This window comes from Hyperolius riggenbachi, chromosome 2, assembly GCF_040937935.1.
Source record: "Hyperolius riggenbachi isolate aHypRig1 chromosome 2, aHypRig1.pri, whole genome shotgun sequence".
In the NCBI taxonomy this organism is placed as follows: Eukaryota; Metazoa; Chordata; class Amphibia; order Anura; family Hyperoliidae; genus Hyperolius; species Hyperolius riggenbachi.
Window position 1 is genome coordinate 331,044,316 of NC_090647.1, and position 130,186 is coordinate 331,174,501.

At 42.6% G+C, this 130,186-nt stretch overlaps 2 protein-coding genes across 7 annotated transcripts in view; one reads left to right on the forward strand and one right to left on the reverse strand.

Annotated features, from left to right (window-relative positions):
- Positions 1–28,104: 28,104 nt before the first annotated feature.
- IPO9 (importin 9) lies at positions 28,105–91,015 on the reverse strand. Its single transcript, XM_068269355.1, has 24 exons — positions 90,777–91,015; positions 79,247–79,308; positions 74,425–74,511; positions 69,588–69,789; positions 68,070–68,158; positions 65,720–65,806; positions 64,865–64,984; positions 59,563–59,663; positions 59,385–59,443; positions 56,214–56,362; positions 55,966–56,064; positions 55,711–55,817; positions 52,558–52,697; positions 51,159–51,318; positions 50,843–51,069; positions 50,583–50,731; positions 47,944–48,072; positions 47,557–47,832; positions 47,288–47,454; positions 39,973–40,106; positions 36,178–36,306; positions 33,079–33,168; positions 30,701–30,777; positions 28,105–29,239 (listed from the first exon to the last, which is right to left on the reverse strand). The coding sequence occupies exons 1-24, from the start codon at positions 90,925–90,927 to the stop codon at positions 29,129–29,131; spliced, it is 3,102 nt and encodes a 1,033-aa protein (XP_068125456.1). The 5' UTR covers positions 90,928–91,015; the 3' UTR covers positions 28,105–29,128.
- A 4,576-nt stretch (positions 91,016–95,591) lies between these two features.
- KLHL12 (kelch like family member 12) overlaps positions 95,592–130,186 on the forward strand; it is a 43,903-nt gene continuing 9,308 nt past the window's right edge. Inside the window, exons 1-8 of one of the 6 annotated variants that reach the window (XM_068265497.1) lie at positions 103,543–103,631; positions 107,930–108,146; positions 111,875–112,028; positions 114,181–114,398; positions 114,503–114,652; positions 114,747–114,861; positions 116,593–116,699; positions 121,326–121,521. In XM_068265497.1, coding sequence (XP_068121598.1) covers positions 107,949–108,146; positions 111,875–112,028; positions 114,181–114,398; positions 114,503–114,652; positions 114,747–114,861; positions 116,593–116,699; positions 121,326–121,521 — 1,138 coding nt within the window. In that variant the 5' untranslated portion in view covers positions 103,543–103,631; positions 107,930–107,948. Of the gene's footprint in view, positions 95,695–95,738; positions 95,836–95,952; positions 95,973–103,511; positions 103,632–107,929; positions 108,147–111,874; positions 112,029–114,180; positions 114,399–114,502; positions 114,653–114,746; positions 114,862–116,592; positions 116,700–121,325; positions 121,522–130,186 lie in introns of those variants that run through there. The other 5 variants (XM_068265499.1, XM_068265500.1, XM_068265501.1 and 2 more) reach the window with 5 other exon arrangements.

The following is a 130,186-nucleotide window of genomic DNA, read 5'->3' on the forward strand; positions in this document are numbered from 1 at the left end:
TAGCTAGGCTATATTGCTTTTTTTCTTTCTCTGCCTGAAAGAGTTAAACATCAGGTGTGTAAGTGACAGTTGTTATCTGGGTCAGGACCGGGTCGGACTAGGTCAGACTATAACATAACCCTCACTGATAAGTAATTACAGCCATAACATACTTTCCTGTCAGTAAATTGCTTCCTGGAGCAGGAAAGAGATAAAAAGGGTCAATATTCATAGATTTTTAGCTCTGGCATACTTCAATGAAAGTGTCATTGAGCAGAGACAATGGCCTGAATTCAGCAGAGAAGAGTTAGTAAGTGATAAAAGGTCGGTATTTTAACTCGTGCTGTATTTTAGCAGCACCACTGTGCGAGGATAGTTAGAGGAGTGTTCGGTAGCAGGCGATAATGGAGCGACATGGATGTGAAAAACGGTAGTTATGCAGTGTTAATGATTTGCATGCAATACTTTGCCGCTCTGGATGCTGGAAGTAAAGGATTGTGGGTAGGAGGAGGAGGTGATTACCAGCACGTGACCGCAGAGGGTTTCCCTACCTGTTTTTTGGCCCTCTCCTTCCATTACAAATCCCTCCCTCCATTCTGCATTGTAAGCAATATTAAGCATTTACAATATTAAGTGGATGGGTGAAACGGAGGAGGTATTTGGATACATTCTCGCACTCCCTCCCGATGAAAAATGTATCCAAATTCCTCCTCCGTTTCACCCATCCACTTAATGTTGTTAATGCTGAATATTGCTTAATATTGTAAATGGGCTGCTCTCTGGTGCCTGAAATACGTACAGTATAAACTGTTACTGTGTGCTGCTAGTAAACTAGCTGAGAGTGAGCTGCAGCAGCTGTGCGAAAAACCACAAATCGCCAGGTACATTTAGGTGATAAATAGATCTAAAATAACGAATGGTCACACACCCTTTTTTACCTGGCGAATTGTGATTTTGAGAAAAAATAATAACTACCGACTATCGCACAAATTTCGACCTGTCGGTATTTCAGCCTATATTTCTGGAGAATTGCTATTTAGAGTTATCACATGAGGTAAATTACCGACCATGTGATAAATAGTTCGGTAACCTCCGGTGAATTGATGCCACTGAAACTGTAAAAACTTAAAAGCTCAATTTAAATATAAAATAAAACAGTGGGATATCTAAAAAAAAGTCATTTTTAGATGAAGGATAGATACAATTGTTTTTCTCATCAGTTTATTGTCACCTAGGATGTCCTATAAGCAATCCCTGACATTCAAGTACCGCCCAATGGCATTGTTCTCTCCCCAGCCTGCGGGAATCTGCTTCCCTGTTTGCGCGTTGCTAGCCAGGAGGCTGATAAACCGCATAAAGCTTCGGCAGGGATCCCTGCCGGACGACAGAAATTCCCTGGTGTGTACGGGGCTTTAAACTGTTTAGGCCCCCCATGTGCTACCAAAATAGCTCTAATATTATCAGCTGTAGGCAAAGTTTTGAGGTTCTCAGTGGCCATTAATGGTACAATCCTGCGATCGAACGTTTCCATGGATAATCAATTGGAAATGAGTCCTACCCATTAACAGCCACATTTTTGCTACCCAATTAGATCAAATTAATGGAATCGATTTTCTTTTTCTTTTTGACCGATCCCATCGATCTGATCAGATTGGTGGAAATTCAGCTATTAATGGGTACGACCAATTGTTTCCAAACACTTGTACCGTTAATGGCCATCTCACGGGTCCTTTCACACTAAGTTCGTTGCATTTCCTTAAACAGCTAATTGCAACAAGCTGTAGTTATATTCTATGGTATGTTTACTTCAGCAATGCGGTGTGGTGGATTCCATCGCACAGCATGCTGTGTGTTTAGTGAACGTGCGCGTTTACAGTGCCAGTGAAACATACTATACTTTCTGTATGTGTCGCATCATATTCCAACCACTATGGGCTCTATTCACAAAACTTCTCATAAATGACTTATCACCTAATTGATAAAAATAACCTTTCAGCACATTTACAAGCAAAATAATCACTCAAAGTAAGTTGTTCCTGATTAACTTAATTTCAATATTACTTTTCTTACAGTAATTACCGTATATGCCGGCGTATAAGACGACTGGGCATATAAGGCGACCATCAACTTTTACAGTTAAAATATACATTTTGAGATATACTCGCCCTATAAGACTACCCCTCTTGACTCTTGGACTTTTGAATACTGTACTGTATGTACTGGTGCTATACTGTACAAACAGGTACGGATACTGGTGCTGTACTGTATGTGGTACTCAGTATACAACAACCAACCAATCACGGCAAGTGATGTACCTCACCGGCGATCGGCTGGTTGTTGTATACAAAGTCTTCTCAGTGAGGTGCCCCCTTACCTCATCATCAGGACCGCGTTAAGTCACTTCTTTCCAGGAATCCTGGTGAGTGGATTTTCTTCTACCATACTTATACAGCACTGCCCTTGCTGCTTTCATACAGTCACCACATACAATATACAATAACATTTCTATAGCGCTTTTCTCCCATAGGACTCAAAGCGCTTAGGCTCTCTCAGATTCAGTAATTAGTAGGATGAAGTATTCACACAACAAAAGTTATATTTCTGCAAATGCCAGACTGAACAGGTGGGTTTTCAGTCTGGATTTAAACACGTCCAGGGATGGGGGTGTCCTGATCTGTTGAGGTAAGGAGTTCCAAAACGTAGGGGCAGCATGACAGAAGGCTCTGGGACCAAAAGTTTCCAAGTGGACTCTGGGTATGACTAGATTATTCGAACCTGTGGATCTGAGAATGCGGGGATTGCTACGCAGCTGCAACATATCTTTCATGTATCCAGGGCCCAGATTATTCAGGGATTTAAATGTCAGTAGGCCGATCTTGAATAGGACCCTCCATTCTATAGGTAGCCAGTGAAGGGAGTGCAGGACTGGCGTTATGTGGCAGTGATGGGGTTGGTAGGTTAGCAGTCTGGCAGCAGTATTCTGCATCAGCTGTAGGCGGTACAAGACCTTTTTTGGAAGGCCAGTGTAGAGAGCATTGCAGTAGTCCAGTCGGGATGTGATGAAGGCGTGGACTAAGGTTGGCAGATCTTCTGGGGGTATGAGGTGCTTGATTTTTGCAATGTTCTTCAGGTGAAAATAGGATAATTTCACCACAGCAGAGATTTGAGTTCTGAAGTTTAAATCCCCATCAATTAGAACTCCCAGGCTACGCACATGATCAGAGCTGCGTAGATCCGTGCCTCCTATTCCCAGTGGTGAAGACTGCAAGTTAAGTTGTTTTGTTATCATGCTCTGCCCTCCAATCAGAAGGACTTCAGTTTTGTCTGCATTTAGTTTCAGCCAGTTGTCATTCATCCATTGCTGTAGTTCACGTAAGCAGGCGTTTATAGTTAGAGTTGGGTCTGTCACACCAGGCTTGAAGGAAAGATATAGTTGGGTGTCGTCTGCATAGCAGTGGTATGTCAGGCCATGTTTTTGGATTAGTTTTCCCAACGGTAGCATGTAAATCGTGAAAAGCAGGGGAGAGAGGATTGAGCCCTGGGGCACCCCATACTTAAGTGTTACAGGGGTGGACAGGAAGGGCCCCATAGACACTTTGTGGGTTCTGCCACTCAAGAAGGATTGGAACCACTGAAGTACTATGCCATCAATGCCGCAGTATTCCTGTAGCCTGTTTATCAAGATGTCATGGTCAACTGTGTCAAAGGCTGCAGAAAGGTCTAGCAGTATGAGGAACGAGCACTCTCCTCTGTCTCTTGCCATGAGCAGGTGGTTGCATATTTGGATGAGGGCAGTTTCAGTGCTGTGGTGTTTCCTGAAGCCAGACTGGAATGGGTCATAACTGTTATTTTGTAGGATTCTGGCTTCTAGCTGGAGGTATACACCTTTTTTAATTAGCTTGCCCAGAAAGGGGAGGTTAGAGACAGGTCTGTAGCTGGTCATTGCATCTGGGTCCAGGGAGGGTTTTTTGAGGAGAGGCCTGATGATTGCTTCCTTCAGTAAAGCAGGAAATATCCCTGATTGTAAGGAACAGTTAACAATTTTGAGGAATACCGGTACGAACAGGTCGGGGCAGTTCAACATGAACTGTGTTGGGCCAGGATCCAGGTAGTTAGGCGGACGTGAAGGAGAATGCTTGATGTGACTTCTTCATCAATTTCTTTGAAGTTTGACCAAGGTGTTACGTTGTCTCTGCGAATGGTCTTCGGCGCTATATTAGGCTCAGATGCTGTAAGTTGGATGGCGGACCTTATAGCGGAGACTTTGTCTGTGAAGAAATGGGCAAATTGGTCACAGAGGTCCTTTGAAGACTCGATATTAAGTTTTTGACATGCTGGATTGCAGAGTTTTTCCACTGTGCGGAACAGTTGGGCTGGTTTATTAACTGCATTTGCAATCTCTTGTGATAGAAAGGATGATTTTTTTCCCGTGATTACCTTTTGGTAGCTCTTCAAGTGGAAGATTAAGGCATGTTTGTCTTCTGGGGACTGAGATTTGCGCCACAGCCTCTCAAGCCCACATACGGTGGGGTGATGCAGCCGCATCTGGCTCAGAAGTTTCAGCATCCACCCTATAAGACGACGCCTGGCGTATAAGATGACCCCAGCCTTTTGAGAAGATTTTCCTGGGTTAAAAAGTAGTCTTATACGTCAGAATATACAGTATATTATATTTTTGCTCTTTGGTAGCTTTAAAATGTAACAGATAATGTGAAAACAGAGGAAAACAGAGGAAAACAGGTGAAAAAGCTTTGTGAATCATGCCCAACGTAACTTGTCGCTACCTTTGATTTGTGATACTATTGCAAAGCAGCGTGCATAGTATGAAAGGACCCTAACCCATTGAGCCATGAATTTTGCAAGATAGTTCAAGGTCTCCTGCCTGCAATCCACTTCATCTAAAAAGCAAACCGTAATTATTGATACATACGTATGATTCCGTCAACCCACTGTAACTGCTTTTATCCCCACAGAAAACAATAAGGGCCCTTCACCACTTGTATTGCTGCTGATTGCTGTGTTTTCAGGAACATAGTTATGCGGTGTTCAGGGGCATCAGACATGACATTTTTGGGAACCTGGGGCCATATGCAATTAACTTTTTCTCACCCATGCCACAAAAATGTTTTTTTAAACCACCAGCAAGCAAGAAAATACTCTAAATAATGTTAATAGTACTTTTTCACCATCTTTGTGGTACTTTTTCGATTGTAAAATGCTACAAAGTTATTTTAAATAAAAGATGAAAATTATCTCACAGGATAAAAAGTGAATTGCATATAGGCCCTAGAGTTGAAGTCCTTAAAAAATACACTGTCTCTGACTCCTAATACATTTAAAGAGGAACACTATTACAATGGTTTGCATTTAGAAGTTTGCACAGACTGTATTAATCTAGAAAATATTCAGTAGTATTTTTTTGTATTTAGTCACTGTTGCCATGCTGTATTTTTTCAGTATCTGGTAGATGTACTACTTCAGACACTCGTTAACATTTTTGTCTGGTAGTCTGACTTTCTTCTGTACGTTCATACATACGTCAGCACTATTTAATAACAGTCTGTTTCATCTCCAGGTTTACGTAGATGGTTCAGTCTCTTATTTTATTGTGATTATACAGTATATTCACCAATCTGTGCATCACCCTCAAGGTGCTACTGGTTGTTTGTCCAGACATGTTATGTGTATGCTTAATGTAAGCAGCTACTGTTTTTAATTGTATTATTTTTCTAATTTTTTTTTCCACTAAGGGTTCATTGTGGACTGCGTGCCTTCTTGTTTGATGGCCACTATAATGCAGGACCTAAACACAGATTCAACAGTTACAACACTAGCTTTATAGTACAAATCAGCACAGATCTTCAAATACAGTGTAATAAAATAAACAGTCTGTAAGACTTCACCACGGTGGTATACAGGCCTCCTATATTCTTGTAGTCACCATCACCCAAAGGAATAAAAGGGGCTTACCAGCTCCAAACAACCCACATTATAAGGTTGTATATATCGCTTGCAATGGTAGAACGCACGGGCCACAGTCCAGTGTGGATCCACACGACCTCCAGTCCCTCAATCCAAGCGGGTATAGTATCCAGAAGGTTAACGTGAAAAACAAATGGCAACTCTTTAAGTGTAAACCGTTTATTTAAAACCCATAAAAAGATAAAAGAATAAGAACTTACGTACGGGGCCTAAGGCTTTGGGAATCCCCAAAATGAATTTGCGCATATTTGCTGGTCAACAGCTAAAAAGACAATAAAAGGTCCCGCCTGTCTCCTTCACAACACTAGCTTTAGCTATAAGCCACAAAATGTCCATTGGTCCCTATCATATACATTATCAAACCCGATATAAAACAACAGGTTATCATATTATACACATAAAACAAATCTGAGCATTGCGCAATCACACAAGTGCATCCATGATTCTTCCCTGCACAAACTAGCACTGTGTGCTCTCTTTGGACATTCATATACAGTACATCATGTTACAGGTGAGTGCAATATACCCCTAAGTTATCGGTTTGCTAATTTTACATAACTTATTTTTTGCAGTGTCATAAAGCAAATGTGCTGGCTAATGACATCGGCATTTGGAGAACACAGTGGCCAACAAGGCTGAGGAAGAGCAAACAGTTGTGATAATAAATTTGGATCACATGTTCCCTCTGCAAGCTGGCTTTACAACATTGGTTTGTATGCTGGGCAGTGTAAGACATAAATGGGCTCAATTCTGGTAGCTATGTGAGGTAAATATTTTTTTTGTAGGTAAAATACCTCATGAGGTATTTTCCTCTTCTTTTATCAATTCTGAAAGATTTTTCTCCATTTCCAAACATGAGGTAAAACATGAGGTAAATGCATAGAGTGAGGTAAAACATGAGGTAAATGCATAGAGTGAGGTAAAACATGAGACATTTCAGTGGTAAGCCTGCAGCAAATAAGTAAGGGCTCGTTTCCACTATTGCGGTGCGAAATCTCCACATATCACCGCTAACGAAATCGCATGCAGATGCTAATCCGCATGTGGTTTTTGCCGCGATTTCGCATGCGATTTTGCATAGGCAGGGTATATGCAATTTTAACTATGTCACTGCCTGTGTCAATTTACATTACTTTCACTGCGAAATCGCGGGAAAAAAAACGCATGCCATTTCCCTATTAAATACATTGCCTGCGATTCGCCTGCATTCCACACACAGGCGAATTCTGTGGGTTCTGCCGTGCGGAAAAATCCTGCACAGAAAAACACTGAAGAAAACTGACAAGTGGAAACAGGGCCATCCACTTGTATTGGTTATGCGAATACGCATGCGGACAACGCATGCTGATTCGCCCTAGTGGAAACGGCCCTAATAGTCTTTAACCTCTTGACGACCAGCTAACGCCGATTGGCGTAAACTGGTCGTCTGCGGGTTACCATGGAAACGGCCGCTCGATCAAGCGGCCTTTCCATGTCAGTTCACGGAGGGTGTCTCCGTGAACAGCCGGAGAGCCGCCGATCGCAGCTCTCCGGCAAAATGTAAACAGGCGGGGAAGAAATCCCCGCTGTTTACATCATACGGCGCTGCTACGCAGCAGCGCCGTAAGGCAGATCGGCGATCCCCGGCCTCTGATTGGCCGGGGATCGCCGGCATATGATAGGCTGAAGCCTATCCTTCAATGCGCAGGACGGAACTCCGTCCTGCGCATTACGGAGAGAGGGAGGGAGGGAGGTAAGGAGGAAGAGGGCGGAAATGGCTGCGGAGGGGGGCTTTGAGGAGCCCCCCCCGCAAAACGCAGATGGCCGGCGGCGATCAGACCCCCCCGGCAGGACATCCCCCTAGTGGGGAAAAAAGGGGGGTAGTCTGATCGCCCTGCTGCACTCCTGATCGGTGCTGCGGGCTGTAGAGCCCCTGCAGCACCGATCAGTGAAAAATCCATTGGTCGGCAAGTGGTTAATTGTCCTCCATAAGTTAAGATAGTCTTTGGAAGATGTTTTTTTTTTTTTTTTTGAGGAGGGAAGGTGTGTTTGATTATGTAGCAACCTATGAAAAGTAAATTTATAGGCATCCATTATAAAAAATAAAAAAAAAATCCAGCTCATTTACCTTTGGGGGGGGGGAGGGGTAGGAGCACTTTTAGAGGCTGAGGTTGGGGAATGGCAATGTTGAGGGAGGGTGCGGCAGATGAAGGATTGTACAGGGTTTGGAGCACTTTTTCTTTTTTAAAATAAAATGGGGGCAAATTCGTTGGTCAGATCACTTTTACTTATTTCAGCAAAATATGGGGGGCCTGAACACAGAACAAGCTGAAAAGGCTCCATGTTATGTGACAGATATCACAATTCTATCACAACACTGCATTTATCATGTGGTAGAGGTAGGTCTAATTATCCGAGGTAAAAGACATGCAAACACTTATTTCACTTCAGAATTCAAGTGTGAGGTATTTCACTACTAAATACCAAACATTTTTAGTAGTAAATTACCACATGAATTACCTCATGAAATTACATGAGGTAAAACTTTACTTAAACTACCAGAATTCAAAAGTTGATTTCCCTCATGAGGTAAACCCAATTCCATGAGGTAATTATTTACTAAACGCTACCAGAATTGAGCCCAAGGTGAGGATTAGCCTCATATTTTCCAATTTGCCCTAACTTGTAACATTATGGTCATAGATCTAATAACATTAGCATTGTTTACTTTTCTAAACGTTTTTGCTAGAAGTGTGGCGTATGCATTGTTCAGTTAACCATCACCTATTCAGTAGGAGACCTTGGGCAAGTCTCCCTAACACTGCTACTGCCCACTGAGCACGCCCTAGTGGCGGCAGCTTTGGAACTTTAAATCCGCCAGGCAAAAAGTACAATATAAATGTTATTTGTCTCGTCTACTATTTTTCACCACAGCGTGTTTATAACAATCAACATTATCTGTCTTCCTTTTTATGTAAGTGAATGGAGGAGTTGTGGCAGATTTATTTTTTTATAAAATATCTGTAGCTTGGGCAATACAATGAATTTTACAAGAACTGACTCTAAGAAGATTCTGAAAACAGGATGGTGTTGCTCAATTTCCTCATATCACAATACAGCGTCTTTGAGGTGTGATACACAAACTGTCAACAGATAATTCCAGACAATCTGTTCTTGCTTTTGGATTTCTGAGGGAAATTTCTGTGCTACATGGGCCCATATGCAAGTAACTTTTTTCCTAGGTGTTATTTTCACAATTTGTTAATAAAATGCCTTTTAAAGCGGAACTGTAAATTCGTTTAAACCAAACAGTTTCACTTACCTGGGGCTTCCCCAAGCCCCCAGCAGTCGTCCTGTGCCCTCGCCGGTCCTGCCCAAGCCTCCGTTCCCCCGCGCGAGCTACTTTCATTACCGCCAACTTGCAACTGCGCCTGCGCACCCGGGCGATGCTTTCTTCGCGTTCCCGCCCGCTATAGCTGCTCTAGCGGGTGGGAACGCGAAGAAAGCGTTGCATTGCCTGGGGCGCGCAGGCGCAGTTGCAGTCGACTTGTAAGTCGGCAGTAATGAAAGTAGTTCGCGCGAGAGAACGGATGCTTGGGCAGGACCAGCGAGGACACAGGACGGCTGCTGGGGGGCTTGGGGAAGCCCCAGGTAAGTGAAACTGTTTGGTTTAAACTAATTTACAGTTCTGCTTTAAGCCACCAGCAAGCAAGACATTTTTGATATATTTTCAGTTGCAAAGTGCTGAAAGTACTGTATTTTAAAGGTAGCTGAAACATCATCTCCTAGGAAAAAACTCGATTAACGTTTTCTCCTAAGTTTTTTAGTAGGCGACAAAAGCCCATATTTATTAACTTTTTCTCCTGAGTTTTCTCCTTGGCGATATTTTCAAACCTGACAATAAAATGACCTTAACACCACCAGCAAGCAAAAAAAATATTTTAAATAATTTTGATAGTACTTTATAACCAACATTTTGGTACTTTTTCAATTGCAAAGTGCTGAAAAGTTATTCTAAATCTAAGATGAAATATTATCACCAGAAAACTCTGGAGAAAAAGTGAATTGCATATGGCCCCTTGGCCCTTATACAATTCACTTTATCTCCTACGTTTCCTCCTAGTAAATCATTTTTCATCCGTTTTTCATCTTTTTAGTTTCAAAATTACTTTATTCATCCTCAAAAAGAACATACAAGACCGTCTCAATTGGCATACAGTACGGAATACATACATCACAGTTGTTATAAAGACATACCGTAGTACATTGAAAGATAACCACAATTCTACAAATATAAGAGAGTACAAAAAGGGGGTACTTTAAGGCCACTTTCACACCAAGACGTTGCGTTTTAGGGGACGTTAAGGTCGCATAACGTGCCCCTAACGCAACGTGTGGTGGTGTTGAAGTTGGACGTCAGATTGAGCCGCGTTATGCGGCTCTCAAAGCAGCCGCTCCAGGATAGTGATGGGAAGTCCGGATCTTTTTAAGGATTCGGATCATTCGAATTGGATCATTGAAAATATTCGGATCTTTGATCCGAATCATTTTACTAGGGAAGCAGACTGGGGGTGAAATGACTAGCAGGACAGGACTTTCCCTGCACTGTACATTCTGTATGTTCCTGTTTCTTTTAGACAGACATCCACTGTGAACCCGAATCTTTTATTCTGAGGATCCGGATGATTCGACTCACAAAAAAAGATCCGGATCAAATGAACGAGTCGTTCATGATCCGGACAACACTACGAGTCACCACAGTGCAGTGAATATTAATTAGCCATGTGGCTAGTCACTGAGCATGTGCAAGCAGTCTATCGCAGCTAAAGCCCAGTATAACGCACAGCATGCTGCACTTTCCCAGAACGTGCAGCGTTACATTGTAACGCAACGTGGGCACTGTGAACAGTCCATTGATTTAACAGTGCTGTGAGTTAGGCTGCGTTACTGGCTGCTGTAACGTGGGACTTTAACGTCCCACTGTGAAACCAGCCTAAATTAACATAGTGTACCAACAAAAGCAGATAGTTCACAAAGTGTTGAAGATTGCTTAGGGTATAGTGGGACAAGATGGGTAACATGTAAAATTTTGCATTGGATTGGTACACTGAAAAGGTAGTAAGGTAGAGTCATTGGGTTGGTCTTAAAATTGAGCAAGAGTTCGTCTGATATCTGGTGCTGTAATGTTTTGGAACCACAGTTGCCAAATCTTATCAAAATGGTGGACTCTGTCTGCAAGGTTTGTTTTTATTTTTTCGTTAAGCATAGTTTCATGCATTTTTTCTAGGACACATCTATAGATGAGAGATTGTTGATGCCACTGGGATGCTATGTAAGTTTTTGTAGCGTTGGCTGCAAATTGTATTAGTTTGTGCAAGGCATGGGGAATATCTTCCGGCATATATCATAGGAGGAAAATTAGAGGGTCAAGTTGTAGCTGGATCGAGAGAGTTTTATTTACAGTAACTATTACTTTGGACCATAGTCGCGTTATCTTGGGACAGGTCCACCATATGTGGTACATTGTGCCTGGGGCTTGGCAACCTCTGAAGCAGGTAGAAGGATTTTTGCGGGACATTAAGTGGAGTTTAGTTGGCACTAAGTAGCTACGATGCAGGACTCTAAGTGAAACTTCCATGTTGTGACCTGAAGACTGCCTTTAGATAGAGTATCTATACATTGTAGCCAATCCTTATCCATTACTTTACCACAATCCTGTTCCCAGGCTAGTTGGAATGGAAGCTTATTTTGGGACTGACTACAGTTGAGGGAGGAGTATTGAGTAGATAGCATACCCCGGCAGAGAGGATCTGACATACATGTGAGCTTTAAGAGGGTGGTTCTAGCTGATTGGTTAGTGCTGCAAAGAGAGTGGGCAAAGTGCATGATTTGGAGGGCTCTAAACAGTTCAGTTGAAGGGATAGAGTGCTGTTCTTGGATGGTTGGATGCAACCCCACTGCATTAAGTTACCTATAGTTTTGTTGTTGTTGTCGGCCCACCATCTGAAGGAGGAAATGTCATGCCCCCCAGGAAAGTCTGGTTGTTAAATAATTCTACCATTTGGGACACTTGAGATTGTAAATTAAATTTGTAACGGACTCTCTTCCATAGCGATAAGGTGAGGTAAGTGTATGGAGAGGATGTTTTAAGGGATTTTATATTGCTTAGGGATGACCATAGCAAACCTTTCCAGTTCAGAGGGTGGACCAGAGCATCTTCTAGGTGGATCCACTTAGGCGTGTGGTCATCAGCGTAAATCATGGGCAGGAAGGACAGCTGCAATGCCAGATAGTACTTGTGGAGACAGGGGACAGACATTCAACCATCTTTCTTGTGCATCATCGTCATTTTACGATGTATACGTAGAAGTTTACAGTTCCAAATGAACTGAAAAATGCAGTTTTGCAGTCTTTCCAACATCACCGTTGTCAAGAAAACCGGGAGTGTTCGAAAAAGGTACATAAGTTTTGGGAGCAGCATCATTTTTACGGCTGTTACCCTACCTGCCCATGAAATTTTGTGATTCATCCACTGCCACAAGAGTTCCTCCAGATGCCTTAACATCGGTACATAGTTCCAATAATATAATGTGTCTGGGTCAGAGGAGATTTTCACCCCTAGATATTTCAGATAGTGGGGTTGATAACAAAATTTAAAGAAGTTAGAAATTAATTCCCCCATTCCCTTGGGAAAGTTACTGAATAGAGTTTCAGACTTTTCAGGGTTCAGTTTCAAACCTGAAAGCGTTTTAAAACATTTAAGTTCTTTGAGGAGGTTTGGTAGATATATAGTGGGATTTGTAAGAGTCAAAAGGACGTCGTCCGCAAATAGGGAAAGTTTGAACCCATGGGAGCATATCTTGTAGCCTTGTATGTTCACGTTAGCTCTGATGGTGCAGGCTAAGTTATCCATCATGATGGCGAATATGGCCGGTGAAAGGGGACATCCTTGACGGGTTCCCCTTTCTAATTGATATAGGCTGGACTGAGGGGGCTGGGAGTTTTAAGCAGGCTGAGGGGGTGGAGTATAGTTGTCAGATAATGTGAAGAAATTCACCCGAGATACCTATATGGCTAAGCACCTGTGTCATGAAGTCCCATGAGATGATGTCGAATGCCTTTTCAATGTGTAAGGCTAACGACACCACCTGGGTTTTAGACGTTTTGGCATGCTGAAGAATGTTAGTAATTCTTCTAATATTGTCAGCAGCATGGTAAGGGACGAACCCAACCTGGTCAGGGTCTATGAGGTCTTGGAGGACTGAGTTAAGTCTAGAGGCCATAAACCCTGTGAGGACTTTGTAGTCTATATTCAGTAGTGCTATTGGGCGGTGGTTCTTAGGGAGTAGCAAGTCCCTCTCAGGTTTGGGGCAGATTGTAATGTGGGCTTCTAGAAATTCTTGGTGCTTTAGGGTATGTTTTCGCAAATGGTTATAGCAGTTGGTGAAGGTTTGTTCATGAGGTTTGTATAGTAATGGGCCTTGGTCATTCTCAAAGCACCCTCAGTGGATTGAGCCAGTAGGATATCTAATTGTGGTTTTCAGGGCCGGATTTGGACTTTCAAGTGCCCTAGGCCTGGTACCATCAACCGCTCCCCCCCCCCCCACACACACACACACACACACTCACTCACTCACTCACTCACTCAATATCATTCTGTCCAACACCCTAAGGATCACTTGTTTGCAGGAGGAAATGCCTGTTTTACTGTCTCATGTATATGTATGCATGTTTTCTATCTGAAAAATGATGAATGATTGTTTTACCTGTCAGAGCAGTGAGTCCCCAATGCCTAGTATGCACCAGATAGATGGGTTGGATAGATTTTCCGATCACTTATACAAAGTCGATCAGAAAAATGATCAGAAATCAGATTGGACCTGTCAGTAATAATCGACTTGACCGGTCTATCTCATGGGAAATTGCATGGTGTGTACCAGGCATGAAGTAGCAGAGCAGTTCTTTCCCCTCACTGCACTTCTGTAATCACAGATCTGTTGCATTTATTTTATATTATGTATTGTACTGATTCTTTAACAGAAAATTGTTTTCTACTGTTTGCCAACACGGTACAAATATATATATTTTTAATTTTCAGTATATGTTATTACTTTTGGTATACAAAACAGAAAGTAACAATACAAAAGTGTACAACAGTACATTTGCAATTATAATTATAGAGAAGTTGTCTGTCTCATATATCTGCAGTACTGCTGCCTTTAAAATGAGCCAGCAAGGGATTAAGATTTAGCTTGGAAGGGGCTGCCATAAATCTCTCTAGGGAGAAAAAAAACCTTATCTTTCTGTTTAAGATTTACAATCCAGGGGGAGAGAGAAGGAATGGCTCAAGTCATTACCAGAGTCTGACTAGCAATACACTGTTTATCCCAGCTTGAGTTGTAAAATGGAAATAATTCTGTTAAAATGTTTACCTTACTGGATCAGAAATTCTGTCTACAACCAAAGTCACAGACTGTGTAGCAAGCACATGGAGATCCAGGTTTCCCTACACCCCTGGCATTAAACTGAAGCTTGTATGTTCAGGAGATAGCACTGTCTCATCGCACACCAAGAAGTAAGGAAAATATGCAGAGCTCTGGAATTCTGACAGTGGCCTCAATTCACGGAGCATTATCAAACGTTTATCAAACACTTTATCAAACGTTTGATAATTTACCTCATGGGTAAAATCTCATTTTAAATTCACTCTAGTGTTATATATTTATCGAATGTTTTACCGATAAAACGTTCAACAAATATATAACACCTTAGTGAGATTTTACCCATGAGGTAAATTATCAAACGTTTGATAAAATGTTTGATAAACGTTTGATAATGCTCCGTGAATTGAGGCCTGTGTGTGCAGCAAAGCAGGGCAGCTTCGGAGCAGGAGAAATGATTTATTTTGACATGCAGCCTCTTATCTCTCTCAGGTTCTGCCGCCCTTTTATCCTTCTGATTTTTTACCGCCCTAGGCCATGGCCTTTGCGGCCTTTCCAGAAATCCGGCCCTGGTGGTTTTGACTTTTATCTGTTTGAGTAAGAAAAGGGACGGGTCATCTGCGTGTAGATTTTGCAGGCGGTTAAGCCGATATTGTAAGTTAGTTAGATCAGATTGACATTTTTTATTTCTCTGAGAAGCTAACTTTATCAGGTTCCCTCTTATGACAGCCTTATGGGCCAGCCATAGGGTGGTTGGGGTGAGCTCCTCCGACTCATTTTCTTGAAAAAATAGAGCTAAAGTTTCAGCAATTTGGGATCTCGATTTTTCATCTTTTTAAAATATTGTTTCAGTACTCTGCAAATTAAAAGGAACTAAAAGGAAGGCCAAAAAGTACTTTTTAAAATTATTCTGAGTATTTTCTTGCTTCCTGAAGGTGTGAAAATATCACCTAGGAGAAAAAGTGGCCCCTTGTCACTTTGGGCTTGATTCACAAATAGCATGCCTTATCAAAGTCAACGAGCCTTATCAGAGTAGCATAGCGAGCGCTACAAACCCACAGGGGCTCAGAGCAGGACGAGTGGAGCTCTCGTCATTGCCAATTAGCAGGCATAGGTTTGCTATGCTACTCTGATAAGGCATGTTAACTTTGATAAGGAGTGCTATTTGTCTTAGTGAATCAAGCCCATTGTATTTAAAACAGGTGCAAACTATGCTCTAAACCCTAAACTCAGGTTAATATGGAATACAAACTAAGATAGCACATGTATGCAGCTAGCAATATGTAATCTTATATATCTATACATGTATGTAGTTGGTCATTCAGATGCAGATTTCCTTGTGAAGCACTGGCACCTCCTCCTGCTGTATAGATATGTAAGTTTACATATGGCTAGCTGTATCCATGAGCTATTTCAGTTTGCATTCCGTTTTTTAATCTGAGTTTAGTGCATAGTTTACATCTGTTTTGAATACAAGGTGTGTATTCAGCCTCTAGGGAGCTCTGCACACCTCTGTTGGTACTCATTCCATAGTTTCTCATCACATGTGTGCATCTTGAAGCAGATCAGATCCGGTTTCAGCAACAATGTTAGAAATTGTCTTGTTCTCACAGCTGTTAGCAGAGACACAGACCTTCAGATGCTCAGAGCATATAGGAATTTTATTGGTATCAGCAATACAAGGATTCAATGTTCATCTTTGTTGCATAGTAATTTTGAGTGTGGAGTCGCACTTGCTTGGCTTCCATCAATTTCAGATGGTCAGGTGTGCAGATCTAATAGTCCCGGACACCATGGGACTCAAACTGTGGCAAATGAAGAGAAAGATCCGCACCACCTTCAGAAAAGCTTAGTCTGTTTTATTGGAAAAAAACATACAAATTTAAAAAGAACTTTAAGGCAGGACAGTCCACTGTTTCGAACTAGGCAGCATGAAGATGGGCAGGAGCCCGAAACAGTGGACTGTCCTGCCTTAAAGTTCTTTTTAAATTTGTATGTTTTTTTCCAATAAAACAGACTAAGCTTTTCTGAAGGTGGTGCGGATCTTTCTCTTCATTTGCCACATCTTTGTTGCATAATCATAATGAATCAGAAAACAGCAGCAAAAAGCAATACGATATAACATTACAGATACATCATATATACAGTAAATTTTGTTGGCTAAGCGTGCATCAGTCACCTCCCATTGTAGATGGGCTGTGGGTGGATTAGGTGTTACTACAGTGATCATTGGATCGTACGATTGAGGCAAGACCCTCAAGTCATCCCAGACATGTCCCAACCTCCAGTTACCTATCTTTTGGTCACTCTAACATGAACTACTGTGGCATCAGATTAATTGTACTCATTTGATTCTAATCTAACTGGAAAGCTCCAATATCCAGGCTGGATGGAGTCAGACTGGAATTAGTTGCAGTCAGATAACCTTGAGTGAGAGCTCAACTCACCTCTCAAAACACTAATTTATTAGACTGAATATCTCTGAAGGAGAACTCTGCTCTGTATATAGGCATTCTTACTGAAATATTGGTTCTAATGAATGAGGATTTTACATTGCAAGATCCTCACGGATTCATACACTAGGATCAAGTCCCAATCGCAAACCTTTCCTCTTAGTACATTAACATGGGTTTAAGATAAGAATCTAGCAAGCAAGCAAAGTCCTTGCTATCCATGAAATAAAGCAGAATTCTAGTAAGTGGCAGGATAACGTCCCAATCGCAGACTTTTCCTTTAAGCAGCTTGCATAAATTGTGAATGGGAATCAAGCAAGCGTCCATGCAGCAGCATAGATGCAGAACAGGATGATAGCCACTTACCCAGTATAAACAAGACCTGTATGCAAACAAGCAGGATACACTTGCAACGTGGTGGACAAAGTTACTTGCTTGCTCAAGCAGAGTTGATTGCGCTTAGATCAGCTCAGAGTTCAGCTCAGCTGGTCATGGTATGCAAGTCCCACTATACATGCTCCGATATGCACTGTGCTGGAGTACTGGTGTCCTGAACAGCACAAACTCTTTTTCTCAATTTACTCTTGTACTTTTTTTGCCCTCCTGTACATTACATTTAGAGTGTTTAGATAAGTAAAACTAAATATCTTGACAACTTGTTATTTATTTCCTACAATGTGAAACAGAAGAAATTAAATCACATACCAATGAAAACCAATTGCTTTCCAGTTGTATGAATTGACTTGATAAGTACAAACGCTAAAGTTGCGTAAGCACACAGGATCTTTACACGGTGCCAGGGGCATCATTTACCTTGCTAGATTCTAAGTCCTGAATCAGTTGGGTGTCATCTAGGGTGAGTACCTAGCTTAAGCTGTTGGCCAGACAGAACAGATTACGAGCGCCTTGTGCTAAAAATGTGGCTTATTATGGCCAGCCCCACTTCCCTTCCACAGCCAGCTAAACACTGCTGCTCTCTCACCTCCCAATTCAAAGATTTTTACAAACAAGTTCACTGAATTGGACATAGTTATTTGCTCATGAGGTTGCATGTAAAATGGGACACATTTAATGACGTTTGAATGGCACTGATTCCTCTTCTTTTTCAATGTTTATTTCAAAACACTTTAATATTGTAAGTTAGTCTAGGCGCCTTATAGTGCCAAACAAATGTGATGAATGGTTTTTAATGATTTGGAAAAGCCGTATCGGTAACATGGCCACAGTAAACGCAATCTGGGGAGCACATTTATTTTAAGCAATTGCATACAAAGAGAAAAATAGAATGCCAGCACTCTTAAACCACTTTGACTGTTAAGCCTCTTCAAGGACAACTTTAGTGAGAAGAATATTGAGGCTGGCTGATTTCCTTGTAAATGATACCAGTTGCCTGGCAGCCCTGCTGGTCTATCTGGCTGCAGTAGTGTCTGAATCACACCAGAAACAAGCATGCAGCTAATGTCAGATTTGACAATAATGTCAGAAACACCTGATCTGCTACATGCTTGTTCAAGGTCTATTGCCAAAAGTATTAAAGGCAGATGATCAGCATGATAGCCAGGCAACTGGTGTTGCTTAAAAGGAAATAAATATGGCAGCTTCCATATCCCTATCATTACAGTTGTCCTTTAAAGGAACACACTGTGCTCACTACAGCTACAACAGGTGCTGAAATGTAATTAGACTCTCACTGCTACAACTTTAAAGAGGGCATCACCTTTCACTGTTGAAGAGACATCCTTCCCCATATTGCACCACGTTAGCAGGGACGCCACATGCAGGCTGTCTCATGTCCCCACCCTAGACACAAAACAACCTTCACACCGCGCAGCGTCCCTGCTAGACACTATTGCCAATCACGCTTGTTACAATTACAGAAGGTAAAGTCAAACCAGACGGAGGTGTCATCAGTCATATTTTCAATATTTGATATCTTTCACCTATAATTATTGGTAACAAAATAGCATATCTATTCTAGAGTACTCATTATGAATGTGTAAATAATATATATTATTGAGGCTCTCTCAACCAGGGTTCCTTTAGGACAGTGATGGCTAACCTTGGCACTCCAGCTGTGACAAAACTACAAATCCCATCATGCCTCTGCCTCCCCGAGTTATGCTTAGAGCTGTCAGAGTATTGCAATGCCTTATGGGACTTGTAGTTCCACCACAGCTAGAGTGCCATGTTAGCCATTACTGCTTTAGGACATTGCAGTGGTTACCTGTAATTTCTCCCCCCATTGAGATTGGCCTCAGTTGGCAGAGTGAAAAAGTACCGCCTTGGCTCCTCTACAAAAAAAAAAAAAAAAGGATAAATTAGGGATCAGTGTAATAAGGAGCACAGTATTTTAAAAAAGCAAAACAAAAACAATATGATAGCGAGGCAGTATAATAAAGAACCCTCTTATAAGAGCACACTATGATTGTGGGAACTATAACAAAAACACAGGTTACTGAAATAGGGAGCACTAAAGAGGACTAACACGGGGGCTAAACAAGGAGGAGGTTACATTTAATAGTTTTTAGCCTTTTCTTATTTTAACCACTTGAGGACCGCAGTGTTAAACCCCCCTAAAGACCAGGCCATTTTTTTCTAAATTGGCCACTGCAGCTTTAAGGCCTCGCTGCAGGGCCGCACAACTCAGCACACAAGCGATTCCCCCCCCCCCTTTCCCCCCACCAACAGAGCTTTCTGTTGGTGGAGTCTGATCTTTCCCCCAGTGTATACTTTTTTAAACATTTATTTTATTATTTTCCTACTAAAGTTCCTTTTTTTTTTTTAAAACCCGCCAGCCAATCACTGTGATCGGCTGTCATAGGCTTCAGCCTGTGACAGCTGATCACCCGAGCCTCTGGAGGGGACTGCCGTGTCACACGGCTGTCTCCAGTACAGCGTTGACTTAAGATCGCAGCGCTATATGGACTGAAAAGACGGTAAAACCGTCTAACAGTCTCCTACTGGCGATCGCCGCAGGAAGACTGTAGGCGGGGCGGAGCTCCACCTACCAAGCGGAGATGCGCTCGCATTAGCCTGTGCGATCTCCTGCAAAACAGGCCCGCAGGTGGTCCTGGGGCTGCCGCCATGCCCATCGGCATGACGCGGGAAGCAAGTAGCCACCTGCAAAATTAATCCCCTCTCCCTCCACTTATACAGCGGTTCCCTGAGAGTCAAAAACTATTTGAAGGGTTTCTCCAGGGTGAAAAGATTAAGAAAGACTGGTGTAGTCCCTCGTGAAGGGATGTGTGACCCTCCAAGCATCTAGCAAATGGGGATCCTGAAGAGACTTTCTAAAATGGTTACAGGCAGTGTAGGAGGATAAACTTCTATCTTGGGATCAAAAAGTTATATACAGTACTTACATCTGGAGAGGGGCTTCCCCATCTCCCTCCACCTTAGCAGTTTTAGCGCTGTGTCTTCCTAAAGCTAGTGGCCATGCTCCCATACAGGAATGAGCGTGGATGCACTGCATCTGCACAGTAGCAAAGAGCCGCTCAGGCTTCGCCATAAAAAGCAGAGCCCGATCAAGTCGGTTCTACTGCGAATGCTCGAGCAGTCGACATAGACCTCTTGATGGTTTTCCAGAAGTAAACGCACTGGAACAGGCCAGATGAAGGGCATGGGGTGAGGAAGCCTCTGGATTATACAGAGGCTGCCTTCTATAGAAACAAGTACACATTTAGGGCACTTTTTTCCCCTACATGTACACTTTAACGAAGGAGAAATGTCTGGTTACCTAGCCTGGCCTTTTTGATCGAGGAGTGGGCAAAGTACCATTTATCAAAGATGCTAGTGGGCATGTATGCTGCATTATCACTAGTAAATGGAGTTTCTTTGAGGAAAATTCCCCATGGTCTCTTATCAATCCTGAGGCCCCTCTCACATTATACATCAGTTTAATTCAATTCAATTCAAAAAAACAAAAACAAAAACGTACTGATCAAAACAACATGTAGAATAAAAAACATACAGACTATGACCTATACACAGTATGCTTTACTCTGTGAGTGAGCTAAATAGGAGATTCCAAATCTCATGTCTCCCAATGTCAGGAGAGACCCTATTAAGGGGAAATGTGCAGCCTGCAGGAGAACGGACCCAGAACCTACATCCAGGCGCAGAATGAAAAAAAAAAAATGGGTCCACCTTACCAAGGCAATACCTCATGACTGAGAGCAACCAGCTACAAGTGAATGAAAAACTAGTTAATCTCCCTGGCGGTAATCCCAAGCCAGAGTCGGGTGGAAAAAAAATACGCTGTTAGTGGTCATCCCGCACTGTTGGTGGGCCTTGAGGACAGGGTTGGGGAACACTGCCTTGGGTGACAATACTACCTTAGGCAATACTACCATACGGGTAGAGCGCCACATGGAGGACTGGAGGGAGAATTGCAGCGTTGGACGCCGGGGAGGTGAGTAAAGTGCAGGGGTTGTTGCAGATCTGTCTGCAGTATGATTTTTTTTTTCTTCCTGCTTTTAGAGTCTAAAAGCACATGAAAAGAATTGTACCACTTTTAGACCCTAAAAATCAGAAAATAATCATGCTGACATGGAGGTTAACGCCCAAAAAACCTGGCAAAGTGATCTAGTGACCTTTACATTCTCCACGTACCCTACCTCTCCAGTAATACCTCTGTAAAGGTCTTACATCTCAAGGCGGAAGGAATGCTCCAGTCTGGCAAAGAAGGCTTCATGTCATTTTTTCATTGGTTGAGTCAGCATGTAAATGCAACAATCCTCATCCAGATCACCTGGTGGGGAAGACTGCTTGGTGAGTGTGCGCTTCTTATGGGCTGTATCCTGGAGAGCTCCCCATATCCGTGGCAATTCTTGGCGACTTCTCTGCCATATTAAGCCAAGTTACAGCCTACCACCATGGCTTTCTCAACATGAAAACTATGGAAGGTGCGGAGGGAGTAATCTGCTTGAAATTTGTGCTGGTTATACTAGTTTAAAGAGGAACCATGACCAAGAATTGAACTTCATCCCAATCAGTAGCTGATACCCCCTTTTACATGAGAAATCTATTCCTTTTCACAAACAAATCATCAGGGTCTCTGTATGGCTGATATTGTGGTGAAACCCCTCCCACAAGAAACTCTGAGGACCATGGTTCTGGCAGTTTCCTGTCTGTGAACCTTGTTGCATTGTGGGAAATAGCTGTTTACAGCTGTTTCCAACTGCCAAAAAAGCAAGCAGCAGCTACATCACCTGCCAGCAGTAAAAATGTCACCGTGTGATAAATGTCAGAATGTAAATCAGGGATTTAAAAGATATTACAATGACTAAACACTGACTAAATCATTTATACATAATTATTGTAAAAATGAAGCACTTTTTATTACATTATTTTCACTAAATGCAGCCGTTTGTGCTAGCTCTTAGAGCTGGGAAGCCTGTGAAAAGTTGGGTCTAGTCACCTCTTCAGACCTCCATGGCTAGACCATCCCCCTTCCACATCCCTTTCACTCCAGGTGTGCTTAAAGTGAACTGGACCTTAAAAAAAAGTTTCACTTACCTGGAGTTACCCCAAGTCCCCTGCAGCCATTTTGTGCCCTCGCTGCTCTACTTAGGTGTCATTTAGGTTGCATGCATAGTATTTAAGTGAGTCAGTTGTTTAGTTTGTTGGCTTATGTGTACGTACTTGTCAGGTAAACAACTTCTTGTGTGGTTGGTCATGTTGTGCGGTTGGTTGTGCATTAAGTTGGACATGTGTATGAACCTTAAGGATATACTCACAATTATGTAAGCGAGAGTTAACAATAATAAATCTTTCAGATGGCAAATTTACTTATTCAGATGAAACAACTTTTAGACTTAGGTAAACTCTAGAAAAACAAAACCCTGCTAAGCCGTTTATTTTTAAAATGCTTAATTTCAAATATCAGGATACAATTTAAACAAAAGGCTCACAAAAAACAAACAACCCCCCCCCCCCCCCCCCCCCCCCCCCCCCCCCCAAAACATCCATCAGAGCTCTCAGCTGCTATTTTTCCCTAATTTTGTTTTATTGAAAACATAAAAAGGAAAAAAAATATATGTGTATATATATATATATATATATATATATTATAAAAAAAAATATTGTATGCTTTCCCAGCTAACATGAGAGTCCAAGATGGAGAGGTGAGATTCTACAAATGGTGAACTGACTGAAAAAAAATCACTGAGGCCAAATTAATCAGTACTACAGATCTAATTTGCAACTGTTCAATACATGTAGCAGTAATCTATTTCAGAGCTGGGGTCGATAGACTAAAGGCTAGTACACACTAGCAATTTTGATTGGGCAATGATTGGTCAATTTTACCACCTCCATGTAGTATGAGGGCCAAACAGATTTTCAATTCTTTGCAGATTATATAGGTAAATGGTCATACTACATGGAGGTGGTAAAATTGACCAATGATTGGCCTATCAAAATTGCTAGTGTGTACTAGGCTTAAAGCCGTAACATCTGCAAGGAGTGAGTGATTGAGGTTCTGTATTGCAACCGGCTGTATGCAGGTTGTTTCCTTCCTCCTACAGAGTGCACTTACTGATTTTTTTATTTCAAATTTAATGTTTTTTTTTTTATTGTTGAGGTTGCGCTATGGTGAGGAAAGAGTTGATTCGGAGAAAATTGAACATTAGTGATATTGTTTGGTGAGCGATGAGTCTCTGGACATTTTTTTGTGTTATCTTTTGATTCCAGTCCTGAAAGCTCCCCAGGAGGTTTCTTCTTGAATTTTGCTCTACCTACATGGGAGGTGTAACCTCTACTATGTATTCTATTAGTGTTGCCTCATATTACATAGATCTGAATCTTTATATTCAATCTAACGGAATAATAATGAAATGAAATTATGCAATCGAAAAAAATGAAAAACATTGTACCATTTATGGGCACCATTAACATTCCATTTAATTGCCACGGCTCAGAAGAACTTCAAGAAACTTTACACATGCCCATGGGCGTCCGCACATACGGCAAAACCGGCATCTGCCCGACCCCGGCCGACCGCTGCCCCCCCCGGCCGCGTGCCCGTGCGGCCAGCAGGAGGGGAGCAGCGCAGAGAAGAGAGAGAGCTATGGGCACAGTGGGGAAGGGCGGACATCTCCCCCCCCCCCCCTTCCCTCACCTTAGGGGGCTCTCTCTTCCTCGCTGTCCCCTCCGGAACTAAGTGTGCAGCAGCTGGGCAGCGGGCGGAACTTACCACGTCTCGCTCCTGCGCCGGAAGTTCTGGTGCCGCACTCTGGTCTGGATCAGACCAGAGTAGCGGCTAATCTATCCGACGCGTGCGACGAGACGAGGTAAGTTCCGCCCGCTGCCCACTTCGTTCTGGAGGGGAGAGCGAGGGAGGGAGAGCCCCCTAAGGTGAGTGCCCATAGCTCTCCCTCTTCTCTGCACTGCTCCCCTCCTGCTGGGGCACACCTGGTCACTTTTTCTGGGGACATATACCCCTGGCTACATATACTGGGCACATATACCCCTGCCTACATATACTGGGACATATAACCCCTGCCTACATATACTGGGACATATACCCCTGACTACTTTTTCTGGGGACATATACCCCTGCCTACATATACTGGGCACATATACCCCTGGCTATATATACTGGGCACATATACCCCTGGCTATATATACTGGGCACATATACCCCTGCCTACATATACTGGGCACATATACCCCTGCCTACATATACTGGGCACATTTACCCCTGCCTACATATACTGGGCACATTTACCCCTGCCTACATATACTGGGCAGATATAACCCTGCCTACATATACTGGGCACATATACCCCTGGCTATATATACTGGGCACATATACCCATGGCTATATATACTGGGCACATATACCCCTGCCTACATATACTGGGCACATATACCCCTGCCTACATATACTGGGCACATATACCCCTGACTACATATACTGGGCACATATACCGCTGCCTACATATACTGGGCACATATACCCCTGACTACATATACCCCTGACTACATATACTGGGCACATATACCCCTGACTACATATACTGGGCACATATACCCCTGGCTACCTGTTCTGGGGACATCTATACCGCTGGCCACCTATTCTGGGGACACCTATAGACCTGGGGCTACCTATTTTTGGGGAACCACTGCTGTCAGATTGAATGTATTTTGGGGAACTGCTGCCAGGTGAGAGGTGTCTACATATTAAGGGGGCATTCTGCCTATTTATGCGAAAAGCTGTCTATTTATGTGCCTCATGACTGCTGAATTTGTCTTGTTGCGGGCCTCATGGTCACTGACTTTGTCTTGTTGGGGGCCTCATGATTTGTTGGGGGCCTCAAGATTGCTGAATTTGTCTTGTTGGGGGCCTCATGATTGCTGAATTTGTCTTGTTGGGGGCCTCATGATTGCTGAATTTGTCTTGTTGGGGGCCTCATGATTGCTGAGTTGGTCATGTTGGGGGCCTCATGATTGCTGAATTTGTCTTGATGGGGGGGCCTCATGATTGCTGAATTTGTCTTGATGGGGGGGCCTCATGATTGCTGAATTTGTCTTGTTGGGGGTCACATGATTGCTAACTGCGAGACTATGGAAAAAGCTGAATCATCATCATATGAGACAATAGCATTAAACCTACTTTTTCCGCTTTTTAAAACAGAAAATGAAACTGGGAGGTTCTAAAAAAAATGAATAAATTTTTCAAGAGTAGGATGGATGAAATTGTTTATCTTCACAGTTTATTTTCAACTTGGATTTTCCATAATGTTCATGTATGAGTTAAACCGTTTGTATTTAGTTTAAATTGCTGTTGGCACTTTGTGATAGTAAAGTGACTTTGCAGTTTGGACCCTTGACCTCCAAAAGGTTCGCCACCACTGTCTAATCTAATGTCCCACCATTGTTTAGTTCATGTAAACTTGTCTCCACCCACGACCACACCCACATTCTGGTTCATGACCACACCCATTTTTCGGTGCGCCGCATGACGTAGCCCCGTTTTTTGGCGCGCGTAATGACGTACCCCGTCACCACCCCAGATTTGCGGCGCGCTGCCCCACTTTTTGCTCCCCCCCCCCCCCGGAAAATTTTCTGCGGACGCCCGTGCACATGCCATGCTTAGGTGATATTACCCACTAGCAGCTCCTAAGCATCTTCAGACAGAAACCCAAGGTTAACCTCTTGCCGACCGCGTCACGCCGATGGGCGTGGCTGCGGCGGCAGCCCCAGGACCGCCTAACGCCGATTGGCATCAAGTCTTGGGGCTGGGATTTGCAGGAGATTGCGTGCAGGCTGCGCGCGCATCTCCTGCTTGGGGGGCGGAGCTCCGCCCCACCTTCAGTCTCCGAGCGGCTATTGCCGCTCGGGAGACTGTTGAACGCCGTGATCGCCGTCTATTTACATGTACAGCGCTGCGATCGGCAGCAGCACTGTACTGAGGACAGCCGTGTCACACGGCTGTCCCCCTGGGGTACAAGAGAGCGATCGGCTCTCATAGGCAGAAGCCTATGACAGCCGAACGCCATAATTGGCTGGCTGTGGGGAGGGAGGGGAGATATTTACAGAAAGTTTTTTTTAAATAAAAACCAGTAACAATAATATTTATAAAAAAATAAATAAACATGGGGGAGCGATCAGACCCCACCAACAGAGAGCTCTGTTAGTGGGGAGAAAAAGGGGGGAAATCACTTGTGTGCTGTGTTGTGCGGCCCTGCAGCTTAGCCTTAAAGAGAACCCGAGGCGGGGTTCTTACATCGCAATCCGCATATAGAGGCTGGGTCTGCCCAGCCTCTGTTGCTAGTTAGTTTCCTGCAAAGCCCCCCCTGCGCGCTGTCAGACCCCATAAAACACAGCCGCGCTGGCGACATGCAGCGTGTCGCAGCCGGCTGTGTTTATCTCACTAATGTCAGTCTCTGCTCTCCCCCGCCTCCTGAATCGCTCTGGTCCCCGCCCACGTCCCTTCCCTCCCCGCTGATTGGAAGGAAGGGACGCGGGCGGGGACCGGAGCGATTCAGGAGGCGGGGAACAGCAGAGACTGACATTTGTGAGGTAAACACAGCCGCATAGCGCGGCTGTGTTTTATGGGGTCTGACAGCGTGCAGGGGGGTCTTTGGAGGAAACTAACTAGCAACAGAGGCTGGGCTCTATAGACAGACCCAGCCTCTGTATGCGGATTGCGATGTAAGAACTCTGCCTCGGGTTCTCTTTAAAGAGGAACTGTAACATAAAAATATCCCCTGGGGGGTACTCACCTCGGGTGGGGGAAGCCTCCGGATCCTAATGAGGCTTCCCACGCCGTCCTCCATCCGTCAGGGGTCTCGCTGCAGCCCTCCGTGGAGTCCGGGCAGCGGTGACGTCATTATTTACCTTCCTGGCTCCTGCGCAGGCGCTCTGACGGCTTTCCATTCCGAACTACACGGAAATACCCGATCGCCGTCGGGTCCGCTCTACTGCGCAGGCGCAAGTCTCCTGCGCCTGCGCAGTAGAGCGGACCCGAATGAGATCGGGTATTTCCGTGTAGTTCGGAATGGAAAGCCGCCACAGCGCCCCCGCTGGAGCCAGCAAAGGTAAATATTGAAATGACAGTCGGCACAGTCGCCGGCTGTTCGGAGGGCTGCGGAGAGACCCCCGTGGGACAGAGGACGGCGTGGGAAGCCTCATTAGGATCCGGAGGCTTCCCCCACCCGAGGTGAGTACCCCCCAGGGGATGTTTTTAATGTTACAGAGTCTCTTTAAAGCTGCAGTGGCCTATTTTACTAAAAATGGCCTGGTCACTAGGGGGGTTTAGCACTGCGGTCCTTAAGAGGTTAAACAGCCAAAGGTATTTAAGGGAAGCCTGTTTTGTTCCAATAGCTCTGCTGCTGCCTGCGGGTTCTATCAGATTCCATCATTCAGACTTGCAGGAGAGCAGGGGCTGTTTCTATTGGCTCCCTGCTCCTGTCAGTCACAGATGTCACTGCTTCTGCTTGTGAGTCACGGCTCCCAGCACAGTCTTGTCGCACAGACTCGGCATTCTTTTCACCACTTCAGAGCAGAAGGTATTATTTCATGGCTTTACCGCATATTGTAGGCTTTATGAATTGACATTAAATGATGTTTTGAGGTATTTACCACACAAGTCATTAAATTTACCTCACTGCTTGCTAATTTCAGTTTTTCATGCAGTAACAGCTTTTAGGAATTGACATTTTCCTAAGTGCTTGGTAAAGTCAGCCGTTTTCTGCGTTACCAAATGCGGAAATGCTTTATGAATCAACCCCAATATGTTTTTAACACAAAGTTCTGAACATTAAGACTTTATAAATTCTTTTTATTTTGCTAAAGTGACTTCTATTTGAGTCTTTTGCAAAAGAAAAAACACACTAGATGTCCTCAAAATTGTCCTTGTTGTACAGGAAAAGTCAGGTTAAAGTTGAGGCTTGAATCTTTTATCATGTGACCAGGATACCTCTTGAATGTTTCCTTCATACAGTTTGATTGTACACGTATCTAGAACAGTCCTGAAAACGTTCCAATTCCACCTGGTTTAAAGCTCTCTTTCACTTGAATACCAGTGTTTGCCACTTTTGTTGTATTAGGCCAAAACCCAAAGTCTAAACAGTGTCTTCACATGTAATTTTCTCTATCGCTCTGATCTACTGTTCATAATCTTGTATGCAGTGGTCAACATGAAGCTTCCTCATAAAACTGCACATTGCTCGGCTGGTTTCAGTTTAAGGTTTACATGGTTCTCATTTACACTTAGATGCGTCTTCCCATATGCCCTTATATGCACCATATAGAACACTATAGGTACATTTGGCTACTTCTGCTAATCTTGTCTCCAAGCCCTGCTTCCTGAGCGACATGACAAGGATACAGCAGTATAGTGCAGAGGTTGATTTGGCCCTGAACAGCTATGCCCGACTACTCTGCACCATACAAGGCACCGTATTAAGGTCTGAATATGGAAGGGAGAGAATAGTAGGTACTTAATGCAGACATTTCAACTGATAGCTAAATGCTGTGGACTGATGCTTTAAGAAAAAAAAGTCTATTTCATACTTCAATGTGTAACAGCTCTTAAGTCTCACGGAGTACAACTCACAAAAATCCGACATAACTGATCAATGCCAATGGAGTACAACTGTGTCCCAAGTAAGGTTAATGGAAAAACAGACCAAGTCAGAGGTCCTGAGGGCAGCTCTTTCCGACATCACTGGGGTCAGTCTCTCAATAAAATACAACCAGCAAGTGCTTTCAGTGTGTAGGGTAATCCTAGTGCTGGGCTGTAACTTCACAGAACAAAACAATCCATTTCATTGAAGTAAGTTACTATCATATGCCAATTGACTGAAGGACTCTACGTTCATTGCCATTAAGATGCTCAGAGAATGCAGAGAAACATGGCTGCTGGGCAAATTGCTGCAGAAACTCTGTCAGGTATGTCTAAGATAAAACAAAACAAAAAGTTAAAGACATCCTAAAACATCTTTCACTAAAGCAAAATTAGTGTGGGCCCCTTAAAGTGGGCCCCATACTTAACAGAACATTCAATGCTTTATACAAATCTCATATTTTTTACATGCAAAACTACAGTATATCCAACTGATTTGCACAACAATCAAATGCCAATTGTACACTGCTACAGCAATGCATAACAAAGCTCTGTGGCATACATGTAAAAAAGGCACCTGGATAAAAAGAGCGCAGGGGTTTGCCGCTAGTAGAATATTGCTAAGATTAGTGATTTTCTACTACTGAATTTTGATTCTCAGGGCACCCTAATTTTCACAACACATGCCAAACCATACTGATAAGTTAACCACTTGAGGACCAGATGTTTATAACCCCCTAGTGACCAGGCCATTTTTTACAATTCCGCACTTTACAACCTCAGCGGTTTATTGCTTGGTCATACAACTTAGCACACAAATTAATTTTACCTAATTTTCTTCTCACTAATAGAGCTTTCTTTTGGTGGTATTTGATTGCTACTGCAATTTATTTATTTTTATTAATTAAAAATGATTTACCCCCCCCCCCCCCCCCAAAAAAACACTTTTTTTCCTCCCTCCATCCCCTAAATTAGCCCTAGACTATGTTACATATACTACACATTACATACATAGGCATACACATATGATAGGGATGAGATTGTGAGCTGCTCCGAGGGACAGTTAGGTGAAAAGGCAGTTATTAGTACAGCGCTGCGCTAGATCGCAACGCTGTACACTTTTTTTTTCTATTTTAAATGTGAATAACAGCCTGTCAGCACCAATCACGGCGGCCCTGTTTTTACTGCAGGGAACACATGCTCTTGCGAGATCACGTCATAGGGTTTGACTGAGGAACCAGGAAGCCACTCGTTAGCCGGTCGCAGAGAGGTTAAAGGAATATTTAAATCTTTAAAAAGAAATTGATTTCAACTTACCTGGGGCTTCTTGCAGCCCCTGGAGTCCTCCTGTGCCCATGACGTCATCCTAATCCCCTCCATCCAGCAGCGGCAACCCCCACAAAGCTGGCCCATTGCCGCAAGTCGCCCATTACTGCACATGCGCACCCTTGAGCCGTGTGAACCCTGCTATAGCTGCCGGAAGCGATCTGCACAGTAACGATTTTCACATAATGCTCCAGCCACGGGACCGTGATCAGGGGTGCCCGAGGCAGCGCATGTGCAGTAGCGGGCGATTGGCCAGCTTTGGTAGGAACATTACAATGTGAACTCCACTAATGGACAGGTAGCAACATGAACCGCTCAATGTACTCAGTAAAAAGGGCTGCAGAAATTGTAATGCTATATAAGTGCATAATCCCAATAACTGGCAAGAAAAGTTTACTTAATGCTTTGTGGACTTCTCTAGGAAATATCTTGGACTACTAAGTACTACCTCCTTTGCTCAGTCTTACCTGCAAATCTATTTGGTACAATGGGTCCTTGAGAACATCAGGATCATCTTCTTCATCATCTTCGTAATAATCATCATCTGACAAACACAACGGAATAAACATTTTACAAACCATCACAATAAGTATTTGCACACAAAAATGAAAGTAGTTTTTTGCCTTTTGTGCATTTATAATGCACACAAATAGGTTTGGCAAAACACATTTAGTAGACTAAAGACTTGAGCCAAAAAAAATATAATAATCAAGGTCTGCTTCGCACACCTAAAAGAAATGTACTTGAAACAGCTGTAAATAGTGAATATAAATATATAGAAAATAGTACCCATATAACTAGCGCTGCATTCAAATCCCAGTCCCACAGACAAACAAAATGCAGTGGAGTGCGCACACCTCTTATAGCATTAAAGGGGACCTGAATTTCATCTTCCTCTAAAAGACAACAGCATAATAGCGTTTAAAGAAAAAAACATTTTTGTTACAGCTTAAAGAACTGCTGCAATAAATCTGCAGTGTGTCCGCTTCCTGCTTTCATGGAAGCAAAGGGTTAACATCCTGTGTTTACATATTAGCTGTGTCTGCTGAGGACTGACGAATTTCTGTGCTAACACAGTTGAGATCAAATTACATTTGTGATTACTTACAGATGAGGGGAATTAGACATGCTCTTCTCTCTAAAAACACACATGGTGCATTTCTCTGTTTTCCTTGTGTCCTGTGCAAAAGTTCAGGTCCACTTTAAAGAGGAACTGTAATCAAGGATTGAACTTCATCCTAATCAGTAGCTGATACCCCCTTTCCAATGAGAAATCTTTACCTTTTCTCAAACGGATCATTAGGGGGCTCTGTATGGCTGATATTGTGGTGAAACACCTCTCACAGTGTGATGTCAGCACCTAGGTACTGACATCACACTGTGGGAGCCTTATTGCATTGTGGGAAATAACAGCCAAAAAAGCAGCAACTCCTTCCACAGACATCACCTACCAGCAGTAAAGATGTCACCATGTGATAAATGTCAGAATGTAAATCAGGGAGAGGAAACATTTTACAATAGGCAAACACTGACTAAATCATTTATGCATAATTATTGTAAAAACTGAGCACTTTTTTATTACGTTATTTTAACTGCAGTTCCTCTTTAAGTAATCAACAGGAGGTAGTGTATGATAATAAACTTAACTAAGCAAAAATGAGCCAGAAAAGTTACTGTGTGGCATACAATATGACTATGCAGCTAGCATAAATCAATGTAAAGCAACAAAGTGTCGGTTGCAACAAATATCAAAAGAATGACAATATAAAAGAGTATATGATGGGATACCAATAAGACAACAGTAATCATTATGCTATTAGAAGTATGCACCCTACATTGCATAATTGCGGACTACAGACTCAATAGGTCAGTAAAGTAACAAATCACCTGTGTTGTTCACAGCAATTAATGGCAATACGTGTTCTCTGCTACTGCATTGACTCCATTCAATCACATTGAGTAGAGCAGCACACTACAGCAATAAATGTGCAGCAGCATCAAAATGCGTAAGAATGAACATAGGACTAACGTACTTGTGTGTCGCATCCTATATGTGATGGTGTTAAAGCAGACCTGAACTCAGAATTCATCTCTGCTCTAAAAGCTATACAACAAAATAATAACCTTTAAACAAAAAACATTTCTTTGTTACAGCTGATAGAAATCTTAAAGAGAACCCGAGGTGGGATTTAATTATGTTACTGGGGCACAGAGGTTGTGCACACTAAGACCAGCCTCCGTTGCCCTATGGTGTGCCTCCATGTCCCCCCTGCGCGCCACTATACCCCCGCTGTGCTGGCGACATGCAGCGCGTCGCCAGCACAATGTTTACCTATGCGCTGTCAGTCAGCGCCACTCCCCCGCATCGGCGCTACCCGCCCGCGTCACTTCCCTCCTATCAGCGGGAGGGAAGGGACACGGGCCGGTAGCGCCGATGCGGAGGAGAGGCGCTGACAGACAGCGCTTAGGTAAACATTGTGCTGGCGACACTCTGCGTGTCGCCAGCACTGCAAGGGTATAGCAGCGCGCAGAGGGGACATGGAGGCACACCATGGGGCAACGGAGGCTGGTGTTAGTGTGCACAACCAGCCTCTGTGCCCCAGTAACATAATTAAATCCCACCTCGGGTTCTCTTTAAAATAAATCTGCACTGTTTCTACTTCACGATTCATGGAAGCAGACAGATTGTTAACCTCCTGTGCTTTCAAATGGGCTTATCTGCCATCTCTGCCATAGGCATTCATGTGACACAGCTGAGAGATCAGATTACAACTTGTGATTATACACAAATGAGGGGGACTTAGACAGGCTAAACTCTTGTCTGTGTTAGTAGCAATAATAATACCATATTTATTGCTGGAAATAATATCGGATAACAGCTGCCCAGCCAAACCTTCATCTTCATCCTCATCTTCCCACATATCATTTGCATCATCTGAAATAAATAGTCACAATTAAAAACAATGAACACTGAATACGGTCACACCAAGAATGAGGCCTCGTTCACACTCACAGTAGGAACAACTCTGTATGCATTTCACAGCGCTTTGTGGTGTGCACTTTGCTAGGTAGAGCTTTTTACCACTGACTTCAATTTAACAAGTTCACATCTATACTCTTTGTTACTGTCCATTTGAGAAACGTAGCGTTGTATGCATTTATGTGCGTTGTGCTGTAAAGCGCACAGCAATGCAAGTGAATGGGTGCACTTTTGAAGCGCATAGAAGTGCATAGCAATGCGCTTTGGAGATGCCTTTTTACCCCAATTAAAAAAAAAAAATGAATTTCAAATGAAAACAAATCTTTATTGACAACTGTTTCATCAAATAAGTACATGCTGAACAAAAATGCGCATGGGTCCGCTTAAAAAAAGCGCACTGCAATGAACTGAAGCGCAATATGAAACGAGCATCAACGCATGCATTTTTTTTTTCATGCACTTAGGGCCCTTTTCCACTACAGCGATTGCGGAATCGCAAATCGCTAGTGATTAGGGCCCTTTAGGTTTCCTAATGCACCCAATGTGAATGAGGCCTTAATGTATTAAAGATTAGTGTATTGAACCGGTGCAGTTATCAACCAATCAGGTCTGTTAAGCAAAAAAAAAAAAAAAAATCTGTACAGGGAAGCTGCATTGTTAGAGTTCTCACATGCTCCAAGCAGTGAATTCTAAAGCCTCTTGGGAGCCAACTGCACTCACAACCTATTTTAGCCATTTCTGCCGCCCGGACGTGAAGCTCACGTCCAGGCGGCTGCTCTGCCGCGCTTCGGCGTGCTCCCGCGTGATCGTGGTCATGCCCCCGTGCTGTCCCCTAGTAGCCCTGGGACCAATGAACGGGAACATGGTTCCGATCACCGATCCGTGTCCCCAGCACAAAAACCGAAGCGCTCTTACAAGAGGCTTCAGTCTTTCTGCACGTAAAATTTTCCGCGTCATGCTTGTGCTTCCGCTTAGCGAGAAGCACAAGGAGGAAAAAAAACTCAAATAGTAAAACTACATCTACATATTTTTTACATTACAATTTACACATATAATAACATTAAAAATTAACTGTTTATTTCCCACACCAAAAAATTACCCAAATAATATATATATAAAAATATAGTTACCTAAGGGTCTGAACTTTTTAAATATGCATTTGAAGGGGGTATAGTTACCTAAGGGTCTGAACTTTTTAAATATGCATTTGAAGGGGGTATACTACGAACATTTTTTAAATTATAAGCTTGTAAATAGTGATGGACGCAAAACGGAAAAAATGCACCTTTGATTTCCAAATAAAATATTGGCGCCATACAATGTGATAGGGACAAAATTTAAATGGTGTCATAACCGAGACAAACGGGCAAATAAAATACATAGCAAGGAAATGAACAGCGCTACTTAAAAACAGACAAGTGCCTACCTGCAAAAGAGTGCAAGCCCCACTTGTGGGATAAAATACACACCTAGCATACACATGACCTGTCTACCACTGGAGGATGTTGGTTTCCGTAACAGCTTGCATGCAACCTATTAAGTACTCGTCCCTCCCACTGCGAAGAAGTCAATCCTCCATGGGAGGGGACCTAACACTAACTAAATGCTAACCTATGTATATGCATAGCTTGGGTGCGGCTAATCAAGTACATTCGAAAATTGAAAACTGCACAAAAGGTGGATCAGCGCATCACCAGGCCGCCTCCGAATGGCCTCGAATCAGAGGTGTGCTGAGCCCCCCCAGAAACTGCAAACGCACCTTGAACCCAAACGGAGGCTCTGCATATACACCAAAAGCAAAGCTGTTAAGTGGGAGCAGCTGACCAAAAATGAATTAAATTAGAACTTCGCAAGGAAATGAACAGCGCTACTTAAAAACAGAATAAATTAAATACATAGGTTTTAATTATGGTAGCATGGATTATTTTGAAGCTATAATTGCCAAAAACTGAGAAATAATGAATTTTTTCCATTTCTTATTAATCCTGCTAAAATGCATTTATAAAAAAATAATTCTTAGCAAAATGTTCCACCCAAAGAAAGCCTAATTAGTGGCGGAAAAAACATGATATAGATCAAAAAATTGTGATAAGTAGTGATAAAGTTATTAGAGAATGAATGGGAGGTGAAAATTGCTTTGATGCATAAGGTGAAAAATCCCTGCAGGCTGAAATGGTTAGTAAGTAGCTGGCTGTGGGATATCAGTGCAGCTAATACTACCATAACAGAAAGTACTCCCCTTACTTTTCAGACTTAGAGTAACCGAGGCGGAGAGGGAACGGCCTGGTGGGCACATGGAACACAGAGTCATGTTCCCTGCTGCAGCACATGCCTTTGTGCCCCCCCCCCCCCCCAAACATGCGATTGTTGCCAATCTTGAGGGGAAGGGAGGAGAGGTACTGTCTGCCTAAACGCCCACTGGGGCCGTGCCTGCAGGCCTTCCCCAGCTGCCATTGGGCAGCTCTGTCTCTCCCTGCACACTACGACACACAGAGCAGCTCTTCCAGCATCATGACCCCAGGGGTAATGAAAATGAAAGTTGGCCTAGCAGAGGAGTGGCAGGGATTACAGCTACATGATCTGCCCTCCCCCCCCCCCCCCCCCCCTATTCAGGTAGCATTGAGTTTTATTTACTAATAGTCCCCCACCTTGGGTTTACTTTAAATCTGGTTTATATGAATAAGGCCAAATTGCAGTGCACTGCTACAACAGTCTGATCTTTGAGAGAGGTAAACTCTACCTCAGTCATGTGGAAAAAACCATTTCACATGATATCAAAACAGGAGAAGAGGAGACGCATAAGAAAGTAATTTCACTCCAGGTCATTAGACTCTGTGTAGCTTCCATGCCAAATCTACATAAAACCCACACATAAATAAATGGGAATCTGTAAGAACAGAGCTCTTTTATTTGTAACAGCAGCTAATGAATGTTTTAGAGATCGCTGTAAGAACAAACACTTGCCTCCATTGCCTTGAGCCCATTCCTCTTCAGTTTGCCTGGTAGCATTAGCTTCAATTACACTCGATAGCTCATTAATTATTAATTTGTAGATCTTAACCAGCAGAGGTATGGAACTAAAACGCTGAGGATCTGCACAAAGATATCAAAGAAAAAACCTGATAAAGACAATATCAAAGGATGCTTGTACACACACACCACTTACAATAAGCACACAAGTGCAGTGTACAATTTCATACATACAATGTTATCTTCAGTTTTACGATCATAATGGAATACTGAGGTGAAAAACTAAATGTAGCTTTACTTGCCCAGGGCTTCTTCCAGCCCCTAGACGTCATTTGTGTCCCTTGCCGCAGCTCCAGTCTTCTCCAGTGGCCTGGCTATCCTGCTGATTCCTGCCTCTACTACATTTAGCCATAGACCCTGAACAAGCATGCATCACATAAGGTGTTTCTGACATTATAGTCAGATCAGACAAGATTAGCTGCATGCTTGTTTCTGGTGTTATTCAGACACTACTGCAGCCCAATAGACCAGCAGGGCTGCCAGGCAACTGGTATTGTTTAAAAAGGAAATAAATATGGCAGTCTCCATATTCCTCTCATTACAGTTATCCTTTAAGGCAAACAGGTACAGCAAAAGATTGGCTGACGTGTCGGACTAAACATCCTTATACATAGCCATGAGGCTATAAGCAAGGATGCTTATGCTGGGCATACACAGCTCGATTTTTAGCCATTAAGATGGCTCAGTAGATCATTTCCGACATGTCCGATCTCCCGCTCGATCGTTTCGCCGCTCAATTCCGGATTGAAGTGAACGGAAAAAGATAAGAAAAATGAGAGGAAGATAAGAGAATACACTGTGGAATCGATTGGTGAAACAAACGAGCGGGAGAATCGAGTATGCCCAACATTAGTCTGAAACATGTCAGCCAATCTTTTGCTGTACCTGTTATTTGCCTGAAAATAAAAATTCCTTGGACTTTCAACATCCTGGAGTGTGGGGACCTCGTGTGTACTACACTGACAGCTTGCAGTTTGGTCGTTAGCACTCCCAGTGAGGTAAAGAGAGGTTAAGCGGTGTTCTTATTCCCATGTTATTCAAGAGAGCTTAAAGGACGTCTTAAGTACAAGAGATATGGAGGCTACCCTATTAATTTTAAAACAATACTAGAAGCATGTTCAGGTCTATGGCTAAAAGTATTAGAGGCAGCCAGCCAATTTGAATTGTTTAAAGGATACCAGATGAGAAATTAGTAAAAGAAACAGGGGGAGCAGGCATATATTATTACCTGTCCCGATACCCATCGCTCCCCTCGTTCTCCTTTCTACCCCCTGCCTTATGCCTAAAAGGCCCCCCGGGACCCTCTTCCAGATCGGGCTTTACTGCGCAGGCCCAGGCCAGGTTGTACGTTTCCTACAGTGCGCACAGGTGCCTGGGAGCACTCTGCACATGCATAGATGTCACTACGTCATGGGCATGACATCATACGCACAGTGCTCCCAGCAAGTGCAGTAAAGTCAGACTCCAGTAACCCGGAAGAGGGTCCCGGGAGCTTTTAGGCATAATGCGGGGAGCAGAAAGGAGAATGGGGGCAGCGACAGGCATCAGGACAGGTAATAGTATATGCGTGCTCCCCCCGTTTGTTACTAATTTCACATCTGGTATCCTTTAAAGATCAACTGTAGTGAGATGAATATGGCGTATTTGTTTCCTTTAAAACAATACCAGTTGCCTGGCAGCCCTGCTGTTCTATTTGACTGCAGTAATGTTTGAATCACACCAGAAACAAGCATGCAGCTAATTTTGTCAGATTTGACAATAATGTCAGAAACACCTGATCTGCTGCATGCTTGTTCAGGGCCTATGTCTAAAAACAGAGGCAGAGGATCAGCAGGGCAGCCAGGCAACTGGTATTGTTTAAAATAAATATAGCAGCCTCCATATCACTATCACTTCAGGTTTCCTTTAACGGAAAAAATTAACTCTTTGGCGTCAGCAAGAGCGTAACATGCAGGGAATCATTTTCAGAATTTGCAGAGAGCTAGATGGCAGCCCCCAAGACAGACACAATATAATGTACAGCTCTGGCAAAGTGTCATAAAAATATCTGTATTTTCAAATTTCCATTATTTTTAAGTGTATGCAAATAGATGTGCTGTAAACCTCCAAAAAAAAACAAATCTTGTGTTTTGCATGAATCACGACTTGTCTAGACAGCCCTAGCTAAAAATAGAAAGTGTGCATTTTGTGTGATTTATGGTTTATTCAGATGTGTCTAGCCACAGCAGATAGTATGGGTCAATGGGACTTCAATACAGCCTCCCATAAGTAGTCACATAATACAGAATCACGTAAATATCACATTCATTATGGGAAATAGGGGAATTTCCCTGCCAAGATCTTGTATATAAAAGTTCAAAAGCTCAGCACACAAACACATGGAGATATCCCCCATATCTCATACAGCTCTTAACCACTTAACGACCAGCCAACGCCGATAGGCGGCGGCTGGTCGCAGTGGTATTTCCATGGAAACGGCCGCTCGTTCCAACTGCTGTTCCATGTCAGTTCACGGAGGGAGTCTCCGTAAACAGCCTGCGAGCCTCCGATCGCGGCTCACAGGTGAAATGTAAACACCCGGGGAAGAAATCCAGGGTGTTTACGTCACACGACGCTGAAGTCTGATCGCCCTGCCTGCCACACAATCTGTGCTGGGGGCTGAAGAGCCCACCCAGCGCAGATCAATGCAAATGACTGCGGTCCTTAAGTGGTTAAAGATTGTTATGTACAGAAATGTTTATGTTACCCCTGATGACTTAACTATACAGTATTGATATATATTTTGCACTTGGAATTCTGTTTCTAACCGTGTTCTATGTAATTTTTGTATATTCTTTGTATAAACCTACAAAAATATATTTTACATGGAAAGATTCAGGTCTAGAACTGGAGTTATTTTATTAGGGATAACCGAGATACTAAAAATACTTATCATTGGTAGGACAGGGGCTGAGAGTTCATCTGAGCAACCCCAGGAAGACAGGCTTAATTTGAGTTTGGTATCCTACCCAATTAACCTATTTTTGTTAGGAACTAGCAAAATAAGGAGATGGCAATGTGCATTAGAGTAGAACAATGTTATTCAAGTATGGTCAATGAGATGCGTATTCTAAATTAATGCAGGATTATGCAAATTTTGTATGCAGATGTATTCACCTTGAAAATGGAACAATTTAGTTTCACCTCTTCTGGGGTGTATAAAGGCATCCCTATGGTGTCAAAATGGCATTCCAAGCTGATATTAAAGGTTTAGAACATACATTTGCATCTGTATTCTGTGTATATGAAATCTCTGCAACTTCTGTCCATCTCAGGCTTTGTTACCATGAATTGTTTCTGAAGTCTGATAAGACTAGACATGATATAAACTATGGCACATGGAGAAAAACTACCAGTGGTGAGCTTCCTGTAGCTGCATACCATTACTATAAAGCATTGCTGCCAGTGACAGAGAAAATAGATGTTAATATTGCTACAGGCTGCTACAGATGGTTTATAGCTACGGTAGTAACAGCTCATCCTGTTGAACAAAGCTCTGACATCAAGGTTCATGTAGCTCCAGAATTAACTACCACACAGAGAATGCAGCTGTGTATCAGACACGGTAGTGGCATTTGCATCTGTGAAAGCCTGAATAAAGTTTTCTAATGTGATCATAATGCACCACACATCTTTGGAAACATAATACACACATATAAAAAAAGAAGCATAAAAGAAATGAAAACCTACTTCTCGATGTTTTAGACCTTGTGCGAATTCCTTCTTCCATATCAAATATCTCATCTCCTTTTACTTTAATGTCCTGCAGTCTCTTGTCATCCATGTTAATCCCGTACTGAAGAATCTTGCATAAAGCAACAGAACTATGATGAGAAGCAAAATGAGCAATTAGACAATCGCGATTGTCAGAGAGTTCCTGGCAAAAAGCAACCACTTGGATTCTAACTGAAGGCAATCATATTGAGCAATATTTGTACCTCAAAGGCAGATAACCAAAGGCTTCTGAAAGCCAGAAATAAATTCAAAGTCACAAAAAAGGCTGCTGATGTATTTAAACATGGTCATATTTTATTTTTTTGGCTACCATTTCAGGCCCTCAATCTTCCCACAAATAAATACATTGCTCACCAAAAAATGCCAATACTCAGCAGACCCCTGGCATGTGACCTGTAACAACATAGCAAGACCTTTATGTATCACTTAGGCCCCGTTACACTTAACCACCCTGGCGTTCTATTAAGATCGCCAGGGCAGCTGCATGAGGGTTTTTTTTAAATTAAAAAAAAACTATTTCATGCAGCCAACTGAAAGTTGGCTGCATGAAAGCCCACTAGATGGCGCTCCGGAGGCGTTCTTCTGATCGCCTCCGGCGGCCAAAAGTAACACGGAAGGCCGCAATGAGCGGCCCTCCGTGTTTTGTTTACTACGTCGCCATGGCGACGAGCGGAGTGACGTCATGGACGTCAGCCGACGTCCTGACGTCTGCCGCCTCCGATCCAGCCCTTAGCGCTGGCCGGAACTATTTGTTCCGGCTGCGCAGGGCTCAGGCGGCTGGGGGGACCCTCTTTCGCCGCTGCTCGCGGCGGATCGCCGCAGAGCGGCGGCGATCGGGCAGCACACGCGGCTGGCAAAGTGCCGGCTGCGTGTGCTGCTCTTTATTTGATCAAAATCGGCCCAGCAGGGCCTGAGCGGCACCCTCTGGCGGTAATGGACGAGCTGAGCTCGTCCATACCGCTAAGGTGGTTAATCAATTAATAATTTTTTTTTTCTTCTGCATAGCAGTGCAAAAAATATTTTAGTTAAAACGTGTTAAATGTGAAAGGTGCCATAGGAAAACATGGGCATTACTTTGAAAATCAGTTCTCCTTTCAGTTACAACTGATAGCAACTGATTAAGTGTAAACGGGGCCTAAGGGCCTGTTTCCACTACACGCAGATTGGATGCAGAAAAACTGACTCCAATGAATGTCTATGGGCCTGTTTCCACTAAATGCAATTTTCCCAGGGTCGTCTCCAGGACAGCAACCCAGATGAGAGATGATCCCTCCATTCACTGCTGGACAGGAAAAGGTTAAAAACGTACAGCACCAATAGAACGTATATAAGGACACTCCAGCTTACCCTAATCAGTTTGTTTCCTGTTCACGGAAGGAGAAGGTGCTGGAGACTGCTGCCGGGCGGTCTGAAGGGCTGATGCCAGGTGGCAGGGTCCTGGGTAGTCCATTCCTCCCTTGTATGCGGCTGATCAGAGCGAGTCAGTGCGGAGGAATGGCTGCCGGAGATTACAGAAGCCGAGTTCTGTCTGCATTTTGAAGTGGATGTGCGCGCACACGGGGACCCGGACGTGGTAATTGGTTGCTGCCTAGTCAGGTGACTAGGAAGTGACGTCAGGACTCGGCTCAGCGCGGACCGGAAGTGGGGTCAGCGTTTACTTCCTGGTGCTGCGAGATGCAGGTAACTCCTTCAGCGCTGGCTGAGAAGCGCTGAAGGGTGATATTTAAACACAGGGGAACTTATGTTTGGGGGCAAGTGTCCGGAGGAAGGGTTTTTTTGCGGACACATTTACTGTTTTTAAGCCTGCCTGCCCTGTCGAACATTGTGCATGATGGAGTCGACAGAGGCAGGTCAGGAGGCTGCTGCTGCCACTACAATTGATGCTCCTACCCCTGCTGGTTCTGTGGTATGTGAGGCTTCTATGAGGCTATGTTAGGTTGGCACATTGGGGGGTGTTTTTTACTGATAGACTCTTCCCCTGTTTTTTTCAGTTAAAGACTGGGAAGTCTGCAAAGGGGAAAGATCCCAAGAAGGATACTCAGGGGGTCTCTCACTCTGGGGCATCTTCCTCCCGCCAATCTGCTCCTCCTGCCTCTAAAACTAAACCGAAATGTGTTCTTTGTGGTGTAAAGATTCCTGCTGATAGTACAAGGCCTATCTGTAAGGGTTGTACCCAGGAGGTCGTTAAAGAAGAGTCTCCTGCAGTATTCAATGATTTACTAGTATGGATGAATTATTAAGTGCTATGTATGCGACCATGGATATAAAAGAGGAGGAAAAGTCGCTTTCTGCCCTAGACAAGATGTATCAAAGTTTAGCAGATAAACATACAAATGTGATTCCCGTCCATTCCACATTGAAAGATATGATTAAAAAAGAGTGGAAGGTTCCTGAAAAAAGGGCTTTTTGGCCTAGAGCTTTGAATAAACGTTTTCCCTATAATACGGACGATCAAAAGAATTGGGGTCCCGTGCCAAAGTTAGATCCTTCCTTATCGAAAATATCTAGAAAGACTGCACTACAGTTTGAAGATTTTGGAGTTCTGAAGGATCCATTAGATAAGAAGGTTGACAATCTTCTGAGGCGTACATGGGAATCCTCTACCTTATTTAAACCTACCATTGCAGCTACTGCCTTTTCTAGAGCTCTTAAAGTTTGGCTCAAACAAATGGAGGCACATATTGCAGGGGGCACGGCCAGAGAGGTTATGTTGAAATCCTTTCCTAACATTTTTCACTGTATAAATTATTTATGTGATGCAGCCGATGAATCAGTTAGGCTTACAGCCAGGACCTCGGCTCTCGCCAATTCAGCTAGAAGGGGGATTTGGGTGAGGACTTGGGATGGTGATATGTCTTCCAAAGTAAAGTTATGTGGTATTCCTTGTGAAGGTACCTTTCTATTCGGTTCCAAATTAGCAGGAACGTTGGAAAGGTCAGCAGATTCTAAAAAGAATTTTCCTGAGAAAAAGCGTGTTTAAATTTAAACGCTCCTTTCGTTCCTCCAGAGGCCCCGATTCCAATTTTCGGTCAGGGAGAAGACAGTGGAGGTCCCAAAAAGAGCAGAAGGGAAAATCTTCCTTTCTCCCCAATTCCTCTAACCAACCTAAGAAACAATGACGTCAGGATTCCGGTGGGGGGGAAGGTTGGCTCACTTTATAGAAAATTGGCAGACTCTTTTCCACAACAAATGGCTCATAACAATTGTTCAGGAGGGTTACAGGTTAGAGTTTACAGAGAATCCCCCACTAAGATATTTTGTGACCCCACCTCCGGTGTCTCCAGTAATGTCCTCAGCTCTAGACATGGCAGTAACAGATCTATTCGAGAAACAGGTGATAAGAAGAGTTCCGTTGTGTCAAGAGAAAAGAGGGTTTTTATTCCCCAGTTTTCCTAGTTCAAAAACATCAGGGAGATTTCAGACTAATTCTGAACCTAAAGATTCTCAACAGATCAATCAAATATCGAAAATTCAAAATGGACAACATCCAGTCGGTCCTAGGTCTTCTGCAGGAAGGCTCCTTCATGGCCTCACTGGACCTTCACGACGCTTACCTTCATCTACCAATACACCCAGAATCACAAGCTTTCCTGAGGTTTGCGGTTCATCAGTCAGGGGAGGTAAGACATTATCAATTCACGGCTTTGCCATTTGGGTTGTCCTCAGCTCCTTGGCTCTTTACTAAGACAATGTCAGAAGTATTAGCCCACTTAAGACTTTCCCGGGATTCAAATCATCGGCTACCTTGATGACCTATTTTTTTGGGGTAACTCTCCTATGTCAGTATCCCATATGATTCAGACCTCAGTGAGCGTTCTGCAATCCCTGGGCTGGGTCATTAACTGGAAAAAAATCTTCTATACTGCCATCTCAGTCTATGTTTTTTTGGGGGATTTCAGTTGAACACTGTTGAACAGAGGGTTTATTTGCCTTTACAGAAACAGGAACTGCTTCTAACAAATGTGTTTTCCTTCCAGGAGGTTTCTTCCATCTCTATAAGGGGAGCTATGTCCTTACTCGGTCTTATGACATCCTCCTTCCCGGCTGTCCAGTGGGGCCAACTGCATACACGACATCTCCAACACTGGATCCTTCAGGTTTGGAACAAGAAATTGCTCTCTTTAGACAAAAGGGTGTTGATCCCGCATTATGTAAAAACCTCTGTGCTATGGTGGACAGACAGGGTGCATCTTTCAGAAGGCAGACTATGGGACTTCCCGGTTCAAAAAGTAATTACCACGGATGCGAGCATGTGGGGGTGGGGGGCCCACATGGACGAGAATCCAGTGCAGGGAGTTTGGAGCAGGACTATGGGGAGGAGACACTCCAATCTCAGAGAATTGGAGGCAGTAAGAAGAGCCTTGTTGCATTTTCAGGCAGACATTATAGGTCACCATGTGCTAATAGGGTCAGACAACAACACTGTAGTAGCCCACCTGAAACATCAGGGGGGTACAAGGAGCAGGTCCTTCTCATTGCAGGCGGAAAGGATCCTTCTGTGGGCCGAGAAAAAATTGTTCTCCTTAAGGGCAGTTCACTTAAAGGGGACTTTAAATCAGTTGGCAGATTATCTGAGCAGGTCACAGTTGAGTCAGGACGAGTGGTCCCTGAATCTAGAGATCTTTCTGGAATTAGTGGACAAGTGGGGGCAGCCGTCAATAGACTTATTTGCAACCAAGCAGAATGCGAAGTGTCAAATGTTTTGCTCTCTGTGTCCCCTCGAGAAACCATGGACAGTGGACGCGTTTTCTCTGAAGTGGGAGTATCTTCTCTATGCCTTTCCTCCCTTCAGTCTCATTTCCAGGACGCTCAGGAAGATTATCCGGGACAAAGCTCTGGCAGTGGTGATAGCCCCATTCTGGCCAAAGAGACCCTGGTTCTCTCTACTGAGGAAGCTTGCTGTAGCCGAGCCGTTTATACTACCGATCAGGCCGGATCTGTTGACACAGGGCCCGGTATGGCATCCGCAGGTAAACATGCTGCACCTAGCAGCGTGGAAACTGAATGGGAGCTTCTCAGAGGTAAGGGGTTCTCAAGAGACTTATCAGATACACTACTTCAGAGCAGAAAATTAGTGACCAGAAAGATCTTCGAGAAAGTTTGGAGAATTTATTGTTCTTGGTGTAAGGACAATAAAATGGACAGACAGCAATCCCTTTCTGTTTTAGAGTTTCTTCAGGCTGGACTAAAGAAGGGATTGAGTGCAAGTACACTGAAAGTGCAAACATCAGCTCTTAGTGTTTTCCTACAAAGAAAACTGGCGGAGGAAGAATTCTTCATTAGATTTTTCAGGGCCATTCAGAGGATTAGACCACTTGTAAAGACATTTGTCCCTCCTTGGGATTTGAGCTTGGTTCTGCAGACTTTAATGGAACCCCCCTTTGAACCAATTGATGAAATTTCAGAAAAGATTCTAACTATTAAGACTGCCTTTTTACTGGCTATCTCTTCTGCCAGGAGGGTGGGAGAAATTCAAGCCTTGTCCATCTCAGAACCCTATTTATTGATTACTGATGATAGAATTACACTCCGTTTAGATCCTGCCTTTATTCCTAAAGTTTGTTCACGGTTTCATCGAGGTCAGGAGATATATTTACCATCTTTCTGTGATAATCCAAGTAATGAAAAGGAAAGACAGCTACATTGTTTAGACATTAGACGTTGTGTACTTCAGTATCTGGAGATGACTAAAGCATGGAGAAAAACAAGAGCCTTATTTGTACTGTTTTCAGGGCTAAACAGGGGGAATCAGGCATCTAAAGCATCCATTTCTAGATGGATAAGACAATGCATTTCCATGTCATATCAGGTGAAAGGTCTTCAGGTTCCGTCCTTACTGAAAGCTCATTCTACACGGTCAGTTTCTGCCTCTTGGGCGGAGAAAGCTGGTGTTTCTATTGACCAGATCTGTAGAGCAGCCACCTGGTCAAGTGGTAATACTTTTGTAAAGCACTATAGATTAGATGTGTCAGCTAGTTCCGATTTGTCATTCGGTAGAAGAGTTTTGCAAGCTGTTGTCCCTCCCTGATACGGTAATCTCTGTATCTCATCTGGGTTGCTGTCCTGGAGACGACCCTGGAAAAGACACTAGTTACTTACGGTAACGTCTTTTCCGGGAGTCGGAAGGACAGCACCCAAACTACCCACCCATAAAAAAAAAAAAAAAAAAGTTAAGCATTATATGGTCATCTCTGTTATTACTGATTAGGGTAAGCTGGAGTGTCCTTATATACGTTCTATTGGTGCTGTACGTTTTTAACCTTTTCCTGTCCAGCAGTGAATGGAGGGATCATCTCTCATCTGGGTTGCTGTCCTTCCGACTCCCGGAAAAGACGTTACCGTAAGTAACTAGTGTCTTTTCTGATGCAGATTTTCCCATAGCCATTCATTGGAGTCAGTTTTTTTGCATCCATTCTGCATCCAACTGCATGTAGTGGAAACAGGCCCTAAAGGCCTGTTACCACTACACGCGGGGTCTGGATGCAGAAAAACTGACCCCATTAAATGTATATGGGCCTGTTTCCACTAAACGCGATTTTTCTGATGCAGATTTCCCATAGACATTTATTGGAGTCAGTTTTCTGCATGCAGAATCCACGTGTAGTGGAAATAGGCCCTTGGGGCCTGTTTCCACTACACGCAGATTAGATGCAGAATGGATGCAGGAAAACTGACTCCAATGAATGCCTATGGGAAAATATGCATCAGAAAAATCGCGTTTAATGGAAACAAGCTCATAGACATTCATTGGAGTCAGTTTTTCTGCATCCATTCCGCATCTAATCTGCATGTAGTGGAAACAGGCCCCAAGCCTTTCTTCCCTCCCATCTCTCAGACAGCAGCAAGGCCGTTAGAACCACTGTCCCAACATCCTATTATTTCAAACGTAAGGGCAGAGACTGAGCCAGGGGTACAGTATTGTATGCTGCAGCATAAGGGGTTTGCCTACAACTCAACCACCCTCTGGTGTCAGGTTATGGAGAGAACTGGGATACAGAAGGTGGTATTCAGCCTGAGGAAGAGCAGCAAAATGTAATTGCGTTGAGAAGGGAGTAGTGTGATGTCATCTCTAAGGTTGAGAGTCACAAATGCAAGTTATAAGGGATGGTTTGGGGAGGGTGTGTGTGTTATTTTTCAAAACAAAGGATAAAAGAGAAAAGAAAAAAGGAAAAGAAATGAGGGGTGAAAATTTGCATCTATAATTATCAAAATACACAATGCAGAATACATAACAGCCACAATATAGATTTCCAAAGTAAAAATATCTTACCTGACTTTGCCTTCATACTGCCCATAGAACAGATGTTGTCGACTCATCCATTCTGTCATTACAAATTCAAGGGCTGGTTTACCTGTTGGGCCAGGAAGACTGCAAAGGAACTCCAGCAAAGGCTCCAGCTGTGAGTTTGCAAGGTGTGCAAACACCATAATCAGTGACTAAAATCAAGAGAAAGGCATACACAAACACAAATGTGAGAGATTGGAGAAACTCAATGAAGTAATGATACTGTAGTAGCATGCTGCAGAGCCTGTGTATACCTGCATGACACTAAGCGTCTCAGCTTGCTGCATTTTGCTGAGTATAGCTCTCAGGATTTGGTCCAGGTTTTCCCCCAGCTCCCGGCCAGCCTTAGAAATAAGAGTAGAAACCAGTCGCCCCACAAATGTTGCAGTGGATTCTGAGGTGCGAGGATCAAGTAGCTGGCTGACTACTTGCATGACATACCAAAGACCACTATGCCCCTGTTCGTCCTGCCACTGTGCAATCTGCTCCAAAGCAACCGACACGTATGCTCGAAGACACTCACCACCATTCTGAAAAAACATGGAAGAATAATTTAGCAGATCTGATGGTTAACCGCATCCAACACGAACAGTGAAAATATGGCAGATATTAAGTTCCAACCAAAACATGATAAAGAGTACCTGCATGGTGGTATTGTCATCTGTACGTAAGGTACACTGGGCCACAGCAGGAAAAGCCTGACAGATGAGAAGTTCTGAAAGAGGTGGCTTTGTGTTCCTCACAACTGTGGTCAAAATATCAATTGAAGTCTGCAAAAAGGCAAAAAACATAATTACGGTCAGTGTACTGAGAACAGAAGAGTCCATAGTCAATGAAAATCAAGCTCTCCATAATAAATAAAACCAAAAATGGAATTACATAGATTTCATTTAGGAAAATGGAAAAATATGTATCAAGCACGAGCCAATAAGTATAAAATTCAGTTTTACTGCATTGGTGGGCGCGTGCCATGGCACAGAGTGTTAGTTTACCTATGTTGCCATCTCTTGTCGATGCCCTGCATGTTGCTCTCTATCGACCCGATCACTTTTGCCTTCACAGCTGAACATACAGCTGTGAAAGCAGAGGTTTAGGGAAAATGGAGAGCAGTGTAGGCAAGAGGCGGTGACATAGGTGAGTTAACATGGTTGTTTAAAGGGGAGTGCCTATCCCCGTTTTTAGTAAGGCTGCATTTGAGCAGTTTTACTTACATTCTTGCAGCATCCTCTTCTCCAGACATGCAACACACTCCAAAGCTGAACAGCCTGTGCATAAATAAGGAAGTATGGGAACAGTTCTGGACAAGGAGCAAGGTCATGTGGTAAGCTGATGGGGCCAGCAAAGCACTTCAGCTTGGCCTAAGCATGCTGAGCCAGAGCTGGGGAATGAAGCCATAGAGGGAACACTTAAAGAGACACTGTACTGAAGCGAAAAAAAAATTATTATATTATGATTTGTATGTGTAGTACAGCTAAGAAATAAAACATTAAGATCAGATACATCAGTCTAATTGTTTCCAGTACAGAAAGAGTTGAGAAACTCCAGTTGTTATCTCAATGCAAAAAAGCTATTAAGCTCTCTGACTAAGTTAGTCATGGAGAGGGCTGTTATCTGACTTTTATTATCTCAACTGTAATTGAACTGTTTACTTTTCCTCTGCCAGAGGAGAGTTCATTACTTCACAGACTGCTCTGAAAGACTCATTTTGAATGCTGAGTGTTGTGTAATCTGCACATATTATAGAATGATGCAATGTTAGAAAAAACACTATATACCTGAAAATAAAAGTATGAGAATATTTTCTTTGCTGCTAATCTTCTAGTAATTATTCATAGTACACAACCAATTCATCATATTTTTTTTTCCGCTTCAGTGTCTCTTTAATATGCAACAATGTTCTTTTTCTAGGTTAGATGTTTTATCTACAAGTATAAACATTCTGCTTACTTGGCTCAATATAAAGGGATGTGTTTTATGTTTCTTATAATTATCTGGAAACTTATACCCACAATAACAACAATACAAAGAAAAAAAAATCATTTTAATATGACCCACAGGCAATGGTGGTGATCTTTTACCACATAACAGCAAGCTATGTGCATTTTTAGCCATGTAAAAAATGTACCTGCTACTCTCTCTTTAAAGTATGGCTGCTAGCCTACCCTACACCAGGGCACCCTGCCAGCCATATCTTTCCAAGTAACAAAGGAGTTGCATCACAGCACCTTGTTATTGCAGTACATATGTTTTGCAACTTAAAGTATTTCTAACCCATGGCAAAACTACATAAGGTAAGCACAGAGGCATGATCAAGCTGGATCCACATACATGTATACTGTCCGTTCCTATCCTAGTCCCCACCTCAGCGTCCATAATCACGCTTTGAAATATCTGACTTTCTGCTAAAGTCAAATTTTCAGACAGAGACCGGCTTGCTGTGATGTTCCTTGCTAGTACCCTCCCTGGGCCATAAACCTCCGCCAATGGACAAATGAATACTAGGAGAAGTCGCTATAGACCGATAAATCAAAACTTTTTTTCTTGAAGGATTTTTGTACGCCAATGAGTAGGGGAAAGGATGGTTCTCCTCAGTGTGTGATCTAATCTGGCAAACATGGAGGAGGAAGTGTGAATGCCATTTTGCTGGATCCAGGGTCAGTGACTTTTACAGAGTGAGAGGGCACACTGAACCTCTCAGGGTGAGGTCTACAACAGCATTGTGCATCACCATGCAGTACTGGTATACATTTACTTGGTCAGGGGTTCATGCTACAGCATGATAATGACGCAAAACATAAATCCAAGCTATGCCTGAATTACCTTAGAAAAAATAATATTGTGAGCTTGAAAACGGAGTTGCTGGCACAGTCTCCAGACTTAAACCCAATCAAGCTGGTTTGGGATGAACTAGGCAGAAGACACATTTATGGGAACTTCTGCAACAGGGTTAGGAAGAACTTTCTTAAGAATATTTGCTTTCCATTGTACAGAGGATGCCACAAATATGTTCAGCTGTTATTTCTACCAAAGGTGGCTACTTGGATGAGTAAAAAGTGTAGAATAAATTTGGTTTATACACAAATCACATCATTTTCTTTCTTTTTTTTTTTAATTCAATGTATTTACGCTAATCTTTCATTTTTAAAATACAATGAAACATTGAACTGCTTGAATTTCAATTAAAAAAAATAAATATTGTATTTTGACCAGTAGCATACAGTAGGAAACACACACCATGTAGTGCAGATAGAAAGTGGTAGGTTTAATTTATTTCACTTACTGCACACAGACCAGTGGGAATTTTCTCAGTTGGAGCCTGCATTATGCTAACCAAAGTAGGAATAAGCCTCATTTGCATGGCACTCTGGCATCCCTCTATCTGAGCCAGCTCTTTAAAGATATCTTGTGCCAAGGATGCAACTACTGGGTCTGAAGTAAAAAAAAAAACAAAAAAACGAACATGTTACACTAGCTGCAAAGACTCATGACAACACTTATTTCTATCGATCATAGATGTCAGCCATACACAGAATGACTTACCATTGCTGTACTTGAGGAAAATTGCAATAGTGAAAGGGCAGATCTTGGATTCTGCATTGGCTGTAAATACTGGATCCACACTGCAGACAATACAGAGTGTTTCCATGACCAGATTCAGAACTTCTGAGGTGAACTGAGCTGCCAAGTGTATAAGCCCATCAACCACACTAGGTAAGAAGGGTTGAAGTACATGGGTGCTTTCAGAGATCTTCAGCTGATCACAGTATCTAACCAAGAATAAGAACAATTTACAAAACTAGCAGAGGACATAGTGGCATGATCGTTTTTCTTTAATTAACCGGAAACATACTCTTACCCCCAGATAGCTCGCACAGCAGATATGCGCACTGAAGGTGGCTGGTTTTCATGCAGTCCACTCACTGTAGCTTGAAGGAATTGCTGTATCAGCTCTGGTGACATTGCGGCTGTGAATCTGCTGGCAGCCCAAAGAGAGCGTCCCAGGAGAAAAGGAGAAACTGAGAGGGAAGCAGGAGAGAGGCAGTAATAAGTCTGCTTTGTGTAATGCTTTTAACAGTTTACACAGCCATTATACATCTTTCAACAGTCACACATGGTACAAAGACCATGACAGCTGTCTAGGTTTCTACTTCACAGTAACGCTACATAAGTATGGCAACTGTTTGAAAACCGTGCGTTATTAGAAATGGAGAGCTACTCCATTTCTAATAATGCACGTTTTTCAAACAGTTGCCATACTGTGTAGTGTTACTGTGAAGTACAAGTTTTCAAAATCTAGATTATTTTCAAAAAGCACTCAGGAAGCATGTGTAAGAAAAAGTTGAATTTACCTACTTTTGACAGCGGATGGTTCATAAGACCTCCACAGCCAGCATGCAATACTACAGGAACTTTTTTTTTTTTTGCTTGGAAATGCAAAAAAGAAAAAAAGCCTGCCACAAGTCACAAAGATGTGGTTGTGTATGAATCACAGGTTGTCACTGTCAGATCATGGCTGAAAGGTAATTCATATTACTAGGGTTGCTGCAGGAAACAGGATTTCTGTAGCTTAAGTGGCACAACATACTAAGTTATAAATACCATACTCTAGCTGGGTAGGTTTTCTTTAAAAATAATTAAGAATAAAAATAGTAATGTTTACTAACTACTCCTATTAAATGACAAATTCGTATAGCATTTTTTTCTCATAGTACTCAAAGTGTTTGAGCAGTTGAGGCGAACAGTGGCCTACCTAAGCCATGCTTTACAAAGTGCCATAATTTTATCACAAACATAGTGTAGGAGTCCAGGGCTGTGGAGTCGAGAAATTTTGGGTACCTGGAGTCGGTGGTTTCATGAATTGAGGAGTCGGATGATTTTTGTACCAAATCCACAGCCCTGGTAAGTATCAGACTAAGGAGTCTGAGTTATTTTGGGTACCTGGAGTCGGAGCTTTCATAAATTGAGGAGTCGGAGGATTTTTGTACCGACCCCACAGCCCTGGTAGAGTCAACTATTGGGAAGGGGAAAACCAAAACCTACATGAGGCCACTTTGGAAGAGAAGCCAAATGACTTATAGTGTAGTCTTATCATCCCAAGACGATTTGGCAAGATAACACAACTGATATAATTTTAAGTTAAGGGATACCATGCGAAAAACTATGAAAGACAAGATGAGATGTAAAAATAATACACAGTAGTAGCCAGCAGCATGTGACCTGCATATTTACTATACATTCACCTGCATGGTACACACCTGAAAGATTTAGATCTGCAAGTATAACACCAGTCAAGAAGCCAGGCATATCAAACTGAACCCGTCCACTCTGCACACCATCTATAATTACAGATTTCACAGAACCCAGGGCCAGCATACAGGCCTCGTGTATCTTCCACCTGCAGACATTGCACATCATGGTTATATCAAATCCAAACATAGCAAAAATACATGTATAAACTGCAAAATGTCCAATCAAATCTTGCATGATTATATAGGTCACGTGCAAAACATACAAACGTAAAGTAATCCTTAAGTGTAAAAGAATAAAAGAAAAAGTAAGTTAGATACCTCATTAGTGAGAAGTCTCTAGACAGTCAAGAGGCTTCACAGATCCTTCTACAAAAGACAATCCAGTGCGAAGTATCTAACTTTATTTATATAAATTTCAGGATTGCTCTAACCACTTCCCCTTCCCCAGGATGAGTAACAACATCCCTGCAAAATCCCCAAATGATGGGCTTGTAATTAGGGATGGACACAAAATAGAAAAAAATGCACCTTTATTTCCAAATAAAATATTGGCACCAAACATTGTACTAGAGAATTTTTTTAAATGTTGTAGTAACCGGGACACATGGCCAAACAAAATGTTTGAGTTTTAATTACGGTAGCATGTATTATTTTAAAACTATAATGGCCGAAATCTGAGAAATAATGAATTTTTTCCATTTTTTTTCTTATTTTTTCCGTTAAAACATTTAGAATGTAGCCTGTGAAGCCACAGCTAGTCAAGTATTTTTTAATTCTTATCAGGCGAGTTCAATAATCACAATTTGTTGAACTCTTTAACATGTGGACTAATAAAGTAAATTAACACAATAAGCTGTGACTATTAAAATATAACATTTTTATAGCAACACCACAGTATCTGAGACACACAATAATGTTAACAGCATAGCCAAACAATAAATACTTGAAAGCGCACCTAAACTGAGAGGGATATGGATGTTTCCTTTTAAACAATGAGTACACCGTAGAGAAAAAAAAAATCACTTGGCACTCTGTGTATGTTTCTGGGGGGCGGGAGCACTTGGAGCATATTTTGCATAAAAACTTCACCCCAAAAGAACCACCAGTGTTGTGGCACTTTAAGTAAGCTGAGAGACGTGCTGCCGGTTCAAAAAGTACAAGAAAACAATATGTAAAACCACCGTACAGGAAGACAGACCGGGCACCGTCATTCAAACACTTTAATCTTCTTTTCACGCTACAAGTGATACAATGATGTCAGTACAGTCACTATTATATGCATCAAACCTGGACTGGCAGCTGTGTATGGGTGATCAGAGTGCGGGTGACCAGGGCAGTAGAAGGGTGGCACTTCTATTGCCTTGGTCAGCCGCACCTTGATCACCCATACACCGCTGCCAGTCCAGTTTTGATGCATATACAGTGGGTTGCAAAAGTATTCGGCCCCCTTGAAGTTTTCCACATTTAGTCACATTACTGCCACAAACATGCATCAATTTTATTGGAATTCCACGTGAAAGACCAATACAAAGTGGTGTACATGTGAGAAGTGAATCGAAAATCATACATCATTCCAAACATTTTTTACAAATAAATAACTGCAAAGTGGGGTGTGCGTAATTATTCGGCCCCCTGATTCAATACTTTGTAGAACCACCTTTTGCTGCGATTACAGCTGACAGTCTTTTAGGGTATGTCTCTACCAGCTTTGCACATCTAGAGACTGAAATCCTTGCCCATTCTTCTTTGCAAAACAGCTCCAGCTCAGTCAGATTAGATGGACAGCGTTTGTGAACAGCAGTTTTCACATCTTGCCACAGATTCTCGATTGGATTTAGATCTGGACTTTGACTGGGCCATTCTAACACATAGATATGTTTTGTTTTAAACCATTCCATTGTTGTCCTGGCTTTATGTTTAGGGTCATTGTCCTGCTGGAAGGTAAACCTCCGCCCCAGTCTCAAGTCTTTTGCAGTCTCCAAGAGGTTTTCTTCCAAGTTTGCCCTGTATTTGGCTCCATCCATCTTCCGATCAACTCTGACCAGCTTCCCTGTCCCTGCTGAAGAGATGCACCCCCCGAGCATGATGCTGCCACCACCATATTTGACAGTGGGGATGGTGTGTTCTGAGTGATGTGCAGTGTTAGTTTTCCGTCACACATAGCGTTTTGCATTTTGGCCAAAAAGTTCAATTTTGGTCTCATCTGATAAGAGCACCTTCTTCCACATGGTTGCTGTGTCCTCCACATGGCTTGTGGCAAACTGCAAACAGGACTTCTTATGCTTTCTGTTAACAATGCCTTTCTTCTTGCCTCTCTTCCATAAAGGCCAACTTTGTACAGTGCATGACTAATAGTTGTCCTATGGACAGAGTCTCCCACCTGAGCTGTAGATCTCTGCAGCTCGTCCAGAGTCACCATGGGCCTCTTGACTGCATTTTTGATCAGCGCTCTACTTGTTCGGCCTGTGAGTTTAGGTGGATGGCCTTGTCTTGGTAGGTCTACAGTTGTGCCATACTCCTTCCATTTCTGAATGATCGCTTGAACAGTGCTCTGTGGGATGTTCAAGGCTTTGGAAATCTTTTTGTAGCCTAAGCCTGCTTTAAATTTCTCAATAACTTGATTCCTGACCTGTCTTGTGTGTTCTTTGGACTTCACGGTGTTGTTGCTCCCAATATTCTCTTAGACAACCTCTGAGGCCCTCATCAGCTACACGGCTGATACGTTTTGTCACATTACTGCCCAAGGGGATCAGCTCCTGATCCCCGATGGGCAACATCAGTTGGGTATGTTTACAACCGCTTACACATGTGCCTGTAACTGTACAAACCAACTCATGACTGACAATGTTTGCATGGCCATTGTTTTTGTTAATTTATATTCTAGATTCAAAAGAGACACAGAATATTAACTACAAATCATGGGTCCTTATCTGGCTTAAGAAACAGAATAGTGGCTCCAAAAAATGTAATCGAATCTAGCAGAGAAGGTTAGAACATGGAAAGTTGTATAATGCTCTGATAGCTGCCAACCAATTACTTTTCTAACTTCTCTGCAAAGTCTGAAACTCTTTTTTAGCCATCACAAGTCCCATGTTCTTTTCAGTAGGTTTCCTCTAGAAAATGCTTAGTACAGTTATTAAGGGTAAAAGGTCTATTTACCAGTGTTCTCCCCCCTGGCTCTTTATCTGTTCAGCCTCCTGAAGGTGGCGAGTAGCAGCAGCAGCTATGGCAACTGCACTCTCATTCTGGAACTCACTGGACACTGCCTATAAGACAAAGGAAAACAGAAAATGGTTTGAAAACAAGAATCTGACACAGTAACTGGATCGTAATGCATCACTAGTTTTCCTTGTTTGCAAGTTTGTTGACAAATAGATTTTCCAATAAATGTCATTAACTCTACTTTTTGCCTACCAGCAATAAATCCTGGGCAGCTATGCGGACAGTGTAGGAAAACGTGTCGTCATCCTCATCTTCTACAAACTGCTGAGGATTTGCAGTCCATACCTTTATCTACAAAACAAGAAAGGGGGGGGGGGGCATGTTAGCTAAAACCTTAGCAATGCACTCTTAAGACCATGCTTATGCAATCAGATTACTTCTTCTCATGGTACAGTTCACATCAAAAGAAAAACACAGACGTCATGCATCATTTCTCCTACCTGTTCCTCTGTAATCTGCATGTAGAGTATAACGTAATAGAACAGTTCTGGCAGAGCTTTCTTCACAGTCCCTTTAAACTTATTCTCCAGCAAAGTGTGAACAAACTCAAAGATGCTAAACACCAGGTTCTCAAATCCTAACACTTCACCTGGTAGGACGGAAACCAATCACTATGTCAAATCAGCAAAAGCAAAAAAGCATTAACATTTCTGTTGATTCATGTGATTAGACAAAATAAAATTAGACTGTCATTGTTCTAACATTTCCAACAGTTTTAAAAGAAAAATGTCAAACCTGTTAAAGTTTCCAGTTGAGTCTGAGGTACAAACATACAACTGCACCTCAATTTGTGTCACCCGCCAAGATCAAATTCAATCCTTTAGATTACAATGTGGGGCTACAATGTGGTACTGACGCATCACTAGGCAACAGCCATGCAACTTTATGCTTCTAACAAAAAGGGAATTGAAACAATGGCACTAGGAAAAATGGAGCGAGCTTTTGTGGGAGGGGTAAGAAGGGAAATAATTGGCTCAAATACCAGATTGTCACTTAAAGATCTGGCCTGCCAGATCATTTAGCATCCTCAGCAAAGACCAAACTAGATTCACAGCCAAGAGGTGGCTTTGACCAGCCACTAGACCTGAACGATTTTAGCAAAAAAACTGAATTGCGCAATTTCTGTTGGAAATTGTGATTTTGCAGTGTTCTCACCAGAAATTATTTCCAGCTGGGTGGCATGAAAAAGTAGCGGGGTGGGGCAGGATGAGAAAATGCAGGGCTAGTGCTTCTGTGCGCAACTCTGCTCACAGCATAGGAGGAGATGAGCCGATGACAGCCGGGTGCTCATCAAAACTAGCCGAGTGAAGCACTTGACTAAAAGAGCCTGGGAAGAACACTGTGATTCGATTCACAATTTCCTTCAAATCAAGCTTTGTTCCCCCTCTGTATACTATTCTTTGTCAAGCTTACAAACTATATTTTTAAACAAATATCTTCCTGATTAAGTGAACCTATTGTGCTGCTTCACAAATGCTTTATTTGCTATGATAAAATAATGAATTTGCCCCTATAAGTTTATTACCACTAGAAGTACACAAGTGACTTATGATTCTGGAGTTTTTTTGCCTCTGACAGGAGATTAAACTATATAAAACTAGTATTACGTTAAAGGATACCCGAGGTGACATGTGACATGATGAGACAGACGTGTGTGCACAGTGCCAAGCACACAAAAAACAATGCCATGTTCCTTTTTTCTTTCTCTGCCTTAAAAAAAAAGTTAAAAATAGCATAGCCCTCATTTTAAAATTACAGCCATAAAACCCTTTCCTGGCAGAAAATGGCTTCTGAGAGCAGGAAGGATATAAAACTGTCAATAGTTCATAGATTTTAGTTCTGGAATACTTCAGTGCATGTGTCATTGAGCAGAGAAAATGAAACAGTAAAAACTTGAACAGTAGATAAAAAAAAAAAAAAAGACTCTTACCCCATACCGTACTGTGTAATTTAAAGATCTTAATGCATGGAACCAATGAATATTGTTTAGCACAAATGTTGGAAGCTTTAAATTAAATTCAAATACTGAATGCAGTAAAATTAGGCTGCATCATTTTAGAAAAAATGATTCACTGGAAAGCAGCAGTATCAGCATGGTAAAACCTCATACAAAACATAAAAGATTTGTCACCTGAAATGAATGTTAATGATTCTTTCAAGTAACGGTCTCATTTATGTGCAGAAGCCCCAATTAAGTTTAGTAAATGATTTTGGAGGATGAGAATCTGTCAGTGAAAAATTCAGTCCAACATTAAGTTTTGCACAGTGCAGCCTGTAGAAAAATATAGCTGGGCTACAAGTCCAGCTTAAAGGAATACTATCGATACCCAAGTGTTCTAAAATGACAGTGGGCAAATAATGTCTAAGGAGCTGTGTAAACATTTTGCTACTTTTCATGATAAATATCAGAGGCAAAAGCTGTAATTTATTGAGGGTAGGATTTAGCTATATTGGGACAAATCAATTGCAGAAGGGGTGTCTGCTTCAATGCACAGCCAGAGTTGCATATCAGACTACAGAAAGCAAATATCAAACATATCAAACTCTGAAAGCAAAAACAGTATGTAAAAGCTGTGACCATTAGTTACATTTCCTCTGCTCTCTTCAGACACTACAGTCAGAAACACAGGACACAGGAGCTGCAGCTGTTGGGAGCTCTCTTCTCTGTCACACACAGAGTTACACATAGAGTTAACTGATCAAGTGTGAGGGGAATTTCCCCTCTCCTCATGGCTCAGTCAGCTGTCAGTTTTGGCATCCGTAAACTTTGAATGTATTTTGCTAACAGTAAACAATGAAGTTGCTACTAAAATGTATACACCAGTACTTAGCAGCACTTCCCAAACAATTCCTGTGTCAATTGAAAAAAATATGTGAATCGATAGTATTCCTTTAAGCCTGCTGACTAGACAATGAAGATCAGCAGCACACTTATTAGGTTATTCTGCTCTCAAAGCCTGTAATCACGTTCCCAAAATAAGTTACAGCACTATGGAACATGACTGACTTACAGTGAAACTCCCCTCCTACTGTTATTAGGAGACATACTTCAATACTAATACAGAAATGCACTTAAAGCGGAATATAACCCTGCATTTCAACTTTGCTCTAAAACATTATTTACAGTATATTATATGCAACCAGCATTTTTTTTTTACTAGACCAGCATTGGAAGGGTTACACAGGGCTTTAAAGTTCCTGGAGATTTCTGCAGACGCATCCGAAGCTGAAATAGATACATTTTGTTTACATAAATGTATCTAAGTGTTGAATGTGACTCATCTCTCTGACTGAGAAGGAGCTTGGAGGACAGCCAAAGAGTGTGTAACATTTATCAATAGATACATATAACTAAATAGAATGTAACAATCTGAACTTCTGCATATCTCTCCACGGAACTTTAAACCTCTGTGTTTAACCCTTCCAATGCTGGTCTAGTAAAAAGAAATGCTTTTTGCATATAATATGCTGTAAATAATATTTTAGAGCAAAGTTGAAATGCAGGGTTATATTCCGCTTTAATAGCTTTATAAAATATAACAGATACATAGTGATTGTTGTACATGTGGTTGGAGAAAGGCCATAATTAAAAGTTAACACATAAAACGCACCATCAGAATCCACAGGATCCTCAATGTCTTCTGTATCATTTACCTCGGTTCTGACATAAGTGCAAGAACAATTAAGGAAACAACTTTCAGTAAAGCATTAAGTATAATTAACATATTATGCATGTTCTCATTTTGTATAATGTGTTATAATGTAAAAATTATTGTTAGTAAAGGATATAAAGCAGCACTCTCAGTCAGTGTATTCCACACAATAGGAAGGATCTGCTGCATTGATGACACCATGTGCTTAGGAAAATTCTTCACAAGTGCAGTCACTGCCTGAGGCACAAAAGAACAAAGCAAAGCATAACTGTATTATAGCCATGCTATCATAACAAATAAAAACACTTGTAAGACCCACAATTATTAAAAAAGCTTTTCAAAAATGCTTTAAATAAACTGTAGTGACATTTTCTACTATGGTGTGCTCACAGACTTTTTTCTCACTACACAGAGATACACCTATTAAGAGAGGTACTTAAAGTGGACCTGAACTCTTGCACAGGACAAGGAAAACAGAGAAATGCACCCTACATGTACTTAAAGAGTTTAGCCTGTCTAATTTACCCTCATTTTTGTCTAATCACAAGTTGCAATTTGATCTCTCCCCTGTGTCACATGACTGCCATAAGCTCATTTGAAAGCACAGGATGTTAACAATATGTCTGCTTTCATAAAGCAGGAAGTAGAAACAGGGCAGATTTATTTGATGATTTGCATGAGCTGTAACAACGAAATGTTTTTTATTTTAAAGATTATTATGCTGTTTCGTATCTTTTAGAGCAGAGAGGATGTTCTGAGTTCAGGTCCGCTTTAAAAAAAAAAAAAAAAATCAAGCAAAAGCTGATGGCAGAAAAACTCTGTATATTCTCTATAATAATCTTCCTGTGTCGCTGCGTCCAACTGTCCCTGTTATTTGCTACTGCGCATGTGTGCAGTACGGACAGCTGCATGGGACCAGGGAGCGAGGCAGGCAAGCGAGGTGGGCGGGCGAGCGAGGCAGGCGGGTGCGCGCATGCGCACCAGTGGCGGTGGTAGAAAAAAGGCAGAGAGCCCATTTTTTAAACGGGCTTGGGTCTACTAGTATTTCTATAAAAGCAACTATGTGAACATAACAGCAATAATACTAATTTCACACTATCGGCTAAAACAATCCATTTAATCTATAGACCACAACAGACATGTCAGCCAATCCTATGTTAAACAAACATTTCATTCAGACATTTGCAGAGAAGTCTGTTCTGTCCGAGGTCTGTTGCTGTGATGAAACAAAGTCCCAAGAAGCACAAGTTTTTCAGACACTGGACGGAAGTGAGACAAGTCATAGATAGCAAGCCATCTCTAACATGGCTGATGCAACAAATTCAATTGAACAATTCTGAACAAAAAGTTCATGTCATGAATGGTGACAGTGGATCCAATGTCATCATGTATGGCATGAACCAGTCAGTTTGAACCTAGCCTGAATCTTTGATTTGTATTAGAATGAAATATATACATAATTTAGTCAATATTCTTGCCCTAAGCACACATTTATTACAACCATTCAAGTTACATTTTTTCAAATGCCATTTAAGGACGCCTGAAGTGAGAGGAATAGGGAGGCTGCCATATTTATTTCCTTTTAAACAATGCAAATTGCCTGGCTGTCCTGCTGATCTTTTGCCTCTAATACATTTAGGCATAGACCCCAATCAAGCATGCAGACCAGATGCTTCTGGCTGAATTTTGACTGGATCTGTTGCATGCTTTTTTTTTTTATTCCAAGTGGGCGATTCAGACAATACTGCGCCACAGAGATCACTAGGAAATCCAAGCAAAAGGTATTGTTTAAAGGGGAATACATACGGCAGCCTTCATATACCTCTCATTTCAAATATCCTTTAAAAACATAGCCCTTCCATACGGGCTGCATAACTTAACATTTTTAAAAGCAGAATAGGTTGAAAAAAGTTGCATAAGTATATGGAAAATTCATGTTTAGTTTTACCTATTAAAATGGTAACTGCTCATTCCTGAGTATTCTCTACTAAATATCCTGTATTGTCACAACTAGGAATGAAAAACAGTAGCAGAGTGTGAAAGATGCAAGGGTCCCATACTTTATTCAATTTGGTAGACCACATAAATGATCAATATATCCCATCAATTATGTGTGCTACCACTTTACACGATTCAATATTAGACAAGGTTTTAATGACAATCTCAAATAATGCAGGAGTCATACTTAAAGTGATAATGTAGTGCTCGGAGGCACCGAAATTAAAAAGATCAAATTCTGTCTTTTTAATTTGAGCGCCTCTGAGCACTACATTTTCTCTTATACCCTACACTAGTAAGAGTCAGTATCACACAATACACTTGTGAGATACAAAACTTTTTTGGAGCAGCGACCTATCACTCACTTTTTACATCTGAAAGACGGTACTTCTCCACATGTACTCAAGAGTGGTTGCATCTGGTGGCAACCCACACTTGTGAGTGTACCACTATGTTGTTATCTTATTCCACATCACCAGACAATAATACACCAGATTAGGCTCCCGGTTTCCTCACGTTCTTTTCCCAGTTCTACTAGCAAAAAGCATACTTAAAGTGGTTTTGAGTCAAACTGTGCCATTATAGCACTAGGACGGAGGATGTAAAAACCCCCAGCATGAACATTAGCTCTCACAAAGAAACGTCTGTCTGACTGTGCTGGGCAGAGGTCTTGAAATTAAACTTGGATAATTTTTACAGGTTAACATAAAAAAATCTCTCAATTGTCAAGTTCTTTAGTACACCACTCCCAAGGGCCCCAGGAAGACGTTTTCGGGTACGTGGTATCCCCACTACTACTTGAACAACAATAATCACTGAAGCCTAACTGCACAGGTCAGAGCAGCATAGACAAATCAGCAAGCCAAGAAAGACCCAGACCACTGCGCTCGAGGCCTCATTATGATGTAAGTGATAAAAGTGAATCTGTAGCCTTTTTTTTTTTTAAAGATACTCACCTAAGGAAATGGAAGGCTCTGGGTCCTATAAAGCCTTCCCGTTCTCCTCGTTCCCCGCAGGCTGCCCCGTTCGCATCTCCCACTGCGGGAGACTTCGTTAATCTTCGTAAGCACTAAGGCTCCCAAAGTCCATCTGCTCTGTACTGCGCACGCTCACGTGTGCACTGTACGGATCGATCCATCTTCGGAAGCCCGAGTTCTTCCAAAGACTGCCGACGTCTCCCCAACCCGAAAGAGAGCATTCCACAACCAATTGGTCATGGACTGCTAATGAGGGAACCTGCAAGGGAACGGGCAGAATAGCAGGATAACGGGAAGGCTCTATAGGACCCAGAGCCTTCCCTCTCCTGAGGTATCTGTTTTTTTATTTTAAAATTCACTTCAGACTCCCTAGCTGCACATACAAAACAGGTGTCCATGAAGGCGATGCCTAAAGATCACATCTCACTTTTTTTTTTTTTACTACATGCTACATTTTACTACATGCTGTAGTATGATCTAACAAGACTCTCCTTCCAGCTAGCACGGGAAAAAAAAAAAAAAAAAAAAAAGACGAAAGAATACTACAGTTCGAGAAATTTTTATACAAGAGAAATTTTTGATCATTGTAGTTTATAGGCTGGGTCACTGCAGCCCGCTTGCTCTGCTGTCATAATGATAGCAGAGCTAAGTACGCCACTCAGGAGCTAAGCCTGTGATAACTGTGAGCCCATCATGGCTCTGTTTCTGAGAAAAGAAGTATTACTTCAACAAAGTGTTCAAAAATAAAACAAAACTTTCCCCAACATTGATTGATGTGATGAAATGCCATGTCAAGGCATCCAACATCCAGTGGGGCTGCAAGAAGTGTACTAGTTAGTAAAGCTACTCTGTGGCTGAATCTACACACGCAGAAAAGTGTGTATTGGCCCAGCTCCAGACGGAAGTATGTGCAATATTACACTGCAGTGTTCTACCCAGAAATTTTTTCAGCCGGGTGGCATGAAAAAGTAGCCGGGTGAGGAAGTAAGGGCCCTTTTCCACTAGGAAGTGCAATCGCACTTCCCATCATGCAACCTACTATTTCCACTACCCGTGATTTCAACGTATAGCTGCCGGAAACTGAGCACGATCACCCAACAATTGCGATTCTGAAAAAACGATGCATTTTAGTGGGAAATGAGCACCGCGATTAACATGTTATTGAGGTGCTCATTGTGATCAGCAAAACTGTGCGATCCACTTTCTGAAACAGATCACAGCTAGTGGAAATGGGCCCTAAGGTCAATATAGTGCATTGTAGTATATTGGAGCACAGTACTGAGTACAGAGCAGTGTAGTATACTGAGGTGCAGTATGGAGTATAGTGCATTGTAGAATGGGGTACTTTATGAAGTGCAGAGCAGTGCAGTACATTGGGGTGCAGAATACTGGGTTACAGTAGGGAGTATAGTCCATTGTAGTATACTGGGGCACATGACTGAGCACAGAGCAGTGCAGTGCAGTATCAGTGTAAGTGTAGCTGACAGGCAGAACAGTGAGTATAAGGATAGAGAGCGGGTCACCTCATCGATCTCTTCTGCTTCCTTTGCTCCAGCTGCCTCTTCCGCTTCATCAGCTGTATGGCCTTCCCGGCCTCGCTGGCAGCCCCCTTGTATTGTGCCATGCTGTCTCCCCGATATGCTGGGCTCCGTACAGAGTGGCTGCTCTTCTAATCAAAGAGTCACGTGACCCTGCAACTTCCTCTCACATAATCCAGCCACTCTTCTCATTTCATAACTCCCCATCAGTCTGCTACTTGTAAGACTGCGTATGTGCAGCTCCCCTGCTTCACCTACCCAACACTACTACCAGCACTGTCCCCCGCCGATAGCCAGCCAACTACTGCAGGCAAACAAGCGCTCCTGTTCAGCGACTGCTTTCGCTATTGTGGGAGAGCCGAGCGCTGATTGATAGCAGCCAATGGAGCCTGACTTTTGGCAGCCGGGCGGGTTTTTAAACACCCGGCGGCCCGACCAACTAAATAGGCCTGGGGAGAACACTGCACAGTACAGATCATGCTGCCGTGTGGATGTCAGAAGGGAATATTAAGATGGCCATTTCATAAGGAGACCTGCACCTAGTGTGAAATTTCACCCCGGAGGACCACACAGGGACAGGAGGGGATACAAGGGGCTACACAGGGGACAGGAGGACATGGGGACACACAGGGAGTAAAGGAGGACATGAGGGACAAATGACAGATACATGGAGACAATGACTGGCGGAAAACATCTACAAGGTACAACCTAAGTGCATCTTATATTCTGGAGCGTTTTATATTCCAAAAAAATACGAGTAACCCGGTAATGAAAGTGATCAGCCAGTGTGAGCTTATTCGAAGTATTGTAATTTGTTAAAATGTCCTCTTCTACATGCACAAAGTTAGGACCATCTTCCTTCTCTGAAATAGTAACACTATTAGTTTCTAGAGGAAATTCCACAATAAATCTCAACAAATCATACCTTTAACACCTCCATCTTTAAACCGCTGTCAGAGGTAGGACCATCTGGAATTTGCAGAGCCTGCACAAATGCCTCTGTGAACTGCTGAACCACAGGAAAGATCAAAGCATGCGCAGCACCCTGCAATATGAAATATAGTGAAAAATTGCATTTTTCTGCAGTCTCACAAAAATGATAAATTGAACAAGATATTTTGCTAAAACACAGTCCCATCATAGCAAAAATTAAATTGGGGAAGAGATTGAAAAAAATAAAGTTTAATTACTATTAAATTTTAGTATGTAATTTTAGGTCTGCAGCCAGCATTTATTCATTTATTAAAGATGGCACCTGCGCCATCCGCTGCAAGACATAATTATCTTCCTACTGAGGCACACTGGTGGAGAACCTCAAGTCAGTTTCCAGCCATGAACTTTCAAACAATCACAAGCAGTCAGAGCTATACCAGGTGAGAAAACATACAGCTAGCTGGAGGCATGCTACACTAACAAAGTAAAAAAATACGTCTATACAGATGTCCCCAGAAAGGGACCCCCAAGTGCATATCATTTCCTACAGAAACGGCGCACATCCCTTTGCTTTAGCAGAGTGGTGCATCTATATAGCACTTGGCCCCTGAAATGTTACCCAAGGGATCAAGTCCCATTCTCTTTAAGCAACAACTGTATGTACGCACCTTTAGTGATGTATAAGCTAGCTGGAGGTGCAATAACCTAAATATCTCTTCTAAATAAACCAGGAAACCAGAATCTTGATCCAGTATCTGGTTTAGTAACACTGCTTTTCGCAGAGTTGGAAATGATTTTTTTTTGTTTTCTACCATATTGAAGGTTGATCGGTTTTAAGTTTTCAAACCTTTTCCAGCTCCTCCATGGTACAGATCATATGTGCACATGTTGTGAAGATCTCAACAGCCCGAGCACGGGTCCGAATGCTGTACACCTGCAAATGTTTGGATTTTGGGGAAAAAAAGTTTTAATAATTAATTTCACATTTACAAACTTGCAACCAAAATAAGCATGCCAGACAGACTCCCTAAGTGTTCACAAGTTTTGAGCTTTAAGTCAGCCGCAGCCACTCCAACATGTGTTAATATAACATCTGGGTATACCAGTTAAAGTACTATATCTTTGAAAACAGTTGTTAGGCCCCGATCACATCTGAGCAGGAATCGCGCGATTCCCGCTCACCGCTAGTGGTTTTTAAAATCGCTTAGCACGTTACCCTATGGCAGTGTTCTCACTGCCGCAATCATGGGAGTTTTGTGATAATCGCAAACGCGTTACCTGCAGCGTTTTGGTGGCGATTCTTGAGCGATTAGCATGTATAGAGCCCCTAATCGAGATCGCTCCCAAAACGCTACTTTTTCCGCAGCGTTTTGCGATTTGTAAGTATGAACAGGGCCTCAGTTTGCTTACAACATGGTCCGAAAGTTTGCTGCAAACAACATCACTGCTGTGCTCTATTTACACACAGTGTTCTCCCCAGGCTCTTTTAGGCGGGTGCTCCACCCAGCTAATTTTGAGGCGCACCCGGCTGTCATCGGCTTGCCTCCTCATCCTCCTCCAACGGTGTAAGTAAATTTGCGCCAGCCCTGTATTCCCTCGTCGCGCCCCACCCGGCTAGAAAAAAATCCTGAGGAGAACACTGTACACCCTCTGCTATATTAACCACTTAACGACCAGCTAACGCCGATAGGCGGCGCCTGGTCGTTTGTGGTTTTGCATGGAAACTTTCCATGCCAGTTCACGGAGGGTGTCTCCGTGAACAGTGTTGCGAGCCGCCGATCGCGGCTCGCACACGTAATGTAAACATGCGGGGAAGAAATCCCCGCTGTTTACATCAATACGGCGCTGCTGCATGGCCGGGGATCGCCGTCATTTGATAGGCTGAAGCCTATCCTATCCGGCGCAGGACGGATATCCGTCCTGCGTCTTACAGAGGGGAAGATAGATAGAGGTAAGGGGAGGGAGCGCTGAAAACGCTGTGGAGAGGGGCTTTGAGGAGCCCCCCCGCAAATCACAGGCAGCCGGCGGCGATCAGACCCCCCCTGCAGGACATCCCCCTAGTGGGGAAAAAAGGGGGGGGGGGGGGTTGGGGGAGTCTGATCGCCCTGCCTTTTACCTGATCGGTGCTGCGGGCTGGAGAGCCCGCGCAGCACCGATCATTAAAAAACCACGTGGTCCTTAAGTGGTTAACAATGGTAGGAAGGCAGAGGGCAGCTTTTATTGTCTAAAGGTGTCCATACACTCATCGACTTTCCCATTTGATTCCCTGCGGATTCGATTCTTCTGCTGGGAACAGATTCCCCAAAATGTTAGATCAATTTTTGATCAAAATCGAAAATCGTTCGATTGGAAGAATTGATCGGACAAAATGGAAAAATTAGGTCAATCAGGGCTGTGACAAAAGTATTGGTAAATTGATGTCCACAGTGTTGCACTGCATCAAAAATTGCTACACTGCAGTTCAATATATTTACAATAGATACCCTAGTGGAATCTATGGGCAATTGATGTTCCTTTCAAAAAGGAAATTATTTTAAAACATGGAGTGGAAATCTGTAAGCGTATGGCCAGCTTAAGACAATTGTTCTTACAGCTGTCATGAAAATAACCCTCCTCTCTGGTTATCTCCAGACTCTTGGCCTGCTGACTAGAGCGTTTAAAACGTGAAAACCCTACAGAAAGTATAAAATACAACTATAATGCCTACTGACCTAATGTCACTTCATAGACATCTTAAAATTTGACACATGGAACTGAGGGGTGGAAACATGCTACTACCAATATTCCTGGCTCTTCAAACAGATTATATTCTTATTATCACACAGGAAAGACTAAAGAAAAAGTCAACTCCGCACAGAACGGAACCACATACATTCATACTCACTACTAGGGATGGTCAACTAGATGCCAAAAATTCTGAGTTGATGCAGGATTATGCAAATTTTGTATGTAAAATGTATGCATCTTAAAACTGAACCAATCATATTCCACCAAGGTTAAACTCGAATAGTCAATTTTCAAGCTACATAAATGTACATATATAATTTGCATAATCCTGGATCAATTTTGGATTATTTGCATCTCACTTACCATCCTTACCCTCAGCACTCCCAATTAAGCATGTATGGGGAGAAAAATAATCTACTTCTCAATTAAGCAGGTATAAAGCTTGTGTACAGGAGATAAATGGTACATACATCATTCATTGTAAAGATCTTGTACATTTCTGGCAAGATGACAGGAGCAACCAAGGGCATTTGAGTATCAGTCACCTCTCTAGTGAACTCTGCAACAATAAGAGTGGAGGATAGTAAGTGAATGAGAAAGAGAGAGGGAATACAAAGAGAAAAAAACACTACTGTAATGTTCAGATTGGGATCAACTGTTAATTTCAGCCATTGGCCTGATCTGGATACCAGTTGAAAAGTCCTGCTTGACCATGAACTCACACATCCATTCCATACCTTGACGTATAGAACCTCACTACTGTGATATATTTGCTAACCCACTTTCTACATTCCTTACATAACTATATTACAGGGAAATACCTCATCTTTATTCTGGCTATTACCTTCAAGGCTTGAACAAAGTTTTATGAATACAGACATAGCTTCAACTGGTTCTACAGGGCAAAGAAATCGAACAAGCATACATTGGGGTCCATTGTGGCAGGAACATCATGAACATAAATTTACCTACAATCCTTGAATTTAAGGACAACTCCATATCAAATTTATGAAATAAAAAGTGCCCCCCCTCCCCAATTGTGCCCACTCCAGCACAAATGTACCCCAGTATTAAGTAGGTTGCCCATCCCAGTAGCCAGATGTGCCCCCAGTATCAGTAAGGTCTCCCCCCCACACTCTAGGTAGTTAGATGTGCCCCCAACATTAGGTAGCCCCCTCCCCAGTGTAGCCAGATGAACACCCAGTATTGGGTAGCCCATTCCCCATTACAGATAGCCAGATTTACCACCATTATTAGGTAGGTCGTCCCCCCCCCTCCCCCAATATAGGTAGTCAGGTATGTCCCCAATATTAGGTAGTCCCTCTCCCCAGTATAGATGGGCAGATGTGCCCCCAGTATTTAGTAACTCCCATCCCAGACGCAGAGTTGCGAGCATCACCTCTCTATGACTCATTTTAGCGGAGTCACATAGTGACAGTCAGGAGAGAGGGCATGCTGACATGGCTGAAGATATCATGGCCCAAGAGGTAACTTCTGCAGCATGTCCTGCTTGCAATGGCAGAGGAAAAGGAGACTTGGAGGGCACAGGTGCACCATCACCTCTTCTGCACACAGAGGCTATCGCCTCCCGAGCCCTTGCCCAATTCTAGGTATCCACCAAACCAACCGAAACCACGCCCCATTATTGTAGTCACATGGTCTTTCAATCACACTCCTAGTCACATGTACAGCAATGCTGGTTCCAGCAGCTAACCAGCCTAGAAAATTCCATTCCCAGAAAGTTTTATACAGCTTGCACTGGCCTGAGACAAATAGCTTGCCCAACAACTGGGGGCAGAAGTGAAATAATCAGGTGAGTGCAAAGATCAGCTATAAAAACACAGATTTCACAAAACTGCTTTCCCCCCCCAAAAAAGTACACAATACTGTAAGCATTACCAAAGATCATGAATTGCTTTATATAAAAAAAATTTTATATAACAAATATAATTATAAAATTATAAAATGAGTTTATGTATAGGACATACCTGTCAGCACTCTCATGGCTCCATGAACAGCATTGACTTCACCACTCACAAGCATTTCCATGAGCAAATTGAAAAGCTGAGGCCAGGCTTCAGGCCAGTCCCAATGTGCTATGGCAGACACCGCATAAGCTACACTAGAACGCACTTTGCTTATTGACTCACGCAGTCCTCGAGGAAGCAACAAACGGATTGCTGCCTTTGCCTAAAGAAGACACTGAGCAGGTTAGTTAGGACAAACAGGCTTGTGTTGTTCAGAATGATTTGTTCAGACATCTACCTTCTTAAAGGATACCCGAGGTGACATGTAAGTGAGATAGACATGTGTATGTAAAGTGCCTGGCACACATAACTATGCTGTGTTCCTTTTTTTTTCTCTGCCTGAAAGAGTTAAATATCAGGTATGTAATGCTGGGAATACATGGTTCATTTTTTAGGTGATAAGATGGTTCGAAAGATAATTTCCGAAATGTCCGATCTCCCTTTCGATCCTTTTGCTGCTCGATTTCTGATAGAAGTGAATGGAAAAAGATAAGAAAAACGAGCGGAAGATGAGAGAATTAACTGCAGAATCGATCGAGAGAAGAAACGCACAACAGAAACAAACCGTGTATTCCCAGCATAAGTGTCAGGACCCCGACTGAGCAAAGCCAGACTGAATGCTCAGTCGAGCATTTTATCAGGGCTGATAACAAGCAGGCTGAGCAGTGAACGATGAAACCGTAAGCAGGGCAAGTGTTTTCTCTAATGTTCCCACTGATATGCACGGTGAAATACATGAGGGTGCTTTGTCTCTGGTTCACTTCAAGGACCAGAGACCGTTGGTACAGAAACAGAGGAATCTCGGCGAATCGCCGCACATACCCGTCGCAACCGCAGTCACCGCCGCACGTCGGGATCCTGGGCCACCCTCTCTATGAAGGCAGAGTTCCTGTGAGCCGGTCAGGAGCCACTTTCATTGGCTCCTGACCCTGTCTTTCAATGTAAGCCAATGGGAGTTGCTTACATGGAAAGACGGCCAGGAGCCAATGAAATCGGCTCCTGACTCGCTCACAGGGCTCTGCCGTCATAGAGACGGGCAGAGCCAGTGAGCTGCGGCGACAGATGGCGGGAGATTAAGCTGCGAGATCGGCGGGAGTGACAGAAACGGTGGATGCCAGTTAGACATTGATTTTGATAATTTCAGTCATCTTGTTTACAATTAAATCAAAGAGGCACTTGTAAGTCAGGCAAATATAACACAACATTTATAATTATATAAACCACAAATGTCTTTTCTGTGCTCACATCATTATCAGTTTTATTCAACCCCCAAGTGACATTCATTTTTAGTACTTAGTACAACATCCTTTTCCAGTTATAACAGCTTTTTTAAACGTGAAGCATAGCTTGACACAAGTGTCTTGCAGCAATCTACGGGTGTCTTAGCCCATTCTTCATGGGCAAAAGCCTCCAGTTCAGACACATTCTTAGGCTTGCGCGCTGCAACTGGTTTCTTTAAAGGGGAACTTCAGCCTAAACAAACATACTGTTATTAAGTTACATTAGTTATGTTAATTAGAATAGATAGGTAATATAATATATTATCAACTCTGCTTTAAAAGAACAGGCAAAGGTTTGTGATTCATGGGGGCTGCCATCTTTGTCATGGGGGCAGCCATCTTTTTGGTTGAAAGGAGGTGACAAGGAGCAGGAGACACAGTTCCAACTGTCCTGTGTCCTGATAACCCCTCCCAGCTGCACACACTAGGCTTCAAATGTCAAATTCAAAATGTTAAAAAAAAAATTGCACCAAAACAGCAGAACGAGAACAACATCAGAAATCCCATCATGCTTTGCACAGCATAAGGGGAAAACTGCCCGGGCAGTTTTCTTCTGTGCAGCTAAAAATGAGGCTTGTATAAGAGTAATGCTGTGAAACTGTTAAAGAAACACCAGGCCTTTTCAGTGCTGCTGAGTCGGTTTTTAGTCTGGAGGTTCACTTTAAGTCCCACCAGAGGTTTTCAATCGGATTTAAGTCTGGCGACTGCGATGGTCACTCCAAAATATTCCAGCCTTTAATCTGCAACCATGCTCTAGTGGACTTGGAGGTATGCTTGGGATCATTGTCCTGTTGAAAGGTCCAACATCTCCCAAGCCTCAGGTTTGTGACGGACTGCATCACATTTTCATCCAATATCTCCTGGTACTGAAGAGAATTCATGGTACCTTGCACATGCTGAAGCTTCCCTGTACCTGCAGAAGCAAAACAGCCCCAAAGTATGATTGACCCACCTTGCTTCACAGTAGCCAAGGTGCTCTTTTCTTCATAGGCCTTGTTCTTCCTCCTCCAAACATAGCGTTAATCCATGGGCCCAAATAGTTCTAATTTTGTTTCATCAGTTCACAGAACACTATCCCAAAACTTTTGTGGTAGTGTTCTGTGGACTGATGAAACAAAATTAGAACTGTTTGGGCCCATGAATCAATGCTATGTTTAGAGGAGGAAGAACAAGGCCTATGAAGAAAAGAACACCTTGCCTACTGTGAAACATGGCGGGGGGTCAATCATGCTTTGGGGCTGTTTTGCTTCTGCAGGTACAGGGAAGCTTTAGCATGTGCAAGGTACCATGAATTCTCTTCAGTACCAGGAGATATTGGATGAAAATGTGATGCAGTCCATCACAAACCTGAGGCTTGGGAGACGTTGGACCTTTCAACAGGACAATTATCCCAAGCATACCTCCAAGTCCACTAGAGCATGGTTGCAGATTAAAGGCTGGAACATTTTGGAGTGGCCATCACAGTCACCAGACTTAAATCCGATTGAGAACCTCTGGTGGGACCTAAAGAAAGCAGTTGCCGCGCGCAAACCTAAGAATGTGTCTGAACTGGAGGCTTTTGCCCATGAAGAATGGGCTAAGATACCCATAGATCGCTGCAAGACACTTGTGTCAATCCATGCTTCACGTTTAAAAGCTGTTATAACTGGAAAAGGATGTTGCACTAAGTACTAAGAATTATTGTCACTTGGGGGTTGAATAAAACTGATAATGACGTGAGCACAGAAAAGACATTTGTGGTTATTTCATTATAAATGTTATGTTATATTTGTCTGACTTACAAGTGCCTCTTTAATTTAATTGTAAACTAGATGACTGAAATGATCAAAATCAATGTCAAACTGACCAAAACACTCAATTTCAGTGGGGGTTGAATAATTTTGAACACAACTGTAGCTTGGTCCTGGACTGAGCAGATTGTGTAGGTCAGCGATGTCCAACTAGCGGCCCGCGGGCCGCGTTAGGCCCGCCAGGCCTCCTGCTGCGGCCCCCAGTCCCCAGAGCTGAGAGGACTTTTTTTTTTTTTTTAAACTCCTTTCCCCCGTGCTGCAGCTGCTGTAATGTAAATATTTCCACCCCCCTCCCCTCGTTCTCCCCCGTGCTGCAGCCTCTAACACACTTCAGATCGGCGGCGAGCAGGAGATCGGAACCAGTCAGACCGGCAGCCAATCTTTGTGCATTTTGTGGGGAAATCTGCGGCCAATCTTTGTGCATTTTGTGAGGAAACCTGCGGCCAATCTTTGTGCATTTTGTGGAGAATCTGCTGTCAATCTAGTTGCACTGTGTGTTAAAATCTGCTATCACTTTAATTGCATTTTGTGGCGAGGTCTGCCGGCCCTCCACCATGTGGTCTGGAAAAAAAAAACGGCCCTCCATGCCCCCGAAGTTGGACAGCACTGGTGTAGGTAAACCCTCATACTACATGGAGGTGGTAAAATGTGTTAGTGATTGGCCAATCAAAATTGAATGTGTGTACCAGGCTTACAGAGGAACTTCAGTGAAAATAACGTAATAAAGTGCTTCATTTTTACAATAATTATGTATAAATGATTAAGTAAGTGTTTGCCCATTGTAAAAACTTTCCTCTACCTGATTTACATTCTGATATTTATCACATGGTCACATTTTTTACTGCTGGCAGGTGATGTCAGTAGAAGGAGATGCTGTTTTTTTTTTTTGGGCAATTGGAAACAGCTGTTATTTCCCTCAATGCAACAAAGCTCCCACAGTGTGATGTCAGAACCATGGTTCTGACATAACACTGTGTGAGGGGTTTCACCACAATATCAGCCATAAAAAGCCCCGATGATCAGTTTGTGAAAAGGAAAAGATTTCTAATGAGAAAGGGGGTACCAGCTACTGATTGGGATGAAGTTCAATTCATGGTTACGGTTTCTCTTTAAGGTTGGATTTACATTGGTACGTTGTATAACATGCGTTAAAATGTTTGTGAACTGCAATGGAGACTGGACATAGATATTATTCCGGAACTGATGCACGGTGAACTAGCCCTTTATGTCTGGTTTAGCTGCCTCACAACCACTGGCACAGTTTGCAAATCCTTTTAAAAAACACCTCTATAGGCAGTCTTCCAGGTGTCTGTAATGCTGGGAATACACCAGGAGTTTTTTTGGCAGATAGATGGCCTGATAGATCATTTCTGACAGGTCCAATCAGATTTAGAACGTTCTGATCGATTTTCTCATAAAAGTGAATGGAAATCTATCGGAAAATCAATCAGAAAAACAATCGGAAAATCGCTCGGCCAGTAAATTTGCTAAAAAAAAACAACTCGTCTGCTTCTCTAGATAGCACTCCAACTAATTTGCAGGAATTTAAATGAGGACTACATACAGAGTCTAAAAAAATATTTCAAATTGTTGCAACTGCTAAAAACAACAACAATTTTGATACATATAAAATTACCAATATTACTCCTTTTGAAGGCCCTAGCCAATGACACTTCATGGAATACACCTTCAATTTGCTTCTACGTTATGCAAATCAAAATTACGAACCCTTTCAGTAGTTTCAGGCAGCCTGAACTTTTCTGAGTGGGAACACCAATGGTTTTCGACATATTGTTTCAACACCACAGATGCCAGCTAAAATACAAGCAAAAAAAATTGGTACAGTATAATAGCACAAAAACATCAAGTCTATCATTTTTATTATAATAATAATAATAATAATAATGTAACTCTGGTCACATAAGTCAATCTTTGAACAATCCTACCAGCATTACACAGTGCAAGGGCCTACTTCATCTAAATTATATTTGGTTCTGCCAAATCTTAACCTACAAATTGCTGGCAAGTTTGAACAAAGCCTGCTCAAAGTGATCCTGTAAAGCTAAAGCAAGTCTAATACCATAAGCTCAACTATGCCTCTCCCCATCTCTTGTCCAGCGCTGCCTGACAACACTGAAGGAAATTTCAGGTGATGACATGAGCAGGAGAGCCAGGAGGGTATATTACAAACGATGAAGTCTATAAAAGCACTGAGACTTGGCAGGGCTCAGTAGAACCCGGTAAGTGGCAGAAGTCTGTGCTGCTGAGGTTTCAATACTGTATAGTATGTAACCTTGCTACTTGTCCCAAATTATTCAGACTGCTAAATGTGAGACCAGCACAGACTGTCCTCAAGCATTTGAAGATGGTAGGCTATCAAGAACTTTCTGCTGGTTTACAATCAGCAGATGTCCATATACACATTGCAAAAATATGTCTTTGCAAACATGGTATGATGGTCCTAAGCACACTATTCATGAACAACCGCTTACCAATACAGAAGAGACTAGAGTAACTATTTGCTGACAAGCAATATTGGACCCAAAAAGTAATGTATACCTAATGATCTACCAAAATAGTCTAACCTAAAGCTTAGCCATACTGCAGCTCTCAGCAAAAGTATGGATACACCAGAGACACGTTTGCATGTTATGATCCATCTTCCGACCAGCGGGTATACACGGCGGTACACGACGGGCGCAAACACGACTTCAAGCGATCGAGGTACTTTGTGCGGGAGTTGTCAGGGATTTTCAAGATCCAATATGACGGTTGTTATTGCCATGCGACGCTAAAAGACGTCCAAGTGATTGCACGCCTGTACCCACGTCATGAGATCGCTTGTCGCTCAAAGTCTCACTGGCTACTACTGGTTGACTGGTTGAGCACTGTAAAGGTTTAGCCTACTTTTCTTTTCTGGCCGAAATAATGAAGTATAAGTAAAAGTTCATAATATAATTTTAAAGCCCTAATTCAGCTTTTATTTAGTAGTGCATAGAATGGAAATTTTGCATTAATTGGCAATGCACAAAGTTTCATGGCGTCCCCTCACTGCTACTCGCCAACTACATCCTGCGGCTGAAGATGGGATAGAGGGTGAAGTTTGAACACAGACTGCTATTCAGTCAAACCAAGTGAATCCAACATTCACATAGGAGTCAGCACTGTAAACCTGGCAAGCCAGGAAATCATTTATGTAAAAATGGTTTATGTATAATGCCAATTTAGATTAAATAAATGAAGAAAACACAAGCCTTCATTAAGGCATTTGGTAAATATTCAGGATTAAAATGAACTCGGAAAAATCATCTTACTATCACTGGGCTCGAACCCTACACAACCACCAACCACCTCTGGTCTACAATGGACAACTGTATCTAAATATCTGAGGGTGATCATTTTAAATGGCTTGTCCCATTTTTATACACGTAACATGGAACATCTACTTTCCCACTTTAAAGTGTACCTGAGAGCAAGATTTTTATACTTACCTGGGGCTTCCTCCAGCCTCATGAGCACAGCTGCGTCCCTTGTCGTCCTCCCGGGTGGCTCCGTTCAGCCGCAATCAGCACCGGTAACTGACTTAGTCGTGTCAGTCGGGCTCTTCTGCGCATGCACCAACAGCCAGCAAAAACTCCAATTATCTTTAATTGGACAGCAATGTAATTAAATGAACATGTTTCCTAAATTTCTTCAGGAACATCCCCAGTGGTGCTTCCTTCTGAGCTGTTCAGGCAGAATAATCAATGCCTAGCCAGTTTTTTGTGTTCCCCAGAAATGCCGCGTTAATTTATCATTTTCAATTTTACAACTAACGATCACTGCTGACAATCTCAAATTTTGTGCAAGGATTTCATTCCCAGTTACAGACCCAGAGGCTATGATAGTAGGGTTGTCACATAAACTAGCTAGCCTCCCTTTTAGGGGTAGTAAAATTATCCCTCAAATTACCTCTCCTATGGTAGCTATTAGCGTGTGGGAAAAGTAAGGGCCAGTTCACACTGTGCAAAAAAATGTCCCATTTAGTGGAACAAAACGGAACGCATCCGAACAGGTCCCATGTTAATCAAGAAGGTCCAGTCACATCAGTCTGTTTGAAACGGATCAGTTTGGTCCGTTGCATCATATGGACCGCAACTATAGGGAGTCTGCGATAATTCTGGATTGATGGATGTGTTGCATTGGCAGAGTGGTAACATAACTTACATTTGCAAAAAATGATGCCCAATGTAAAAACTGATCCATTTGATGGATCATACCAGGTTACTAAGAACAGGCTCCCATGGGGATGGAAGGACACAACAGGGAGCATGCTAGCCGGACAGGTGAGTACTCAGCAGCGATATATGGCACTGGATGAAAACTATTAACTTGGTGGGAGACCTGGCGTCCCCATCAGCCAGCTCTGGGGGCCTGGGAAAATGCCCCGTTTTGCCCCTATGAAGGGCATTGATCTACTGCAGCACCTCTGCCCCCTTTCGAACTAGATCTTTTGGCAGGTGCTATAGATAAATTATGATTGGGCAGCCATGCTGGTACATTGCTCTCTGGCAGATTCAATCACAATGATAAAATCTGCCAGGGAAATTGATTAGTGCACCGGAACCTTAAAGAGAACCCGAGGTGGGTTTGAAGAATATTATCTGCATACAGAGGCTGGATCTGCCTATACAGCCCAGCCTCTGTTGCTATCCCAAACCCCCCTAAGGTCCCCCTGCACTCTGCAATCCCTCATAAATCACAGCCACACTGCTGACAAACAGCTTGTCAGAGCTGGCTGTGTTTATCTCTATAGTGTCAGTCTGCTGCTCTCCCCGCCTCCTGCAGAACTCTAGTCCCCGCCTGCATCCCTTCCCTCCCTGCTGATTGGAGGGAAGGGACGGGAGCAGGGACCGGAGCTATGCAGGAGGCGGGGGAGCAGCTGAGACTGACACTACAGATGTAAACACAGCCTCACAGCAAGGCTGTGATTTATGAGGGATTGCAGAGTGCAGGGGGACCTTAGTGGGGTTTGGGATAGCAACAGAGGCTGGGCTGTATAGGCAGATCCAGCCTCTGTATGCAGATAACATTCTTTAAACACACCTCGGGTTCTCTTTAAAAGGTACATACACACGTCTGATATTTCTGAACGACTTGTCGTTCAAACCGGTCGTTTGGACGACAGTTTGGCATGTGTACGAACGATCGTTAGACTGATAGCAGCAGTTTTCACTGATCCGCGTGGCGGATCCATGGACTAACTGTCGATGAAACGATAGTTAGGTCCGTACATGTGTACAAACTACTTGTTGTTTGAAAGTCTATTAGTTTGACACTAATAGACATACAAACAATCGTTTGATCAGTCATTTGATCTAGTCCATTGTTCTAGCAAGTCCATTGACCAGTCGAACGACTTGTAAATTAGCTGTAATTAGCATTTGAAATGTTTTGTCGTCTGTGTGTACAAGGAGTCTGAACAACTTTTTGTTTGAATGACAAGTCGTTCAAACGTCCGGTGTAAACAACAATTGGGCATAAAGTCAGACGTGTGTATGCACCTTTAAGGTGCGTACACACGAACTACAGCAGCAAACGACGGGTCCGTCGGCACCTGCCGCTGGGCGGACTTTCAGCAGACTGTAGTGCGTGTGTACGCACTGTCGGCGGACTGATAAGGCTGTTCCTGAACGATCCGCCAGGCGGATCGTTCAGGAACAGCTTTATCAGTCCGCCGACAGTGCGTACATACGCACTACAGTCTGCTGAAAACCCGCCCAGCGGCAGGTGCCAACGGACCAGTCGTTGGCTGCTGTAGTGCGTGTGTACGCACCTTTAGACGCTAGAAGATTGCAAAGATAGGCTGAGGTTCTGTGAATGACAGTCTTCAGTGATTAATAGGTAGATTGCAGAGATCACGAGATAGTGGTGATAGGCAAGTAACATGAATAACAAATTAAAATGATAAGCCCAGGTCATTGGTGAACAACCCCCAACAGTATGTAGACTGTAGTCATAGGTATATTGTAGCAACTGCAGAATTACAAATTCAGGGATGGCGCAACACCAAGAGCGCTTCTGAGCGCTTTGAAAAGCGCTTGGCTAATGAAACCCTACGAGACATTGGGCCTGACTACTCAAATTCCAATACTACTGCATGCAGTGACAGCAGAGCCAAAAGCAGACACCATGAGCTATGAGTTCCAGTGCCGCTGTACCTGCCAAGAGCTGCTATGGGGTGAGGAGAGGGCACAGTAAATGCATTGGAAATAGAGCTCCAAAAATACTGTCACCAATAGAAATGCCCACCTACGGCTCTAAATTACACAGGAACACCTTGCCTAAGTAGTGATAACGTCCCATAGACCAATGAATAAACCTAGGGCTGGGAGACATCACAAGCTAGAGATCTTACATTTACTTACTTGCAGTGAAGAAAGGTTCATAATTACAACAGCACCATAAACTTCCAGAAATTTCAGCAGCCGGAAACCTTTAACATGTACATTTTAATTCTGTGTTTGGCTGTCTGGCTGGAGTTAAGTTAACGGAGGTTTCATAGTCTTACCTGTCTGATGGCAAGAGCACCCTGCGGGTCAACTGTCAGCTCCGCCAAATGCACTCCAAACTCTGGTAAAAGACAACAAACAATAGCTCATATAGCAGAAAAAAGATATATTATGTTAATGTTAGTCTAGCTTGTCTATTAAGTCCTGATATAGACAAGTATGCATGTGAACAGAGAATCCTCCATCAGCAATACATTGTAGCACTGTTGTACAGAAAGTAAAGTCACTACACATGCCTTCAGTGGTGGATGCTCTATCAGCAATCTGGGTTTTTTAAGTACGCCCCCTGCTTACTATATTATAAGTCATACTACGTCCACCCTGCTACACCATATTAATCTCCTGGTTTCTTCTTTGTGCATTTTTTTCATCCCTTCCAGTCCATCATCCCTCCCAGTCTCCCAAAGTTTTCTGATATTGATTAGAATAACTTGCATGTATTAAAAGGGATAGACAAGCATGTGTTCAGTTTAATTAGGTGATATAATTGTTAGGCCTCATTCACATTGGGTGCATTCAGAAACGTAAGCGCATGATCAAAAAAGAATGCGTTGATGCACGCTTCATAACGCATTTCAGTGCGCCTTTTTTTTTTTTTTAAAGCGGACCCATGCGTTTTACATGCGCTTAAACGTGCTTGAACACATTTTTGTTTAGCGTGTTTTGCTTATTTGATGCAGCAGTTGTCAAGGATTTTTTTTTCCATTTAAAATTGTAGTTTTCTTAATTAGAGGTAAAAAAAATGCATCTCCAAAGCGCATTGTTATGTGCTCAAGAAGTGCACCCAATCCCTTGCATTGCTGTGCGCTTCACAGCGCAACGCACAGAAATACATGCAACACCACGTTTCTCAGACAGACAGTAACAAAGTGCATAGATGTGAATGTGATGTATTAGAATCAATGGAAAAAGCTGTACCTAGCAAAGCACACAGTGCAATGCTCCTTGAAAAGCTTCCGTGAGGGAACGAGCCCTAAGGGCTCATTTACATCACCACAAGAGCAGAATGTGTGTGCGATCAGAACGCAATGCCCACGATCGCACGCCATCTGCACTGCTGATCCCATTTACGATAGTAAGCACTGCGCTTTCCCAAAAAATGAATGCAGCGTGATAGCGCATCGTGCTGCTGCACAGCGCATAGGATGTGAAAGGCAGAAGTGTCATATATGCACTTCTACCGTTCTTGCGTGTTGCACACCACGAGACCTAAAGGGGCCCATACGCTTACAGATTTTCCCGCCGCTATACAGCCGATTCGATCACTGTGATCGAATCGGCTGTGAAATCGCTGCGCAAACGCTGACCGACCGATCGATTTCCGTCCAAAATCGATCGTTCCTGGCGATTCCCGTCGTTCCTGTCCGTGCGGAAGATTTTTCTCGATCATCGGCGGGTCAGGAGCGCGTCGATAGCGGCGTTCGAATGCCTGACGACCAACGCTAGTGGCAATACATTACCTGATCCGGCCGGCGCGAGTCCCCGCTGCTCCTTCTCCGCGCTGGGCTCCGAGTCCGGCAGGCTTCACTTCTTCCTGTCCCGGCAGGAAGTTTAAACAGTAGAGTGCCCTGTATGGTTTAAACTTCCCCGGACAGGAAGTACAGTGAAGCTAGAGCCGAGCGCGGAGAAGAAGAGAGCGGAGACCGGGGGACACGCGCCGGCCGGATCAGCTAATGTATGCAGGGGGGCAGCGGCAGCTTCACAGATGGTGAATCGATTTCATGCTGAAATCGATTCACAATCTGTTTGCAGTAAAGGCAGCCATATGATCCCTCTCTGATCAGATGAGCAGAGAGGGATCTGTTGGTCGATATGATCGCAAATCAACCAGTGTATGGCCACCTTAAAGAGTAACTTTCAGGCTGCAAAAGCTAAATTTAAACCTCTATTCTCCTGTGTTAAACAGTTTAGAAGGAAGCCATAAAGGCAATACTGAAGTTAAAAATCTCTCTTACTGTGATGTGTGCTGAACAGCAAGGCTCTTTATTCCCAAGCTCCTAAGGAGGACGCTGGCCGAATAACAGATACTGCAAAGCATTCTGGGGCTGCCTCTTCTTCCCACTGCAGTACCTTGGGTCATCCCCCTTCATTTCCCTATCACTCCTAGGCTGCTTTCTCAGTGAGACATTACAGGCTCATGTTACAGCAGCTTCTAACAGCAGCCAGCACTGAAAAATCACAGGGCATATGTTCTGTTAGAGTATACTGCATGAGTCCGCTATTGTTCCTAGCCACATGGCTAATTAATATTCACTGCACAGTAGCGTACATTATGATTTTTTTTTTGTGAGTGGACTCATCAGGAAGCAGGGAGGATATGACCTCACAATTAGCTTCATAGGAGACAGACAAACATGGAACCTGCCATGAGCTGTCAGGAGCATCATTCTCTGCAAATACTATATAAAAATTCTGTGAAATCCAAACGTGGACAGTGAAATGCATATGTAATGTAAGTACAGCCAATCTTTAGCTACTGATATATGTGTTTTTTTTTCTCTGAGACTCTATACCTAACAGTTCCTCTTTAAGACTATGATTTGCTGTGATCACTTCCTGCTTTATCCCACACAGGAAATAGATGATTGTGGCTGGTAAATCATTGTCTTCCAAATCATTAACTCTCATGCGTCTCGAAGAGTTCTCCAACACATCAAAAACTCTAATATCACTTTAACCACTTCTCTACCACGGGGTTTTTCACCTAAAAACCACAGCAATTTTCACATTTAAGGGAGGCAAGGTTTAATGGGGGTATAATTTATTTTAAAAAAAACCTCACTGATGCTGATCAGTCACTAATGCTGTGTTAGTTATCTGAGATCCTCTCACGAGTGATCTCAGTAACTGTAACAGCATAGTGACTGATACAATGTTTACACACATTCTGCATGAATAAGCACTGTCATTGGCTTTGTGAACACATGTTCACATCAGCCAATCACAGACCAGCGGGTGCCCGACGCGTATGCACGTCCGCGCGGACGCGCACGTGATCGCGCACAGCAGGAAAATAAACAGGAGTTGCCTATCTACGCCCCTGTGACTCAGGTGAATTTTAAAGGGGCGTAGATAAGCGTGGCAGAGGTTGTTAAGTGGTTAAAGGAATACTATTGATTCACATATTTTTTTCAATTGACACAGGAATTGTTTGGGAAGTGCTGCTAAGTACTGGTGTATACATTTTAGTAGGAACTTCTTTGTTTACTGTTAGCAAAATACTTTGAAACTTTACTGAACTGACTGCTGACTGAGCCATGAGGAGAGGGGAAATTCCCCTCACACTTGATCAGTTAACTCTATGTGTAGCTCTGTGTGTGACAGAGAAGAGAGCTCCCAACAGCTGCAGCTACTGTGTCCTGTGTTTCTGACTGAAGTGTCTGAAGAGAGCAGAGGAAATGTAACTAATTGTCACAGCTTTTCATACTGTTTTTGCTTTCAGAGTTTGAGATGATTTATATTTTCTTTCTGTAATCTGATATGCAACTCTGGCTGTGCATTGAAGCCAGACACCCCTTCTGCAATTGATTTGTCCCAATATAGCTAAATCCTACCCTCAATAAATTACAGTTTTTGCCTCTGATATTTAACCTATTTTGGTTCCTGGACGTAGAAACTATGTCCAGGAACCATGTGCGCTACCGCGCGCCCCCGCGGCCGATCGCGGATTCGGTAGCCAAGGAATCAATGTATCGGGCTATGGTGCCCGATCACTGATTCCTCTCCCCCGCTGAAAAAGCGACAGCTTCTCTCGGAAGCTGCGCCTTTTCTGGCCGTTCCCTGCCCGATGCACCACTCTAAGCGTGTGTTACGCTTAGAGTGACGTCATGTAAACAAACTCATGGCCGCCATCTTGTGGCCAAAAAGTAATACTACAACTGAAAATAAAAACATTAAAATGAACACACATTTACATTATAAATCTATTGTTTACCCCCCACCCTCCCAAAACTACCCAAATAAAATGTTTACTATAAAAAAAAAACAAAAAAAAAACATTACAATAAAAAAAAAACATGTAAATATTTACCTAAGGGTCTAAACTTTTTAAATATCAATGTAAAGATGAAATATTTCTATATTTTTTTTTATTTTAAACTTGTTAATAGTGATAGATGCAAAATGGAAAAAATGCACCTTTATTTCCAAATAAAATATTGTCGCCATACATTGTGATAGGGACATAATTTTAACGGTGTAATAACCGGGACATATGGGCAAATACCAGGGCTGTGGAGTCGGAGTCGTGCAATTTTGGGTGCCTGGAGTCGGAGTCGGAGTCGGGAAAAAATGCACCGACTCCGACTCCTAATGAATTTGTAACTGTAATTAAAATAGAAAATATGATAAAATGTTCTATTTCTCAGATAATAGTCATTAAAAATAATGTATATATACAGTATATATACAGTAATAGCTGTGCTTAGTCTACAAAAATGAAATAAACCAATCAAAATTAGTTACTTGTGCTGCTTCAATAAAGCAGTCCCTGTATTTTTAAAGTCAGATATACATATCTGATTGTGACTGTATATATGATGTGTACACAGGAATCTCTTATATACACTAAATAACATCTATGCTGTAAGTATAAAGCCTGATGGTTAGCCATGTCACTAATAGAGATGGTCAACGAGATGGAAATAATTCTGCATTGATGCTGATTTATGCAAATGTATGCACTCCCTTTGCTGATGAAATCAAATAATTTGATATGTTATTACAATTTGGTTTGGTGACTACAAATTAAAGGTAAACTGAGACGGGTGAAAAGTAAAGTTTTATACATACCTGGGGCTTCCTGCAGCCCCCTTCAGGCTAATCAGTCCCTCACTGTCTTCCACCACCCGGATCTTCTGCTATGAGTCCTGGTAATTCAGCCAGTCAGCGCTGTCCGGCCGCATGCCGCTCCCACAGCCAGGAACATTCTGCACCTGCGCAATAGTGCTGCACAGGTGTAGTATGCTCCTGGCGGCGCAGTGTGTGCATGTGCACTACGCCTGACTGGCTCAAGTACCTGGACTCATAGCAGAAGATCCAGGTGGTGGAGGAGGACAACGAGGGACTGATTATCCTGAAGGCGGCTGGAGGAAGCCCCAGTTATGTATAAAACTTTAATTTCATCTGTCTCAGGTTTACTTTGTTACACAGTAGTACTATACTCTACATATGCACTCCCCACAGAGCTGCAGGGAATCCACTGAGAATGCTGTGCACATTGAACACAGAGGTGTTGTCTGTTTACAATCCCCTCATTCCCCTGCAGAATACCTGCACATCATTCTTACATGTACCCTTACTTACATTGCCTAGGGCCTGATAGATGTTCTTTGTTCCGGTTTGTACCTTTTACAAGTACTCTTACCAAGGACTAGTTTTAGTCTAAAGGGAATAAATATAGTAGTCTACATATCCTTCTCACTTCAGTTGTCTTGTAAAATTCCTAAGCGTTGGCAGTTAAGAGACGAATTTCATGTTACATACTTTTAATCAACAAAATTGTAATATGCAAATTAGAGGAGTCTGAGTCGTGGAGTCGGTGGAATCCTAAACTGAGGAGTCGGAGTCGGTGGATTTTTGGACCGACTCCACAGCCCTGGCAAATACAATACGTGAGTTTTAATTATGGAGGCATGTATTATTTTAAAACTATAATGGCTGAAAACTGAGAAATAATGAATTTTTCCATTTTTTTCTTATTCTTTCTGTTAAAATGCGTTTACAGTAAAGTGGCTCTTAGCAAAATGTACCCCCCAAAGAAAGCCTAATTGGTGGCGGAAAAAACAAGATATAGATCAGTTCATTGTGATAAATAGTGATAAAGTTATAGGCTAATGAATGGGAGGTGAACATTTCTCTCGTGAAAACCACGGAACCTGAATGGGTTAACATGAAAAGTAGGAAAATGTTTACACAGCTACTGTTACATTATTTGCACACTGTCATTTTAGAACACTTGGGTATCGATAGTATTCCTTTAAAGCAGTAGGATCAGCCATACTATGCCAGGGAAAAAAACACATATATAAGAAGATCAAGTATTTATCTACTTATATAACACATGTATTATACTGTCCACGTTTTGATTTCAGTGAATGTTATATAGTAAATGACGAGAATTCTGTTCCCGGTGGGGGCCATGTCTTTTGCCCACAGTTAAGGCTAACTCGTGATGTCATTTCTGCCCTTTACTTTTTTTCTTGTCTCCTCCAATTGCTGAGTTGCCTCAGCCTTGCTTGTAAACACAAGTGAGTAGGGGATTAGGTTTCAGATAAGCAGCTGGCAGGGAAATAAAGGGAAGAGGAGGAATAGATTATAGATAAAAAGAACCCCCAGCATGCAATTCTTTGGCACGACTACTAAAGGGCCAGTATTCCTTAAAGGGAACCTGTACCGAGTAAAATTATTTAAAATAAACACATGAGGTAACTTCAAATGAACATTACATAGTTACCTTGCCATCAGTACCGCTCAGAAGCTCACCATTTTCTTCTGACAATGATCCCTTCCAGTTCTGACAAGATTTTGTCAGAACTGAAATATATCAGTTGCTGTCAGTTATAGCTGAGAGGAGAACTGATGAGTCCATGTTTCCCTATGGCTCAAGTGGGTGATGTTACAGTTTAACTGTGTGCTGACCAAAAAGCTGTTATGGAGTAATAGCCATTTTCAAAATGGAGGACAGAGAATTTCATTGATCACAGTGGACAAACAGGATGCAGGAAAGGAGAAAGAGATTGATAAGTAGACTACACGGGAGGTAAGTATGACTTGTGCATGTTTATTTTGACTTTTAATTTTCAGTACAGGTTTTCTTTAAGTATGTGATAGCTCCAAATCATAACAGCAGAAAAAGTTATGAATGCAGCATTAGCATCTTTATCACTTAATACACTCAAACCCGTTGCTGTTGAAATTTGATTTTTATGGTGACGATACCGCTTAAAGGAAATTTAACATTTCCATACCTACCGCATGTACACTGCTTGGTGGACGGAGCGGAGCTCCGCCTTCAGTCTCCGAGCGGCGATCGCCGCTCGGAAGACTTACACGGTGAAACAGTGTAAAAAAAACCTCCCTACATATTTAGTGTAAAAAACTAAAAAAAAAAAATTCACTAAACTGACCAGTTAAAATATTATTTAGAGAGTATTCTCATTGGTTATAGCCTGGACCAATGGGAGAACCCCGATAGGAGGCTCAAAGATGCTTTGTCGAGGCTCCTTGAATAGTATAGGGCCGGACATCCGACAAGAAAAAGTAGGGCGAAGAATACAAGTAGTAATCTTTTATTCCTTAATATTGGTTTATTGTTCTATTCTTATATAGGGTCAAGTGACCCTCTATACCAGTGGTCCTCAAACTAAGGTCCCCGGGCCAAATGTGTCCCCCTGAGGCTTTTTCAACGGCCCTCCACTCTCAAAATGTATTACTTACAGTGGTGTGAAAAACTATTTGCCCCCTTCCTGATTTCTTATTCTTTTGCATGTTTGTCACACTTAAATGTTTCTGCTCATCAAAAACCGTTAACTATTAGTCAAAGATAACATAATTGAACACAAAATGCAGTTTTAAATGATGGTTTTTATTATTTAGTGAGAAAAAACCTCAAAACCTACATGGCCCTGTGTGAAAAAGAAATTGCCCCCTGAACCTAATAACTGGTTGGGCCACCCTTAGCAGCAATAACTGCAATCAAGCGTTTGCGATAACTTGCAACGAGTCTTTTACAGCGCTCTGGAGGAATTTTGGCCCACTAAACTTTGCAGAATTGTTGTAATTCAGCTTTATTTGACGGTTTTCTAGCATGAACCGCCTATTTAAGGTCATGCCACAACATCTCAATAGGATTCAGGTCAGGACTTTGACTAGGCCACTCCAAAGTCTTCATTTTGTTTTTCTTCAGCCATTCAGAGGTGGATTTGCTGGTGTGTTTTGGGTCATTGTCCTGCTGCAGCACCCAAGATCGCTTCAGCTTGAGTTGACGAACAGATGGCTGGACATTCTGCTTCAGGATTTTTTGGTAGACAGTAGAATTCATGGTTCCATCTATCACAGCAAGCCTTCCAGGTCATGAAGCAGCAAAACAACCCCAGACCATCACACTACCACCACCATATTTTACTGTTGGTATGATGTTCTTTTGCTGAAATGCTGTGTTACTTCTACGAAAGATGTAATGGGACACGCACCTTCCAAAAAGTTCAACTTTTGTCTCGTCGGTCCACAAGGTATTTTCCAAAAAGTCTTGGCAATCATTGAGATGTTTTTTAGCAAAATTGAGACGAGCCTTCATGTTCTTTTTGCTTAAAAGTGGTTTGCGCCTTGGATATCTGCCATGCAGGCCGTTTTTGCCCAGTCTCTTTCTTATGGTGGAGTCGTGAACACTGACCTTAATTGAGGCAAGTGAGGCCTGCAGTTCTTTAGATGTTGTCCTGGGGTCTTTTGTGGCCTCTCGGATGAGTTTTCTCTGCGCTCTTGGGGCAATTTTGGTCGGCTGGCCACTCCTGGGAAGGTTCTTCACTGTTCCATGTTTTTGCCATTTGTGGATAATGGCTCTCACTGTGGTTCGCTGGAGTCCCAAAGCTTTAGAAATGGCTTTATAACCTTTACCAGACTGATAGATCTCAATTACAGTATTTTTGTTCTCATTTGTTCCTGAATTTCTTGGGATCTTGGCATGTCTAGCTTTTGAGGTGTTTTTGGTCTACTTCTCTGTGTCAGATATCTCCTATTTAAGTGATTTCTTGATTGAAACAGGTGTGGCAGTATTTAGGCCTGGGGCTGACTACAGAAATTGAACTCAGGTGTGATAAACCACAGTTAAGTTATTTTTTAACAAGGGGGGGCAATCACTTTTTCACACAGGGCCATGTAGGTTTTGAGTTTTTTTTCTCACTAAATAATAAAAACCATCATTTAAAACTGCATTTTGTGTTCAATTATGCTATCTTTGACTAATAGTTAACGGTTTTTGATGAGCAGAAACATTTTAAGTGTGACAAACATGCAAAAGAATAGGAAATCAGGAAGGGGGCAAATAGTTTTTCACACCACTGTATAGATGCGGTCCACTGCACCTTTAAATATTGGCAGCCTACTTATATAGAATAGCAGTGCTGGCACCACTCATCCACACAGCAAGTGCAGATAGCATGCCCTAGTAATGAGCGAAAATGCCAATATTCTTTTTGCATGAATTTTCGTGAAAATAATGTTAAATTCGATTTCTTAGTGAAAATTCCGGAGAAAATGTGTATTGTTACTTTTTGCAATTTTTTGGTAAATTTTCGCAGCAAAAATATATCTTTTTGCAGTAAAAAATGTTGCGGTAAAAATATTTTTCTGCGATCAATGTACAAATATCAATTTCTTTTTTTTACAGTAAACATATCGATTTTCCACCTTTTTGCGGAAACCGCAAAAATACAAGCCTGTTTTTCATGAAATTTTCTTAATATTAAAAATAGCATGTTCAATGCGGAAATGACTGATGAAAATTCACAAGCAACCCTGTTAAAAGGTAATAGTTTATACTTCCTAGGCTCACTGTAATGTTTTCTACATCATTTCATGTATACCCCGGCCCCCCAGCAGCCTGAAGTATGTTGACCTGGCCCTTGACCGAAAAAGTTTGGGGACCCCTGCTCTAAACCTATTTCCCTGGAAACATAAGGGTTCCAACATAAGTCCCTAGGTCATTTGCATTGAGGGGCTCAATACAGCTTTCGACTAAGGGGTAGGGAAGCTCATTTTTTTTGTAAAATGGAAGCTATGAAGATGCTTTTGTTGTGGGTCCAGTGTTAGAAGACTAAAAGCAGAGAACGGCGGCGGCGGTCCTGGAAGGACCGCGTGCAACCACAGTGCCAGGAAAGCCAGCATTAAGTGGCAAGCGTTGAGCAAGTGGCAGGAAGCCTGGTGGCTCTAGCGCTGGACATCAGGTGACAGTGGTGGGTGCAAGCACATCTAACGAGGAGGCAGGGCAGTGGTGCTGAAGGACAGCTCTACGGCTCCCCATTGCTCGGTACACAGGAGCATCCCTCACACAAATAGCTACTCTCACTTCAGGTTCCCTTTAAAGTCGCTTCAGTATCACTTGAACAGCCGAGTGCAAAACAAGGAAGCTTTTAAAGAATCATAGCCATGCATGCGCAGAACGCTCAAGCACTTGCACAGTAGTGCACGACTTGCAGGGCCTTTTACACACAAACAGAGGAAATAGAGGGCATGAGGACTCCTGCCCATACATGCCTGTAATCACAATTTCTACAGGCGAGTTCACCTCTGGTATTCCTTAAAGGAAACATCAAGCGAATCGTGCCTCCCATGATATACTTACCCAGGGCTTACTCCAGCCCCTGCAGCAGACATGTCCCACACTGACATCTCCGCTGGCAGCTGCAAACCCAGGGTCCCCGCCAGTACAGAGGCCGACCTCACCTACTGCGCCTGCGTGAGCGCCTCTGTCAATCAAGTCCACGTTGTCCGCGGCATACTGCGCAGTCGTTCTGCGCCTAGGCATTACACTGCGGATGTGGGCTTGATTGACAGCAGTGCTTCTCGCAGGCACAGTAAGGATGACCTCTAGGTCAGCCTTTGCACCGCCGGAGTCCCCAGACTGGCGACTGTGAGTGGAGCTGTCAGCTTGGGACATGTCAGATGCAAGGGGCTGGAGGAAGCCCCGGGTAAGTATATAAGGTGGAGGCACAATTTATCTTCAACTTTGATTAGCCAATCCCTGCCCAATTTTACCACCTTTACCGTCTGTTGACACTCCTGTAGTATGAGGGTCAACAGATGCTGAATACTAAGAACAGACTGCGTAAATAAACCCTCATACTTCATGGTGGTGGTAGAATCAGGCAGTTAGCCAATCAAAATTGAAAGTGTGTATCAGTGTGGAACATACTATTTTTCAGAGGTCATCTGCTAAGGATTGATCTATTCTTTGGGTAAGTGGATACACATTTTGAAAATATTTAACTAATATTTTACTGCACACATTTGATTATTCACGTTGTTAATAAATTATATTATCTGGTAAGTGTGTGGCCACATAGCGTTACAGAAGTGACAGAATACTTTTAAGAAGAAGAGACAAACTTTAGTGGGAATTACACGTGCTGCACCAGCCACTGAGAACCATTACTTTCTGCATGCCAGAAAAATGCCCCCTGGACAGTGACAGGTGCAAGACTGCCATGGTGCACAGATGCCTAGCCTCTGTACTGCTCTTTTTAGCCTCCGGACACTGGTTGTTAAAGAGCTCTGCCTCTAGCTGCAGCATCCATGCTTGTAGGAGATGTCCATCTGACAGCACACTGGGATAAAAGTTTCTTATTCATTCTATGCTGACAAGCTCATTAAATAAAGTGCAAACAGCCGGTGTAACGTGTGCTGTGATGGCCACTGCTCTGACTCCAGTCCTCTTCTGCCTGCTTGATCTAGAGTCCATGCCTCTTCTAGCTACCATGCTTGCCCACAGCACATCCCATTCATTGCCTGCCGCTGTCTGGGTACCACACTCACCCTCTGTCACTTCCAGCACTTTGAGTTGTTCCTCCGCTGCAGCACGCACCTCGTGTCCCGGGGAAAGGATGCCGCTCAGAGTCTCTAGCAGGGCCTCCCTCAGGCCCGCCTGAACGGTGAGGACGGGGCTGCCGGTGCTCTGCGCCATCATACCGGAAAAGCAGGGCAGACGCTTGGGAAGTCAGAATCAGAACACACCGCACAGTCCAGCGCGCCAACACCGCCCGCCAAGCCTCACACGCAGGGAGAGAGGGCGGGGTGACGCCGGGACAGGAGGCGGTCCACGCACGGCCATGGCTAGGGTCATGGTGGAGACTGGAGTGTAGTTGTCGCTGCTGGCCTTCTGCAGCTTCCTTCATGCACACCAGATGTGTTCTTTCAGAGAATACTTTACTAGTGGCCAGATACGTCCTTGTAGTTCCACATACAGTACATTATCAGCCACAGCTTGCTTCCTCGACATACTTATGTCATCTTTTATTAATGTATCATTATACAATAATATAATACATATATTATAAGCTCTTAGGGCCTTTTTCCACTGTGAAACGCGATCACGATTGCGAGCAATCGCGTTTCAATTCCCACCATGCGATTGCGATTGAGCTATCGCAATCGGATCGCACTAATGGAAATTGCTGCTGCAGTTTCCATTAGTTTAATGCACCTTGCGATCAGAAGCAAATCGCAGGCTAGTGGAAAAAGGCCCTTAGGCCTTTTTCCACTAGCCTGCGATTTGCGATTTGCTTCTGCGATCCGATTGCGATGCGATTTTGGTCAAAGCGCAATCGTCATCCTGCTGCGTTTTGTATGCGATTGAGCTGGACTATAATGAGTATAGTAGCTCAATTGCATGGTGGAAATTGAAACGCGATCGCATTTCATAGTGGAAAAGAGCCCTTAGTCAGGTGCAGCTATGGGCTCTTTTCCACTATGAAATGATTCCGATCGCAATCGCATTTCAATTTCCACCATGCGATTGCGATTGAGCTACTATACTCATTATAGTACAGCTCAATCGCATACAAAACGCGGCAGGATGACGATTGCCCTTTGACCAAAATCGCAATCGGATCGCACTAATGGAAATTGCTGCTGCAGTTTCCATTAGATTAATGTACCTTGCGATTTGCGATCAGAAGCAAATCGCAAATCGCAGGCTAGTGGAAAAAGGCGGCTCCCTGCACACCCGTTTTGCGATTCCGATTTTCAATTCCGATTTTCCCTGAATGCAATCAACAGAAAAACGGAGGAAAAGACGCAACATGCAGTAACGATTAAAAATCGGAATTGGATGTAAAAACCGATTAAAAATCGGAATCGCATGCAGTGTGCAGGGAGGCTCCCTGCACACTGCATGCGATTCCGATTCCGATTACGCTTTTTAATCGGTTTTACATCCGATTCAGATTTTTAATCTTTATTCCACTATGAAATGCGATCGCGATTGACCCTCAAAATTACTCCACCAAAATTTAGCACCTGCACTCTTTACTACAGTCATGCCCTTGTATTATGTGCAGCAATTGCTTTGGCATTATCTTGCTGAAATAAGGCTTTCTATGAAAAAGACATCATCTGGATTACAACTATGTTACTTTATATACAAAACAATAATACAATAACATTTCTATAGCGCTTTTCTCGCATAGGACTCAAAGCGCATAGGCTCTCTCAGATTCCCTATATATATTATTCAGCATTAATTATGCCTTCCCCGATCTGCAAGCGAGCAATGCCATGTGCACTAGTTTACCCCCATACCATAGTCTTGGGGTACACTTTTGGACTTTACTGGTAAAAAGGCAGGTGGTCCTTCTGATCTTTAGCCCAGTAGATACAGTGTCTATATTTGACAAAAAGAATTTCACATTTTGATTTGTCCCAGCACAGGTTAGCTGTCTACTTCACTTTCTTTGTGTAGTATAGAGTTAACTAACAATTTGGATGCAACAATGCACAATAGTCACAGACAATTGTCCTGGGTCAATGCAATGATTTCCATTATAGAACCAAATCTCTTTTTATTCCAATGCTGCCAGAGGGCCCAAAGATCACATCTATCCAATATTGGCTTGGGTTAGATCTTACTTGTCTGTGCAGGATACCATGAGTTTTCAGCCATGTGTTTCTGTGTATTTTCCTGCATTATGAGTTTTTTGTTTGTGTTTTATAAACCCCTGTAGTGTTTCACAGAGTGGTGTACCCCTCCCCATCTTTACTTCTGAAAGACTCAGCCTCCATGGGCTGCGCTTTCTATATTGACCAGTTGCCAACGAACTAATTAGTTGTGAAATGCTTCACCATTTTTTTTTGTGCTATGGAACTCTTCCAATGTTTTGACCACTTTCCCAACATTTTTAAATGTCTTTCTGGAATCAAATTTAACAATTAAATTTGTCAGTTTCACAATTTGATGTGGTGACCTTATGTTATTTTCAATGAAGTACAAGGTTTAAATGATTTGTAAATCATCACATTCTATTTTTATTCATATTTTACAGTGTCTTTATCTTTGAAACAGGGTTGTGCTAAAACTATAATAAATAATTGGTCTCCATAAATAACAACAGCATGTGAAAATGCTCAGTAGATCCAGAGACAAACTCATCTCATCAGTAATCTTTGGTGGGCCTTTGCTCGTCAAGGGGGTACTGGAGGAAGGCATGGGAAGCCTCTATAGCAGGGGTAGGGAACCTATCGCTCAGGAGCCAGATGTGGCTCTTTTGATGGCTACATCTGGCTCACAGTTAGGGGTTGATTCACTAAGCTACACTGCTCAAGCAGTGCAGCTTAGTGTGGCAGCGCAAGTAAAATTTTCAAAGTTGGCACGCTACTGCTGTAGCATGCACTACTAACTTACAGCCGCTCTAATTGTCCCACCCAGGACCCTGTCAGGTCCAGAGACTTTGTAGGATGAGATCCCCGCACTTTGATTGGCCCAATAGGCTGTCTGTCAGTTGACAGGCAGTCTATTGGGCAAAAGTGCGGGGATTTCGTCCTACAAAGTGAATCAACCCCCAAGTCAGCTAGCTAATTGTACAAGCTGTCAGTCGGTATTTCTCCTGTCTGACTCGGGGAAATTGCTTGTGTTACTGAAACCCAAGAAAAGCATAAGATGTGTCTGAAACTTCCATTGCCCGGAGGATCAACTGTGTACACATCACCATGGCAACAGGGACGTGAGCCCTCTGCTGCGCATGTGTACTGTCAGAGAAACATATTTTTTGGCTCTCATGGAATTACATTTTAAAATATGTGGCGTTTATGGCTCTCTCAGCCAAAAAGGTTCCTGACCTCTGCTCTATACAGGATCCAGAGATTTCACTCTTCTTAGGTACCGTATGTCTTTTCATACCCGAGATCCGCCTCAGGTACACTTTAATGATACAGGACTGTGTTTCAAATTTCTGCCAAGGCTTTGGCCGCCCCAACTGCATTTCTGTAGATTGCTTTCAGCTCGCCAGCCTCAGCCTAATTAGTGAATGCCGACCGTGAAAATGCAGGCAGAGGTTTAGGTTTCGGTAGACAGGCTTTGGCAGACATGGGCAGAACTGTGTTCACGAGTAGTTTCGAATACATTGCATCAGGTATTTACCCTGAGGGCTCTGTCTTTTTACTGGTATCACTCACAAAACATATTGTTTATTTATTTTTTCTAGGGAAAAACACCTATTTTTTAATTATGATTTTGAGAGGAATGCTGCTATCTTGTTGTTAGGTGCACATGCGGTTTTTCTGATTCATTCAAGTTCAATCGCTCCAACAAATGCTACATGCGATTTTAGAAAAATAACAACACTGATGCAGGAACACCCTCTAAGGGCCCATTCACACTAGGGCGATTAGCGTGTGTTTCCTGCTAATCGCAAAAGCACTTGCGTTTTTAAAGCGCTAGCACAATTGTAACCCTACGGTAGTGGTCTCACTGCTGCGATTGCTGCCGATCCGCAAGGGCAGAACGTGTTACCTGCAGCATTTTCTCGCGATTCTGGAGTGATCACTACAGTGCTTATAAAAGCGCTGATCACAATTGCTCTGAATCGTGAGTGTAGTGATTTTACTACGCTAATTGCGGTAAAATCACCCCCGCAAAATCATTTTGCGACTTACAAGTGTGAATAGGCCCAAAGGGTAACATTAGCCAAGCGCTGGCGATCTGAAAAGTGCTCAGAAGCGCTCTTGGTGTGCATCAGCCCTGAGTCTGGAAAAGGGAGGGGGAAGGACTGAGCGGTGTCTTGAAGCGTGTGGCGCTGTGTCCAGTATAATGCTAGCTACAACACTTAAGGGGCCCATACACTCAGCCGATTTTCTGGCCGACCGATCGATCCCAATCGATCGATCGATTGCAAATCGGTTGGCCAATCGATGGCCAATTTCGATGGATTTCGATGGATTTCCATCGAACTAGCAGGGTGGAAAATGTAGGTCGATCTGATGAGATTGCTTATCAGTTTGCATTGGCCTTAATGGAAGATTGAATTTCAATAGATTTCAAACTGAAATCTATTGGAATTCTATCCTGGTAAAAAAATGTTCTAAAAACGCATCAGATAGATCATCAGATGCATTTCTTATCTATCTACTGCCAATCTGAGGAGTGTATGGGCACGCTTAATATGTCACTACAACAGAATTTCACAAGGAGGAGCCGAGACATGGGAACAGGGAAGATTGGCAGCTCTGCACACCATTACTGAGATGTGTACAACTGCACTCAGTACTTTGGCTTCCACGTGAGCAGAGATCAGTCACTCTCTGACGTTACGACGTCCTTTGGGTCAGTAGGATTTTTAGAATTTAGTTTACAGCCTGAGCGTATCACATGAGCGGCGGTCACGTGAGTGGCCCGGTGACGTCATGAAGGTCCTTCAGACCACTAAAATGTAGCACCTACCTAAAGCTGAACGCATTAACGGTAACAATAAAATAATGTGCCTGTAAATATGTGTAGGAACTCTGGGTGGGACTTTTGTGCTGATTATGAGTGAATGGCTTTCGGGGAACTTGTTCTTCCGGGAGCGTTGTGCATTGCATATGCTGGGCGGAACACAGAAGTGTAAGCTGAGCTGCAACATTAATTTGTTACTGAATGCGGTTAATTATTACAAATGATACAGAAAATCTATTTGAGGTTTACTGATATGTTAGCATTGTTGTCGTTGCCTCCTGGAGTGCTTTTGGGGTTTGAGTAATGTAAGTTTTCTTAGAGATAATCATGTATTTTGTGTCTTAAATGTACTTGGGATGGGACAGTGCAACAATGTTTTTCCTAATAAGTTACATTACATTCCTCTCTAGCAGTGCTTAAAAGATTTTGAATATTTCTGCATGAATGTGATCTTTCTTCTGCAAATTATAAACACTATATTTTTTATTATCTTTCTAAATACTGGATATCTTTTCGTTTTAAGCAAACAGGTCATAAATAAGATAAACGTGTAAGCGGAATATAACCCTGCAGGGTTACACCCAGAGCTTTAAAGAGAACCCGAGGTGGTATTTCATTATGTTACTGGGGCACAGAGGCTGGTTGTGCACACTAACACCAGCCTCTGTTGCCCCATGGTGTGCCTCCATGTCCCCCCTGCGTGCCGCTATACCCCCGCAGTGCTGGTGACACACAGCGTGTCGCCAGCACAATGTTTACCTAAGCGCTGTCTGTCAGCACCGCTCCCCCGCCTCCTCAGCATCGGCGCTACCCGCCCGTGTCCCTTCCCTCCCGCTGATAGGAGGGAAGTGACGCGGGCGGGTAGCGCCGATGCGGGGGAGCGGCGCTGACTGATAGCGCTTAGGTAAACATTGTGCAGGCGACGCGCTGCGTGTCGCCAGCACTGCAGGGAGTATAGTGGCGCGCAGGGGGGACATGGAGGCACACCATGGGGCAACAGAGGCTGGTGTTAGTGTGCACAACCAGCCTCTGTGCCCCAGTAACATAATTAAATACCACCTCGGGTTCTCTTTAACCACCCTGGCGTTCTGATTAAATCGCCAGGGTGGCTGCGGGAGGGTTTTTTTTAAATAAAAAAAAAACTATTTCATGCAGCCAACTGAAAGTTGGCTGCATGAAAGCCCACTAGAGGGCGCTCCGGAGGCGATCTTCCGATCGCCTCCGGCGCCCAGAATAAACAAGGAAGGCCGCAATGAGCGGCCTTCCTTGTTTTGCTTATATCGTCGCCATAGCGACGAGCGGAGTGACGTCATCGACGTCAGCCGACGTCCTGACGTCAGCCGCCTCCGATCCAGCCCTTAGCGCTGGCCGGAACTTTTTGTTCCGGCTACGCTGGGCTCAGGCGGCTGGGGGGACCCTCTTTCGCCGCTGCTCGCGGCGAATCGCCGCAGAGCGGCGGCGATCAGGCAGCACACGCGGCTGGCAAAGTGCCGGCTGCGTGTGCTGCTTTTTATTTCATTCAAATCGGCCCAGCAGGGCCTGAGCGGCAGCCGCTGGCGGTGTTGGACGAGCTGAGCTCGTCCAGACCACTCAGCTGGTTAAAGTTCCGTGGATAGAAATGCAGAGGCATCCGAAGTTTAGATAGATACATTTTAAGTAAACACAATGTAACAAGTGTGGAATGTGACACACACTCTCTGACTGTGTAGGAGCTGGAGGACAGCCAGAGAGTGTGTAACATTCACCACTTGTTACATTGTGTTTACTTAAATGTATCTCTCTAAACTTCGGATACGTCTGCATTTCCATCCGTGGAACTTTAACGCTCTGTGTGTAACCCTTCCAATGCTGGTCTAGTAAAAAAAAAAAAAAATGTTGGTTGCATATAATATGCTGTAAATTTAATGTTTTAGAGCAAAGTTGAAATGCAGGGTTATATTCCAAATTGGACTGGTTGGAAATTATCGATTTGACCCATCGATCTGATGGGAAATTGCATTACAGTGTATATCTAGTTTCCTCATGCACTGAGGCGGTAGGGCTTTTTGCAGATGTGTGAGTCAAAAACAACTAAAGCCAAAAACTCAGCATGACAGCCAGGCAACTGGCATTATTTATAAGGGAATGAAGATGGCAGTCTCCGTATTCCTCTCTCTTTAGTTTTCCCTTAGGTTCCTTTCGCACTATAAATATTGTGTTGCACATCCTGAAAAATAGGATCACAATGCAGCAGTCATGTAAAGTTGCATCGTAGCCTACTACTGCGATGCGGCACATACAGTGAAGCAAACAGTCCATAAACGTCCTGCTTTCAGGAGGCTTAGGGGCTGATTCATGAAAGTGCGCTGCTACAGCAACGCGAGTTAAAAAGCAACATGTGCACACAACACGTGGTTGTGCTTCGTAGTGTGCATTCATAAGTTATGCCCAGCCCTTTAACTGGCACATGCTGTGCAGTAGTGCGACCGCTACTACATAACGTAGTCGGGGCTGCGCTAGTGAACTATCACAGTTGCGCTACTTCACAGCACGTGGCAGTTAAAGGAGCGTGCATAACTTAGTAAACAGAGCACGTAACTTAAGAACGCACACTACAAACTTGACCGTGTTAAAGCAGCCTAAATTAACTGCTTGCTTGTGTGTGTCTTTGTTTGTTTGTGTCTGTACGGGCTATTTTCCCTGATGTCTGTATGCTGCTTCTTTTATGATTTTGGATCTTTGCAGACCCAGGTGACCTTATGAAGCTGCAGATTCAAATATGACACGACTTCCCTAACCACTAACCAAGTTCCTGTGAAGGTTCATGGAGGTTAATAGACGTTTAGACTGTCTATAGCCCTTTCAAAATATACAAGACAGAGGTAACCGCTCCGCTGTGCTGTGAGAGACAGTGCTGGATCACAGGCAGCCAGGCCCATTCAATACAGAACAGAAGGAAGGATCCGCAACGATGTCCGTTTTAGCTGTATTGGGATATGTCCTAAATAAAGCATATTGTGATGACATCGTTGCGGATCCTTCCTTCTGTTCTGCCTTTCAAAATATCCCAGGAAAGATCTCTTCTGTAGTATAAAAGTTCAGAAAACTCAGGTTTGTTTGGCTATTTATTTGGACAGCACACACATCTGTGTATTTTGGTAGAGATGGTCAGTGAGATCCACAATCCATTTATTAACAAAGGATTCAAAGCCCAAAGAAGAGACCTAACCGTGAGATGCTAATAATTCTGGCCTGCAGGCAAATTTAATTCAAATTGTATGCAGCTTGAAAGTGTACCAATCCAAAAAGGCTTGGAGAGCATTTGACTAGCCCAGCAAAGCTGCATACAGTTTAAATTAAATTTGTGGGCAAACAAAAATTATTAGCATCTCACTGATCATCTCTCGGATCAGTTGTGGGTCACTGAAAATAAGTCGGAGGACATCACTACTGCTGAGCAAGACTGTGAGGTACAGCCTGAAACTAGGGAATCAAATCCAACAGAAAGCTATCCTTTCATTAATACTTATTTTAGCTATTTGATCTTGGATGGCAGCCTAGAAAGCTAGGGGCTTGCCTTTATCTCACAACTGAAGGAAGTACTGATGTCTTCCAGCTGAAGAGCAGGACAGTTAGAACTTTAGTGCTATGAATTACAATTTCTGAAACACGGAGTCATTCAGGTAGAACCTTATTGAAGTCTTCTAGCAGCTATTCAAATTTCAGGGGTACAAAATGTCCAGACAGACTACATGAATCAAGTGTCTGGCCCTGTAATCTATTTTGAAGCAGGAAAAAAGGGCGCAGGAACCCTTATGGAAGAAAGGGAGCCGCAATGGTGCCTATGATAAAATCCACAATTAGTGGCAGTAAAGGGAAAATTGGGTGCATGGCAGGGGCCACTATCAGGTGCCTGCCGGGTCCGAAATGTACCCTTATTGTGGGAAATCGTGGCTTTTACTTTGCCACTAGGATGCTAATTTTGGGCACCGGGAGGGTGTACCTATAATATAGCCGCAGGGAGATTTCGGCACAGGGGAAAGCCATTAAACTCTTACCCTGCTTCTGCACAAGTCCTGGCGGCGTTAATTATTATTCCCCCCTCCAGATTCACGTGGATGGTAGGGAAAGATGTAATTGGGCTTCCAGCTATTGCTGGCAGCCAAATTAGTGTTCTTGTAGTGATTTGTGTTCCGTCTTCTGACGGCACCCAAATCAGTCACTGAGAGCTGCTATAGCTGTAATTCCTATTACGGTCTATGGTGGCGCCAGCTGCACCCAAATCTCCTGTGCTGTTTTCACAGCGCTTGCCAGGAGATGCCCAATTAGCGGCAATCATTGAATATTTCCGCATCTGCAGGCGCCCAATAGAATCGCGGGCACCAGGGGTTTGTGGAAATGGAAATTGTTGCAGTAGCAGTGCATAGTGGGCGCAGAGCCCAAAATTAGCATCTTAGCCATGATATCGGGGCTTTGCATTAGGGGGTTAAGGGTTAGGAGATGAGGTGAATCTTATGGTTAGGCAACACCGGGGGTGGGGCATCTTAGGTTTATGCACCACCAGGAGGGTCTTAGAGTTAGGCACCACTGTGGACGATCTTCAGGTTAGGCACCACCAGGGGGTTCTTAGGGTTCTTGGTGTACCGCCCCTCAAGGACTTACATTACACACCTTGAATACAAATCAGATGCAAATCTATGCACTAAACCCTAATCTAAATAAATTGAATGCAAACTGATACACATGGATGCAGCTAGCAATAAGTAGACTTACATTTTTATACAACAGGAGATATTGGCAGTGCTTCCAAATATAGGCTGACCAGCTGCACAGATGTGCTGAGCCCACACATGGGCAGATTACGCAACTTGCATTCAAAACAGATGCAGCAAAGGAGGACGTTTGCTTCAAGGACAGCCTGTGCACAGATTGTTCAATACTAGACTTTTCCACGACGATGATGTGCACTCTCGGAAGAGACCTAACCTGATTGAGTGCTGCAACCAGGGCCGGGCCGAGGCATAGGCTCGAGAGGCTCCAGCCTCAGGGCGCAGTGTAGGAGGGGGCGCAGAATTCATTCAGTTGTCAATCCTAATTGTGTTTGAAGCAGAAAGAAATAATAAAAGGGGATACATGGCAGTGACTGCAAGCCATATAACTAGATATTAAAGTGTTGGGGAGGTTGTGGGCCCTGTGGCGCCTCTTAGTCTAATAGCAATCAGTGTGTGATGGCTGGGGTGGCAGGGATGGAGGGGCGCACTTCGGTGTCTGAGCCTTGGGTGCTGGAGGACCTTGTCCCGGCTCTGGCTGCAACTGCCTGAGTGCTAGTTAAACTTAACCACTAGCTGATGGTGAAAACATAGTATGAACCTGAAGCTGCTAGCCATAAATGGTCTAAACATTTTCTAAAGAACAGGGAAAAGATTGGCAGTGCTAAATCAGGCTGCAATTAAAATGAAACCAACAGAGGTGTGCACCGCCCTCCAGGGACTTAAATTACACACCTTGAATACAATATGCACTAAACCCTAATCTAAATACATTGAATTCAATACTTTGAATAGTTTTTGGTTGTAATAATCTCTAGTAGAACATCAGCATAGCATTAGTAGTCCTTTAATGGAATCCTGTACAGAAAGAGATTATTGTAAACTGCATTTGCTGACCTTTTTCTAAAACTGCTATGGCCTGTACACACTTGCAACTTAGGTTATCTGTAATGACTGTTCACAATCAATATGGGTGCCCTCTCAATCCCAGACTGCACATGAGCAATCAGGCATACTGGAAAATCATGCTAGATCACTACAGTAGAAACTTGTTATAGTAAACTCAGGCCCCAGGACCTAACCACGAGCTTCAATGAATATACAATGTATGATGACCAATTCTGATAAAATACATTTTTGATACAGAAATAAAATGTACCAAAGGGCTTGGCTATTTAGTACAATACAGATTGGTGATTGGACTGCTGATCTAGAACCTAGGTTCTCAAGGCAAATGGCACATGTGCCCCAAGGGGTATTTCTGTAGGGCTCAGGAGGTACTTCAAACTAACTATAGTCAATCCCTTATGGTTTGTTTTAAGATGGGGGGGGGGGATGATATTTCATGTAAAATAAACACAAATAAGCTCAGTTAATTGCAAACATCAAGGAAGCATTCCCCCGTTGCGCTCCTGTCGCCAGGAGTGTTCTGCGCAGGTCAGAAAGCCCACGGCCTAAAGGGGGCTAGAGGAAGCCCCAGTTGCATATACATTCTTTCTTTTTGTTAGTCTCAGGTTTCCTTTAAGATGTTGATTGGCCAGCGTAGTCACTAATAAAGGGGTACATTCTTTAATAATTTAAACAAGCAACCAAACACTATTTTAGAAGTCTGAGCCACAGACTAAAGCTTGGTACACACTTTCAATTAAAATGAATGGTCAATCACTGACCAGTTTTAATACCTCCATGTAGTATAATGGTTACCTACACAATCTGCTCATAGTATTCAATATCTGTTTACCCTGAGGCCAGGGAGTGCTGCGATTTCCTGGAGCGATCGTGATTTGGCTACTGTAGCTACTGACTGATGCGATTGTTGCTAAACTACTGCAAGCAGCGTTTTGTGATCGCTGATATTCTAGTGGAACCACCCCATTGTGATCCACTGGCAAATCTCTTTGCCAATTGCCGGCGATCGGAAAGCACTTCCAAAACCGTCTGGTGGGTCCAATTCCCTCATACTACATAGAGGTGGCCAGTCAAATTGAAAGTGTCTCACATAGGGCTGGTACACACCGGAGCGGTCCTGGAGCGGTTTTTAAAATACTTGGCTAGTGGGAAAAGGGGGAAAACCGCTTGGCTAGTGAATGGGATGGTGCGCACCAGGGAGGTTCATTTTTCCACAAACGCAATCTCGAGGGGCTGCAGCATTTTTTAGATTTCTGAGGCGTTTCTGCCTCAATGTTAAAGTATAGGAAAGTGGAAAACCGCTCTGAAAAACGCTAGGGCAGAGCAGTTTTCCAGGCGTTTTTGTTACAGAAGCTGTTCAGCAACAGCTTTACTGTAACAATATTTGTAATCTGCTACACAAAAATGCTCCAAAAAAAACACCAGGCATGTTTAGAAAACATTTCTAAACATGCCTAGAATTGCTCTGAAATCTGCTTCAAAAACCTCTCCCATTTTGCAGATCTGCTAGAGGTTTTTGGTGTGCACTGGGCCAAAAACAGCATGTCTTTCAAACTTTAGCCATAATTATTACATTGCGAGAGAGTAACATACTGCTAATAAGTATTGTCACTAAATGGAGTAGTCTATTTGCAAAGGCAGTTAGTTTGGAAATGTTTTGCCTCCTCTTTAAAGTGACCCTGAAGTAAAAAAAAATAAAAAAGGGCCCTTAGTGGGTACTTGTCTCGGGAGGGGGAAGTCTCTGGATCCTAAAAAGGCTTCCCCTGTTCTCCTACACAGCCCCGTTCCAGTGCTGGGACCCTCGAAAGAGAGCTTTTCAGCAACTCGCACAGGTGCACTAGCCAGATCGTATAGGATCTGCCCCACTGCTCAGGTGTGAACTGCCTGCACAGTAACACAGTCCCCATCGGGCTCAGCTATTTCCGCTGGAACCTGAGCAGGACGATGTTAGTGCGTCTGCACAGAGAGGCCACACTTCGGGGGTCCGCACACTAGGACGGGGGAGCCTTTTTAGGATCCAGAGGCTTCCCCCTCCTGAGGTAAGTGCCAACACCAATGCATTGAAAACCCCCTGGGTTTGCTGTTAATTTTTTTTTTTTTTTTTTTTTTTAATCTTTCCATCTTCAAGAACTTGTCTCAGAATTGAAAAGTGGAGAATTTTTTGACCATTCTATTTGTTTCCTTTAGGATCAAACTGCATGCCTCTTGCAGCTGCTAAAAATGCAAGCTTCACACTTTCTGCTTCAAACCTGGTCCTACTACAAATCTGTGTCCTGGAGATAATCTGGACTAATTTATTCTTTACAGGTAAGTTGTGTCTGCATTCAATTTTATATGTTTTTGTTATTTTGCCTGCATTTAGTTTTCTATGTTTTTTGTTGTTGTTGTTTAACCACTTCCCAACTGAGGGGTTTTACCCCCTGACCACCAGAGCAATTTTCACCTTTCAGCGCTCCTTCCATTCATTTGTCTATAATTTTATCATCACTTATCGCAATGAAATGAACTATATCTTGTTTTTTTCACCACCAATTAGGCTTTCTTTAGGTGGGACATTATGCCAAGAATTATTTTATTCTAAATGTGTTTTAATGGGAAAATAGGAAAAAATGTGGAAAAAAATGTATTATTTTTCAGTTTTCGGCCTTTATAGTTTTTAAATAATGCATGCTACTGTAATTAAAACCCATTAAATGTATATGCCTATTTATCCCGGTTATAAAACCGTTTAAATTATGTCCCTATCACAATGTTTGCCGCCAATATTTTAATTGGAAATAAAGGTGCATTTTTTTCAGTTTTGCGTCCATCCCTAATTACAAGCCCATAGTTTATAAAGTAACAGTGTTATATCCTCTTGACATAAATATTTAAAAAGTTCAGTCCCTAAGGTAACTATTTTTGATTTTTTTTTTTTTTAAATTGTAATTTTTTTTTTTTTTAATTACAAAAAAAAAAAATTGGGGAGTGTGGGAGGTAAGGAGTTAATTTTTTGTGTAAAACTAGTTTAGTTTATTTGTGTGTAAAAAAATGCTTAGGGTGTAGTTTTACTATTTGGCCACAAGTAACTTTTTGTTTCATGCGACCTGCAAGCATCCTTCCGGACGCTTGCAGGAAGTAGAAAGAGGCTGGGAGTTTGTTATTGCTCACAATGATCGCGCTGCTCAGCCGAGCGGCAGCGGATCATTGCGGGGCTTAGATCAACGAACGGGAATGGATTTTCCCGTTCATTGATCTCTGGGCGAGCGGGCGGCGGCGTGTTTACTAGCGGCGGGGCCGGCGTGTTTACGAGCGGGAGTGCGGGCAGCGGCGGGAGTGCGCAAAGTACGGATTTCTCCGTCCCTGGGGGTTAAAGGATGGAAAAAAGGACGGAGAAATCCGTACGGGCGGGGGTAAAGTGGTTAAGGTGGTCACAGTTTGTTGTTGTTTTTGTTGTTTGAAATGGTCACCAACCAGCTATAATTTCAGAAAAGGAATGTACCATAGTCCTCTTCAAATTTCTCAATTCAGTCATAGATAATACTTAGTATAACTAATAGTAAAAGCAAAATTAACATTGTGCGCACGTCTATAACTGGCAGGATTTTACATATTTGCTTTAGGGAGTGCATAAGAAATTGCTTTCAAACCAAACCGTTCAGCTCCTAAACTTTAGGGCCTAAAGTATACATAGGCCACTTTTACAGTGTTGTGGTGTGGCGTAATGACTGCATTATAACACTTCAATGCACCACCTCTGCGATGTTCCAGTGGCGTATCTAGGGAAAATGGCGCCTATGGCAAGCACTGTAAACTCAAAGTAAATTTAAATATAAAATAAAACTATCTAGATAGTATTGATATCTAAAAAAGTCGTTTTTAGAAGGAGGAGGATAGATACAATTGTTTCTCATCAGTTTTTCACCTTGTTTCCCTTTTAAATAGTTCAGTATAGAGTTTAATTGGGAGCCAAATCTCTAATCAGAAATTGAGGTACATGAGATGGAGGTAACTGCAAATCAGCTCCATGCCCTTGACTCAGTTAATATGACAAAAACTGTAATGCAGAGCTGAGCGGTATGACCTCCTCATGTTCATTGTAGAAGGAATAGCAAGAGCAAGATATATTTAACACTGTTTTTATCTTGGATCTGGGTACAATGTCCTATTTTTGAAGATATTGGGCATTATTCACAAAGCTTTTTTTAACCTGTTTTCACCTTTTCTATGTTACATTTTTAAGCTCCCAAAGAGCAAAAATATAATATAATTAAGGTAAGAAAAGTAATATTGAAACAAAATTAATCGGGAACAACTTATTTTGCTTGTAAATGTGCTGAAAGGTTATTTTTATCAATTAGGTGATAAATAAGTAATTTATGAGAAGTTTTGTGAATAGAGCCCAATGTTTGATGAAATGATTTTATGCTATTATGGCACGGTCGCATCTTTTAGGTCACTGTTATGCTAGCCTCCGACTGATTGTAGGATAATGGCCCAAGGACCACTGAAACCAGACTGCTGATAGACCATTATAGTTTGTGGTCCCACTGAGTGCAGCTTCAAAGAGTACTTTGTGGTGAAGGAATACTGGTAATGGTATAGTCCAGTAGCAGAGTGCAGCTTGCTGTCTAGTGCCCATTGGGAGTGTTAAGAATAATTTAATGGATTTCATTAAATATAGGTGATGTTAATATTACTGTCATACTTCTAATTTTGATTAATATTCTTAAAGAAAACCTGAACTAAAAATTAAAAGTCAAAATAAACATACACAAGTCATACTTACCTCCTGTGTAGTCTACTCTTCAATCTATTTTTCCTCTCCTGCGTCCTGTTTGTCCACTGTGTTCAATGGAATTCTCCGTCCTCCATTTTGAAAATAGCCATTACCCACAACAGCTTTCTGGTCAGCACACCGTTAAACTGTAACATCGCACACTTGAGCCATAGGGAAACATGGACACATCAGTTCTCCTCTCAGCTGTAACTGACAGCGACTGATATATAACTGACAGCAACTGATATATTTCAGTTCTGACAAAATGTTGTCAGAACTGGAATGGATCACTGTAAGAAGAAAATGGTGAGCTTCTGAGAGGAACTGATGGCAAGGTAACTATGTAATGTTCATTTGAAGTTACCTCATGTGTTTATTTTAAATAATTTTACTCAGTACAGGTTCTCTTTAAGTAAAAAAGGAAATTATCTATCAGGTGTGCATAATTATTAGGCAACTTCCTTTCCTTTGGCAAAATGGGTCAAAAGAAGGACTTGACAGGCTCAGAAAAGTCAAAAATAGTGAGATATCTTGCAGAGGGATGCAGCACTCTTAAAATTGCAAAGCTTCTGAAGCGTGATCATCGAACAATCAAACGTTTCATTCAAAATACTCAACAGGGTCCCCAGAAGCGTGTGGAAAAACCAAGGAGCAAAATAACTGTCCATGAACTGAGAAAAGTCAAGCGTGCAGCTGCCAAGATACCACTTGCCACCAGTTTGGCCATATTTCAGAGCTGCAACATCACTGGAGTGCCCAAAAGCACAAGGTGTGCAATACTCAGAGACATGGCCAAGGTAAGAAAGGCTGAAAGACGACCACCACTGAACAAGACACACAAGCTGAAACGTCAAGACTGGGCCAAGAAATATCTCAAGAGTGATTTTTCTAAGGTTTTATGGACTGATGAAATGAGTGAGTCTTGATGGGCCAGATGGATGGGCCCGTGGCTGGATTGGTAAAGGGCAGAGAGCTCCAGTCCGACTCAGACGCCAGCAAGGTGGAGGTGGAGTACTGGTTTGGGCTGGTATCATCAAAGATGAGCTTGTGGGGCCTTTTCGGGTTGAGGATGGAGTCAAACTCAACTCCCAGTCCTACTGCCAGTTTCTAGAAGACACCTTCTTCAAGCAGTGGTACAGGAAGAAGTCTGCATCCTTCAAGAAAAACATGATTTTCATGCAGGACAATGCTCCATCACACGCGTCCAAGTACTCCACAGCGTGACTGGCAAGAAAGGGTATAAAAGAAGAAAAACTAATGACATTGCCTCCTTGTTCACCTGATCTGAACCCCATTGAGAACCTGTGGTCCATCATAAAATGTGAGATTTACAAGGAGGGAAAACAGTACACCTCTCTGAACAGTGTCTGGGAGGCTGTGGTTGCTGCTGCACGCAATGTTGATGGTGAACAGATCAAAACACTGACAGAATCCATGGATGGCAGGCTTTTGAGTGTCCTTGCAAAGAAAGGTGGCTATATTGGTCACTGATTTGTTTTTGTTTTGTTTTTGAATGTCAGAAATGTATATTTGTGAATGTTGAGATGTTATATTGGTTTCACTGGTAAAAATAAATAATTGAAATGGGTATATATTTGTTTTTTGTTGCCTAATTATGCACAGTAATAGTCACCTGCACACACAGATATCCCCCTAAAATAGCTAAAAACAAACTAAAAACTACTTTCAAAAATATTCAGCTTTGATATTAATGAGTTTTTTGGGTTCATTGAGAACATGGTTGTTGTTCAATAATAAAATTATTCCTCAAAAATACAACTTGCCTAATTCTGCACTCCCTGTATTAATTTTTTTTCCCCATAATTTTCTTGCATACTTTCTAAAGGGATTACTAAGATTTGAAGATGCCTGTTGACATGATGGCACCCAAAGACATTATGACAAACTCCCATGCCAAGTCAATCTTAAACACTATGAATTCTCTACGCAAGAGCCAGACATTATGTGATGTGACCCTCCGTGTAAATATGAAGGATTTCCCAGCTCATCGCATAGTCCTTGCTGCCTGCAGTGACTACTTTTGTGCTATGTTTACCAGTGAGGTTAGTTGACTCGTTCATTAGTATTTGTCACACTATAGATTTTGTGATTCAGATTCAACTTCTATCAGAAATATTAAGCCGCACCGTTACTGATGGCATTGAAATATGACGTATATGATCAACAACATTTTTAAAAATAGGGAGCTGAGAGCTACTGGTGCCTTTAGTAGCCTTTTGAGAGGAGGATTGTGTTTACCGTCGACAGTAAAACCTTGGATTGAAAGTGACTTGGTTTAAGAGCACTTTGCAACACAAGCAAAGTCGTGTGTGTGTGTGTGTGTGTGTGTGTGTGTGTGTGTGTGTGTGTGTGTGTGTGTGTGTGTGTGTGTGTGTGTGTGTGTGTAATTTTGACTTGATATACAAGCAAAAAAAGTATGCATGCGCCATGTCATCACAAGTGAGCTGATACTGTAGTTCTTCTCCCTTAGGCGCTGCAGGATTGTATTTAATCTGAGTGTAGAGACTGTGCAAAGTCACATTTCCATGGAATCCTCAAAAGTAAATGTCATTGGATAAGTTCCTTGTTAAAGCCACACAAAAAAAAGTTTGTGGTGAGCCAACAGATGGCAATGATTCTGTTAGGTATAGTGAAAGCATTGTTTACAATTTAATTTTCTACTACTTCCAGGGCTGTGGAGTCAGTCAGGGCAATTTTTGGGTACCTGGAGTTGAAGTCGGGAGAAAATGCACCGACTCCGACTCCTAATGAATTAAAATAGAAAATATAAAATGTTCTATTTGGCCTGGTGCACACCAGAGGAATTTTTCTGAGCGTTTTGAGTTTTTAAATCTGCTGCTAATGTTATCCTATGTGTCTGTGCACACAGGAGCAATGAGGTTTTGTAAAAAAAAAACCATAGCATTACATTGGGAAGAGCTTTTGAAACCTCTAAAAGCTCTTCCCAATGTAATGCTATGGGGTTTTTTACAAAACCTCATTGCTCCAGTGTGCACAGACACATAGGATAACATTAGCAGCAGATTTAAAAACTCAAAACGCTCAGAAAAACTCCTCTGGTGTGCACCAGGCCTTTCTCAGATAATAGTCATTATAAATAATTGATATACAGTAACAGCTGTGCTTAGTCCACAAAAATGAAATAAACCAATAAAAAAAAAATTACTTGTGCAGCTTCAATAAAGCAGTCTCCGTATTTTTCAATTCAGATATAAATATCTCTGAGAATAGATAGATATAGAGATATATATATATATATATATATATATATATATATATATATATATATATATATATATATATCTCTATCTCTATCTCTATCTCTATCTATCTATCTATATCTATCTATCTATATCTATCTATCTATATCTATCTATCTATATCTATCTATCGTGGCGCTGTATAAAGTGAGAAATGACCATGGGGTACATAATAATACAGACAATAGTGTACACCAATATAAAAGATACATAATTAGTGCCAAAATACAAAAAAAAAAATAGACTTAGAAGGGGGAGAGAGCCCTTCCCTTACGAGCTTACAATTTAAAGGGAAAGGGAGGGGAAACAAGAGGAGAGGTAGTATACAACAAATATATAGATGCAGTGGGTTTTTAGGATACCTAGTTGGAGTGCAATTTGGCCTTAGGAGATATATATATATATATATATATATATATATATATATATATATATATATATATATATATATATATATATATATATATATATATATATATATATATATATATATATATATATATATATATATATATATATATATATATATATATATATTGTAAGAATAAAGCCTGACGTGTAGCTGTGTCACTAATACAGATGGTCAATGAGATGGAAATAATTCTGTGCTGATGCTGGTTTATGCAGATGTATGCACTCCCTTTGCTCATGAAATCAGATAATTTGATATGTTAAATTTGGTTGGTGATTACGAATTAAAGGGTACCTGAGACGGATGAAAAGTTTTATACATACCTGGGGCTTCCTCCAGTCCCCTTCAGGCTACTCAGTCCCTCACTGTCCTCCGCCACCTGGATCTTCTGCTATGAGTCCTGGTAATTCAGCCAGTCAGCGCAGTCCGGCCGCATGCCGCTCCCACAGCCAGGAACATTCTGCACCTGCGCAATAGTGGTGCGCAGGTGTAGTACACTTCCAGCGGCAGAGTGTGTGCATGCGCACTACGCCCGACTGGCTCAAGTACCTGGACCCATAGCAGAAGACCCAGGTGGCTTAGGAGGATAGCGAGGGACTGATTAGCTTGAAGGGGGCTGGAGGAAACCCCATGTTTGTATAAAACTTTAATTTCCTCTATCTCAGGTTTACCTTGTTACACAGTAGTTCTTTACGCTACATATGCATTTCCCACAGAGCTGCAGGGAATCCACTGAGAATGTTGTGCACATTGAACACAGATGTGTTGTCTATCACCTATAAACCTGGTTCAGATTGTACATGAAGAATGTGTAATAGATGAAGAATAGCCTCATTCTTCTGCAGAGTACCTGCACATCACTCTTACATGTACCCACAGTTATATTGCCTAGGGCCTGATCCATATTCAGATTGTGCGTAAAGAATGTGTAATTGAGGAAGAATCCCCTCATTCCCCTGCAGAGTTCCTGCACATCATTCTTACATGTACTCCAATCATCAGGTTTTGTCAGCAATGACTCATCAGGGGCTCAGAGGTGAGAGCTCTTTTTGCTTAAAGGTCCTCCCCTTCCCACACGTGTAGGCTGTCCACTCTCATGGCCTGAGCCTACTGCTGCATTTTTTTTTTTTTAAACGCATGTTTTTCAAGCATTTTTGAAACATGTTTTAGCGCGTTACAACGTATTAAAATGCTTTTCAAAAACACTTGAAAAATGCATGCAACAGTGGGCTCAGGCCTCACTGAAGCATCCACTTTTGAGCCCCTGATGAGTCCTTGCTAATGAAGCATGTTGGGCAGAGCATGGATGCGGAATTGAAAACTGAATACACACATGTGAGGCAGCGTCTGTCTACCCGCACACGTGGACTGTGACTGCGCCGATCGGAGGTGGAGCAGAGGAATGAAGTCAGCCAGTGCCTAACACATGGGGAGAGCCCGTATAAAAACGTTGTACTTTTTCTACGGTGGACTTGCGAATGCAATATTTTATATTTTCAATGAATCTAAATGGTTTTACACTATGAAAGGCTTTTCTCTGAGGTTTGTCAGAATTAAGTGCTCTGACATAGTGAAGAGGATATTGCATGTGGTTGAATCAATCTTCATCCTAGACAGTGTGGTGAAGGACAGCCAGAAGTGTCCTACTGCGTGACTTGCATTATAGGTCTCCCCATCTGGTGAGTTTTCACACATTGGGTGTGATGGTCGTATTCTCCTCTGACTGTTGTGGCATGAAGATCATCTAAATCAAAAATGCCAAGATAAAGTATGGGACTGTATTGTTACAGATTTTGTAATATGTTTTGTATCGCCATCTTTCGAGTAGTGCAGTGTTTTAAATTGAAATGTTGCACATCTAAAATAGTAACATAGTAGTAACCTCATATTTTTAACATTATCAAGTGAACACACAATTAGAAACTATGCGCCCCTCAATAAATACATATTACACATGGGAATATTCAATCTATCCAACCCACAAAGGCCACAAACAGCAACTATACTGTATATGCTCCTTGTTGTAGTAATCAGTTTTATTTTCACCAAATTTAAAGTAGCCTTTTTTTTGTCCACTTCTTCACCCCTACTAAACCAGTTGTCTGAGAAAGGGAAGCCATATGTTGATATCCAGGGACTGACCTCCTCCACCATGGAAATTCTGCTTGATTTTGTGTACACCGAGACTGTTCATGTAACAGTGGAGAATGTGCAGGAGCTTTTGCCAGCAGCATGCCTACTGCAGCTTAAAGGTGAGTGAATCAAACTATTTGACACAAATAGGCATACAGTTATTAGATTAATCTTACTTTTACAAAGTGTACACAGTGTATTAGCCTAGAACTAAACTGTGAATATACTGTATTTTTCGGCATATAAGACGCATTTTTTTCCTCACCCAAAAATGTGGAGAAAAAGTCAATGTGTCTTATATGCTAAATACAGGGAGTCCCCTGTATTTAGCATACAAACGCAGATGCAAACCGCCAACACTGCACAATGTCAGGAACTCCCTGTATTGTCCACATGTCTCTTCTGCTCCCCCCTCCTTGTGTCATCCTCCACTCTCCGTGTATAGTTATAAGCAGTGGAAATACGGCTATCCTAATCCATTGGAGCCCACGGCAATCAGACCTCTTCCACAGGGTTCCGATGGATTAGGTGCTGCTCATACCTATGCACTGGGAGAGGAGGAGGACACAAGGATGGGGAAGGGGGACACATGGGGGGACACAGGAGGACACATGAGGTACAAGGGGAACACAACAATTCATTAATCTAAGTCCCCGTGCGAATGACCGCTGGTATCAATGAGATGCCACGTCATTCACAAAAGCCGATACTCACACGTCCACGCATTATTTCCTGTTTGCATACTAATAGTACGCACAGAAAAGTTATGCACAAGGACATCTTGTGACTAAATAGTAAAATTACACATGCACACACTTTTTTAAATAGACCTATGTAAAAATAAATAAATAAATAAATATATATATATATATATATATATATATATATATATATATATATATATATATATATATATATATATATATATATATATATATATATTACAGAAATAGTTATCTTAGGGATCAAACCTTTTTTTTTTTTTTTAATATGTATGTTAAGAGGGTATATTACTGGTTTAAATTATGGGCTTGTAATTAGTGATGGATGCAAAACTGAAAAAATGCACCTTTATTTCCAAATAAAATATTGGCGCCATACATTGTACTAGGGAAATATTTTAAACGTTGCAACAACCGGGACAAATGGACATTTTTTTTTTTCAGTATTTTTTTTTTTTTTTTTTTGTTCCTTTTACCCGCAGTAGAACGTTTTATTTTAAAACTATATTGGCTGAAAACTGAGCAATATTTTTTTTTCCATTTTGTTTTCTTATATATTTATTTAACCATTTCAACCTGCTGGGATTTTTCACCTTTTGTAACAGGGCAATTTTCACCTCCAATTCATTCGCCAATAACTTTATCACTACTTATCACAATGAATTGATCTATATCTTGTTTTTTTCCACCACCAATTAGGCTTTCTTTGGGTGGTACATTTTGCTAAGAATTATATTTTTCTAAATGCATTTTCACAGGAATATTAAGAAAAAAAATGGAAAAAATCATTATTTCCCAGTTTTCGGCCATTATATTTTTAAAATACATTTTTTTCCCAGAAAGACCGCGGCCTCTGAGAAGCCCTCAGTTTTTCTGCCTGGGACTTAGATCGATGAATGGGAACTATATTCCCATTCATTGATCTCTGGGCTAACGGGGTGCGGCATGGGAGCGCACGCGCCCCGAACGCTCGCGGGAGCTTGCAGCAGCCCAGCAGACAATCACGTCCAGGTGGCAGGAATGGTTAAAATGCATTTTAAAATGTACCACCCAAAGAAAGCATAATAGGTGGCGAAAAATAAACAAGAAATAGATTATTTTAGTGTGATAAGTACTGATAGTTATTGGCAGATGAATGGATGCAGCGCTGAAAATTGCTCAGGTTTTTAAGGGGAAAAACCCTTGGAGGTGAAGGGGTAGATTAAGATTTGTGGTCATAGAGCTGACTTCCAGTGGCATATCAATAGGAGATGCAGAGGTTCCGACCACACCAGGGGCCCACAAGGGTCCCTCCTACTTCTGACCTTTTAGCTTTTCCTTGGTACTTTTGCTGGTAATGATCACCTCGATATATGTGATGAATAGTGCTATCATTATTGAATGGATTCCCTTCTCTGATTGCACCTTTTACCCTGAAGATGTCCTTGGAAGGTTTTACGGTTCCACACCAATAAAGTGCTGGGGCCCCTAATCCTTAACTATGCCACTGCTGACTTCTAAAGAAAACAAATATTTAGTTGTGGTTAACAATTGTTTTGCCTCCCTTTAGGTGTGAAACAGGCTTGTTGTGACTTTCTGGAGTCTCAGCTGGATCCTACCAATTGCTTAGGAATTCGCGACTTTGCAGAGACTCATAACTGCTTAGATCTGATGCAAGCAGCGGAGGTTTACAGTCAGAAACATTTTCCAGAAGTGGTGCAACATGAAGAGTTTATGCTGTTGCAGCAGGAGGAGATGGAGAAGCTCATCAGATGTGATGAGATTCAGGTACAGTGAGTTTTGATCAAACAAGAAGTTGAATTGGTCTCTGGGTGTTAAAACCTCTTCTTAAACTTATAGTTTTAATTAAAGCTGTTGCTGTCATTATGCAGGTAGATTCAGAAGAGCCAGTGTTTGAAGCTGTGATAAACTGGGTGAAGCACAACAAGCAGCACAGGGAGAAATGCCTTCCACAACTTCTTCAGTATGTGCGCATGCCTTTGCTAACCCCACGTTATATCACAGATGTCATAGACACAGAGGTACTTCAAAGAGATCTTGCAAAGTTAATACATTTACTGTTTTGTGTTTGGTGTGTCTCCATTTTTATTTTATTTTGTTAATGGTTTCATGCAGCCTTTGATCCATTGTAGCCTGCAGTGCAGAGACTTGGTGGATGAAGCTAAGAAATTTCACCTTCGGCCAGAGTTACGGAGTCAGATGCAGGGTCCAAGGACACGCATGCGTTTAGGTATGTGTAATAATCCACACGACAGAATTTGCTATCACGGTATATACTACAAAGAGACTAGTAAATGGGTAAAGTTCTTAAAGGGAACCATAGATGTACATCAAAAAGATTTTATACATACCTGAGGCTTCCTCCAGCCCCATAAGCTCTGATCGATCCCACGCCGCCATCCTCCGCTGCCCGCATCTATGAGAACCGGGACCCCGCTCTGCCATCAGTCTGAGCCAGTCTAAGCGTAAGAGACGTGCGCTGTTTGCATATCTCTGCAGCAGCCACTGGAGAGATACGTAGAGGGCATACTTCTCCTGCGTAGCTGGCTCCGATGACGTCAATGGCGGGACCCGGTTCTCATAGATGCAGGCAGCGGAGGACGGCGGTGTGGGATCGTTCAGAGCGTATGGGGCTGGAGGAAGCCCCAGGTATGTATAACATCTTTTTCATGTCTCCATCTCTGGTTCCCTTTAACCCTCCTGGCGGTCTATTAGAAACCGCCAGGGGGCAGCGCAGCACAATTTTTTTAATTTAAATCCTGTAGCGAGCCTAGGGCTCGCTACATGATGGCCGCTGTACAGCGGCATCCCCCCCCCCCCCCACCCGCTTCGATCGCCTCCGGCGATCTTTGATCAGGAAATCCCGTTCAAAGAACGGGATTTCCTGAAGGGCTTAGCCCGTCGCCATGGCGACGGGGCGGGATGACGTCACCGACGTCATGGACGTCGTGATGTCTAAGGGAGTCCCGATCCACCCCTCAGCGCTGCCTGGCACTGATTGGCCAGGCAGCGCATGGGGACTGGGGGGGGGCTGCACGGTGCGGCGATTCAGCGCGGAGCGGCGGCGATCGGAATGCACTTGCAGCTAGCAAAGTGCTAGCTGCGTGTTGCAAAAAAAAAAAGTAAGCAAATCAGCCCAGCAGGGCCTGAGAAATCCTCCTGCGCGGCATAGCCCGAGCTCAGCTCGGGCCTACTGCCAGAAAGGTTAAAGGAAACCTGAAGTGAGAAGTACATAGTGGCTGCCATATTTATTCTCTTTTAAACAATACCAGTAGCTTGGCAGTCCTGTTGATTTCTTTGGCTGCTGTAGTATCCGAATCACACTAGAAACAAGCATACAGCTAATATAGTCAGATCTGACAATAATGTCAGAAACACCTGATCTGCTGCATGCTTGTTCAGGTTCTATGGCTAAACGTATAAGAGGCAGATTATCAGCAGGATAGCCAGGCAACCAGCATTGTTTTAAAAGGAAATATATATGGCTGCCTCCATATACCTCTCACTTCAGATTCCCTTAATCGCTGAACAAGACACTGGGCAGTATCTGTGCAAAGACTGCATGGGCCATATCCTACAGCAGCAGAGTGATGCAACAGTAATCCCTACCTTGAAGGAAAGCTTTTTAAAAAAAAAAATGTTTACACCTTTTTTTACACCTTTACTTATTGTATTTAATATTTTTGGAAGTAAACAATTGCAAAGATCATGTGGTCTGAAGAGGGGCATTGCCCTATATTGTTTGCGTCCAGCTAGTTTAGCTCAAACATACTTTACTAATGATCTTAAGTGGAGTTAGAAGATAATCTCTCTGTTTAAAATATTACAGCCTGTTTTGTGTTATGCACTTTCTGAGGTCTGTAGAAATAATACCTTGTGTATATTCCTGAATTTTTAGTGCTTTGTCCTTATGTGTATATGTGTTGATGGAGTTGTGGGTTTTTTTTCTTTCCTTTTGTAGGCGCTAATGAGGTTTTGCTGGTCATTGGTGGGTTTGGTAGCCAGCAATCTCCAATAGATGTGGTGGAGAAATACGACCCTAAAACTCAAGAGTGGAGCTTCCTTCCAGTGAGTTCAAGCTTTGCTGGTTTGTATGTCATGCCTAAATATTGGAGTAATACATTCAGAGATGGATTGAGATATAATGGGGCCCTAGGTACGGTAGTAGATTTGGGCCCCCCTTGTGGTCCTTTTGATAAGCTGAAGTGGAGAGAGGTCCGAGAAGGTGGCAGGTGGGTCCCTTGACACCCACTAAGCTCCAGGCACCTGCCTAGGTTGCCTGGTGAATGATCTTGCTCTGAATACATTTAGGCCTCGTTCACATTAGATGCTTTGCTGTCTGTATTTCGGCAACACGTGTGTAGGCAGATATGCACGAACATGAGGTGCGTAGACTGCACTGTCTAATGTTCACATTACATGTGTTGCTTAGCCATGCGATGTGCGAACGCACTGCTGCATGCATTTTTTTGCCAAAACACACGGCTGACCCATTCACATCAGCCACGCAACGCATGGAAATGCAGATGGTGTGCGATCGTATGTGTTGCATTCCTATCGCACGTCATGACGTGAATGAGGCCTTAGTGATTGTGTTTACATAAAGGGTTTTTCTCCAGCCGTCATACAGGACAACTGGAGGATATCCGGATCCACTTAGTTCATCTAAGTTTCTGTCTGGAGACACCCGAAGAGGATAGCTCACCCTTCATTTTGTTTGTTTGGGTTTTTTTTTCCCCCGAGACTTCACCTGCCATTGAAGCTAAAATGTGACCGGTGCTTGTGGCGGCGAGAGGGTATGAGTTCAGCAGGACTCTTACTTTAGTTGGCCGCTGGCACCTGTAAAGGATCCCTGGCATTTACTTGGAGGCTGCTTAGGAATCCTCGCTGTCTGCTGCCACGAGGTGTGGCATCCGGGTTCAATGCAATTAGTGGATATGGCATTGCCAGATGAGTAATTTGAGTACAGCATTGTGCCACTGTAGCTGAACTTTGGCTACCTAATTTGAGCAGCTTAACGGCCCCTATAAGTAGCAGCTTTACAGCCACTCAGGTAAATTGCAGCTTAACAGCCCCTATAAGTAGTAGCTGTACCAGCAGTCGGGTAAAGTGTGGCTTTACAGCTGCTGTAGCCGCTGTATTTAGGCCACTTGGGGAAATTTTTCCCACTCGGGTAGGAAACGTGGGTTAGTGTTAGGTATATGCAGGGGGAAGGTTAGTGTTAGGTGAGGGCTAGTGAAATAGGGGAGGGCTAGTAAAAAAAAAATAGGTTACAGTGGGGAATAGTTGTATTTTGGTAAAATTACCGATCTTCTACTATCGGCATTTCCTCTGACTCAATAAATTAGAAAATTGTGCCAAAGTCAAATTAGCAGATCTACAAATACTAAAACAATTTGACCAAAGTCCTCAAAAAGTCAATTACAATGATTCACCCATTGTTGGGATTGCTGCGGGTAGTCCAATAGAATTCAATTATTACTGCTGCGCTCACCACACCTGAAAGACATATATAGAACTCCACATAGGGTGATAACGTTCAAACTGTCAATATTTTCCAGCACACCAACACAGTGCCTTTGTGAATTGAGTGCCGCTTCCCTGTGGGCCCACGTCCCCTCTCCTTATATGCTCACCAGATACGAGCCACCTCAGCTTCCAGGTGGATCTTAAACTTTAGTCATATACACTTTGAAATCTTGATCCTGCAATAATGGACAATCTTGACATAGGGTAATACTGTTCAGGTATGTACACAGTAGCCAACAATATACCTCTGTGCTTATAGTGCCCTCACTCCGTGTATGTGATATTCCCAATCACTGCACACCAATCTGCTCACCAGATACAGCCCACCTTTAGCTGTAGGTGGAAATTGCGCTTAATGATGCCTTACGAACAGATTCATAAGGCATTGGAGAGCATCTTATGTGATATGCTGAAAACTAATCTGGACGCGTAAGTGCAAATCTGTGCGCCCAGAAGCAAGCTGTACCAGTTTTACACCATGTATATTTTTTATGTGTTTTATTGAGATTTTTATCGCATTAAAAAGGAGCCTCAAGAATGGTTAAAGGGGAACTTCAGCCTAAACAAACATACTGTCATTAAGTTACATTAGTTATGTTAATTAGAATAGATAGGTAATATAATCTCTTACCCACCCCGTTTTAAAAGAACAGGCAAATGTTTGTGATTCATGGGGGCTGCCATCTTTGTCATGGGGGCAGCCATCTTTTTGGTTGAAAGGAGGTGACAGCAGAAGACACAGTTCCAACTGTCCTGTGTCCTGATCACCCCTCCCAGCTGCATGTGCTAGGCTTCAAATGTCAAATTCAAAATGTAAAAAAAAAAAAAAAAATTTGCACCAGAACAGCAGAACGAGAACAACATCAGAAATCCCATCATGCTTTGCACAGCATTAGGGGAAAAATGCCCGGGCAGTTTTTTTCTGTGCAGCTAAAAATGAGGCTTGTATAAGAGAAAAAAAAGTTCTGATGCTGTGAAACCGTTAAAGAAACACCAAGCTTTTTCAGTTCTGCAGAGTCAATTTTTAGTCTGGAGGTTCACTTTAAGAACTTGGATAAAAGTGGATGAATCTGTTTGTAAGGCATCATTAAGCGCAATTTCCACCTACAGCTAAAGGTGGGCTGTATCTGGTGAGCAGATTGGTGTGCAGTGATTGGGAATATCACATACACGGAGTGAGGGCACTATAAGCACAGAGGGATATTGTTGGTTACTGCGTATATACCTGAACAGTATTACCCTATGTTGAGATTGTCCATTATTGCAGGATCAAGATTTCAATCTCGACATAGGGTAATACTGTTCAGGTATATACGCAGTAACCAACAATATCCCTCTGTGCTTATAGTGCCCTCACTCCGTGTATGTGATATTCCCAATCACTGCACACCAATCTGCTCACCAGATACAGCCCACCTTTAGCTGTAGGTGGAAATTCCACTTAATGATGCCTTACAAACAGATTCCTCCACTTTTATCCAAGTTCTTAACCTCTCTTGAGGCTCCTTTTTAATCCGATAAAAATCTCAATAAAACACATAAAAAATATACATGGTGTAAAACTGGTACAGCTTGCTTCTGGGCGCACATAGATTTGCACTTACGCGTCCAGATTAGTTTTCAGCATATCACATAAGATGCTCTCCAATGCCTTATGAATCTGTTCGTAAGGCATCATTAAGTGCAATTTCCACCTACAGCTAAAGGTGGGCTGTATCTGGTGAGCAGATTGGTGTGCAGTGATTGGGAATATCACATACACGGAGTGAGGGCACTATAAGCACAGAGGTATATTGTTGGCTACTGTGTACATACCTGAACAGTATTACCCTATGTCAAGATTGTCCATTATTGCAGGATCAAGATTTCAAAGAAGTGTATATATGACTAATGTTTAAGATCCACCTGGAAGCTGAGGTGGCTCGTATCTGGTGAGCATATAAGGAGAGGGGACGTGGGCCCACAGGGAAGCAGCACTCATTTCACCACTCACAAAGGCACTGTGGTGGTGTGCTGGAGCACATTGACAGTTTGAATGTTCTCACCCTATGTGGAGTTCTATATATGTCTTTCAGGTGTGGTGAGCGCAGCAGTAATATTTGAATTATATTTCCTCTGACTCATTTTACCAAGCGCCCCTTTTAGATGTACGCTGCCTAGCCTATTAAATGCTTCCTAAAATTGGTGGAAAAGTTGAGCAAACTCTGGCAGGGGGTTGCCCTAATGCACTCATACAAATAAATCTGAATACCTATATCTATGGCTGTTAAATATTCTTTATATTTAACCACTTAATGCCATCCATTAAGTGATTAAAATGGGTATGTGTATGCACTCCAGCAAAATGGATAAAACATTAAACATCATATTTGCACTAATAGAACGTTCTTAAACGTCCATTATGCATCAAGAGGTTAATGTATATTATGTAGCTGTACTTTTATTATTGCACAGCCTGGTTGCAGTTTACCAGTGCCCTTATTTTTTTCAGAGTAGTTACTGGTACTTGAGAAATAAAAGTATAAACAATCTCATGCATTGCACAGCATACGTATTTAAGTTTAGTTAGTCTGGTTAGAGTTCCAAATGTGCAAACTTCTGATTCTATGATTCTGTGTACCTTCTAGACTAGAATGTATTTTAAGAAGGTCTCAAACTTTCTCATGTTTTTAATACTATAGGAAAATCGAACTGAGCTAAATACAGATCAATAAGGCCTCTTTTCCACGAGCAGTGTGTGCTGTGTGCTCAGCAAGCAGTTACCAGGCAGCAGTGAGCAGTTACCAGGCAGCAGTGAGCAGTTACCAGGCAGCAGCGAGCAGCTGTGAGAGTCTGAGAGGCATTTCACTGCTTATCAACTGCCCGTGAAAAAGAGGCCTAAACCAAATAAATTGTTGCATATGGTCTTTCAAGAAGAAAAGGAATTCAATTTACATTTTATTAGTAAATTGAGTATTGCAATGTAGCAGGGTTGGACAAATGAATATAGAGTTCTGGAGCGATTCCCAGAGCATATAGCAATTTCTTAGGATCCCAGTTGATGACAAACAGAGAAAACCTAAAAAGTTAGGCACCAGTTGTAATTTTTAAGGTGCATTCACTACCTTGTTTTGTCCAGCCCTGCATTGTAGAGAAAGATAATTGTTCCACTTTTGTAATTTGCAGAGTATAACCCGTAAACGCCGTTATGTTGCCACAGTATCCCTTGGGGACCGTGTCTATGTAATAGGAGGTTATGATGGGCGTTCCCGACTTAGTTCAGTGGAGTGTCTGGATTACACATCTGAAGAAGATGGTGTTTGGTACTCAGTAGCTCCAATGAATGTAAGAAGAGGACTGGCAGGAGCGACCACTTTAGGAGGTTAGAAATACATTTCAAGTACTAGGAAATTAAAATATGAAACCTTTAACATATTACATGTATATTGTCATTGTAAATAATGTTGATGGCTGCATCAGTCTTCATTTGTATTCCATATCAGAGGCATCATGTGGCTGTTTAAAGCACATCTGAGATGACTAAATAAATTACATACTTACCTCAGTAGTTGGAAGCTTATGGATAGTCCAGAGGCCACCAGGATCCTTGTATAGCACAACCAGCCCAGGGTCCCTTTTCATCTTCTGGCTGTGCTCCAGCTACGGACAATCGCATCTGGACTGGGCATGTGTGAGTAAGATCCGCACATTCCCAGTAGAAGTAAGGCACTTGTGAAAAGCATTTTTTTCCTTCTGGCATGAACACTTTGTTCTACGGGGCATGTGCAGACCTTACTTGCGCATGCCCAGACTGGGTGCGCTAGTCCACAGGTGTGCTCACAGTCAGAAGAAACCTATTGGATTGGCGCCAGTCCAATATGTATAGAGGGACCATACGCTGGACTGGTGGGCCTCAGGAGAGAGGATCTGGAATGCTCTGGACCATCCGAAGGCTTCCCACTGCTGAATTAAATATGTAGCTTGTTTTTGGTTTTTCCTGCTTCATGTGCAGTTAAAAGCACTTATGACTCCTTTTTAACTAAACATGATATTTACATGACAAAGTGTATCAGGAACATGAGTAGATTGTTTGAAGGGGAAGGCTTTTAATACACCTGGGATTAAACAGAGTGCCTGATTAGAGCTCTGACACTACTGATGCCCGCCCCACAAAATGCAGCTTTACATACCCACTTTTTATGACTTTACATGAAATCAGTGCATTGCAGGATATCCAGTAGGCTCGACACTCCAGATCTCACTGTGATGCATTGGGGCCACTGGCCCATCATCCGCCTCAGGCAAGAACCGTCTAGCGTATGTACAAAGTATTTACCTCTGGTATCATATCACATTGGGTGCTTTTCTCCATTCATCCTTTTCCAATCCTATGTCCAGCATAGACCTTTTCCAGCATAGGCGACTGTGGCACACAGTCCGAAAAAGGACAGATGGCTGCCACTAGGGGGGCGGTGTTGTCCGCTAAAATCCAGCAGACGGCCTCTGTAGATATAAGTGTTGGACTGAGTCTGACACTTTAGTAGCCGCCAATCCCATCATGTGCCGCTGTGCCATATAATTTAGATATTATTATGTGGATTTGGGCACTAGTGCGAAGAGATAGGGAACCTCGGATCTCTGCTGCTGCAGCACTCGTTAGATGACCCCCAACAAGCAAGTGCTGGGGTTGGACGTGGGTGATCCAAAAATTTGATTGGAAAAGGTTAAAACTGCCTGTGATAATGCACCACAGCTACAGGATTTGTAAGAGAAAGGGTATTCAGTTGAAGCTAATTTTTATTGCATACACTTTGGCTTTTTATAGCAGAATTATGTCCCTATATACCAAGACGATCGATCCTACTCTGATTGGAAATCATTTGTATCAATTCCTACTACACACTGTACACTCAATCTTTAAAGAACAAGCGACACCCATGCTAACCTAGAAATAAAAAAAAAACATATATAAGTAGATAAATACTACTTTTACTTACATAACAGATGTGTAATAGATAGCGGAGATGCCGCCGCAGCGGTGAGTGGCATGGCGGCTGTCTCCGCGCCTCAGCCGGCGGCCTCTGCCGCGCAGTTACATGGTGGAGTTTTGCCTGGTCCTTCAGTTGCACATAGACTGAGGGCTACGCGCGTGTGCGCCGGGACCTTTATGCGAATAGAAGGGGAGTCAGCTGATCGGCCGGTCAGCTGACTCCAGCAGTGCTCCTGATTGGCTGAGTGTCTGGGGCGGCGCTGTGGGGCGCTCTCAGTATATATAGGACCTGCCTGTCAGTAGCTCCTCATCTGCTGTTGCAAATGCTACGTGTTCGCACTCAGACCTTAGTCAGATCCCAAAGTGTGATAGAACCAGCAGGAGCTGGGGATCCACACTTAGTCAGATTATGTTGATAGTTTAACGTACTAATTGAATTGTATTATTTGTTATGACCTTCTGCTAGCCTTGACTACTCTTCTGCTTACTGATTCTGTGCTTCTGCGCTTCTGCCTATCTGATCCTGTTGCCGACTCAGCCTGAACACTACTCTGATTTAGCCTTCTGTCTTTGTACCGTATCTGTCCGTTTGTTGCCGAATCTGCCTGTCTGACCCTCCCGCCCTCACCAGTGAGCCTAGCCTCTGGTGAGGAATTCTCTGTACAGCTTAATCACCTGCCCCTCAGGTGACCAGTAGCTGCAGTACAGTCTTAATCACCTGCTCCTCAGGTGACTATTCACTACGGTACTGTCCTCATCACCTGCTCCTCGGGTGATTAGGAGCTGCAGTACAGTCTTGATCTCCTGCCTCTCAGCTGATCACCTGCTGCAGTGCAGTCTGAATCACCAGCTCCACGGGTGTTCAGTACACCTTGTATTACTGTTGCACCAAACACCTATCTTTACATCTGGTTGTCCTGTGTCTCGTTATACTCGCATTATTGGTGATTCTGCAGATCACCACATAATCAGGTATAGCATCTGTATTATTGGTGATACTGCAGATCACCAATAATCAGAAAATCTGTTCTTGCTGACACCAATCGTTACAAGATGTATTGTGCTATCCACGTGATGATTCCTGTGAATTTTATAAAGGAAAAGCAGAAAATCCTATTCTAGGCAGTGGCCATCTTGTCAATCTTGTCAAGCTAATTCTGACATCATATCCTACCTGACGCCTTGCTTGTAAACACAAGTGATCAGAGGGTGTTTCTGATAAGCAGCTAGGTAGGGAAATAAATGGAAGAGGAGGAATATATTATAGATAAAAAGAACTCCCAGCATTCAACTGTTTGGCACTAGGGCCAGTGCTCCTAAAGTATAAAGTAAAGTATACTCCAAACCATAACAGCAGAAAAAGTTTTGCAAGTTTTGAATGCAGGATTAGCATCTTTATCACTTAATACACACAGACCAGTTGCCGTTGACATTTGATTTTTATGGTGACAATACCGCTTTAAGATTCCCAACGACTCTGAGCAAAGTACTGCGATTGCTTGACTTCCCCTCGCGCCCGTCGTGTGCCATTGCACGTACCCGCCAGCTGGAAGAGGGATCATGGAATGCTCGTTGTAAGGGACACATCGCTGGATCCATTTTCCTCCATCAGGTGGTGAGTATTCAGCTTAAAGGTACCCATACATTCTTCAGGCATATTTCATAACTGGTTCGGAACCATGAAGAAGATACTTTGTTTCAAAAGCTTGCAAGAAATGTTATACAGTTAGCCATTAAAGGTATCACCTAAACAACTTTTGTTGTTTGCCTTTGGATTCTCTCCATGACTTCCGTACCACACACAACTGAAGTACTTACATATAGAAAGAATCATATCATCCTCTTAGTATTCAAGGAAAATGTGTGTTAGTTGTGATCATATCGTAGGTATCTCAAACTCTGCCTGTGTGCTGACTTTTTTTTACCTTAACAAGCTGACTGACAGTAATTTTAGTTTTTCTTGCTGAGCAGTAGTATGATGAGGAGAAGAGGTGGTTACACACAGACATGAGAATGTTTCACTGCCTTAAATGTCCTGCTCAGTTCAGACGCTTCCTTTTCCCGTTCCTCCTGCAGCCTACTAGTGGTTAGTTTGTGGCTGTGATATTTCTCCGCAGAGTAATTTAGAAATCCTTTTGAGGCATGCAAAAGTGCAGACAAGCAGACTGCATGGTTAAAGTGCGCTGCCTGGCACTATATAAAGGATGGTGGATGGCTGGAATTCAGGGACACTACTTCTGTTTTTTTTTTTTTTTTTTTTTTTTTTTTTTTTAGCCCCTTCTTGTTTTAAAGAGATTGTATAGTTTTTGTTTATTTTCAGTGTTAAAGGTGCATACACCTACTGTGTATGCGTACTGTTGGCCACAGATATTTGGATTCTATCTTTTGGGTGACCATTTGGGACCAAGTGCTGTTTATATGTGTCCTTAGCATAGTGCCTGTTGCTATGGCGGGGGAAGGAGGGACGACACACTGTGCATGACAGAGAGGTTTCTGGGAGTAGGGGTATGGTGGAGAAAAATGTATTTGGGGGCCAATCGGGGTACTTGTCAATAAAGATCTCCAGGCAGTGATGATAGGGGAGGTGTTTGTCACGGTGCTCATGTACCGTATACTCTAAATACAGCTGAGATGGTCCTTAATGGATGCCTTGGCTGAGCGTAATCTAGCTAACATATGTAGCCAGCTTTACAGTCACAAGTTTCTATATTTTAAACTAGTTGACCATGAAAAGTTTGAAAAAATTATTTTCAATCTTTTGCTTTAAAGCTACTGTACGTACAGACTTGAGGTGGCCACTAACAATCCAATTTCTAGCGGAAAATGGTTCGATCGATCAGAAATTCTGGTTGGAAGTGAAATTGTTCACTACACCATCAACTAACCAATCTTTGCTTCCTATCTAGCACAACCAACAAAAAAATCCAAATTTTGGTTAAAAAAAAATCCAATCGGACAACTGTTTTTATAACCGTTCGTAATTTATTGTGCCCATCAACGGAGATTATTTACAACCAATCCGATCAGGATCTCTGATCGCTCAAACATTTTTCGCTAGTAATTGGACTGTTAGTGGCCACCTTTAGGCTAAATGTCCCTCCAGATGATCATTCTTGATCATTTTAAGCGATAGTTTAGTGTGCATAGACACATTATTCCATCATATGCTATGCAGCATATTCTGTCCTGTGAGAAGGTAAGGGCAAGCAGTTCACTGTGAGCACAATAAACAGCATTGTTCCTGGATTCTCTGGATTGACCAATTGCTTAAGAGGAGGCCACCAACGTTGGGGGACATATGTGCTTGCTAGATTTTCACCCAATATTATCATAAATGAAGTGATCACATTACACAGACAGACGTGGGTATCCCTGGAAACACGCACCTCTCTTCCTTTGACACATCCAAGTAGTGGAATGTCCACTCCCTTGACTTCATTATGGTGAGGCTCTGTTCATTATTTATTTTATCACCTCTTAGGAGTGGCATTGTTGGCTCCCTCATGTCTTGCTCTACGTTTTCTCATATATATCTTACATTTCTCAATCCAATTCAACACCATCAGTTTGGGTTGTTTTTGGTCAGATTATTATAATATATTAATGGTTGTCTGTATATTTGTTTTTAGCTGTACACTGTATTTATAAGGTCTGAAGAAGGGTTATCTAGCCCGAAACAAGCCGATGTCGCCTAAACAAAAAAACAAGCCTTGTAACATTTCAAGCTCTAATGGGCATAAGCTGCTTATTATAGTTTATTGGATGTTTATCGATATTGAAGAGTATGATTGTATATTTTTGCACTTTTTTGTATAATAAAGAGAAGAGGATATTTTTGCAGTTGGTTTCTGGAGCCAGTCCTTTGCATATCTTTGTAATTCATCATGTGACCTCTATTTGATAGGGTCAGCAGTGCTTTGGGGTCATCTAGGCTACCCCCACCTTATCCAGATGTCAACATCAGTTCTCCTGCTTGATTATCTGCTTGTCTCATCTACCATTCACCTCAAATAAAAGGCAGTCGAGCCACCATAGCATAAAACCATATAATGAAATGTAGTAAGTTTAAAAATTCACACTCACATGTAACAGCAGTAACATAGTACACAGGTTTAAAGGGCTCTACCCCACCTGTCTGGCTAGGGACAGTGCTGCATGTTGGTCCTGTTCCAAGTTCCACCCTTCACCACTGAGAACCATTGTATCCATGCCTTCCACTCTACTAGTTTTGTTGCTCATGCTCCTGAAGAGTCGTGGGAGCAGCAAAACTAGTAGATCGGAGGGCATGGACACGGCGGTTGTCAGTGGTGAAGGGTAGAATTTGGACCAGGACCAAGCAGGCGACCATCATTCGGGGGAGAGCCTGTTAAAACTGGGCCCTATGTTACTGCTGTGACATGTGAGTGTGAAATTTTAACTTAAAGGGGCACTATGGCTAAATTATGTTTATATTATCATTTAATATAAAATATGTGCAATTATAGCAATGTGTAAGACTTGTATTATGGCTGAATAAAACTCTGTTTCAATATTGCTTTACCCTAAATCAGTGCTGGAGTCCCGTCGCCAGAGAAAGCTAAGCAACGCTGAACCAGCACATTCCATTCTGCAGGAGGAGGCTGCCTTATCAGTCGTTTCATCTGAAGTTGTAATCTCCCCCTTTGATGTATGGGAGAGGTTTCACCCAACGTCTAACTGCACATTAGTGCTGTTACAGCTCCTCTGATCTGCCGTACGTATCAGGACAATGACGTATGGCTCTAATGAAAAAAATGCTCCCCGCTGAGGCCCCCCTTCAGAGAAGCTGGCACAGGCAGGGTCACCACTTGTTGTCAGTTGCCATGGAGACCAGCTTCTCTTCTTATGCACAGGATTCCAGCGTCTTGATTCAGCACACGCAAGTGCTGTGTAGCCAGTGTCCTGCGTGTGTCTCTGAAGGGGGGCCTCAGCGGGGAACATGGTTTTTCATTAGAGCCATACGTCATTGTCCTGAGACGTATGGCAGATCAGAGGAGCTGTAACAGCACTAATGTGCAGTTAGACGTTGGGTGAAACCTCTCCCATACATCAAAGGGGGAGATTACAACTTCAGATGAAAGGACTGATAAGGCAGCCTCCTCCTGCAGAATGGAATGTGCTGGTTCAGCGTTGCTTAGCTTTCTCTGGCGACGGGACTCCAGCACTGATTTAGGGTAAAGCAATATTGAAACAGTTTTATTCAGCCATAATACAAGTCTTACACATTGCTATAATTGCACATATTTTATATTAAATGATAATATAAACATAATTTAGCCATAGTGCCCCTTTAATTGTATTATACTATTTTACACTATGGTGACTTGACTGTCTTTTATTTGAGGTGAATTGGTACGAGGCGTAATCAAGCAGGAGAAATTATAGTGATATCTGTATAAGGCAGAGGGGGGAGGGTAGATGACCCTAAATCGCTGCTGACCCTATATAATAAAGGATCTATCTACTATTTTCTACTGGGTGAGATGGTGGTTTCACACTAAGGCCTAAAGGACTTCACCTTCTAAAGTTATCTTTCAGTTAGTGTGCCACATAGGCTTTTTTACTTCAAAGCTGTGATATAGTTGACTCATGGACTTTTAATGCGCTATACTTTTGTTTTATTTGCATATTGTGGTATTTTATATAGCATAGTGCCACTCTTGTTTGTGTTTTTTGATACCGTTTGTTGTATGTCAGTGCAATACTGAGTGATATACTTTTCTTTCTTTTTTTTTTTTTTTATATGTAGTTGTCAGTAGGTTTTGTTAGTCTGATGACTCTGAACTTCTGTCTCTTAGGCTATGGACCCGTACATCTCCTCGTGGTGGTTTCCCAAGGTTTCCATTTTCTTTTTAAAAGTACTCCCTTGCATAGACAAAGTTGCTGGCTGGCCTTTCTACCTACCCACGAACACAGTATTCTGGGAGTTGGAGTGCTTTTTAAAAGAATAAAGTAAACCATAAAAAATAATCCCCTATGCAGAGATGTACTGGTCCAAAATCTGTAAGAAAGAAGCTCAGAGCCATCAGATTTAGGAATACTGTAAGTGACAGCTACATGGTAAAAAAGTCATTCACAATGTATCAACTCTGTAAAAATGTAGGTCCTGTGATATGTAGGTAATCTGGGATCAAGTTCACACAGTTTAGGTAGCGGCACTGTTCAAACCAATAGCTTTATTTGCAACACCAAGACAGGTGTCCGCAAAATGTCGAACAGAAAACAAAATGCATCTTCACTCAGCAAACAAAACTGTGTACTTCACTTTGAAAATTAAATAATAATAGTCCAGCTTCTCTGCAGCAACTGAACTTTAAAGTCTTTGCAAAATACAGTCCACTTACTGACACACCTCGGGGTTTTCTTTAGCAGGGCTACCTTCCCTGTATGTAGCTCTGGGAAGTCCGGCCAGGAGCTTTGCACACAACCTGACACAGCTCATCTCCCCAGCTCAGCAACAAACCTGCTCAGGAAATCCCTTCCTCTTCATTTCCAGAGTTCAGTCAAACATAAAGCCCCACCTGCAGGTGAGGTTAACCCAGGCATGAGCAAACTCGGCCCTCCAGCTGTTACGGAACTACAAGTCCCACAATGCATTTTCCTTTATGAGTCATGACTGTGGCTGTCAGACTCCTGCAATGCATTGTGGGACTTGTAGTTCCTTAACAGCTGGAGGGCCAAGTTTGCCCATGCCTGGGTTAACCTCTCGTATGCCAGTCAGTTGACTGGGGATAGCCTCGGCTAAACAACTTTCCCTTCCATTCCAGAGTCCGGGCCCTGAGCAACTGAAGGAAATGCAACCCTGAAGTTTAAACTATCCTGTAGGGCTGCACGATTAATCATTTTAAAATCGAAATGGCGATGTGGGGCACGACAATTACGTGATCGTGAAAGCGGCAATTTTTTTTTTTGACGCGTATGTTTTTCCGCATCCTGCCGTAACCCGCTGCCAGACGTGTATAATTATAGCGCAACTCACCTTCCTACTTCCAGCCTCTTCCTACTTCCTCTCCCAGGCGTCGTCAGTCGTGTTGGTAAC

Excerpts from the sequence above, each read along its gene's own strand:
- IPO9 (XM_068269355.1), bottom strand. The coding sequence starts at position 90,927 with ATGATGGCGCAGAGCACCGGCAGCCCCGTCCTCACCGTTCAGGCGGGC. Across the intron at positions 69,790-74,424 it reads TGCCTGAAACTACTGAAAGG|GCAAAGGCAGCAATCCGTTT; the intron begins GTTCGTAATTTT and ends TGTCTTCTTTAG. Across the intron at positions 59,444-59,562 it reads CTGACTGAGAGTGCTGCTTT|TTATGTCAGAACCGAGGTAA; the intron begins ATATCCTTTACT and ends TTGTTCTTGCAC.